The sequence below is a fragment of the Nipponia nippon genome, unplaced genomic scaffold (genome assembly GCF_047370975.1).
Source record: "Nipponia nippon isolate SJK-2023a ecotype South Korea unplaced genomic scaffold, ASM4737097v1 scaffold_8, whole genome shotgun sequence".
Lineage (NCBI taxonomy): Eukaryota > Metazoa > Chordata > Aves > Pelecaniformes > Threskiornithidae > Nipponia > Nipponia nippon.
In genome coordinates, this window is record NW_028262402.1 from 11,481,071 (window position 1) to 11,625,249 (window position 144,179).

Here is a 144,179-nt window from a genome sequence, read left to right on the forward strand (position 1 = left end):
TTGGTAGTGACTTGGATGCATCCTAAATATCTCTATGCATTTTGTATACGCCTGTTAACATTCACAGAAATAACTTCAGATTCCTTACAAAATGCATGTATTGATCTGTGCTTGCATAGATAAATAGATCAATACTGAGAAGCCCCTAGACATAAGTGAGCATCAAGTACAAATGCAGCAGCACAGTAAAACATCAGCACAAAAAGTGTGGTACAGAGTAGAAACTGGGAACTAAATATATTCAGAAACAGCATTGTAATCCTCATTCTGTATTCTTCAGGTTCTCCGTGTGTCAGTGAGGAAAAGTAATAGAACTTTTAATATCTCCCATTTGTCACGTTTACCTCTGAGGTGCATTGCAAAAACACACAGCATCCTAATTGCACCATAAAAAGGGAATTATTTATAAAAAGGAAAGCTAGACCCTATGGACTGTGAACCATTCACATACTAACTATAAACCAAATCAAATTAATCTGACAATTCCAAAGGGACCTATATACTTTAACCAAAGTAGAGGAAGAAAAGAAGCCCACAACAGTTTGATAGAAAATATGCAGCACCATGTTAAGCAAATGGTTTGCTACTGAATAACAGTTTCTAATTTATGTTGCAATGAGTGAGTGTAGTAATTAGACATAAAATTCATTCTTTATATTTTGCCAGAGTCTAAGTATAAATTGGTATTTTGATGTGTTTCACTGTTTTCTAGCAGCTCACTCAGAAACAATCTCAGCTGACTTTGTACTATTCTAAAATAAGATAGATCTGGTCCCAAAATTTTGCTGGAATCAAAATAATTAGATAGACTTGTATCCCAAGAAGTAAGGCCTTTTTTTGCTTTTGCTATGATAAAAAATTACTTTCTTCCCAAATTCTTACTACTGGGAGAAGATTCTTTACTTGGCTACCCCAATTTATAGCCATGTAATTTTACTGACCTCTGAGGAGTTGTGCCTGATTCACACCAGTGAGAGAAGGCAATTAATGGCCCTGTTTTCATTTTGCCTCTGTTGCCTTCAGTAGCAAGTGTGGGGGAAGCAAGGGCCATTTATCCCAGCTAAACTTTCTTGCTCTCACTCTAAGTGCACAGGTCTCATTTACTATCTGTAACCCAATGACTCTGGCACATCCCCAGGCCAGTAAGGCAGGAGGCATGGTGTGACTCTGTCACTCATCTGCAGAGGGACAGTGGCAGCAGGCAGGAAACTTTTGCCAGTTTCTGTTCAGCTGCCCTCCTGTGAATGGCAGAAAACTCCTACAGCAGAGGAGAGAGGAACTGGGGCAGAAGGGGATGGGGTGGAGCACTCTAGGGTGGCGAGAAGCAGCATTTGCTCTTTCATCTCCCATAGAGGAAGCCATGACTGTGCCTTGCGGAGAGTTACGTATCCCTCCAGAAACTGGAGTCTGACTAGCTGTCCAGCCTTGGCCATAATTGCTGGTTGTTGAGTCTGAGTTTAAATTTTTTTTGTTTGTATTACAATTTAAATACAAACCTTCTCTGGAAATATGTTGTATCAGGACCGTATTCTAGGTCTCATATTTTGCCAGTAATAACTTGAGCCAAAAATTGCAGAAAATGAGCATCCTTCACCTGGGATCAGATTAATATCCACTGTACTTACTGTTGTCGGTTCACACAATCACGGACTGGCTGAGGTCAGAAGGGACCTCTGGAGGTCATCTGGCCCAACCCTGCTGCTCAAGCAGAGGTTGATCCTCAGACAGGATCCTATGGCCATAGAAACCAAACTCCTGTTGCTGACACCAGCTCCACAAACAATTGCTGACATGCATTATCAGTGACCTCCTCCTCTCTCCATGCTGGAAGGGCTGAGGAGAACATCACCTCGGTCCCCATGTCCCTGCCTGTCACCCCCAGAGCTCTGTAGTCACCTTTAATACTCTCCAGGTTGCCCCAGCAGTGTCACTGGTGCCCCCATGTAAGAATATCAGAGGGTACTAGTCAGAGGGTTGGACAAGCCTTAGCAGTCTCCCCACAGCACCCCAGATCTGGGCCCCCAGAAAAACAGCAAACTTCTGTAGACAACGGGTCATGTTGGAAGGTGGGTGCCTCTGTGCCCCGCACCAGTGAGTCACCCACTACTGTCACTCACTGCTTCCTTATGGTGGTCTTGCATGGTGCAGGGTCAGTTGGCCCAGATGCTTCACTTGAACGCACAACAGGTTTCCTCAGCCTTGAAGGCAGTGAACCTATGTGGTATCCTCTGCCCTGGTAGGGAGAGCTGCTCCAACACCTGCTGGGCAATGTGCCCTGTGGCACGTCACCACCATACCCAAGAACATTTAGGCTGGTCTGAACTCAGAGGAGGACCCCTTCTTTACACGCTTCTGCCTAAACTTCTGCCCTTGGGATCTGTGCTCTGGGCCTGGCTCTTGTTAAGGTCTCTCCACAGTGCCAGCTAAAAGGGTGCTTGACCCTCCCTCATTGTGGAGTGCCTGCAACGAAGGCTCCAGCACCCTTGTTCAAGGGCAGCTGGCAAAGGTTTGAGGCTCCATTCCCTGTATCTGCTGGCCCAGACAGATAGCTGTCTTGTTAGGTGGGCATTCTTATTTGTTTGGGGCTTTTAAATCTCATTAAGGGTAAAAGTTCTACAAATTGTAGTACTGTTAGAGATGTGATCTCTGTGTTACAGATTAGTCTCCATCCTGAAACCCTTAGGAGACTAATTGTTGCTCACTGCTGTCGGTAGGTTCTTCCACGTGTTCACCCCAGATAGCCAATTGATCTAATTTGATGTCCGAGGCAGCCGCAGCTTCTCGTGTTCTGGCAGATATTGATGTTTTGCAGCAGCGTGATTACAGATCCTTCCTTTCTGGATTGTATTTTGGCTCCAGGGGAAGGTAGACAGATCCCGCCACCCAGCCCAAGGCGAAGAGTGATCTGCACGACCACTGACAGTGGGTGCTTTGCCTGCAGGGAGGGGGAAAATATGCTGCTTTTTGTTGCTGCTACTCTTTCTCATTTTGTGAAAAAAGGATTTGGATCTTTTAATAAATATTTAGATTTAAAAACATGTTACTTGTGATTGAAGCCCTGGTTTTGATTGTAGAAGTTTTACATCAGCTTTTAAGTTTTCAGGGGCTATTTATGATGAATCTCAGTTGAAGGCTAATAATGCTAAGGAATTCTGATGCTTGATTTTTCTAAAGACTACTCAGATTAGGTAAAATATTTAAATAAAACTTCACAGATGTTGCTTTCCAAAAAGGAAAGCCAGTCCTCTATTTGTAGAAACATAAATTATAACTAATTTTGTCTATTAATGACTGTATAAAAACCTTTGCTTCTTTGTTACAAAGTATTTCTCTTCCAGAGACCAAATTTCCCCCAAAATGCTGCTACAGGTAATTGTTCATATCCTGTTTCTTTAATCACTGCTTCAAGCATGGCAACTGCATTGGACAGAACCCAAATGTTCTTTGAAACTGATTAAAGTTTAATTGTAGAGGGAAGAATAGAATTAATAAATGCCCAGCTGTGTTTCTTGATCTCTTTTCTGGTTTGTAGTTAGTAGAAGATAAAAGAGGCAATCACTCTTTAACCATGTAATTAATTTAAATATTGGAATAACTTAGCATTCATGAATGCATCTCTGTTTTATCTCCTCATTTTATATCTTTGTTTATTTTATCATAAAATGTGCAAAGTCTATTGATTTCATCTATGTCCACGCCTGTGGCTGCAAAGGAAGGAAATCATTTTAGTTTTGCTGTTAGTAAAATAAATATACTGAAATTCATATGCTGGCCTTTGCTTTTGTGGACAAAGGCATTTTGATTTTTAAGGAAAATATCAGTGGCTAATGGTATCCAACCGGTTTGATTTACACTTGTGATGATGTCTTCATTAGTCAGAACAAATGATTAATCTCTCCTTGCTGCAGCGGCTGTTGTGCTTTTTCAACCAGCCATTTTAATTTTCAGGTTGACAACCAGTCAGAGAGAATCCATTACAGATGATCAAAGCTTGTGTGAGATAGTTTTTTGCCTCTAAAATGACGAGTAGAACTAGTCTGAAGTCTGGGGAAAGTCATTTGTGCTGTAATCTGCGGGTTTCGGTGCTGCCTGCTTGCCACCCTGCATGCTGACACCTGCCTTGCTCTTCCCTGTGCTGGTGAATTTCACCTCTTTATCCACTTTGTCAAGGTAAGCAGGAGAGCCAGGAGGAAGCCCATCCTACAAACCCAGGGTGGGTGAGAGGAGGGTCTGCCAGGTCCCTTCCCTGGGCAGGCACTGCCCAGTGATCCTTGACATGGTTGTGGTCCATGCCAGCATAAAAATCACAAATCCTAAGCATGGTTCAGGAATTACTGTGGGACAAGCACCATTCCCAATAAGCAGTTTGAATATGCCAGGGCAGGGTTCATGGCATGCTTTTATTTATTTGTGTAGAGAAACAGGCTCTGCTATTTCATTCTGATGGGCCTGGAGGGGTACATAGGAACCAAACCCTTTGGCTGGCTGCACGTGAGTCTGCCCCGGATCTGAAACTAGTAGAGACTAATCAGTACTGATAATTACCAATAAATTCTTCTGTGCATAAGGTTTGCCAGCTTTTCACTGAGACTTGTAAGACCCAGGCTGGAACTGTAGCACCATAGTATTTTATAAATTCACAGCATTTCTGCATGGTATGATTAGGGATCACAGCAACTCTACCGAGCCAGGAGTTAGAGTAAGTGTCGTGGTGGGGAGGTAGAGACTCCACAGCCACTCCATGAATTTGAGATGCTGATGCATGTGTTTGACGCAGGGTTTTAACTAGCGTGGGGCTCTCCACACACAGTCTGCATGTGGGTGGTCAATCTATCTGGTCTTGGAGAAAGGTGAAAAGTTTTCTTATCTTCAGCTGAGGCTTTTAAAGACATAAAATCTTAAAACTCCTCTGCAGGAAGAAGCTCATATAGGTGCATACACATACATACACATGTGCACACGTATATACATACACATATATACATACATACATACATACATACATTCAAATATATGTATCTCCCTTAGGAAAAAAAGACATCCTCTCGGTGGCCTCTTGGTTAGGTCACGCAGCTCAAATTGAAAAACAAGTTCAAGTCCCTGCCCTGAACCAGTCAGAGTGTCCATAGGGTAATGATTTTACATTCCCACAAATTCACAGTTTTTCTTCCAATGTAAGAACTGGAGCAGGTCATTCAGGAAGCCATGGAGACTTCTTGTGCGCACAGCATGCATGCAGAGTAAACTTCTCTCAGTGCTGCAATCTCACCCTTGTTTGTTCTGCCTTCCCACATGGAAAGAAAAAATATTTTTTTCTTCTCAACTGTGAAGTTACAGTCACGTTTTAAGACTTTAAAGTACCTCACAATATCCTTATTAAAGAGTATAAAGATATTGTTTTTTCATAAAATAAATTTAATTCCTTGCTGTTTGTAAGCTAATGCCACATAATCTTTTCTAACAGGGACAGTGTAATTCCTGAGCAAAAAGAGAATTTGAAACTTTTTGTTAGCAGGCTGGATGCTATATATGATTTTTTATCGTGGCAGGAAGTTTACACTCTTTTCTGTTGAATCTTTTTTATGGTATTTTTCTCTGTGGGAAATTATTTGCAAAATGGCTTTTGTAGTTTCTACACTTCAGTTAATTCTGGTAAGAAGAAACATAGAAAATCGTATTTATTTGCTTACGGTACTTCCCCCAATCTCAAAATGTGATGTTCCCCCTCCCCCTCAAAAAAAAACCCAAACAACAATGAAAAGAAGTATTCACATTTTACAATGTCAGTTTTATGTTTTCTCAAAGTCTGATGTTTTCTGATGCCAATGGGAAAAAAAAAAAGCAATAAAGAAAAAATACCATTCAGCTTGTAGTTTTAGGATTTCTTTTTGTACTAAAAAATAAACACTCTGTGTTTACTTCTGTCCACCTACTTTTGTTTCAGGTATTCTGCTTTTTCTCTGTTTCTCAGGTTCTGAATGGACTTTTAGCATGAGTTCCTTAAGCACAGGCAGAAATAAACAGTTAATTTGTAAGGAAAATTGTATCCTACAACTTAGATCTGTTATTCCAACCAAAAAAATCCTTCCTCTCTGACATAGTCCAATCTATAAAGCCTTATCACAGAATACCCTGCATACAGAAAGGTTTGTAAATGGAGCAGGGTGGCAAGACATTTATCTTCTTTAATAGCTAACATACTCTGTAGCAAATTTTTGTTTGCATAATTGTAATGGTTTAATGCAGCAATTCCACTTACCTGCTCTGGTGGTTTCAGTAAGCCCTAGAGTTTGCAATCTGCAGTCCAGAGTTTTGTAATCTCTGGGTGTTAAATGCTTCCTCAGTCAAAATGATCCCTGGAAATGTTCATGCATTAACACCATACGCTCCACACCAGTGTTAGACATATGCAAGAGAAGGTGATATGGCTGGTGAAGGTTGGTCAAAAAGCTTGCTTTTTTCACCAAAGACTTTACCAAAGCTAAAAGACAAAAGGATGTTTGACAAAAATTGTCCTTTTCTGAAAAACTGAGTCTCACTTTCCTGATGTTTTTGACCTCTCTTCAAATGAAAGCACTTTCCGGTACCACTGACTGCCCTTGTCACAGACAGCTGGACAAGAGCATGTACGTGGCCAGGAGGCACCACAAGAGATGTGCTCTGGGTATGAATCTTCTCCTGTAATAATCAGTAAAGCCATAACCTAAATAAACAATTATTCCTGCAGCGTCCCTGTGTAAGAATAAGAACCTTTTTGGGGTGCTGGAATTATCAGTCAACCTACTGAAGAAACTAATTGTAAACCAACTATGTGAAAGAACAGCGGACAGAGGGAGTGTTCAGTCAATATTTGTGGCAAAGTTGTGCTGTGTTCTCAAAGGAGCTGTTGCATGCTTGCGTACATTTAGAGTTGTCCTTGTGCTGGGGCCTTGGTATAAAATAGGATAGAATTTCAGTGGGGAATCTAGCTTGTTGTCCTGGTTTCAGCTGGGATAGAGTTAATTTTCTTCTTAGTAGCTGGTATAGTGCTGTGTTTTGGATTTAATATGAGAATAATGTTGATAACACACTGATGTTTTAGTTATTGCTAAGTAGTGCTTACACCAGTCAAGGACTTTTCAGCTTCCCATGCTCTGCCAGGTGCACAAGAAGCTGGGAGGGAGCGGAGCCAGGACAGCTGACCCAGACTGGCCAAAGGGCTATTCCATACCGTATGACGTCATGCTCAGTATATAACTGGGGCGAGTTGGCCGGGGAGGGAAGGGATTGCTGCTCGGGAACGGGCTGGGCATCAGTCAGTGGGTGGTGAGCAATGTGTCGTGTATCACTTGCTTTGTATATTATTATTGTATTGCATTATTATTATTATTATTACTACTACTACTACTACCATTCTATTTCATTTTACTTCAATTATTAAACTGTTCTTATCTCAACGGAGGAGTTTTCTGACTTTCACCCTTCCAATTCTCTCCCCTACCCCACTGGGGGGGGAGTGAGTGAATGGCTGTGTGGTGCACAGTTGCTGGCTGGGGTTAAACCACAACACTTGTTTTCTCTATTACAAAATTGTATCATTTTAGGCTATTGTTATCTGAAAATTGAAACATTCATGCATTTAAAATGCTGCAGGATAAAGATTTGTAGAGCCTTTCAACTATAAGTAATAAGGGAAAATTTATTTTGCTTATTTGTGGTCAAAGTTGTTCAGTAGAACAGATGAAACTATGCTAACATTCTTGTTTTTATGAAAAGAGAGAATTTACTTGTGTAATCAGAAGACAAGGAGCAGAGCCAGTCAGCATACACAATCTGTAAGGGCAGGGTGATGGTGGTGCTGACTGAAAGAAAAAAAAATTATGGAGATGACTGTTCATTGCAAATACATTTCTATTGCTGTGAAAATAATACACATTTGGTGATATCCAGCTATGGTCTTACAGTAGAAGCAAATGCAGTGGATTTGCAGCCCTTTTTTGTTCACATTCACAGGAGTGTATTTCTAGTAAGTGCTTGCAAAAAACCCCTAACTTGGAAAACTTAGAGAGAAAATAAAGTAAGACTTTCTTTTAAGGGTCCTCAGAGCTTGATTACATTGGTGTGACCAATCTGCTATAAATCGGTGCATTGTTAAGGATTTTACTAGTTGTATTTTTATTTCCTATTGTGGCATTTGTATATAATTATATGTTTTCTGTCTGTGTTTGGGCTCTCTGTCTAAACTGATAAATCCAAAATGTCTTTTGTAGTCAAAACTTGGCAGAGAAGTCTTGGGGAGTCTTAATCTCTTTATATGATATATGTTTCTTAGATTTGCATTGCGTTTGACCAACTCAGACCTGCTTGCACGCTTTAAGGGACTCTGAGTTGATGTAAAATACATGCCAGGAAGGCACAAGTCAGTGGTTCTAATTTCTTATATGTGCTTTTGTGCCCTCCTGGCGATGACTGACTTTCTTAATACCTACTGTTGAATCCCCTGAAATATGAGTAATGTTACCACTGGCACTGTGGGATCCAATGAAGCAAAGAAAGGTTGGACAGAAAAACTTTACAATTACAGGCTATGGATGTTTTGTTTTCTATGTCTGTTTTTTTGTGGAATACTATACCCCAGAAAAAAAAGCATTTCAGTTGAATGTGTGTATATAGACTACTGAATGAGTATGGTATCTGCCATTATTTTGTTACTGTAGCACTGACAAAGCTAATGGTGGATTTGAACCCCCTTGTGCCATGCATTTTGCAACGTCAGAACAGAAGTACTGATTCTCAGCAAAGTTACATTCTAGGTATGCAGAAGGCATTAATATGAATAATGTTATCTGATATTACTAGCAATTACACTGTCATTTTCCCCAACTCACAAACCTCAACAAAGTTCTCGTTATGGCTCAGCATTCTGAGAGTTTCCTTCCCTGTAAGTCACATCAGTCCTTTGAAAGTATGGTTTTCAAAGTTTTTGCTTTGAATGCTGAATAAAAGAAGCTGAAATGCTCACCCTTTTCATTAAAGATCTCATTGTTTAGGATTATGGAGGTAAATAAGAGCTGAAGGTCTGAACTGAGATTGTAGCACTTCACAAAAGACGTGCAGCGCAAAGTGTTTTGCCTTGTCAGCAAGATCTTGTTCTTCTAAAGCCTGTGGAAATGTCATTGTATATGTTAAATAACTGCTTATTTAAGGTCTGAATTTTGCTTTTGCATCAAAAACCTGTCCAAAAATTCTGTTTTATAAGTGGCTGCAAAAACTGGATTGTAATTTATATTTTTAGTCCTTTTTGACAATGTGCTAAGAGAGTTGCAGTAATAATAAATTGCTTTCTTATTTTTATTGACTTTCTCAGCAGGTACTAATAATAGATGCAACAGGTCATTTTGTCCCCTATCGTAGAGAATGGGAAGAATTCAGAGCTTCCTGTCCAGTGGACTGTGCACTGCCAAGTACTTTGTACTCCCATATGCGTGTTCAAAAAAAACCCCCCAAAAAACCAACATTTTTAGACACATTTTTGCTTCTTACACTTACATAAACCTAGAGAAACTGTAATAACTGGTCCTGCTAAAAAGCTTTCTAGTGGAGGAAAATTCCATCCAAAATGCTGGTTTGGTGTGATTTCATAAACAAAGTGTGTGGAAAACATTCCAATGAGTTTGAAGTATTTTCTGTTGATTTCATTATTTTGATTTTATTACTATGTATTCTATTATGAGATGTTGAAGCCTGTATATTTCAACTTTAATGAAACTCTTACAATTTTGTTGATGAGAAAACAATGCCAAATGCTAAAGATGGCACATAGCAGACTTTTCTGGGTGACCCAAGTTCTGTGAATAGAATGCCATAGAAAAATCTTGGGGTAGTGCTTCTGCCCTTGTTATCTGTAAATCAGCTTTACATTCCCTCCTTTCACTCAAAACTGCTTTGGTCATAGTTCTTAAAACAACAACTGTGACCTAATCTAATTCTCTAAGTAACTTGGGTAGCAGGTGTCATTGCTACATCTAATGCTCTTTGGGGCGCCAGGGTTTTGCCATCTTGCAGTTCAAAAGTGTTACTATGGCTAGGAAAATATATGTGAGTTAGATTTAAATCCATTAGCTTGGGCACACATAGGAGGCAAGTTTATTAAAGACAGGGTATAGATCAGGGTCCCATACTGATCAGGATAATGAGTCAGCACAGGAAAGAAATAAAGGAATACTTTTTTGTTTAAAGGAATACATTTCCAGCAAAGTTGGAGGGGGAGTGTCGGAAAAAAATTTAGATTTGTCTCCACTTACTCTTGTGTTATATAACTAATTGTGCTTAGCATATGACTTTGAACAGGTAAAATCGCTCATGTCTGTTACACAAAATTGGGAGACACACAAAACCCTGTGACTTACAGAAGTTCAGTATAAGTCACTTCCTTAATCCTGCTAATTCTGAATGCTATAAATGTAAACCACATTCTTGTCCCAGAGAAGAATCCTGATGTTAAATCCTCAGAATTCTGTTTCCTTTTGCCCAGCCATAGCAATGATTTCTCTAATCAGAGAGATCATTTCTGTGAGCGATCTCTTTTCTATACAAACACATTTGCAGAAAAGCTTCCTGTACTGCAAAAAAAGGATTTTTATTTTTCAGAAAATGAATTGCTTCTAAACTAAAATACTTTCCTCAAAAATGGACTTTTCAGTGTTCCTACTAGAAATTAACATTTCTTATGGAAAACTGAATGAACATTTTATAAATTTGTTTTCTCCATTTAAAAAAAAACAAAAACAAAAACAAAACAACCCAAAACATTCTAGAGAAGATTGGGTAGAATTATATACTTGCTGAATTTTGTTACTCAGGCTGCTGTAGATTGACTTGGCCAGATAAGCTACCAATAAATCTTTTACAAGTAAAATCCTTTTACATGTGTTTTTGGCAATTTCTTGTCTTCAGTTCTTTTTATTTCTTCCTCTCTAAATTCCTCTCTGTAAACCAGAAACCTTGGGAGAAATGAACTTGTATTTAGTTAATCTCAGTTCTTCCATAAACTAGCTATATACTTTTAACACAAATTCTACTGTGAAGAATAGAGATATACTATTGTCTTCTTGTCAGGGGCATAGTGAGTGTATATTCATTATACCTTCAAAAACTCTCAGTCTGTCATAGTAGGAAGCATACAAATGTTGAAAATGAAGGAAGGAAAAAGAGAGAGTAAGCACTACCACAGTGTATGTATAGCATTACTTGTTGTAGAGATAATCAGGTCCATTGATCCCTGATGAAATACCTCCAGGCAGCAAAGGTACCTCCTTGGTTTCTATAGGTGTTACTAAGGTGAGCTCAGTGATAACCATTGCCAGAAGCTGAGCTCAAAGTACAAGCACGTTAGATTGTTACAGATTGTTACACCTGGCAAACTTACGCTGCATTATCTAATTACCCACTCTCTTCTGTTCTACAAGGACTGTGTAAGCCTACAGTATTTAAAATACAAATAAAAACCCAACCAAATTTTAAGTACCAGTAATTGTTGTACCATAATTGCTTATATAGTACCTTGCCAAAAAATACTGATTTTACTTTCCCTTCAATCTTTTGATTGTTGCATTGTGGTAACATGTACAAACCTCAGTTATCAGTTACCCATCCTGAAAACACATATTCTGAAAGAGCAAAACATGAAGATGGTCATTGCCTTAAAATTGTTACAATTTAAGTGGAGATCAACGACAGCTGATAGTTTTTATGACAGGTAACAATACTTTAATACAATGTTGTATTTAGGAGAATAAACAAAGTTATCAAAATTATTCAGCATTTTGATAACTGCATTGCTGGAAGCTCAGTCTGTCATTTTTTCACGTGAGGTTCAGCAGTAAATCCTTACATCTTGGTGATCTTTGATTGTAGTGATCAGTTTAAAGACTTATGTGGCTTTTATCAGTAAGGAGAGGGTACAGTGTAAAAGACGTTTCATACCATCCAAAATGAATACAACAAAAGAACAACAGAATGCAAAGTCTGGGTTAATTCCATGTGTATTATAAAGAGAAATAATACACTTCATGTGAGTGTAGATCACATGATATTAAAAGCAAAGAGAAAATTAAGTATTATTTTGTACCTCAGTAAGAGGAAAGACTGAATGAAATGTCAGAGCATGTTGCTTTTCAAAGTTTTTCACAGCTTCAGGCACTCAAGACTTCATTCAAAACTGCAGTGCCAAGATATATGCTTTTGATGTGTCATCTAGCAAATTTCCTCTTCCAAGTTTACCAGTTGGTATTAGTTCCATAGTTGAAATATTGCTGTGAATTATGAAATATTTATCTGAAAATTTAAAACCTAGCACAGTGCTTGCTGACTGTATTTACAATATCAGTTGGATCACAAGAGCCACAGACCGTTGCGTTTCTAGAAGATAAATTGTTCTTGATTGTTTATGGACTCTGATGCAAATTATAAGGTGCTAAAGTTATGCTAAAGTGAAAAACAAAAGAAAAACTTGTATTGAACAGTAGGTGTGACTAATTATTTGAATATGTTTTTAGCAGACTGACAGCAACCTCTAAAAAGTTCAAGGAGACACATCAGTAGAGGAAAACTTTTGTCAGTTGTGCTAAGAAGCAAAGTAGGTAGATAGAGATCACATGTGTTTTAGTCATCAGGGTACTGGTGATGTTCTTTAACCTGAACAATGAATGAAAACATCTGTTCATACCTTCAGGTACAACCAAAAGGGAATAATTTTCCAGGAGATTTTTGGTCAAGTGTGATGTCTGAGACTGAACTTGTCAAACCACATTGAAGAAAAAAAGATTTATTCCATGGATGTATTACACAAACATTGTTTATGAGTTCTTTCCTAGATGCCTTGCTATATCATAAGTCAACTTCAGTAAATGGAATGACTTCAGGAATGAATTTGGCCTCCTGTTCTTCCAGGTTGTTCACTGAAGTATAAAATGAGGTAGAAACTAGAGATGCAGAATTGTTTCCTAAAACCCAAACATTAAACTTGTGCAAACACCTTGAGGGCAGGTTTTGTAAACAGTGGGTTTTCATCAGTCCTGTTAAAAACCTAATTTGGCTGGCAGATAAAAACCTACAAAATAATAGGCCAAATTTTCCCATAAACTTTAGTTCCTGTAGGCTACCAGAGTGGAGCAAGATGGATCAAATATTGGGAATATAATCTTACCAGAGAGATTATTGAGAATGATGCTTTCCTGAGACAAATGATTTGCATATAGAAGAAACAGACATCTCTCAAAACTAAAAACTTTATTTCATTTTCATTTATATCTGGGACAGATTTATTAATTAGCTTGTGTACTAGAGTTCAAAGACAGAGGTGAATCAGTTAATGAAATTGATAATGCTTATATAGTAGAAGAAAAAAAACATGTAATTTGACATAAAGTTTTATTTCTGAGTTTAATTTCTAGGCACATTGTTATATGACCAAAAAGTCTTAGCTAGAATATGACAGATTGTCCAGCTTATGGAAGAATTAGCCTTTCCAGAGACATCGTAGAAACTTGCTGAGTCTGAAACACTTAAAAGAGGTGAGTATAACAACATTAAGAAAACATCTTAATTTAGATTCTCAGGAGTGTCTCACCTTCTTTTAGACACTGTCCTGGAAAAACATACATGTGTGCTTCCATTGTGTGGAAGCTTCCACTTGCCAGTGGCATTCACTGGCAAATCAGTGGATGTAAAAATAAATATGTGCGTAATTCAGAACAGAGACCTAAAGAGCAAACTCTCTGGGCCAAATATATTTTAAAATCTGTTGTTCAATTGAATTCTTATTTTTTACCAATAACAGGCAACATCAGCATGAGAAAATGGGAATTAAAATATGTTTCAAGGAAGTTTATGGGGTTTTGTGCATCCCAGCAATAAGTTTTATATAGTTCTTCAATATTTTTTTTTAATTTTAGTATAAAACACACACACAAAAAACTTGTCATAACAAAAATATTTCCCTTTAGCCAAATATAGAATTTGAGATACCATGGTTGCTTATTCAGAGAGACATGTAATATTATCTGTTCCTTTTAATGTTTTATGTTGAGTGAAAGTCTTATCTAACATCATTTTAGTCAAGAGTCAATGGAGAGGGAATTATAGCTGTGCCTGAGATTGCATTCTGGACCTGCTGAGTAAGCAGAGACCACTGTGCAAAATGAGTACATAATGTACATAACTTCTTCACGACCTGTAACTCCACCAAAATGTGTGACTAGAACTTGGATATGGTTTATCTTCTGTCTGTGGAAATAAGAAGGTTTTGGGGGCACCTGTGGTGATGGATTCTCCTTCCTCTTGTGACTGCTCTAGTGACAGTCTTAAGACATAGTTTTTAAATGACTTTAAAGCTGGGCTGTACGGGAAACACACTGGGTCCAGCTTGACTGAGCGAGGTGTTAGAACTGCAGCCAGTTCTTGTATTGTTTATTAGCTTAACTTACCCATGACACAGTCTCTTTCCTTGTGGGATTTTGACGGACACTTCTACTTCTCTGCTGGCCCCACTGGCACATATGTAAGGTTTGGGTTAACAAAGCATCTCAGATGTGATTTCCTCACAATAGCAGCTTTTATCACAAGACTTCCGTCCTTTTGGGCTGCATCTGGATCAAATTTAGGAACAGAACACTCTGGTTTTTGCCCTGAACATAATCTTAGCTTTCTGACTGAGAACTCTTCACCTTGACATGTGCATTGCAGTTGGATTTGAGTTCCCAGCACCTCTCTAACATAAAAGTAGAGCTTTCCATGCTGTGTCACTGACATAGTTGTTGCTCTAAGTAACAAATGGTTGAAAAAGCACCTTTCCTCTTTCAGTTTTCCATGTCAGATCCAAGTTGAAAATGATGTGTAGAAACACATAATTTCTAAAGAGTGAGTTTCTGTGCAGAAATTCATGTAGTTTTTGAGACATTTCCAATGAAGTGTAAACTGAGATATGTTTTCCTTATCTTTCTCTTTCCTTCTGCTGAAATGCAGCCCTCGATTCTCTGCCTTTTCTTTACTGGAAAGGTACCTCAATATGCAAACATAGACACTGGCTACACAGTTCATGGGACATGTGATGATTTATGCCAGATAAGGGCCATTGTAGGAAGTATGACAAGAATGCTGACCCTTATCCTCTCCTTGATAAGTTCCTTTTGGTAGTTTTTTTCTGATGGATGTTCCATTCAACATGAAGCTATGCTAAAGCTGTGTATCCAAGGCAGTGCTCTATTGCACTTTCCAATCCATTTTTCTATTGCTAACTTTGCCACTTGCTCACTTTATGATCTTGAGGAAATCTCTTCTTCCTTCTTTCCCTTTCCTTTCCCTTGTTCCCTCTCTCAGTTTTCTACATGGATGCTAAGATCTCCCTTCACATGCTGAGATCTACTAATAGAAAGTGTTACACTGACCAACGGTTTTATATTTATTTATAACCAAAATTCTCTGAACATACAAACCTTCTACAGAATTACAAATAAGAAAAGCTACTGAAACAAACTAGTGGCTTGGTCAGCTAGCCATAATATTTGAAGAATCTCATAAAACCGTCCAGGCAAAACTAATTTGATTTGAGTGGCACTATCTCAGGAATGTGTTTGTCCCAGTTGCGTTTCCTGTGAAAGATAAGCTCAAATTAAATCTCTGTTCCCTTTATACTGCCACTAAATATAGAAATACTTTTATGGGGATAATATAGGTTATGAACTAAATTCTTACAGGAATAAAAGTTTTATCTTGTTCAAACTGCGTTGATTAAAAATAAGAAAAATAACCTTCAGTCAGATTTTTTTTGGTATCAAGGTTTTTCTCTATCAAGTTCAAGTTATGATACACTGGAAACTTAGTTTGGACCTATTGTCTTGTGACATGATTAAAATATTCTCCTGTAATGTGTAAATTTACATTTGTCAACATCACAAAATCAATACACTTTTCAACCCATCTAGTATTATATGGCCACGAGGGTCTTCAGGTTAAAATGACATCAGTAGCGGAGTTCAGGGTTGGTAGATTTCTTTTCTGTACTATATGAGACTCCTGGCAGTAAAATTTTCATTCATGTCCATAAGCACTAGAAATTGTCAGAGTTTGCTCAAAAAATTCAGTGAGGAATGTGTATCAGTGTTTTATAGAGTAGTGTAATGTCTCTATGAGCTATTGAAAGGTATTTGAGTAACCACTCAATTTTTGATAGAGAATAGAAAGATATACAACTCCTGGCAATATCACAGAGCCAAAATGCATACTTCAAATCAGAAAGTGCAGCAGGTTAATTTCAGAGGTACATTTTTATCTTTGCAGCAAATAGTCTTTAAGTCTATATCAGGCATTTATAAATGTATTGAAATTGGGTCAGTGCTAAACCATAGATCACAGCAGCAGAGCAGCTTTGACACTGACTGGTAGCAGGGAGAAAAAGAACAGGATGAGAGTTGATGATATAGTACACCTTGTAACTTCAGCGGGTAGCATAGCAACTGGAGAAATGCTGGACAAAAATCCCCTTGTTGACTTCATAGAACTGGAAATGTATTTAGTCTACAACACAGCTTTTATGCCCAGCTTGCAGAATTGCAGAATTTTTCAATTTGGTGTTGCTCCAGGTTAAAAAACATACCAGCTGAAAAATGTGAATTGGAATCATTTGCCATCAGTTCTTAATATAATGACTGATTTCCCACTCTGTATGCAGCAAGCTGCAGGCAATGGGTTTGAACTGAATCCAGGTGGAAGTAGGCCAGACACGTTAAATTTAAGACCTCTATTTCACAACTCCCTACAGAAATTGTGCAAATAATGTAGCTGAAGTGCTTTCTACATACTGTGTAACCCAGCTCTTTTGGCATTCTCATTAATTCCTTGACCCTTTTCTGCTGTATGCAGTGTTAAGAAGCACACTAAGAGAAGGAAGGAATTGCAATAGGATCTGTCAAGCATTAGATATAAAATGTTCTTGTATTTGTTCTAAATTTAGGTATAAACAGAAGGAAAAAGAAGTTCATATACTGACATGGTAAGTAGACAGGCTCTTCAACTTAATTGTAATTTACATACCTATTGTCTGCTTAGTGCTGCCAGCAATGAAAATATATAGCAGTAATCCAGTTCCCAGAGTTTAGGTGTGCTCTCCTATTTATCTTGAAGTCCAGACTTAATACATATACTTCCCTCCTAAATCCTTTATGCCTCTTTCTGACTATTGTGTGGTGGTAAGGCTCTGACTTTTTTAAAACTTAAATAATGAGATGACTTTCATCCAACTATTTAGCCTCTTGTAGTACACTTTACTGCAGTGGAGGCTTTCAATGAGAAACACAATGCCAAGACTGGCACACTGAATCTTCTGCATGCCAACAGAAACCTCAACCTTGCCAGATGGAACTAATGCATTAAATAGATCATTGTATTTCAAATGGAAACATTTTAATGACCGTTTCTGTGCTATCTGTCTTCCTGTTTAGATTTTATTAAAAATTTGGACTCAAATGGCCGAGAGCATAGAAGATCTTGCTAATGAATGCTAACATTATCACTTGGAAGCAAAGTTAAATGTATAACAAAAAAATATAAAGCCAGATAGACAGAACTAAGAGTATACAGAATCCTTAGGAGAACTCATGGGTGGAGTTAGGGATTCTATAAAGATAAAAAAGGCTTTGGACCAAGATTCAATAGAAATTCAAAATATAAAACAGAAATGGGGCAGTAGCAAAATCTTGGTATCTGAAAATCCCACAGAATTTGAAATTAATTCTATTAATTTGTTCTAGTTGTGTAGACAACCCTTTGTGTGTTTGACAGCTGTCTTATGAACATGAATGTGTTTGGTAAGGTAGAAGGACAGACTGGGATTCCCTATGTCTTAAATAGAGAAAGATCTAGCATATCCACCCAGTGTGAGCACACAAACAGAAGCACAGTCATGTGATTGTAATAAGTCATTGTAAATTCTTGTTCACTTTGGATTTAAGATTCCTTGTTCCTCCCTATTACAGGATTACACAATACCAAATAGACAACATTCTCATTTCTCTTGCTTAGTTAACTTTCCTAATATACAAATTTACACTATTGAAAAAAGTTCTTTAAATAATTATGTGAGCCCAAGAAAAAAGATACACCATTTTTGGTGGGATTTTTAATGGTTTCTTTGACCATGTGCACAGTTGCTTTTGTGTTCTGTGATTGAGGAAAAACATTTAGGAAAAGCAAAGACTTTAGCACTTAAAAGACTGCAATTTAAATTAATGTGAAATATGAATGTATGCTCATAAAGTGAGAACTAGAAAGAATTCTATTTGATCTGACACTTGTGTTCAGAGGAAATGTTGAATATTTGCACCGAATCAAGAGAATAGTACAAAGATATATAAACTTGTACACTGAATGCATTCAAGTAAATTAAGACTACTCAGATATTGCCTCAGTACAAAAGGACTACTTTCCATACATAAGTTATTTGTTGCAACTGGCTTGTCAAATTTCTGCCACATTAATGTTAGCTCCATTTAATAACCAGAAAGGTAATGCAGAGCATACACAAGAAAGGCTGAATCTTTTCTCTGTAATTACTTTTTTTGTTGAGTTCCTCAGATTCTTTCCTATTTCTATTTTTGTCTTTGCTCTTCTTCAAAGATATTTTCTGTTTAAATTGTATAAATTCTAAGGTATTCAAATTTGCAGTTCCTGTGTCTTTTATTTTCATTGGTTCTTTCCCAGTCTGTATATTTCCTGCCCATCTTGGAGGGGTTCCTGCTGTTCTGTTAAATAATTTCAGCTCAAAAACCCGTGTTCCTTACTCCACAGTCACTTGTCTGGAAAGCAGCAAAAACAGCCTTGCAGGTGTAAGCTGGCACCCTGCCCACTCCAGCCCTGATAGCTTCATAAATCTTGACGCTGCCATAGCCCCACAATTACATTTCATGACACAAAGCCAAGCAGTGTTATTCACCCAGTGCCCTAATTTACATTTCCCAAGACAAAAGAACATACAGATAGTGTTTCAGAGCTCTCTTTGCTTTTACATTTGTCTAAAGGTTAGTTTCAGGTCAAGTACAAGAAACCTGGCAAAGGAGATGGTGGTGATTAAACTTTAAAACAAATTAAAACTAAATAAAGATTAAGGAAAATGTAAGACTTAAGCTCTCATTGTTCTCATGCCAGCTGAAACTATAGATCAGTGTATATTCTAATATCAGAAATGAGCAGCTGCTATTTCTTTTGTGCAACAGAAAATAACTATTATGTTCCTTCTGCCATGTCTGACGAGAAAAACTTTCCCTGCATGTAAGTCCTTGGTATGAGTTTTGTGCTTAGAACACCTTAAATAAAGAAAGATACAGCTTGAAATGTTCTGAGAGAAGTATGCTGCCTTGTGCCTCCAGATATTATAACAGGACTGGGATTTATGTCACCTAACTTCAGACATCTGCACTGCATATATGTGCTTCTGCACTGCTGCTCTGGCTGTCTTCCTAACCAATATGAGGAAATAAGCAGGCGGCCATGATTCACATCTGCCATAGATGTCTATTTAGGATGACACGAGTTGTGCCCAGAAGTGTTTGTTCTTCTAGAGGAAGTCTAGGCAATTACTGCAGATGGACATGTCCACATTGGAGGTGTCTAATGTTAGGTAACCTGAGTGCCACCCTATTCTACTTAGGCCAAATGTGATAGGGTTTCCAATGAGAAAGTTCAGTGCTGTAAGAAAGACCTTAGAAGTATTAAAACTACAGTGGTTGCCACTTAGAAGAGTTTATGGTCATTATTGTCATGTTGTATGTTAGAACTAGTATTTCATAGGTTTCTCTTACCACAGCTTCTGGGGACCTACGCATGAACTGAGACTTCCCCCTGAGCCCTCCATAAACATGCAAAGCACAAATTTGGTCTCTGGCCAGCTTGCCATCTCGTCTACACAGGAGACTGGGAGCAAAAGGCAACAAGGAAGTGCCACAGTTAAAAATAGCAGCTAATGGATTGGATGCACCGATGGGCTAAGTGTTATCCAGCTTCTGTTAGAGAAAGGGCACTCATAGGGATTGTTTGAAAGATTATAAGGTAGTTCTGTGGATTTTACTAGGAACTTCTCCCAAAGCATAATGAGGATCCTGGGTGTAAGCCTGAAGCTGCTTGTTTGAAAATTCACCAGATGAATTATGGAGGAAGTAATCATGAGCTGGAGGTGGAGTTCAACATCTTGAAGCTGAATGAGACATAATAGTTAAATAGGGCAAGGAAAAGCTGTGAACAGCTACAAAAAGTGACTTACATGGTGGTAGAGGACAGAGAGGCTATGCTGCATGGTGAAGCATTGCTTGTTTCACTCAGTGAACCAGGGAAATGATCTTTGCAAGCAGCATTATTTTGAACACACCAACACATTGAGGTTCCTTTTGTCAATTCGAAACAAAAGAAAGTTGCAATAATGAAGACATTAGGTGATCAGCTGGACAAAAATTTTAGTTATGTGAAGGTGTGGAAGAGCACATTTGGGGTGCTGTGCAGCAGGAGTCTGAAAAACCTTAGGCATATTCTTGACATTTGAAAACAAGGAACAATCCAAGTTAAAGATGACATCTTTGTGATATGAATACATATACCATTGTCCACAGTAATTGAGTAAAAAAGTAGCAGAAATGCCTCAGGAAGAACATGTAACAATTTTGAGCTTAATTTGACAGTTATCCACAGGAGGTCAAAGAGACATGCTGAGAGTTTAGTTTGGAAGAGAGTTAGGTCTGAAATAAAAGGGTAGATTTGTGACTCTGCAGCTCAGAGATAGTAGATGAACTTCCAAATAATACGGTGGCTGAGATGGTCAGAGAGATAGGAGAGTGGAGCTTTGGGGAACCCTAAAATGAAACTATGATGGGGAATTCAAAGAATCCTTGAAAGGCCGAGACTGAAGGAATGGAGAAAGAACTCAGGGCTTGCTCAAGAGAAAAGGGCATGTCTACAACCCATTTATGACCTGTCTGTGACAGAAAAAAATGGAAAAAATGGAAAATAAACAAACTGGACAGATTTTGAAAATAAGCCACACCACAAGTATCCGCCATAGATGAAAACAAGCTTTCAGGGCCTGAAAATCTACAAAAAGGAATGGCAAGTCTAGAAATGTTCTTAAAGGCATGAAGAAGGACCTGTTAGGAAAGGGAGTGATCGTAATTGTGTGCAACATGGGGGACTGGGTTTGACAATTGTTAATCCAGGTCTTTTCAGGCCCTGTATACCATATCATCATGTGGGAAAATGGCTTGTTGCTTAGTCCTACTGTCATTTTAGGCAGTGAAGTACTTAAAGGGGAAAATTTGTATTTTGGATAGAATTGACTGCTTTTTTATAGTACAACAGTTGTCCATCTGTCTGATGAAGATTGGTTTTGAAATGCATCCCATCTCCGACTGGAGGGAATGTGGACAGGAGAAGAGGCACCCAGGGTTAAAATCAGATAAATGTCTATTTGAGTGAGTATCCTCAAGCGTTTGGAATGCGGAGGATACCACGAGAAAAAAATAAAGCCATTACATTCATTGTTAACAGAATTAGGCATCACAGATGTTTCTGTAATGCACAGATTGCTGCCATCTCAAAGAATCTTTTCAGCTGTCCTTGCAATTTTAAGAGTAAAATATTCTATTAAAGGAACAAGTGAAAATAAATGAAACATATCATTACTTTTACAATGGACAAATTGTCGATTTGTCAAACCACAGAGACAGGAACTCTAAGTTATAATTCTCTTTCCCATATAAGAATGTGTTTAAAGAAATAATTAGAAAAATACAAGCCATTCCCCTCTCTCAATGCCTTCCTGAAGCTTCCTTTACGGATCCATTTTACTACTTTTTTGTTAATTTTTTTTAGTCTTCTAGTGCTTTATCATAGGGATGATTTGCAGTTGAAAAAGAATGTTTAGAGGGTTTTAGTTTAACAGTTCTCTTGAAAAGTGAGGACATAGTAGGCTTGTACAAACTCCCTGCAGCTTGGACGTGCCAGACTTTTACAGCTGCATTCTTCTTTATCAGCCTATCAAAACCCTTTAGTGCTATCTTTCAGCAAAGCTGTGAATTATTTATCCCTTCGGATTTGGACGTTTTTACAAATGTCAATGTAGCTGCAGTGTGCAACGAAGCCAATCATTTAGCTGCCCCCTCCATTATGTGAAATAATAGTGCATCTTTTGTGTGGACACTATTGATACAGAAGTGAATGAGCCATGAAATCAAGGTGTGAATCACTGTAGGACTGTCTGTCTCCCTTCCCCCTTCCCTTTTTAGAAATTTTCTTGGAAATATTCTTGGTAAAAAATTTTATAATGCTTGCACAATCTCACAACTTGTTTCTCAGTATTTTATTACCCCTTAGTTATGAGAGATCGAGTTTATCTTAGACATTATAGAAGGCAACCTTGACCCCAACTGAAGTGTGATAAATGACACTTTTAAATTCAAATTACACATGCTTTCACTCTCTGTCATTTTGAATTGTTTAACAAAAGGAATAAGTGAGTTTAGTAACTTAAAATTCTATTTTGTAACCATTGCCTTTGAAGGAAACTAGAAAAAAAAAAGAAATAAATTTGCTTCTGTTTTCCCCTTAGAAATATCATATCTTGTTTTCTTTTAGTGACAGATGATTTTTAGGTTTCCATCACTAGGCTGTGTTTTTGCATGGGGGGCAGGAGGGAGGAGTAGCCTACAATGGGCCAAAAGTTCTTTTGAAAACAAAGAAAAAAGAAGTGTGTAGTGATGAGAAATTCCAGAGTAGTGCTGGACAGAAAACTTCTGGTAAACTTTTTCTTCCACTTCTAAGACCTTAGTGCAAATGTAGACCTCATTTTTCAAAATATCCTGCATTTCCTGCTATCAGCACATAAAAAAATCTTGCATTTTTCTTACTAAACTAGTCATTTCTTGCATTTTCATGGATTCTAGTCACTGGCTAATACTAGAAAAACTGACCAGGCTATCATTTGCTTAGGTTTGAGGGGTTTCAGTGTGTATTGTGGAGCTGTCCCCCACTACTCCCACTGCAGTACAAAAAGCATTGCAAAAGTAGCATTTGAGGTGGAAAAAAAATGGCTCTCAAGCTGTGTGACCATAGTGCTTCCAGTAATCCTGAGCAAACACTAGTTCTGGGTCTATCTGCTGAGTTGTGCAGTTTAGCTTGCCACAGGATGGGTGAGGAATATGTGCACCTGACTCAGGGCAGGGTGATCTGCTCAGGTTCCCCCAGTCTGACCTTGGCATGATTGTATAGGATTCACTGTTAACATTTCCTTTTGTCATGAAGTCGTTTTTAGTGTTCTGCTTTTTCTTTCTCTCTTAATAAATACCTTTTAGCCAGCAGTGCTGCAACAAACCACATGCTGGGAGGCAGCAAGAGGAGAAGTACCATTTTCTTTTGAAGAAAACTAACGTTTTTATTGTAGTGATAGTAATTTAGTCTTTCTGGGTGTCTGTTGAAGGAAGGGAGTGTTACTCTTGAACTCTACTTTCAGAAAATGGCTGGTGAAATATATGCCAGAAGCAACAGGATCCATAACTCTGATTAAAGAGGTCAGTGTCTTATATCTTAGCTTAGCACATACGTCACTTTTAGGTCAGTTGTGTCAAGCTGAAGGAGTATGGTTTCTAGTTGGCCCACTTTTTGTTGCTATGCTCTTCTGTTGCTGGGATCATTGAAAAGCTCCTTTCTGACCTTATTGAATAAATTAGGTTTTCATTTCCTTTTTCAGTTCTGTCTATAACTGTGAACTGTCTACCAAATCTGTTTACAAATCATCCTCCTGTTGCTGCTGTGTTCAAGTTAAGGTGGAGGTAGCGGTTTCATCGTTGCAGTGCTTGGGGATGAAGTGCCATAAAAGACTTTGTACAAACCATAAGAATCACTGTCACCCAAGGAGAGAAAACTTGCAATGTCCCAAGTTACTCACCTCACCTTCTTAAAAATTCTTCCTCCCTCCTTCTCTGGGATTTCACTGGCAGACATATATTAAATACGAAGCCTTGCAATGTCATTTGGTAAGCATTTCTTCTGGCAGTTGTCCTGAGACAGCCCCACGTCCCTGTGCTAGTATGTCTGGGTCACTTGGTGACCTGGATTGGAGAGCTGACCTGAGTTTAAAATAACTTTGCAAAAAGTCACCTAGACCAGTTCTCCAGCCTGATCTGCAATGTGACCCCACTGCATTTTGCATGAATGACTGGCTTTACCACTGAAAGCAGTATTCATTAAATTATGTGCTCAACATTATTTGTTGTCAGCACTTATAGAACCCCATTTCCAGTTTGGGACAGAACTTAATGTACCAGGATCTAGATTAATTTACATGGACCTTTTTTGTTTCCACTTAGCTAGTGGGTCATTCCCCATCTTCCCTTCCCACCCCTTTCTTTGGCCAAATGCTACATGGTGCAAAAAGGCAAGTGCCTAAAACTATAATGAACAATAGCTGGATGAATGTATTAAGTTCTCCATTGTTTTTACCATCTTGTAGCATGTGTATTGCTTTTGTACCATTGGAAAGATACAGGGTATCATTTAACCATTATTTATTTTGCTTTGAAGATATCATCTGTTCTTTCTTTATTCACTGTGAAATATGACTAATTTAAAACAGCAAAAAAAAAATCTGTTGTAGGCCTTGAAGTATGTACTTATTTAGCCCATTTTTCCAAGCTACCAGCGCCGCTTCTGCTTGTAGGTCCTTTGGAGTGAATGAGAAAATTACCATTGATTTGACTAGGAGCTAGGCTTTCAGTCATTCCCCAAATGCAGAGAACTGCCAGAAAGATTTACAGATTTGCTACTAACTCCCTTGAGTATAGAGCTGATTCAATTAAAGAAATCTACGTGTGATTCAACACATCTCTGTTTATGCTCAACAGCACTTGTGCTCAGAGCAGGAAGAATTACACAGATTTCATCACCACTAGCAGGAAGAGCAGATAATTCCTACCATTAGCATTATGATGAAAAATTGCCCCAGTGTGTTTGATCTCAGTATTTTCCTAAGGGCTCTTGCAGTTTTTTCACTTTCATAGTTCCCACTTGGAAGATAGGTTCTTTCTGTATGACATAAACTTTTTTCATAAGTCTAGTCACTTCTCTTTCTTTATAATCATCCCAAAGTATTCTATTTTTTGCTGCGTTTTCATTTAAAAATCCTCTTTAACCTTCATGTCTGTGTAGAACCTTTAAGTGCTTTTCTTAGAACAAAAGTCTTTTAAGTACAGTAATATATCAGCAAACTGTAAAGCATTTGACCTATCATGGTGAAATGGTGCTTCATTTCATCTTCAAATACGCCAAACAAGAAAAACATACGTAACAAGAAATCCCATAAGCCTTTGAACTGTAGGCTTTCTTTTGGAAACTTCTGTCTCTGAACATGAAAAAGGAGATCAGACTGTACGTATGTGTAACTAATAAAACATTTAGTGCCCAAAATGTTACTGAAGACTTATCTCTTCATATAGAAAATAAGTATAGAGTTTAATGGATGGGTTCTTGGAAAGGCTAGTCCATGTACATAAATAATATTTCACAGTGTTAAGTATAAACCACATAGTAAACACATAGATTGTGGTTATATTAAATACTGTATTTCCAACACATTTGTTATGAGAAACAGGTATTAGAATTTCTTCTTCTATGGGAAATGGTATGCAACGCTAAGGAAAAGATGGTATATTGCTCAATCAGCAACTAAGACTATTTTGAAATCATCGATAATTACCCCAAGCATTTAGTTAGACATATTTAGGTATGACCATGTAGCATCCATCAGTACCTCTTACAAACAAGATGATAAAAAAGTGGATAGTTTTAATTGGAGTTCTTTCTGTGATTAATTGCATTACAAATGGAGTTTTTAAATTCAGCTTCTTGGCCAACAGAAGCAGCAGTTTTTAATCTAGCTATGGTAGATGCAGACTTTTCCTTTGCAGTTGCCTGTAGATTTTGCAGTTCTGATGAAACCGTAGCAAAGTTTTCTTCCCTGCTTATAGTGCCCTGCCACGCTCAGCTCATCCACGGCTACTGGAAGTCCCAGGCCACTAGGTTTCCTGAGACAGGGGCAGTCTGTGGTGCTAGGCTTCTGCTGCAGGGTTTGGACCTTGCTGAAAAGAGAGTGGTGAAGTTCTGCAGCCCTTCTGCAAAACGTGCCAGGTGCAGCCCATTCATCAGCTAATCACTGCCAGGACTGACCACACTCATGAGTCAGGGAGAGGCTTGTGCTGAGCTGCACCTCTGAAGTACAGGAACTGGGAAGGGTGCACAAAAATAAATGTATTGTAATTAGAAGAAGGAGCAGTAACATAGGATCTTTCTAGCTAATGACTGAGAAATCAAGGCAAAGGTTACCAAAATGTGCTGAGGATTTAAAATGATTGATTTTTCCCTCTTATCCTCTTTATGGTGGGTACTTTTACAAAGAGCTTCACAGGTGCATCTTAACAGTTTGTTAGTGCTTTATATCCCACCTAACCCAAGTGACAGGAGGTAGACCACATTTTTAAGTAATAGCTGAACAGCATCCAGGCTTTGCATAATAAGCTCTGTAGTCGTTGTTCTGCAGAGTCATGCCTAGGTGCTTCCCATGTAACTCTGGAAATACCTGTATCGCTGTACTGAAGCTGGGAAAATCTCCAAAAAAATTATAAATGCAGAGGAATCTGGCAGTTTGAACCCAAACCTCTCAAGTTTTACCCTGTTCTTGACAGGGCAATCCATGGAAACCTGATCTCAGTCCTCACACAGGCAACTTGGTGAGAACTGCCTTTCCCACCGCCCTAAAATCATTGACCTTAGTATGGGTTTTAGCTCAGATTATCAACAGTGAAGGCATATCTCACCAGAAAGTCTCAACCTCCCATTTAAAAGACCCAACAGACACGTTTTGCAGGGGAGAGGGATGAACCAAAACAACAGTGGGAGAATGAAAGGCTGAGGACTGGGAATATTAAGCAGAGGAATGAAAACAGGAAAAGAGAGAGGGGAAGATTTTGCTTTTATAAGCAACCTGCCTGTGTAACTAGAAATGTAACAAGAGCCAACATAGTGAGATCTTCCTAGTACATGTACTCTTGCGTATTTTTCAGAATGAGACAGGAGTATCTAGCCTCACTGCTAACTAAATATTAATACCAATAAATTCACAGCAAGGAGGACATTTGTCTTTAGTTCACTAGTGTAAGAAGTTTTATTTCTTTTTTTGTCCCCCCTTTAATGCATGGCTATTTTTCTGATAGCTGAAACCAATCATAATCTATTTATTAACATTGCCAAAAGGGGCCTGTGGAAAACACATGAATAAAGAGATTATTTTTTCAGCTACAAACCTGTGGTTTGCAAATTGAAAACAAACTGGGGAGGGATTTGATGGTTATGTGCAAATCCTCAGGGTTACTTGATCATAGTGCTTTAGAGTACTCAATTCCCGATTTGTCAGTTTGGAAGAAAAGCGTTGTAGAAAACCTTACCTGCCTCTAATCAAAAGGCAACTACTGTATTGCCAGAACTATTGCTAAGGATAAGACCCCACAAAGGTAAGGAAGTGTATTAGACCATGGTCATTTGGACAGCTTGTTTTCAGCCGATACTATGTTCTTACAAGGAAACACTATATATTTGATGGGATCTATTTAAAGTCCACAAGATGGTGCTCATTCAGGTGCTGATGAAAACATGTTTGAGAGCATGCAGAAGGTCATTTAAGGATTGAGAAGTCTATGAGAAAATCTTGAGACATTCAATACTGGCTTCAAATGAAGAGGAACATGGAATGACCTTTAAGGCTTGTTGCACATGCCAAAACTCTCCAGACCAGATCAAACAAAAAATGCTATTGTTACTAGTCCAGGAAATACATATTTCTAAAACAAATAAGATTCATTTGTTTGCAGAAGGCATGTTCTATACACATTATAGTCAGCAGCATCCAAACATGTTTTATGAGATTGGGTATTCGATGTGTTTCCATCCTGGCAGGAAGGTGTCATGCCACGGCTGTTCCCCTATGTTGGCATTTCCTGGTAGTGATGGATTTGATTATGGACATGCTTAATCCCAGGTACCAAGATGCACATACCAAGAAGCACTGGACCTTCTGTGCATTTCTGCACTACCTTTCTGTCTATCCTCAGCAAATTTAATATTTTCAGGAAAGGATTTTTTTTTCTTGTTGCTGATATACTGATTTGTGTGCAACATGAACAGTGTATATGCAATAGATTCATTTGGATATGTGCAGTGCTATGGTAAGGGAAGAGTCTGAGATGTGCTGCAAGATGGTGGCTAAGACCAGTCTATTGCCATTTCTCAAAATCTCCCCAACCTGCTAGGAAAGACAACATTAAGAGCAGGTTTTGAGACTGACAGAATCATCTGGGTAGCCCAATTGCATCAAGCATATTGGTGGGATTTTCACTACTCTGAAATAACAGTCTTATGGCAAATTTTATTGATCTCTCAAGTAATTTGTTTTTTTTAAACATGGTAAAGTACAGCATAGTATTCTCTGACAGTGGGTCCTGTTTTAATGGTTGTGAATTTAAATGATTTAAACTGAGGTAGCAGTTCAGATATACAATTGTTACTCCTTTTAATCTCCAAAAAATTGGTAGAAAATGATGTTGGAAGTGTCCACAGGAAAAGCCTGATGATTTAGACCCTAACCCACATTTAAAAGAATAGGATATAGTTTAGTTATTAGCTTGTTATGTGTACTTTTGTGTTACAGTAACAAAATTTTTAAAATACTTTTCTTATTAAACTTTGTCTTCGAGAGGAAAGATCTGACAATGAGGAAAAAAAAGGAGGAGGAAAATAAGGTAGCCATAAGACTGTCAGAGCTGCTGTTGTGGGTGGAGTGGAGCCAGGCACGGAGTAAAGCAACTCTCTGAAACCTTAGACACCAAACAATCATCATACACCACAGACACATCTGGCACCCCCAGGTCCCTTGGCTGTCTCAGGGACAGAGCTGGCATATGCCAGCCTTCCCACAGCAGCCTCCAGGGAGAGGAGCCATTGTTTTCTCTCCTTAAAGTATCTGCTCATACTGTTATATTGCTCCTGCTTCTTTTTCTTTTAAGGCCACAGTACATTTCTCCTTGTCAGTTGTGTCTAGGGGATTAAAACAAAGATAAAATAGAAGATACATGACAAGTGTGCACACCCACATTGTAAATATAAATATATATGTGTGTGTGTGTATAGATACATATATAATTATTTAGATAAACCTGTATCCGGTTTCTTCTTAGTTGAAGATCCAGGTAGCAGCACTGCTAGACATTCACAAAGGTTGTCTGTGTGAAAAAAATATTGTTTTTACGCTGTGGTTGAGCACACTTACAGTCCCTAAGCCTGAAGGCTGTCAGAGTGTTTTCCTCTTCATCTGGTTAGTGTTTATCTAAATACTGATTTACATTTAATAAAAAGGATTCCCTTTTTGTCCCAAGGGGAAGGACGGCCAACAGATGGATCACAAAAATGTCATTAACCACTTAGGATGTTTTGACATCTCGCTGCAGATTGCTTCATTATCAGTGAAATGAAATTGCTGCTCTTCTTGTCTAGTAGCTAACATTATTTAGAGAAAGCTATTACTGTGACAAAGATACTATGAAATGAATATTTGAGCTGCTGAGATACAGATGTTCTTGCGATGCTTTGGGTGAGGTTATTAGAAAAGATGTACTTTTTGCATTTTGTTCTTACGTACAATTTGTGTGGATATTTTTACTCAAAGACTAAATCTTCAAATTTTCAGTTCAAAGATTGATTTCCTAATAAAGCTAAAAGTCCCATCAGGAAAGCCAGATGGAATCTGTTTAGACACCTTGCTCAGATTTTCTTTTGCTTTGGTTTTCTTTTGCCATAAAACCTAAACTTTACTTTCAGAGCAGTTTGTAGGCTAAAGCAGAATGGATTTCATCAACCTCCTAAATTACACTTTTATTTAATAAGACAACTGGAAAATCAATAGTCTATGAAAATTGTAAGATAGATTGAAAGACTGGATTTGGTTTCTGTCCTTGCCTAAATAATGGCAATAGTAAGCATCCAGTTCCAACAAAAGAGGTGTAAATTCACCACAAAATTACAGGTGGAAAATATAAATAAAATAAAATACGATAACTTAGAAATAATTTTTAATGTGTTAAAGAAGTAACCGTTCTACAAATTAATGATTGAGGTTTTACCATAAGGTCCTATGTACACAGGACATTACATAAGGTCCTAACCATGTACACAGATAATCTTTTCTGGTCAATTTTTTTTCTGTACCGAACAAGAGATATAAAGTTCAATTAATTGTTTGTGTTAATTATTTTCTTTCTTAAATTAACATACTGTTAAATGATGATAAGTACAATGGAGTAGTATGTGCCAATGCTTTTGCAGAAGCTAGGAGAGGACATTAGACTGGACGGAAGACAAGAATCCTGGGAGAATACCTGGGTATGTCTAAATATGCTTCCCTTGAGCACGCAAGGGAAGCAAAGTAAAATTTTCCTAAACTGGTACTGAAAAGTTACGTGAATGCCCTAATACAGTTCACAACAGGAGGGCTGTCCTGTGCCCTTCATGAGTGCCCTTACCACCAGGCAGTGGGCTGCCTTAGGACAGCTGGGACTCTGTTGTCCCTCCTTTCCTTTGTTTGTTTTGCCCAGAATTTGCAAAAAAAGATGTTACCTAAAGACTGTCATCCAGCTCTAATAAATATTGATACCCAAACATTTCAAATGAAGCTTGTCAAAAGCTGAGTGAAATATACTCCCTAAAAAGGCCTCTGAATAAAAACCAAAGCTCCAAACTTAGATCTTTTTCCAGACCTGAAGTCAGGGACTACGTATTTCCTCACTAATACACTGTAACAGTTAGATCTTTATTACGGTCTCTAACCACAGTTTTTGGAAGACATATGTGGTACTACAGGAGAACTAAAGCATATGTGTCAGCTCCTGCTGCCAAACAAAGTTATTCTTGGCATCAAGTCACTTGCCTGCGAACTGTGATTGAAGCTGCTGTCCAAAGTCAGTGGCCTAAAATCAAACAGAAACTGCTTAAAAACTAAAGAGCTAAACTGACGAATCTTGACTTTTTGAAGGACTAGTTGTCTGTCAGAATCTTTGGAAATACCATTTTCTATGCTTTATGTGAAATTCCTAATGCCTTCCAGTGAATGAATTTCAGTTCACTACTTCTATGGCCTGAGAGAGGAAATCACCTATGCAAATTGCCACCACTTACTTTGTAGTCTTTCAGCTTCAGCTTTAGTTTCAAAGTGGTTTCACTTCTTCTAAAGCCTTTGCTTCTGTGAGTCTGCAAATGACTCTGCTTACAAAAAATATTACTATTTTTAATTGATTTTTTTTTAAAGTAATTATACTGAGATTTCACTTCCTCCCAAAGCATCTATGATAGATGTCAAGCAGCAGATTTTTCTATGATGGACACTTCAATATTAACTATCTCTGCAGGACAGCTGCAAAACAAGATTTATTATCATGGTATTTATTGCCTCTCCACCTGAAGGACCTCAAAGCACTGTGTGAAGTTTGACCTAAGAGTTCTGCACCTAGGCATAGATGCAGTTTCCTTATGTGCCTTGAATGGATCTGTGAACAAATTTGGGTCAGTTACTGAACTAGAGTTGTAAGCCTAAAGCACCACTGGAATGGAGGTAATGGTAGTTTATCCCCAGTTCCCACTATGCTACAAAAAAGAATGAAAGGGAAATCACTGACTAAGCTCAAAACAACAAAGGCCTGTTCTTTACAAAAACCCCAATCCCCAAACACTTATGTCTGTGCAAAATACAGATTCCTTTTGTGAAGCTTCCCTTGACAGATCTAGAGAGCATACATTCTGGTTTGCTTCTGCAGACTGAAGTGTTCAGTAAGGTTCTCCTCAGGTACCAACATGGAGCACTGCAGTTTTACACCAGTGATGGTGAAAAGATGTACTCATTATCAGAGACAAGTTATGGGATTTCTTCATTGAGCCCAGGGAGTTACCAAGGTCATACATAGCTCTGTCCAAAAATTACATTATTATGTCCCGTGGACAATATGAACTGGACTGGAGGAACACCATTCTCACATTCTGTGCATGAGTGATGAACCTTGAGCACTGCTTCTTTTACTGGATTTTAAAAATTTTCTATGACTGGGTAATTTCCTTAAGAAAATACAGTTCAGAGATGACAGCAGCACTGTACTTTGCCTGACCAACCTAGTGGCCTTCTGTGATGGAGTAACTATATCAGTGGACAAGGGAAGAGCTATGGATGTTATCTATCTGGACTTCTGTAAGGCCTTTGACATAGTCCCCCACAATATCCTCCTGTCTAAATTGGAAGGATATGGACTTGATGGGTGGACTGTTTGGTGGATAAGGAATTGGCTGGATGGTTGCATCCAGAGGGTAGTGGTCAATAGCTCGATGTCCAGATGGAGAACAGTGATGAGTGGTGTCCCTCAGGCACCCATACTGGAGCCAGTGCTGTTCAATATCTTCATCAATGACAGAGACAGTGGGATCGAGTGCACCCTCATCAAGTTTGCAGATAATACCAAGCTGAGTGGTGCAGTCAACACGCCTGAGGGACGGGATGCCACCCAGAGGGACCCGGACAGGCTAGAGAAATGGGCCTGTGTGAACCTCATGAGGTTCAACAAGGACAAGTGCAGGGTCCTGCACTTGGGTTGGGGCAATCCTTGGTATCAATACAGACTGAGGGATGAAGGGATTGAGTGCAGCCCTGCCATGAAGGACTTGGGTGTACTGATAGATAAAACGCTGAACATGAGGTGGCAATGTGCTCTCGCAGCCCAGAAAGCCAACCGTATCCTGGGCTGCATCAAAAGAAGCGTGGCCAGTAGGTTGAGGGAGGTGATTCTGCCCCTCTACTCTGCTCTGGTGAGACCCCACCTGAAGTACTGCATCCAGCTCCGGGGTCCTCAGTACAAGAAGGACATAAACCTTAGAGAGGGTCCAGAGGAGGGCCACAAAAATTATCAGAGGGATGGAACACCTCTCTTATGAGGAAAGGCTGAAAGAGCTGGGGTTGTTCAGCCTGGAGAAGAGAAGGCTGTGGGGAGACCTTGTAGCAGCCTTTCAGTACTTAAAGGGAACTTATAAGAAAGATGGGGACAGACTTTTTAGCAGGGCCAGTAGCGATAAGACAAGGGATAATGTTTTAAACTAAAAGAGGATAGATTCAGACTAGGTATAAGTAAGAAATGTTTTACCATGAGGGTGGTGAAACACTGGAACAGGTTGCCCAGAGAGGTGGTAGATGCCCCATCCTTGGAAACGTTCAAGGACAGGCTGGATGGGGCTCTGAGCAATCCGATCTAGTTGAAGATGTCCCTGCCAATTGCAGGGGGGATAGACTAGATGACCTTTAAAGTTCCCTTCCATCCCAAAGCATTCTATGATTCTATGATTCTGTACTTTAAAGTGGCAATACACAAGGTATATCTACCACCTTCTGGCAACAGACTGCTTGACACTGATGATAATGACCGCAGTCTAAAAGCCAGCAGCCACCAACACTCCTATACAACTTAATGTTAACACTAGCAAATCAACCTATTACACACAGAAACTCTTTGAATATTTGCTGTTTCTTCTAATTGTCCTCACTCATAATAGCTTACTTGAAAATATGTTAGGTTTTGTGAACCCAGCTGATCCTTGTATGTTCCTACTATTCTATACATTCCTACTATTTAGGGTCTTGAAAGTGTTGCCCTGCATAAGAACATTTGCAGTGCAATGAAATAAATAAAAGGTTTAATACCTCTTAGTATTATAGCACAAAGCATATTAACATTCATTACACTCTATTTCTCTCTGTCTCTGCAATTACGTAATATTGAATATATTGCTATTTTATGTGAAAACAGTAGCTAGAGATGTTTTACTGCCCTCATCTTAGTCAGTGTGACACTTTATTGGCAAAATCTACTCATACAAAACATTACTTTCTGAACCTAATGCACACAAAATTACTACTCAAGTATATGAAAGAGGAATAGTGACTTACCCGGTTTTAAATAAAGACTAATATATTTTACATTCTTCATGCTTACTGCTTTGTCTCATTCTGAATGCATGGCTCTGCCATAGTCCCTGAGTGCTCTGAATTTTAAAGAAAACCTTAAAAGCTGATCTACTTTGCTCGTGGTCTGTTATGCTCCTCCACAAAGCCAAATCAGCTAACCCTGCAAGCCGAAAAGGGGAATCCTGAGTGATGCAGTCAACTCTTCATGGTTTGCAGAAACCAGATCTCACAATATAATGTGCACTCTGTGCTGAGTTAAAAACTGTGAGAGTGGTGGTGAATGGAGTCAAATCCAGTTGGCGGTCGGTCACGAGTGGTGTTCCCCAGGGCTCAGCGTTGGGGCCACTCCTCTTCAATATCTTTATCGATGATATGGACGAGGGGATTGAGTGCACCCTCAGTAAATTTGCAGATGACACCAAGTTGGGTGGAAGTGTCAATCTGCTGGAGGGTAGGAAGGCCCTACAGAGGAACCTCGACAGGCTGGATCGTTGGGCCAGGACCAACTGTATGAGATTCAACAAGGCTCAGTGCTGGGTCCTGCACTTCAGTCACAACAACCCCATGCAACACTACAGGCTTGGGGAGGAGTGGCTGGAGAGGTGCCTGGCAGAAAAGGACCTGGGGGTGTTGGTTGACAGCCGCCTGAACATGAGCCAGCAGTGTGCTCAGGTGGCCAAGAGGGCCAATGGCATCCTGGCTTGTATCAGGAATAGTGTGGCCAGCAGGACCAGGGAGGTGATAGTGCCCCTGTACTCGGCACTGGTGAGGCTGCACCTCGAGTACTGTGTTCAGTTTTGGGCCCCTTACTACAAGAAGGACATCGAGGTGCTGGCGCGTGTCCAGAGTGTTGGCAACATGTGTTGCTGAAGGATCTAGAGCACATGTCTTATGAGGAGCAGCTGAGGGAACTGGGGTTGTTTAGTCTGGAGAAGAGGAGGCTGAGGGGAGACCTTATTGCTCTCTACAACTACCTGAAAGGAGGTTGTAGCGCTGTGGGGGTCGGTCTCTTCTCCCTAGTAATGAGTGATAGAACGAGAGGAAACGGCCTCAAGCTGCACCAGGGGAAGTTTAGGTTGGATATTAGGAAAAACGTCTTCACCAAAAGGGTAGTCAGGCACTGGAACAGATTGCTCAGGGAAGTGGTTGAGTCCCCATCCCTGGAGGTATTTAAAAGACAGGTAGACGTGATGCTTGAGGACATGGTTTAGTGGTGGACTTGGCAGTGCTAGGTTAACGGTTGGAGTCGGTGATCTTAAGGGTCTTTTCCAACCTTAACGATTCTATGATTCTATGATTTTTGTTGATGTTTGCATGTCAATATATAACTCTATTAGGGAAAGGTGAGGAGAAGAACTGAGAACTAGACTTAACTAAAGAGGAAAATCCACAACGGAATGAATGGAATGAAAAAAAATGTCTCTCTGGGTACACAACTGCGAACAGGTGTAGGGTTTCTTCTTCTGGCCAAGTGTAACCCATATAGTGTATGTAAGCAGCCCCAAGAAAGGGAATGGGAAAATGCAAGTAACAATGGGTGAAATTATAAAAATTATTAACTTGACCCTAAGCAGAAGATAGAAATATCAAAAAAGTATAGGCCAGGGCTATATTTAGTACAGAGAAACATAATTTTTCTGCTGCTTAAGACAAGCACCCGGGCCATTCATTATTCAGATTTTAGCTCCACTGTTCCCTCTGTATGAAGGTTAAGGCTCTAGTAAAAGGTGTCCTTGGCTGGGCTGATCACTTGTGCTCAGGTCTTTTTGCTGCAGCTGGATTAAACCCATATTGGGTGTCTCTGCATTTCTCCTGCTGCTTGTATAACTAGATGTTGTACAACATCTCCTCTATTCTTGATCTTGTATAGTAATGGGGCACCTACATGGTTCCATGCCAGGCTGCACGAAAGAAAATATGTATACAATTCACGTGGACCCTAAACTACTAGATGTTGTGAGGGATAAGCTTGGATAAGCTTGGTCTGGCAGTGACACAACTTTTCCTCTCCTGTCCACAATGTCAATAAACTTTATGTTCTAAATCTTCCATATGCATGGTCTTAGCTCTAATAAGAAGAGGTTGAAAAGAAGGGCAGCACTTACCCTGTTTTTTTTTCCTGCCTAATGCTTAACAGAAGGATGAAAGATGGGAGCTGCTGCAGGAATGGCATAGTGTGAAAATGCATGCTGTAAATACAATAGGAAAGATGATTCATCTTGAAAGATAACACTGGTAGTTAGCAACTGGGAAAGATATCAAAGAAAATTAAGATTGGTTTGGTATTTAAATTCCACTTTCCCCATTTTTAGGAGGAAGAGGAAGAAGTCTGAACAGCTGTTTCAGGCTTGTTTTTAAGGAGAAAACGTGCCAGGCATCGAAGAGCTGTGAGTATGAGTATGGCTTCTGGACTCAATGCTAAAATATAGCTGGGCATGAAGAGGTGCCAAACCTCATGTGAACATCACAAAACAGTGGGTCTTGTTCTTCTCACAAGTGGGAGTGACTGAGAGGGAACCCTAAGAAAGTCAGTGAAAATATGCAGAAGGGACAAGAGAATCAGGTCTAGGATGATTTTTGATGAACAAATGCCTTCTGCCAGCTCTCACCCTGTCTGCACTATAATGCAAACCCTACAGCAGTTCTTTTCAATTATATAGCCAGCTTACAACAATCCTGGTCAATGTTCCCTCTACAAGCAGAAACTGAGCATGCTAAATGAGACAAGCAGTGACTATTACTGTTTATTATATTGTGCACATACAGTTAACCTTAGAACTTATGGGCTTTATTATTTTGAGCACAAGTCTCTCCTTGGAGGATAGACTAATATATAGTTCTAACTTACCGTTCTGAAAGATGTTTTCTTTTAATTCCAGGGATACTTGCAAGAGTGTATATTCAGCTCCAAGAAGTGAGGCTTCTTTATAACCATGCCCACACACATACACGCACACACGTTTTTAATTGCTTGGTATTTCTTAAATAAATGTTGCATAAGATTAAGTTCTGCAGGAAAATGTATCTGCTATGTCGCTCTTGCTGTGCATCCAGAGACTTTTTCTGACAGTGTATCATTTACAGAGTCCTGAATCCTCATTACTGTGCTCAGCAGGCAATAGGAAACTGCTGTACTGATAGCAATCCTGTTATCTGTTTTAATAAAAACTTAATGTCCTTTCTTTCCCCCTACACTTACAGAATTTTTAAATAATTTATTTTTCTGAATGGTACTGGTCATCTAGCAATCGTCCAAATCATGTTGTCTTAATCCTTGGAGAAAGGAATAGAACAACTTTACTGTGAAGGTGAGCCCAGACTAGACAAGTAGGATGTCTCTAAGTCTTCAACAGTTTATCACAGAGAAAATGTTCTTGGGGCATCTTTGGCAGGTACAGGTCTGTCAAATGCTTCACTGTACATTTGGAAAGTGCTAATCAAAGGCAGTGTAACAAATTAGAATAAAACATATCAAGATTCTTCTCTTTCTCTCTCTCTCTTTTTTTTTTTTTAATTGCAAGTAACATTTATTAAGAAGCTGCTTTTCACAGAATGGCTTTTTTAAACATTCCTGATGTACGAGTGCATCAGTTATGTCAGGACCTATCATATGTGTTTTTGACATAGCTAGACAGGACATGATTGCATTGACTGAAGTGGTCCACTGGCAAAAATATATCAAAACAAGCTTCTTATATGTTCCTTTCATAAACTATAATTTCGGTAATGTTAGTCTTTGAGGAACTGTTGGAAATCAGTTATTCATTTCTGAGGCCTGAAGTGCAATATGGAGCTTTCTGTGTGCAAGGAGAGGCAGATCTTTTTTTTGCAGCCCACATGCTTTTTCGATGTGTGAATGTGTGAGGCAGAGCACAAATATGTACAATGATCCCCTGATGTGCTTATTTATTCATTCTAAGTCCTAGTTGATTTTTATATAGGTGTAATTTCTCAAGCTCAAGTGTATTTACCTTTGATTTATGCTAGTAAATCCACCATGCTGGGTGCTCACAGTCTATTTGCTGCTAGAAAAATTCAGAGAGTGGCTTCATTCACTGTATCCTAAAATAGTACGATAACTTGTAAGCTTTCTGAAGTCCAGAGGGAAAGCTGTCACTAAGTGATCAGGTGTGGAAGTTCATCTCACTTCTTAACCAAAACCACGGCGAAAACAATCAAATCTTGTCGCAATGTGCAACCAGGATGAAAACCTCATGAATGAAGTCGTAGTCATGGACTGATGAGACACCCTTTTTAGGTGAGATTCTTGCAAAATCGGTCTTTTGGAGCAGTGTTTCAGTATCCCTTCTCTACATAGTGATAGAAGTGAGAATATGCAAAGAAACTGGAAGCAAAGAAACTTAAAGAAACTTTATTTAATTTTGGAAGCTAGGTCTGGAGAGTGTTTCTGCTTTTGCCCAAACTGCATCATGCATTCCCTTTCCTCATGCTGCTGAGCTCTAGGCAGCAATGAAGTTCTGCTGCAGCCTGTGACCAGCATCTGCCTAATGTCTAATTTCAGAGTCAGAGACTGAATACAGTGAGAGGTCATTCTAGACCATTCCCAGGAGCTGAATTTTGCCTTCTAGTGTGTTTCCTAGAGCTTTGCTATATTCAGTGCTTCCTGCTTGGAATTTTGTCTGCGTGATGAATGGTATCACTACGGATGGTAGTTCTCATTATGTTATCAACATGTAGTTTTTTCATTGATTTACAGTGATTAATATTCGCCGTGCATTGAAAATAACATAAAGCATCATTGTTCTCGGAGTAATTTATTTCTAAACATGTTTAAAAATAGAGTATTATGGCCATTTTAAAATTGCAGTAGTATGAGATGTATATTTTAAAAGCTATCAGATTCCATTGCAAGACAGAGACATTAATTCCTTGTTCCCTTGATTGGATCAATTTTTAATGAATGAAGTTGCTTTATCTTTGGCATTTCATATTATATTATTATTAACTGAACAAGCTGAGTGATTCTGTCACTTGTGTAACATGGACATTTAATAAAAGTTTCATCAGGAGTTTGTGGTAGTTTCATCTTTAAGACATACTTCTGTTCCCATGAAACCATAGCACTTTCCCAGTCAGACACCAGGAGACTTATAATCAAATAAACATCTGACAATGACAATTAAACAGATCTCAATAAATTTATAAAAACGATTGCATGCTTTTTTCCAACAGTTAACTGAAAAAGCATAAACTAAAAATAGTCTTTGTATCAATCATTATTTTGTTTAAGCTCTCTTTTGCTTCATGTTATACCATTCACAATTTGTGGTATTGAACATGTGCACTACAGCAAGAAGGAATTTTGCTTTCCCAATAACTAGAAGCACATTCAAACTAGAGCAAAAGGAAAATACTGCTATGTTATTGGCATGATTTATCAGAGTAACATTCCATTCTGGGGGTCAGAGTGAAAAGTCCTAATCTTCCCCCTCCCTAAAGAAAGAAAAAAAAAAAAAAAAGAGGGAGAAAACACAGACAAACTTACTTGAAATAAAACAAAGATATTTGGAGGTCATTACACCTACATTAACTCTTATGAAATCATCAGATAGAATACATTAAACTTTCACATAAAATTTTCCTTCTAAGGAGGCAGAGGAAAGCAGTAACAGATATCTAAGGAAGACTTGTAAGGAAGCCTTTGCAGTAGTTGTCATGCTACTAATCAGTCAGAGGACTTTATTATTATTATGTGTTAATGCTCAGAAATGCTCTTGTCTTAGTCTTGTACAGAAAGGGAATTAATAAGTCAAGCAAAGAAACTCTGAAAAAGACTTTGCAGAAGTCCAGCAAAAGGAGACAACTTTTTTATACATGTTCATACACAAGAGGGTTTCTTTTTTCAGCTAAAGGATAGAGAGGGCATCCTCAGAGTTTTAGCCCAAAGAAATTGTCCAGGCTTTAAGAAGTGTCCTTTTAAAGCTGCCTTATTCATGATAGCAGCCTGCAGATAATACACATCAATGACTTCAGCTTAGACAGTTGGGATTTGAATGTTCCACTGCTGTATGTCCTTTTCAAGCAAACTATTCAGATAATAAAGCTTTTTTTTTTTTTTTTTTTTTTTTTTTGGATTTGGGAAGTGCTATCAAACTGGGAACTCTTAATTTAAAAGGATTTCTCTTTTCTTTTTCTTTCTAAACCTTGTTAAGGAGTATAAGAATAACACAATGTGAAACTGATTTCCCCTAAAAGATAGAACAGCAATGTAATGAAAATGAAGTGGTGGTGTTGCAGATTGTAATCCTTCCAAAGAATAAAAAAGCCAGAGTTGAAAGTGAAGCACTAGCATATGCTGCCTGAGATGAAAGCTACTGTGATAGGTATTGGTATTTTGACCTAATGGAAGATGTAAAGAGAATAACGAGGTTACATGACCTCACACTAGTTTTTAAATCACTGCTTTCTTAAGGAGTATTTTGTTTTCAGCAGCTGTCTACTAATTATATTATCTAATGAAATACCCCCTCCCCCAAACCAGTGGTCTCTCTTCTTTCTCCCTTTCTACTTTTAAAAAAGAAATCAGAAGAAAGGCCTCATCTTAACTTCAAGTATTCTTTAGATGGATTTAAAGTAAGTTAATTTGAAATGACAGTAAATAATCCTCCACCATTCAGTCACTGGTTTTACATTTCTCTGTAATTATCATTCAATAAGCTTCTTTTTAAGCACACTTAATACATAGGGGTTTTTTTCTTCCTTTACTACTTTGTGCCACAGATAAAAATTACACTTCTGTAAGGAAACCTAAGCCACTATTCTTTGCCTTTAGGGACCCGTTCAAGGAGACTTATGAATTGTTCAGGTATTGTAAGTGCCAGCCAATGAAGATTTTCACAGTGCTTCCCTGCCCTGTAACTCTCCCACTGCTTCAAAGTAAATAGCTGTGTCCTACCAGCCAGTGCTTGATCAATGCCTTTATGGTGACACAGTAAGCTCCATGAAAACAGCAAGAGAAGAGATGAAGCTGATTAATGCCAATGTAAAAGCTGTCTGCAACAGGAAAGAGGTGAGGGGATAACAACAAACGCATACCTCAGGATCCCATGGATGGGTATTTGTACAGGGACTGGGCTGACACCTCAAGTAAGGGGTACATACTCTGCTTTATCCCCAACCTTAAACATCATCCTTATTCCCCTATTAGTAGTTACTTCCCAATGTATGACCCAGTCTCTCTGTAAAAGGAAGGAGTCCATGCAGCTCATTTTTCTAAGGCACTTAAGGGTCATTACTCTAGCACTGCAGCAAATGTTTTATTCATTTTGCTACAGCCCAGTTTCTCTGCTAAGACTTTTGTAGCAAAATGCTACACAGCTCAGCAGAGGGGTGATTGATTAAGCAAGAAGGAGCAGAATTTGGGCATCCTGATAAAATTTTCTCAGAGCCTGCTCAGTTAACATCAATCAGTTTTACTTAGGTAGTAATACTTGAATACTAACTAGGTGATTTAATCCATCGGAGAAAAATGGATGATGATACCTTTAGGTTAATATTACTTGAACATTTCATTCTTGAATAATTTATACCTGTTAGTGAGCATCTGTCTCTTCACAGTTGTCTTCTTCGATCTTGCTGAGGTGCTATCCGTGCTGGGAGTGTTGATCTGAAACAAGAAGATATGGTCATCTGAGAGTGAGTGAGACCAGTAGCAAAGATGCACTTTAGGCAAGCACAATAAGGCTGTGCACTGAGTGAAATGTGCTTAATTAGCAAAAGCCCCACCTAATCAGTAGAACGGCATTAACCTGGGGGTTGTAGGGGCACAGCTGTGGTGGTCAGAGTCGCACCACTGCAGTTCCGGGCCCAACAGTGCCAGCAGCTGCCTTCCTACAGGGAGACCCAGCACCAGGCTTCAGATGTACTCTGGCTGCTAAACCCAGGGCTACGCAGAGCCAGGCTCTGGCCAACACACCTGTAAAAATGTCCTTCACCCAGTTGGTTTTGTATCAACAGAACTGCTTGTTTTCTTCTACCAAGGAGCTTTTCCAAGTAGCATATCCACTTGCAATGGGAAAGGCAGAGGCCTCTTTAGCTAATGGAAACATTGGCTAAACTCTTCAGATATCTATCAAAGAGAAAAAAAGCTGCCTAATTTTTAAACTAAAAATAATGCTTTTCCAGATTGACACAGATAAGATACGTCATTACAGAAGTTAGTGAACCCTTTTTCACTTTCTATTACAAAATGTTTAACTGCACTCTAAATTAAACGAATCTATCTCATATTACTGAGGTTCATAAATGCTATCCACATAGCACACAGCAAAGTGATTTTATTTTACTTTTTATATAAATAAAAATAATGATATTTCTACAGAAAATTTGTATAACAATGATGAAATATCAATTACCATGTTTGTATAAAGTAACCAAATGCCTTTTTGTAGGTCTTCAAAATTCCGGGTTCATTTTGGTGCCTTTGTGTCTGTCTCACCTACAAGTATTCCAGTTAACCCAACGAGAAATATTTTTATCTCCAGTGTTTAGCTGGATTTTAACACTATTAAGTCCAGTGACCTGGAAAAAAAAAAATCTAATTCTTAGGAGTTTGATTGAGGAGAATGTGATACAATTTGGATTGAATGTTCTCTGGGCCTCTTTAGGTGCACTTGAGCCAAACAGAATTGACTTGTATTGTACATATGTGTAAAATTATACAATGGACTGACCTTTGTAACAAAAATACATGGCTCATTCTGAGGTGCAGATTTCCCAGTGATAATATATTTTTAAAAAGAAAATAGAGGGAAAAGGTAACCAGATCACATCACTGAGAGTAGTTGAACTGAGCCAGGAATGTGTCAGCTTTAATTTCCTTCTTGTCAGAAACACCCTATATTATCAGCAAAGACGAAAACCTATTACCATTACTTTTTACATTTCTACATGATATAAAAGAGAGTGAAAGAAAAAATCCTTTATGATACACTTGGTTAAAAATCTCCACTGGACCAGAAAGAGTTTTCTTCACCTCATGAAACAAAAAAACTTTTAAAGAGCTACATTCAAGCTGCTGTTACTTACATAGTCTTGCTCCAGGAAAATATTTGAAAGCTGTTAGAAGGCAATACAGTTGTGTGTTGTAAAGACCTATTCACAGGACTTGTCCTCGTGACAGTGGATACCTGATACTCATTGGCCTGGTCTTGTAAACTCATACATATATCAATCAGAGGTGCAGGGAGAATTTGCCGCTGTAATGCCTGTTCTTGCAGAACACACAGCTCATGCTACATGCTGCCGGACGGGGAGGCCCCCTGCAGCCACCAATGTGCTGTGCAGTTGGTGCCACCGCAGTACGGAGGGACCTTGGGGGGCCCCTGGCTGGGCTGAGAAGAGGGCCATGTCCTTTTGGGGCCAGTATTAGCAGGATGCTGTTTTACAGTCTTTACCTTTGAATTGAACGTACAGCACCTCATCACAAACATCTGAGGGCCTGGCTGAATTCTGGATGATTTTGAAAAAGACATGATTTTCTAATTTAGGTAGTGAAATGACCATCAGATTTTAAAATGTCAGCAGCAGACGGGGACAATAACTGTACATCTAAAGGTTTCCACCTCACCTGTAAGTCTCAAGTAACTATAAGGCAACTGGAGCTCTTTGATGTGGGGTTTCTCTGTTTATTTGTGGGTAATATTTCATGTCCCTTATGCCCTTGATCCAGATGTGTGATGGACTTGTGTGCTGCAAAAATCTGTAACTCTATCATCTGTGTAAATAATTGATACTCCAGCAGTGACTGAGGTAGTGCTTCCAGGTAAGATGTGGGGCGGCTTCTCTCTGCCGCCCTGATGGATTATTTGCCTGCTTGCCTGCCACTAAGGGCAGTGCTCTCCCAGTCTTTTCTCGAGTGCTTTAAAAAATGGAAAAACACATTGAACAACTGAACTAAGGCTCTCTTGCTTTTTAAAATCTCACACGTATTTCTTATAAACTATATCTTGATCTGCTTTATAATAGGACATCAAATCTGAAGGTATGGTAGACACACAAAGGAATGATAAATTGAACTGCATATGGCAAGAGTTAATAAATAGGGTCCTGGTGGGAAGTCACAGGATTATGTGTGTATGTGTTCAGTTCCGAAGGAGAAGAACTTATTTCATATGGGAGAATATAATTTACTAATTCCTCCTGTACATTTTATTCCCAGTATTATTTTTTGTTTGATAATGTCCTCACATAATTTCTTTATTTTTTTTTATCAAAATACTATACAGTTGCAAGAAGGAATATGTAGAATAAGTTATGCAGGAAAATCAGAAGGTGGATTGCTTTAAGTGAGTATAGTGCTGATGACCTTATTATCACAATGCAAATCCACACATGCTGGGTATTTCACCCAAATATTGTCCACAAAATGTGCAAGGACCTTGCTTGTCTTTTGAAGTGACCCTGATAGAAAAGAAGCTCATGAACAGTTCATCACTGTATGAGCTGTTGACAAGATAAACAGAAAACTTTTGTTTAAAGTTTTAAACAATGATATTGAAGGAATTTTCCTATGTTTTTTCAGCTTGCTGTTGAGGAAAGTTTCTGTTTCTTTTTAAATTAGTGCCTGATTGTCTGATGGTAAAAGTCATAGTTTTTTATTAGAAAGCATGAGCAATGTTGGAGAAAGTTTCTTTCAGATGCAGATGAAAATGCTGTGTCTGCTTTTCACTGCACTACGTAAAGAGCTTGAAGCACAGACTTGGGCAAGGAGCATCAGACATCCACATGATGTAACAAGTGTTACACTTTACAGTGGGGTCTCTGTTATAGCTGACATATGTCTAAAATAACATGCAACCAAGCAGATCCCCATTGACTTTACATCTGAGATGGATCAAGAGTGAACTTTATTGAACTTTATTTCACTCTTGTCCATCATTAACTTAAACTCAGAAAAATTGACTCCAGATCCACCTGCTTCAGACTATTGTGTAGGAGTATTTTTTGCTGCCAGTTTCATCCTCTGTAATGTAAGTGTTCTCTTTTTCCTAGTTGTTCCAACAGAAATAGAAGCTGAGAGCTTAGCTAGCTCTTTGTGTCTTTGAAGATTTCTTCCTGAAGATACCAAGGAATAGAAAAATGCCTACATGTCTTAAAAAACCTCAGATACTTCTTGGGCTAGCAGATATAAAGAAATCTGCAATATGTTTATGTTGATAGCATGCTGACAACAAACTAAGTCTATAAATATCTGATTGTCAAGTTATAAGGCTCCTGAACTCTTGAGAAGTATGTAATGACGGACCTTCACAAACAGATATTCATTTATAACTACACTAAGATATTGAAGGTATCATTTTAACAGCGTAGCTTTCTGAAATACATTTTACTAGATAATATAATCTACTTTGTTGATCCCACCTGAATGGCAAATGTGACTTATCTCTCACCAGCTACCCATGGTGACATGGTGGAATGGTCTGGCACAGGTAGGGCAAAGAAAGTTCACAATTGCTGTTGTGTCTCACACGATGGCTCTTTGAAGGCCATCTTTAATGAATATGTAAGATTTTTTTAAGTGGTCTTTATCCTGAAGTCTGTTGTCTTATTCTGAAAGTATTCATTTGTGTACACACACACACACAGAGATCTCTCTATATATACGCATATGCATGTACAAGCTATTTCTGTAGAGTCAAATGGAATTTGAATCAAGACACAGGTCTTCTAAAACACCAAGTTCTCTTCTTAGTAGAAAAATGACCTTTTCACAAGTTAAATGTACCTCTTCAAATGACACCTCATAGAATGAGAGGTAGCAGACTTGAGAAACTTGCTGACAAATGCCATCTTTGTTTAATTTCAAGGGCAAAGATCATGTTGGAAATTACTAGGTCAGAAAAAAATTGACATGTCAGACAGGTAGGCATTTAAGCTCCGCAAAGGACTTTTGGGGGAAAATAATTTAATTTCCATAGTAGAGTTATAATCTGTAACTTTGATATGTAATAATTTCTTAAGCTATTGCGTTTGCGTTTCAGCATACTATGCACAGGTTCTGGATGCAGTAGAATCCTCTTAATTGGAACAGCTTGCAGATCAACCTATCATCCTGATTAAGAAAAGACAGCCCTAACTACAAGTCTGACAAAATTGCTCTCTGAATTTTTGCCTGGCAGAGTTGATTAATTTTCTGCCATGCCTAAGAGTCTAGGACATTTATTGACATAATAACACAGTAGAATCTTCAAAGTCAGATGAAATACTGCATTCTGTGTAATAAAGATTTTTTAAGTTAGAGTTTTCTATAAAGAAGAATATAAATTTAGAATTTTACACTTAGTTGATTTATTTAATCTGACCCAAATTGAATTTTCAAAAATCAAAATGTGTAAATAGTCCCTTTATTTTTAGGCTAACCATAAAGACAGTTAGAATGCTTTCACATGTCGGTATCTGTTTAAAATTGTTAAGAAAAGTTAATTTCTAACTGCAAAACAGTTTCTACTTTTTCAAGTGGCTATATGCATCAGTAAAGTAATAATGTCACATAACAATCATGCTACTACATAGCACTGAAGGGGTTTTTGCAATCATTTAGTGGGTTGCACAATAGAGGATTTGTTCATTACCTTGTCAGGCAGTATCTATTTCTATCTACCATTATGAAACTGAAATGATTTCCCAGGAACACACTGTTAGTCGTTAGCAACAATATTGGGCTTTGTTGCAATTAAAGTAAAATAAAATTTACTGTGAATATAGCTAAACAAAATATAAGAAGTGCAAAATATAGATATATCAAAACCACAGCTTTCATTTCAGAAATAATGACCTTTATAATGTAAACTTCCAGAATGATGTAAGAGGCAAAGAAAGTAAAAAGGTAAAGGGACCTAAAACTGTATATTTCAACAAACAATACTTGCTTACTTTGCTTATGGGGATAGTTTGGTCAAACAATTGGGCAAGTCAGGCATAATGCTATGTCTCCAGAAAGCATAAGGCTTATGCAATCTCTTTAAACCACAGCCAGATCTTCATATCAAATACATAAGTGCCTAAGATGAAAACACAGCTAACAGTTGTCTGAAGGGTAATGCCATAACTTGTTGTCTTCCATTTGTCCATCAAAACACGATGTTTACCACGCTTTGTTCAAAGCAAAAAAGTTTTGGTTTTCCTACTCATAACTTAGACTCATTCCTAGAGGTATGTACATGGAGAATAAAAATTACACAAATAAGTACACACTAATGTAATGCATAGGTATCGTTTATCATAATAAAACTCTGTATGTAGTCAACTTTCTTTGTGATGATGGCATGATAAATATTTCGTACAGAATGATTGTCCACTGGTAGGAATGCTGCTGTCACTTTTTCAGTAGCTAAATGAGAATGATAGCTTTTAACAAACCATTATTAACTTGTATTAAGAACAGCCTGACTGAAGATATTGCTGTGCATCTTCTTCCAGAAAAATGATCACATTCAGTCAATCTGGACAGTTTGAGGTAAATCCAGCCTAAACTGAATCTTATCCTATTGTAAACAACATTTTTAAAAGATTTTTGAAAAGATTATCTTCATTAGCTCCAATAGCAGCTGATACACACTTACAAACAAGAATTTCCTGCTCTTTAGGTTGGAAAGTCCTGACCAATGCTGAAGTCCACAGAAGGCTGGCAGCTGCCCTTTGTGGCAGTGACCTGGCACACAGCTGTGGGATCACCAAAACATCCCTTCTGCTCGTATACATGGCGTCACACTTTGTTTTTTCCCTCTGCAGCTGAGTTGAAGGAGATGGTGTTGGACTGAGAAGGAAGGTACATAACATCTACTCGTCAGTGCTTGGACCTATCACATACCCATGCCCATCAAAGATGCCGTGCAGGTGTTACAGTCATGACAGCTGAAGCCTTTATAACTATTTAGAGTAGTTCTTAACACCTGCTACAGTCTGAGGCATGGGATTACTCCTACAAAGTGACTGTGTACATGATCTGCAGCCGGATTATACCTTGCATGTGGTTTTGAGCCCCAGTCCCAGTTACTTCTCTGGACTATTCTGGTTTGTGTTTTTGAATTACAGTTTGGCTGATTGCAGAACAGGTATACAATAATACAACTGCCTGAATATCAGAAAGGATCGGCCTGAATATTATGTTGGGGTGGATGAGTGTGGGAGAAATTTTTGGCTTTAATTCAAATGGTATGTTATTTTAAAATATATTGTTACACTAAGCCAGAGTGAAAGAATGGAGAAAGTGTAGATCTATTACATAAGACAAGTAAGGACATTTAACATATAAAGAACTGTTTGCTGCATAGAAATATAAATGTGCGTTATAAAGAAGAATCTCTTTGCAGTTTACAACAATTTTCTGAACTTGCAACATTCACCCAGAAAAGCAGTCAGAGAACTTTTCATTTTGTGGTCAGCAGCAAGTCACGGTCATTATGTTCTCCTCCAAGGAACTCTTGGTATCATTTATTTGGCTGCCATGCAAGATGCATGAATGAAAATATTTTGAAGATTGAAAGACTCTGTTCTTGGTATCAGTTCTCTCTCTAGTTCTTTGGACTCTTTTGTTCTTTGGACTCTTCAGTTCTTTGGACAAGCCTTCTCCAAGCTCTGCATGGATGTTTCCACCCCTGGGGAGATCAAATTAAGTCCTGAACTGTGAGGGTTTACGTTCCTTCTAATGCTCTCATTTTTAGTACTTTATCAACTCAGTATGTTTTAGTATCTATATAAATAGCTAATCTGCTTCTGGATCTTGCTGAAATGTTTGCTCCAGCTATATATTGTGGCAGTGAGTCCCAGGGATGGGCTATATACTGGGGAAGGAGCTTCAGTGATTAGAGGGCTGTGTTGAGAGCTGCAAAAAAAGGCTGGCTTTGATCTCTGTCTTTGCCAAAGGCAGTATGAATTGGGTCGAGTCTTTTAAAGTTATTTATAAAAAGATGTTTAGGACACTTAAGAATTTTGTTAGACGTGCCTGACTGTCACTGAGTAAGGGGCCTAATTTTTTGGACACGACTCTATCTTTAGACTCCTAAAGATCTTTATAAAGCTCTCTTTACCTCTGTGTGATTCCAGCTGTGCCTAAACCACTGAATTGATTACAGCTCACAGCTCCTGAAGCTCATTCTTCTGCACAGTGCAGCCAGCATAGGAGCTTAGTCCTGGCAGGAGCAGTGCATCTCCTGGCATGGCACTGCGCCTGGGCTCACTGGCCCAAATACGTCTCCAAAGTGTACTGCACTGTAAAGCCAGCTGCAGGGCTGCGGGATACCACAAGTCCCCAGCGGCCGGAGGAGGATGGTTCGCTGACGAAACGCCAAACCAGCTCAGACTCATTCATCGCTCTGTATCTCCTGGAGAGACGTTCTCCACATCTGCTTCCCATCCTTGCTGGAGCTGCCCCTTCCTATCTCCCATTGTGCCTGGGCTGCCTCTGCGTGGCTGCTCCTCTGCACCAGTTGGAGGAGCCTGGCAAGGACCTCCTCTGGACTGCTTGAAAAAGTGTTTTACTTTGCCAGTGCTGAATGTGACACCTGCAAGCAATACTGTTTTTTTTCAGAGAGAAATTGTTCAGATTTCCTCCTCCTCCAAAAGGTGATTAGGTGACAGTGAAGATATTTCATATTCAAAACTTCTTATTAAATGAAGTCATTAGGAGCTACAGAGCTATAGTAAATAAATATGTAAGTAAAATCCCTGACAATACTTGGCATAATTTATTTATTTCTCTTTTAAAACTCGGCTGTTAACACACCACTTCTTCTTTTAATAGCTTCCATGCTGACATCCTGTATGCCATTCTTTGGCTCCCTGCCACTTTTTACAGGTCTATTCTTCTAAAATGGGGAAAAAAATGTTAATGATGGAAAGCCTGAAATGTCCTTAATAGCACCCCAACAGTAATAATAACATGAATCTCGTCCTGAGGACTAGTAATGTACTTTGCCTTTATCGTAATGACATAGTGCACTTAATCTGAGACAATTAGCGAATATTCTTATTAAATAGTGGGAAATTGTTACTTTTATTGTTTGCTTTTAGAGAGAGAGAAGTAGCCTTATTCCTGTAATAAGGGATACATGGGAAGAGACCAGAAATATTAAGTTAAGCAGTAGCCACAGCATAGCAACTATGTCAGTAGTAGTGTATCTGTTGCTGAAACGTTCTAGTTCTTTGTATCTCAAGAAATATCACAAATTGACTGAGATGGGACTGCTTGTATTAGCACTCAGAACATTGACAAGTGGAAATACAGAGCACAGGATATTCCTAACACTTTGAAATAAAATTAAAAAATGCTGCACGCTGTACCAATTGGTCTCTCTTGCTGTTATCCTCAAACAAACATTTTCTTCCTTATCCATGATTTTTACTCCTTCCAACAGCTTATTAAGAACAGTGTGGTTAGAGTGGTTCTTGCTAAGTATGATCTCTTTTACGGTCTCTCCATTAAGCAGGGTACTTGCGGAAACAAAACAAGTAGTAAAACCTTTGCCCTCCTCCCCAGATAACAAGTGCTATCAGTTTGGGGAAGGGAGCCGGGGGGAAGGTGGCCTTGGTAGACCTTCAGTCTAATGTTACCTTGGACTCTTTTGAGTTTGTTCGGCTTACCTATGCACCATGCTGAATATTGCCGGATACACCTGGTTAACATATGTAATTGATCTACATCTTTTTAATCCTTAAAAATACCTTGAAGACTTCTTATATTTGAAGTGTCCTAGCTCTTTTTGGAATACCAACTTTGTTCATTACTAATGCTAATCCAGGCTGACTCTTTAGATAATCCTTTCTGTCTCAGTGGACCATAAGAACGTGGTATACTGAAAGTGAGGATAATCTCACAAAAGAATCTGATGTACTACAGTTGTTCATACAGATGACTATATGATCCCAGCTTCAGGTATGTAGGTTATTCTGAGTATAAACTAAACATTTAGAGTGCCTGTTTTCTGAGCAGACAGCTGCCTTTTTTAGCTGATAATTTACAAAATTTATATCCCCAAAGGATACATTTATATTACTTACCATATCCTGAAAGGTGCTTTACTCAACAGTCTGGCTAGATTAAACTCACACATTTGTTCATGTTTGTGAGGTTACTTCTGCAATGCTACTACATCAGTCATTCTGCTTAAACATTTCTGGTTATATAAATAATATGTTGGTAACGCAAATTCTCTTAGAATCTGAGTCAAGCCATGTGTGCTGTTGGGCAGTCCTTTTGTGGAAGACAAGTTCCAAAATAGCTTTAGATTTTCCAGCTTGAATTGGTGATGGCAAATCAAAGTACTGCAGGGCAAGGATGCTGCTGATGTTTCCTTAGCAAAAAGGAATTACTCCTGACGTCCTTCATTAGCTGTGGTAGTATTTTGCTGGAAGACAGTGCTGCCCCACTGTTTTCATGGAGAAACTAACACTTTGTCTTCATATTGAAGCTTGGAAGTACAATACTAAGTTACACAGGCATTTAATGTCTTTGTATTTCCATTTTCTTGCCTATATGTATGCACATAAGTGGCAATTGTACTCCTGTGTTACACACTGACAGTACTGAGATTTGCAGGGAATACAAGTACAGATCAGAAAAATTAAAGGCCAAAGAATGGTTTATGTTAGCGTGCAAACATGAATGTGATTTAAAAGTTAAAAGTCATAAAGCCAGGACTGATTTCTTGGTCTATCTCTTCCTGCAAGATAAGGAACTTTATGTAGTAATAAGCATACTTTGACTTAGTCTCAGAAAATAGGTGTCAGATGCAGCTGGGAAAGATAGCTTGACATAGCTCTGCAATGAAAAGAAAACTGTAAAGATGCCTTAGTATCTTGCATGGTAACAATTAACCTAGATTTGTACTAGTATTACAGGTAGCCAGTAAGGATGGAGTATCCCAAGACATTGTAGAATATGTTGCCAAATGCAGTTAGGGAAATGTTTCCAATATTAGTATGCATAGCTAAAGTGGATTAAAGAGTGTATGAGAGATTATGTGGGAATTGTGGTATATCTACAGAAGAATTTATCAAGGAGTGACTCTCATGCCATCCCATCTCCCCACAATATTATTTGCATGATTTCTCTTTCTTCTCTCAAACCATAATTATGTAGTGGTTGCTCTTACAGTGGAAGCTGTTATAAAAATCAGCTGGTATGTTTATTTCACTACTGTTACTTGGTGTTCTCATCATAGAATCTAGGCTGAAGCTCGTCTGCTTATACTGGCATTGAGCAGGATTGATACAAGCTATGCTTAAGGCATAGCCACCACCCTCTTATGTTCTCATTGAACAAAACCTTGTCTGTCTTGTCCCCCTTCTTTATTTTGCACTGCTTTGATTGTATGCTTTAGGGCTCAGAAACATATATTTTAAAAGTTTGTGTGGAACACAATAGAATGAAGCCCTGATAGGGTTAGTTCTCAGGACTGCTCAAATATCAGGAGACAATAACAATCTGAAGAATAATAATAAAGCTTTTAAGTTGTTTGCACTTTCCATTTAATTTGTCTGTCTTCTTTTCTTACTACTAAGGTGGCCTTCCTTACAGCTTAGGGCCACATCTTTCTGGGTAATATACAAACTACCCTGATAATAAGCTAGTTGGCCTGTAGAGTTTGTTGACAAACATGGGATAAATAAGAGTAAAAATTACTAAGTTTTAGGGAAGAGGATGTGAAATAGAAAGAGAAGTAAATTGTTGTGGCTTGTATCAAATCTCAAGAGTAAATTTTCTGAGGTCATTACTTTGATTTGGTATAATGACATGTTGCCTTTTTTCATAATCTAGCTTTATGCATTTTATAGGTAACATAGATGGATCCAAGCAGATTCATATCTGAGGCTTAGATTTAGGCATCTAAAACCTCAATTTTCTACCCAGTGTCAGAGCAAGTTTTGTATGAGCTATGTTCAGTGCTGTACTATTCAAATAGGTATTCAGCAGATCTGGAGCCAGAGTAAACTGTTTTCAACAGTTTCCCACAGCCTTCCCCTGGACAAACTGGCAAGATGCAGATTGGATAGGTGGTCTGTGAGACAGGTAGGAAAACGGCTAAAAGGCCATATTTGGAAGGTGGTCATCAATGTTTTTTACTCAGCCTGGCAGCCTGTCACAAGTTATGTTCCCCAGTGATCAATACTGGACTCTACACTGTTCAACATCTTCATAAATGATCTGGACAATGGCATTGAAAGTACCGCCACCACATTTGCTGATGACACTAGTGGTGAGGTGAACAAGACAGAAGGGTGAGCCATCTTAGAGAGACATGGACAGGCTGGAAGAGTGGGCTAGCAAGAACAGTATGAAGTTTAACAAAGACAAATACAAAGAAGTCCTGCACTTGGGATGGAATAACCAGTGCCCAGTACAGGCTAGGATCTGTGTGGCTGAGGAGCAGCCCTGGGGAGAGGGACCTGGAGGTTCTGGTGGACAACAAGCTGAACATGAGTCAGCAGTGCGTGGCTGCAGCAATGAAGGCAAATAGGATCCTGAGTTGCATCTGCAGGGCATTACTTGCCAAGATAAAGATGTGGTCATTCTACTCAGTGCATTCGGGCTACATCTGGAGTACTGTGTCCAGTTCTAGTACCCACAATTCAAGAAAGATGTAGACAGACTGGAGAGGGTCCAAAGGGGAGGCCACAAAGATGATCAAAGGGCTGGAGAACCTGCCCTGGGAGGAAAGACTGAAGGAGTTCAGGCTCTTCTCCCTGGAGAAGAGAATGCTCGAGGGGAACCTCATCACAGGATTCTAGTACTTAAAGGGCAGCTAGAAAGAGGACAGAGGCTCTCACTTCACAAGGAGCCTTGTGGCAAAAGACAAGGCACAATGGGTACAAGTTGCACTGGGAGAGGTTTCATCTCAAGATAAGAAAGAAATTTTTTACAGAAATTGTTCACTGAAACAACTTCCCCAGGGGTGTTGTAGGGTCCCCATCACAGGAATTTTTCAAGACACAGTTGGATAGGGTGTTTGATAATCTCTTCTAGGCTCCCTTTCCCATGATAGGTTGGAACAGATGATCTTCTGAGGTCCCTTCCAACGTGGGTTGTTCTATGATTCTATGATTCTGGGTATCTGTAGGAGGATTTTAAGCAGATGAGCTCATGCAAGCTTGTGTTATTCTGCATGAAGCACTTGTGGGTTTCCTTGAAACTGCTAATAGGAGTTGGGGGAACAACAGACACCAGCACTTCAAGCCTTGTTTAGCTTGAACAGTCACAAAGGACTTACTGTACTTTGTGTCTAATAGGCTTTACTCTGAAAATCTTTAGCCACTAGTTGCCAAATACCCTTCTCTTTCTGCCGTATGTTATGTTCAGCTATTGCATTAGCTAATAAATTCCATGTTCCCTTGAAATCCTGTCTGTCCAGGCCCAAGTCTGCAATGATTTGGACTATAACATTTTCCTCAAGACCCACAGTTTTGCATTTAAAAAACATGTAGAGCTCTGGAAACAAGCTGCTCTGGAGCCTTATAACCCCCTTCTCTGTATTGTCCAAATCGGCACGACTTATGGATACTTCTTTTTTCTGTTCATTAAAATCAGGGAGTGACAACTCACAGAAAATGTCTACTGCTCCTTGATCACTCTCTTGTAGCCTGAAAAGTCTGGCCTGCTTCATTTGACGAGAAGTCTGAAATGCACAGAAAGGAATATAGGATTTCAAAATATAGGAAGCAAGGGCGCACGTATCCAAATTGAGGGATCAACAGGCTGGGTCTCACTTGCAGAACTAGAAATGCTGAGGACAGCTGCAGAGCAGAGAGCTCTCTTTCTGAGTTTGCTGCATTTTATAGCCTGTAGTGTACGTCTGTCTTGTGGTTTTATCTCCCCTGAGTTTATTCAGGTGGAGGTACAAAACTGACGAGTGCTGGAGAAGGTCAATGTTACATATTCATTTTGTTTTAAATAATTGATGATGTTTCCTGTTTCTGCTTACATTAATTGCTCTCAGGTGTTGGAGAATTGCTCAGTGAGTTGCCTTTTAATTTTTTCTTTAGAAAAACAGCATGCTGCTTTTCAGGATACTGTAAGTAATGTGTTCCAGGCAGTACTTTCTAACTGGAGGTTAATAAGGGTGCACTGAATGCATGTTTGGATGCTATTGCCTCTCTGTATGTGTGTGTGTGTGCGCACACGCGTGCATATGTGTGTGGGAAGAGAGGAGGATGAGGTGGAGGAGTGCAGACCGTGAAGAGCCTCAGATGCCTCTGTGCTGATGTTTTGAAATATAATTTATGTTCCCCTGATGTTTAGGGCTGCACATTAAGGCTCTGATCCAGGAAAGCACAGAGTACTCAACTGTTGTTGATTTCAGTATAGCTGGTATTATTCAACACCTGCAAGGATCTGGATCACAGAGAGCATAGTTCTGATTTTTCTAAGAGGCAGGCTTAATTCCATTGTGTAATTTATCTACTTTGCTACAGAAACAAGAAGAAAATAAGATTTACAAACCCATGTTACCTGAAATTCAAGCAAAATTGTTTTATGGGTGTCATGCCTGCAGAATAACAGTGCTATTATCATTAATTTCTCCTTCCTTACTGTGCTCTTTTATATGCAAATACAGAGTTTCTACAGTTTATAATTGACATGCTAGTGAGGTTCAAAATGTGCCCGAGGTACACTTTGTGAGTGGAATTATATGACATGATTTGATTAAAACAACTATGTCTGTGTTATGTTACTATCTTGGACCCAAGCTTCTACTGCATCTAAACTTCCTGGTAGTCCACAGACCTTTGTGTTTTGGCTGAGTCTGGAGTGACATAAACCAACTGGTTTATCTGGCAGTGAAAATCAAATGAAGGTGGGGGATGGCCTGAACTCAAGCCCTGTCCCACCAGGCAGTCTGGATGGGTGCTTTTCAGTTTTATCTGAACTGTTCAAGGACAAGGAAAGCCCTCACATTTGGGGTAATGCCTTTTGACTACATTACTGAAATTTTAATTATTGATTCACTTTTCTATGGGAGAGCTTCTTGGCTCATGACCTTTGCAAATATTTCATGATTTTTGGAGGATCAAGTTGGATGCTATCCTACTGTTTTCATTTTTCTGTGCTAGCAAATAATAAACCTACTGGCTTTCAGTTTTCTTATTGTATCATTGTAACATGAGACTGGCCTTATTTTTCAGTGTTCCTGAAGGAATAAATATATTTCACTGTTTCAAGTTGTCTGTTATTTCTTGTTGCTCTGTCTATACATTTTTCAGGAGTCTTTAGAGATTTCATTTCCCTGTAGCCACCAGTTGCCCTACCTGTGGCTTAGAAAAGGATGCTGGCTTGGTCCAAGAAAAAAGCATGTTGAAACAGCTGAAGAACCAGACACCAGCTATATGTTAGTGTTGATAAATCAGCCCTAGCGGCCCACCATGTCCTGGCTTATAACCCAGTAGCAGCCACTGCATATATCATTATGGACATTTCCCTTGGGTGGGTGGCAGATGAATCCCGGATGCCTGCATCGCTAAAAAATTGTTGTTGTCAAGAAAATGCCTGATGTGGTAGGACACATCTCCCATGCCCACTACAGAGGTGTAGAACAAAATCTGTATTCTCTCACCGAGTGATGGGGCTCGGGAGGGATGTAGGATGGAGCATGATAGCTTTCCTGGGCTAAAGAAAAAGTGAAAAAGAAGGCAATCTTCTGGTCAGGGCAAGTGCAGTGTTTGCTATTGCACCATGTGGGATGAAGGCCACAGTAGTTATTGGCTCTCTGCATTCCCGCACCTGACCCTATGGAGTGCCAGAAGGGCTTGCCACGTGGGACTGCAATAATCAACACACCTGGTCTGCTCTTGCAATCTTCTTGTTGCAAAGGCGTATGAGATAGCTAGCACATCCAAGTTTGGTCTTGCAATTTGATTACCACTGGCTAAAGTCAAAAGGGAACTGGGTCTACAATGTGGCTGTTATTGTCCTAAATCCCATGAGCTGGAACTTAAAATCAGTCACACACACCAAAGGCTGTAGAAATACAAGGGTCCGGGCTCTGAGTCAGGTGAGGCCCTATAGTTACACATTCCTTGCATATGTAACCCAGGAGGATTTCCAAACCAGACTTTGTGTATCGACACGATATGGACGGAATGTTGTTGAGAACATGCAATTTGAGAACATATATATATATAGTATGTGACTTTTTTCAAAAAAGGACCTATTTTTTTAAGTAGACAGCTAGTGAAGTCTTACCTCTCCCCCTTCAAAATAAAAGCTTTTTTTATGTCAAGGAAATGAGGTAGGTAGATTTTGACCCTGATGCATTTCTTTGATGTGACAGAGACGTGTATGTTTGGTCCAGCTTTTAAAATACATCATGCACGAGCTTTCTACAGTGTGTCATTTTGACCTTGTACCTCCTGGCCAAGTCCTTTTGGCTTTGTCTCTACCTGGCAGGACAGTCCTTGACTGCTGGCAAATGCACTGACTTCATGCTTTTCTCCTGCCACTTCTGCCAGCTTGTGGGGAAGCCCTGAGGATGAAGCTGGTAGAGATGCCACCTGCCCACCCCTGGGAGGAAGGTTTTGGCCAGCCCAGCTCCTCTCACGGGGTGTGTGCAACATCTCCTCTCCCTGTAAGGGCAATTTTCTACCCTCCAGCTCTGGGAGAGAATGCTAGCCTGATCCGTGCCATCTATTTTTGTATCTGTATCATCTAGTGTGTCACAAGTCAATAAGCCCAGCTGTTTGGTATTATTTACATTATACTGGCATCTCTGCTGACCTAAAGAGCAAAAGAAAATAACAGGGCATATTTGAGGCTTAATAAAACATTGCAGTAGGGAGTCCTTTCTGAGCCATTACAAGCATTTGTTGGAAGTGCATTTGCTGATTTAACAAACTGGTTAGGACAAATGTTTAACATGCTGTTGTAATGATATTCAGATGCTTTTCTTAGTATTTGTTGATCTGCGAAAACGTGTCCTTGCCCAATTGCACTAGAGAGTGGGATTAAATAAATAAATAAATAAATGCAATGTGATGCGTTTGCACAAAAGCAGAGCAGTGGCTGCCCCTGACAGATGGAAAAAAAGTCAATATGATGTCTGAGACAGCCCAGGCTCTGCACTGCAGAATAAATTACATGATTCGCTGAATGCCTGGGCTTCACACAGACATACACAAAATTGGAAAGATAAAAGCTTGCATTGGCTTCAGATGATATTTACTGCTTGATGGATTTACTAGCAGCCCCAGTACAGTCATACTGTATTGAATTATTGGCCTCTATTTAGCTATGTGTCCGTTGAAGCTTGAGTGTCCATTTAAGCGTAAGTGAGCTGGAGCCCTGCCAAGGCTTTTTGAAGCTTTGTGTAAGGAGGAAGATGCGAGCTAATGGCTACTAGCTTGAATAACAGGGAACTTAAGGATGCTGGGGGTAGACAACAAAGCATAAGGTGCATACTTATCAATATTAATGCCAACATAAATATTAATGCAGGCTGCCCGGCACATCATTTTTGAATGATTCTTGTTTTCTTTGTATTTTAACACAAATGGCTGGAAATTACTATGATTTCTCTCCCTCTCTTTCTCTCTCTCTCAGAAGGGGGAATTTAAGAAAGACCATTAGCTTTACAGATATCCATTGTTGCAGCAGCAGGATTTCTACAAGGCAAAGGACACAAATGAAATGCTAGCTTTAAGAAGTATACTGCTACCAGTAAAATATCTGATTAGACTAGTAATATACTGTACAAAGCTATTGTTATGAATTCATTATTATACTGTACCAAGGCATTTCAGCTAAGAAGTAGCAGTTCATTTACAGTGAGCCCCATGAGATGGTCACAGCATTGCTGTATCTACAGCATAGGGAAGGCAGGCTGAGTGCTTAGCTGCTTAACGCATTGGCTTGTGCTTCAAGAAGCCTGGGGCTCTGTTTTTGGCCTGGACCTCACACGTGATGAGTTTAGCTTGTATAATGGTTCAGCACGCTGAGGGAGGGGGACTGCCTCTGAGAAATGGCTGTCAATTGCCATGCTGCTGGCAGAGGGTTTATCCAGTTAACTACACTTCAGTAAAAGGAAAATAACCCCGAGACTGCATTGCGCTGATCAGCTGGATCGGCAACAAAAATTAGCAGGGTTTTGCTCCAGGTGAATTAGTTGCAGTGGCAGTGTGAAGGAAAGAGATGATGAGGAATGATGTGCCAGCAGGAGCAAGGATGCACAAAGACCAGAGAAGGACAAGATATTATTTTGAGACATGAATAAAATGCATCACAAATCTTCCATCATCTTACAGATAACATGTTCACATCGAGGACTCTGACTCACAGTCTCTGGCAAGCCATAACAGGGATATTTACAAGGTTATCACTTTCAGCTGTCCTTTTATGCCACTGCCAAAGATTACTGCCCTGAAGTGGGCACGGCAGACGTGAATATGCACTGGTTCCTCAGCTGCTGCAGTTCAAAGCCCACATACTAGCACAAGCCATAGCAGTAGAAAATGCCTCAGCTGAATCCAGTGGAGTTAGTCAGAGCCCACAGATCTGTCCATTTGCTTCTGAAGCAAGCCTGGTGTTAAGCAGCTATTTTCTCCAAATTTTCAGGAATAATGGTAATAAAACTACAGACTTCTGGACTTTACCAATAAAGCCTGTTTATCATTGAATAGAAAAGAGAGGGAATGGATGCAACTGCTGCCTGATAAAGTGAAACAGAAGGAGGTTTAGGGTGAAAGATCTCTTGATCTGGCATTCTGATGGTTTTGTTATTTTCTCCTCACCTCCTCCTTCCTCTGAAATTGCTCCTTGCTAAAAGTGAAACTGAGCTGACCACCTCTCTCTGGTGGCAGAGGGAGTGATCCCTCTAGACCCCAGTGTGTTTGGGTCACGTGTGCACAGCCAAATCAAAGGTGACTCAAAACTCAGGTAAGGAGGAAAATGTCTTCTATTTCGAAAAGGCTTTGGAGACGTGTGTTTTTTGTAGTGTGAAGGGATACATTGCAACTTGCTATTGTAACTGCCTCTCTGGCACTGTTCCTTACTGCCAAAGGACTTCCAGCTGGGAGTGGTACCTCAATTTCTCCCATTTTCTCTGCTTTGGACTGAAAAGATTTGATTTAAATGATGTAATTGGGCTTGTTAAAAGCTAGTTAGCACGGCAAATGAGGTCTGAACAGGCCCTCTGGCTTTAGGTGCTGTGAAGTGAAGATTCATCTGTGCTTATGCACCACAGTTTGCCATTCACTATGAGCTTTTCAACTGGCTGATACGAAATGCCATTGTCTTCATGTCTTCTGTCATACCAGGATCCTTTAACAGATTCCAAGGAGGATCAATGTCAAGAGAGAATGATAACTACTGAATTTCACCTCAAAAAATACATTTTTCACATTCTTAGCTGATAGCAGGACTCATGAGAATGCCTGTTTAATTAATCTCTAATAGGGATGGAACTACATAACCTCTGGTAACATAATAAAATAATAAGGAATTCTCCAAATTATACATTACTATGCTGTAGAATCATGCCTGATTCTCATTTATGCTACTGTCTCCTTACATTTTTCTGCAAAATTAAAGAGCCACAGAAAGGTATAAGTTTAATGAACGTCCTGGCTTAGGTTTTCTTGCTTGCCCAGTGCCAAATCCATCTCTTCTTTGTAATATACAAGAAGGGTAATTGTAGCTCTTGTGTCCTGGTCCAAATGTCTATGACTTCTCTAATGCTTCAAGGTCAAATGTCAGTATCCTGCCTTCTGGAGTGCCTGACTGTAGATCTTCCCAGATTTAATGCATGCAATCTATTCTAATTATCTTTTTAAAAAAATCAAAATATATTTCACTCAGGAGGGAAAAAAAATCAAAAGAAAGTCCCAAGCAAATGTTAAGCAGCATATTAATGAAGCTAGACTAATTGCTGTGAAAAGAATAGTTATCTGGGTTCCAAGATTAGTTACATGTGCTCTGGTTAATAAAATGAAAACCTTGCATATTTGAAAGTCCTTTGTCTCATCCAGCTGTTTCCAGTTTGTCTGTCATTCAGTGTTGTGGAATACTGTGTCTAAAATCCCTTGGAAGGCAGTGGGTATCTTTTCACAAAACACTGTGTTTGCACAGTTTAATACTCCTTTATTCCCTATCCTGTAACAAATAAACTCTGTGGTAAGAGCATTCCCTATTTCTAAACCCACTTATCCCTTCTCACTAATAAATATTAATAAGCAATTGAAAATTAATTGTAACAGTTTAGTCTGAAAACCTTTGTTTGTCTTGGATGGAACTTCTTTTAGTTCTGTGGAATATAGTTTAGTCGCTTTTCGGAATGAAAAGAAAAAAAATGCATTGTTTTCCTGTGTTAAATAAATTCTACTAAACTTCCTTCTGAGAAATTAGCACTCCACATGTCATAGGGCAGAAATAGTATGTGGATTTTTTAATGAGAAAAGTATGTTTTGCCACCCTTGTGAATGGTGACCAAGGACCATAAGACCTTGCAAAAGCATCGTTCATTTCACATCAGCAGAGTTTTCTGGATTACCTGGAAACTCATTCAGCATTGAGTAGACCTTATCCCAGGACTGAATAGGACTTCCCAACTAAGCACCATGCACACGTGAACATTTTAAATGAGTGCAAGGACTCTCTTTCACCCTTTCATGAAACGTTTATTGATGCTCGGCACTGTGGGAAAGCAAGCTACCAAATTTGAATGCAGAGTGTTAAGAGCAAAGTTTCCTGCCTTTCCTAGAAGTATTTCTTGCTATCACTTGCACACATGCTTATAGTTTGCCAAATAAGTCTTCAGGAAAAAATTTTCCCAAGGTCATACTAGCAGCCCTATTGCAGTTATTTTGTCTTCCTCTGTGGTATAATCTGTCTTCTAAAGTCATCTGGTAATTTCCACATTTCCTGCTACTTCATGGATTTAGTACATTAAAAGTGTCCTTGTTCTTTTCTGCTTCATTTCCTGTGACACTTTACGGCTTCTGTGGCTTTGGTTTTGTACTAAAGGTTTTAATTTTGCTGTGGGGTATTGGAAAGTTTTTTATGGCTGGTGGAGCATGTGGCAGATGTGAGGCAGGAACTCTGTGGACCCTTTCGATGACTGGCCAGTCACGGGACTGTCTGCCTTTGCAAGGGGCTGGACATGACAGCTCAGGCAGCCGCCACCAGTCCCACACTCCAATGTTCTCTCCCAGGAGTTTCCTCTGAGCTCTTCCCGGTGCGGTTCCCCCCACTCCCAGTGCCTTCCCCACCAGTAGCCCACTTTTCTGCCTCTAACCTGTCGATCTTGCCCACTTATGCACCTGTCTCCTCTCTCGGTGGCCAGTAAAAAGCAAGGTTTATGAGGAGTGTAAGTCCCCAGCAGATTTCCCAAGTGACACCGCTATCTAAAGATCCCTCCCCAAATAATATGTCTGATGATATAAGAAGGATACACTGCAGGTTAATAAATGCCTAAAGTATGCTTAGGGAAAAACAAGCTATTAAACTGAGCTTGTTTCCCAGGTGGACTAGAGATAGGATAATCGTGAATGTTTTCTATGATTTGGGAATTGAATAACATATTCCTGAAGTAGAACTCCCCTGTTATATATGATTATGATCATTCATATTGACAAATACACAAAATTTTTATAAATCTCCTCAGGTTTCAGTATATGTGAATTATGTAAGTGAAGTAGAGACTTTACAGCTGGATATCCAGACACAGACACTAGCCACAAATATTATGTATTGCCACATAGTGCTAATTGAGTGTACCCCATACTGCATATTCAGCACATGGTAACTGAAGTCCTGTCATGTAAGTGATGTGAGTTCTGAAACAGGAAGGTAAGAAGAAGAATAAATGACACATTCCCAAAGTGATGGTGGCACTTAAGTTTTTTATGAATAAGCTGGTAGAGATGGTAAATACTATGGTGGAAGTATGCACAGCAGATGGCCCAAGTGCTGAAGTGATTCAATATTGAAGAAAACTGTAAAAAGCTTCATAATACTGCAACAAAAATGGACAAAAAGTAACAAATTAAATGCAAGACAACCATGTATGGTGGAAGGAGCATTTTAAACTGCTGCTGGGTTCTGTGTTGGTCACTGCTTCTGAAAAGAAAATGTGGGTTTCACTGTGAGCAGCTCAGTGAAGTTGTCATTCAAAGTACACACTTGCAGTGGTAAAAGTAAATAAGAACTCTGTCTAGACTAAATTTGCTGCTGTGGCTGCTAGCCCACAGAGGCTGTCCAAGACCAGTGAACTATGCAACCATAGAACTGGCTAACTGAGCTGAAGTATTATATCCCCTCCAGAAAGGCCTGAAATAATACCCTGGAGTGTAAGGAATGCCCTTTCTGTGGCCAGATGTCATAAACTGTGTCAAGCTGTATTGCAATCAAGTTTCTAGTGCTGATGTGTAGGGTATTGCATCACTTAAACCTGTAGAATCCATATATGGGGAACAGGTTTTCCTAAGCTAATTGTAAGGTTTTTTTACCAAGTGCCTTGCAAGTGTCTGCCACGGGGAAGTTGCCTTTGAGAGGCCAGGAGCTCATAAAGGATTAGTGTTTGAACAATCTCTGTAGCTGTGTCCTAAAAGACTCATAAGCAGGACTAAATGTTCATCTGCTCTAACAGTCAAAGAAAAGACGACTGAATGAAACAGCTTGATCAGAGAGGAAGATGCAAGAATTTTGCTTTTTAAGCTCTGTGGGCGTGGGAGTGGGCTCTGGGAAGAGTATTTCTGCTAGAGAGTGCATGGGCAAGGCTCACTGCATGTACCTTTGCTTGGAGGGAGAGATGCCTATTAGCAGGAAGGTCTTTTTTATATGCAGTTCAGGTTTCATTTTGGGAATACAGCCTATAACAAATATCTCAAAACAGAGTTGGGGGAAAAAAACGCTGACAAAACTGACATTACCTCTACCAATGCAAGTGCTGGGTGGCTGCATTTGCAGCAGCCACAGGAAGCACAGCTTCTGCCAGACCTCGTCACAGCCAATTTTTACTAGACCTCCAAAAGCACCACTGTGACCAAGGGACCAAGTTCCTGCCAAATGTCAAGTTTCTGTGGTAGTTTACTCTCCAGCATGCTAATTCTGTTTCTAGAAAAGTTACAGCAATGGAATTAAAATAGGGAAAATGTAGTTTTTTGCTTCAGCTCTTCAAAATAGCCAAGCCAACTTCATTCAAACTCCCAAAAAAGGTTTTTCCCTTCAAATAACCCTTCTGGATGCAGACTGTATGCAGCTTTTCCTATCTGTGTTGCTTTACATTTTCCTTTGTGCTCATTTTAATCATGTAACGCACACAGTAAGTGTATAAAAGACGAAGAATGAATTCATTCTGAGTTTTTGGAATAGGTTTTTCAGTAAGGCATATTGTATATAAAGTAGCTTCCTTCCCAGTGTAATTGCAGTTATATTTTTAAATAATGAAATATATCACCCCAGAGAAAATAATAAATACATTAGTTCAAAGCAAAACCAAATGCTTAATACATATAAAAAAGAAATACAAACAAAAGAAATACATCATTGTATCACTAGTCTTTCCAACTGAATCCTTTCCAAAGTAAATCAAAAATCTTATTGAAATTGTTTCTAGTTATCATGATCTCACTGGGAAACGAAAGGATTTTCTTCAATAGCCTGTTATAACTCAGTCATTATACCACAGTGAGGTAATTTGCTAAAACAGCTGCCTCTGATGAGCAAACCTTTCCATCTGGCAGAACCCAAATAGACACAAACAAACTCATGTCAGTTTTTTTTACCAAAATATGAAATCAAAATAAGCTCCTTCTGCTCTGATCGGATGGGTCTTTGAACTGCAGCAACCAAGATTTGTTTCTTTTTTGATGCCCTTCTTTCACCCCCATACCCACAGAACTGGCCCTGGCTGCGGGACTGTTGATATCATGCCACCTTTGAGATGGATTACAGCATAACTGGGAATGTGTTTGCAATATAAATCTTCCACCAAGGAACCAGACAAAATTAACAGTTGTTGGAACTTGTTAGCTTTAGCAAGACAGCACTTGTGGATAGTTTGTTTTCATAGTAGTTTTTTTTTTTTTTAAAAAGGTTCTTTTTTTTTTTAATGTGCTAAGGAAATTTCCACTGTTTCTTAGTAAAACCAAGGTACTGCTACATGCACAAGACCCTAGTTATACCGACTACGCTTTTCACAAAGAATCAACAAAGAAAAAACTGACATATCTTTTGCACTCTCAGGAGACCTGCATAGAGTTTTAATCTCTAAAATTAATACTGAATGTCACCTGGCTTTATGTCAATTCTTTTTCTCTAAATGATACAAATATTGTTGTTTTTCCGTGATCACTTAGACTCAAATAGAATAACCAAATTTTCTTTGTATTTTTTTAAACCACACACATTTTGTCCTCTGTAAATCTTAACAGTATATGTATAATAAATGAGCATAAGGATTTCATAAGAGCATTTTAATTTGTCATTAGAAAAGTCTTTGCAATACATCATTGTGAAGACAGAATTCATATTCAAAAAGGCATTTCAGTTTGTTAGCTTTTCTTCTTAATGGAAAAGTTTAAAAACATGTTTATTAAAATTAGTGATGGGTTGAATTCTTCTGTCTAAATATTTTCTCAGCCAAGGGCCTGATGTATTTTGAGTGAAGTCAGTGGAAAGTCTCCCACTGGCTTTAACAGAAGTTACATCAAGCACCAAATAGGGAAAACTTGGATGCATGTGTAGGTCTGGATCCAAGTATTGCACTTGGGTCCCATTTCTGTAATAAGTGGTGCCAAAATGCTAATTCTAGAAAGTCTTAAACTTTCAGGAAGTTCAGCTTGGGATTCAGATGTATCTCTGCACACTCTTAATTTTCTGAGAAGGAAATGTACACCTATGGAAGTGGTTTTGCCAATACACAGTATTATCAATGTGCTTAAAATGTTGTTACCCTCACTAACAGCCTAGTGAATATAACAATGATGTCCCTTGACACTGCAGTAATGAAAACACTGGGCTAATAACGAAAAAAAAAAGATCAAAGAAGTATTTTGTGGAAAATCCGACCTGTGATAAAGTGCTGTGCACCTTGTTCTGTAGAATTCCTCCAGAGCCAGCAGGATTTGGCCACAGTCTATGAACTCTGCCTTGTAGAGTACTTGGAATCTCAGAAATTTAATAAGTGACCATTAATAAAGTCACAGTTCTGTCTAGAATTGTACAAACCCTTGTCCTATAAAATCATATCAGCACTTTGGAAGAAAGGATATTATGAACTTGTAATATCAACATATTTAATGTTCTCGTTGACTGCTGGATGTAATGTAAATTTAATACAAAATATGGCAAGGTCATGATATTCAGCATTGTCCAAAAGTATTGGTTGCCTCTTGTGTCTCTTTCACCCATATGCTGTGTATTACTGATAATGGGAATATATGATTGAAAGCAAATTTCTCTGTCAGTGGTCTTAGCCTTGTGCCAGCTGTAGTTAATGAAAAAGTTTCTTTTGGCTTCAAAAGGAAAACCACTGTCAAATACAGGAAACACAGTAATAAGATCTAATAGTTAATTATACAAAAGAAAGGTAAGAAAGAAGCTTCTGCCAATCAGTCTACTGCTGAGAGGGTTATGAAACATGTTTTGCAAGAATAAATCCTTCTCTCTAAACACAAACACAGCTAGAAAAGATTAAAAAGCAAATATCTTCTTTACTGACATTTAATGTGCTGAGATCTAACTGTGCACCTGTTTGTTGAGTTCCTTCATTTCACCTACTTATATTCCAGCTCCAGCTATTCTATATTCATTTAGCTGGATATTATTTTTATATCAAGTGTATCACTCTTTTGTAAACCACGTTGAGAAAAGCTAAATTCAATTCACATATTTTACAAAGAGCTTTTTGTAGACAACAGATATGTGGGAAGGAGACAGATCAGTATTTGGAAAAAATTACCTGGAACATAACCATTTTGTGAGTCTTACAGGTGCTTATTTTAACTAATAAAATTATTTTAGAAGTTCTTAGATGGAATTAGTGTTATACAAAGAACAAATGGTGTCACTGGACAATATCCTCTGTTAATATTTAATGTTCTGATTTATATTAGCTGCAACAAATACCAATAATCATACTGCATCTTAATTTTGCTTTCAACTTTTCAAACACAATTGTGGTCAAGCTTAAAGAAACTAGTTTGCAGCAGGTTTCTTAAATATTTCAACAGTAGCAATAATATAGCTACTGCATGTATGTCTGTATGTTGTTTTATGCATATGGATTTGATTTTATATTTGTTACAGTAGATATAGCCTGCAACATCTAGATTTTTCTGCAAAGAATGTTACCATTGACCCCAGATGCTCGTGAGCAAGAGAGAAAATACTCTGCTAGCCATAATATCTTCCCAAAAATTCCCTGCTTTGGGAGAGAGATGCTGATTTCATTCACTTCCAGGTAACTGTTATGCTGCCTTTCTTTTCCCTAATGGGGTGAAAGATCGCTTTGGATGAAACTAAGTTTTGACGAAAATAATACACTTATGACCTAGCTCCTGCCTGATTAACATGATGGACCTTATTTTGGTCTTGCTAGTTTTGCCAAAAGCAGGTAGGTGGTTGCTCTTTATCAGACTGAGGTGTGAAAAACAGAAGTTGTATGTTGTTATTGCATATTAACGTCAGCATTCCTTCCTTCATAGCAATAAACAATACCTTTTTTGTTGTTGTTGTTGGGCAGGTTCACAGTGACAGAAAGAGAAATGATGCAAGCGGATCCATATCTGCATCTTGGTTGGATCTCCCTGACCCTTGGGGAGTTGGCCATCATACCCTAGCAGCAATTGTGGCCAAGAGGTGAGTCCTGAAACGTCCACACCTGCATGCTCAGTTGCCATAAAGGTGTCTGGAAAATGATAGCCTGTTCTTTTATTTGGGTCCAAACACTTCAGTCATATTTTTCAGGATAACCTTGAACCTGTTGTTGGAATCTCTGACCTTTGTTTGATTTTAATATCACTAACAGCAGGCAAGAGCTTGTTAGAAGCATAGGCAAGTGGAAGGGTTTGTTGATTCAGAAAGAAATCCCAATTATTCGTTTCCTGACACAAGTGAATTCTGATATAATTATACTACTCTTTTTCCTGATAGTGTTTACACCTGTGATAGAGATTTCTGTAAAGTAGATTAGAGTTAATTGAAGAAAACACTAGATAAAATCTACGGGGAAAAGTTTAAAATTCTCTGTGCAGTGGTCTGAACTCACAGCTAGACTTTATTTTGAATTTCCTTACATTTTGTTATTTATATTGCTTGTTAACTTTATTTAACTTTTCTTGATATTAGAAATGGACTCAGCATACCCATTTTGAATTCAAATTTCAAACACCCTAAAGTTCACGGAAGTTCAACTCTGGGAGTTTTGTTTGGCCTCTTATAAAGAACAAAATTGAGACCTGGCTTTAAATTCTGACATACCTAGTAGTTAGGTATTCCTTTTGGCCCAGATCCTTTCCTACTTATGATGTAGCTACAGGGCTTGCATTTCCAGAGCTTTGCATACTTATGACTAGGTAGTGTTTACAAGATGTTATTATTCTGATCTGTAAGTGGTTGTGCAAGGGATGGGGACATATAACATCTACATTTTATATTTATATGATACTTGTAAATATTTAGCAGCCTTTGGGAAGGCATGGTTACCCTTCAACCAGAAATGTTTTTACACAGTGTGTCCATTCAGCTTTTGAAAGTCAAGCTTGCAGCATTCTTGTGGAGGAAAGTCAGTGGTTGTAACAGTGCAGCTTCCTTAGTGTTGTTCAATGTATCTGGGTGGGAGTGGGCACATCACAAAATCATGAGAGCCAGGAGGTGAAATGTGTTTTCCAGAAAGCCTTCATTATAGAATTTGTCAGTGAGCACCAGGCGGAGAACAAGACCTCCCAGAAACCTGCCTTCCCCTCTACCAGTAGCTCTGAGAGCACAGTGATTGCCTGCTGCAGCCCTCAATGCTGACAAGAGTGGAATACAGTTTGGTGCAGCGAGGATACACGCATACTGGAAAAATGCATATCATTTTTTTCCTGATGCCCAAAGATCAGCCAGGCCATTTAGAGGTCAACAGTGAATATGTAGTAATTTAAAAATTATTAACAGCACTTTCAGCTGTGACTTCAGGACTGAAAACTACTTGGCACAGGCAGCAGTTTTATTAGCTGTTAAAACATTTTTAAAAGGTAGAATAATATATAAGGCTTGCTCTGCTACACAGTATCCTTAACGGTCAGCTTTCTTTTAATCAGATTCTAAAATATTAATTTGCTGAAGAATAACACTACTTAATTATGAGAGCTTTAATAAACCAAATCTGTTGGTTGTGCATGTCTTGGGATAATCAAATTCTCAGGGGTAGTGAGGTGTTTTGCTTCGGCCTCCTAATTGGCCAGGATTGTGATTATTTTATGATAAAACTGCACCTCCTGCTAGGTTGCACTGCTTAATTAATGTATTCTTTTTCAAAGAACTTACCAGCCCATGAGAAACCAGGCTGTACCCAGATCTTAGACTTGTACTACTGACATCATTTAACATGTAGGAAAGGGTTTGTTTTCTGTTCTTGAAGTAAAAAGGTTGGAGAAAGTTGATCTTCTGCTCTGCCTTATTGCCCTTGTGCTGGGCAGTGTTAGCTCATTGATTACTGAAGTGTAGCATGTGGCATTTTTATTTAGCTGTATCTAATGTATAGTAGAATAGGGCAAGAGACTGAAAAATTCAGTCCTTAGCCCAGTTGTAGAAGCCGGCATTCAAATGTTAAAATTTGTACAGTTTTAGCCTTCAAGGACTAAGTCTGGGAAAGAATGTGAGTATCATAGTTCAGTTTCTGTGGCCAGTGGGTCTTTGCCACACTCTTAGAGGCTGCCAGCAAGAGTGGTGGGTAGGATGATGCTCTCCGTGTGGCTGCTGGGACTAGCACACATGCCCACAACATGTTTCACGCTATTGACCTGCCCTCAGTTTGAGCTGATGACCTGGAGGCTCAGGGTGCGACAGCTGTATTACCCATCAACTGACCCAGTAAGTGCATTAGCAAAGCCCATCTCCATGTCTCTGTATGTACAGTGCCAGATTTTCAGTTGATTGCCTCTCACTTCCCCAAAGATTAATTTTATACAAGATACCACCCTGGGATTTTAGGCTACCTACGAGTCTTTGAAAACTCTGGTCCTCCCTTGCCTGATGTCTTCTGCACTGTTCTTGAGCAGGGCAAGTGTGGTGGAGAGACAAAAATAACCCTGTGGTAAGTAAATCTCCCCATGTCCCACACTGATGCAACAGCAATGAATTTAGAGCTTTCACACTTCTAAAAATGAAATGTTTTGACCTGCTGTTAGATTTGTTAAAGGCTTCTTCAAACCAACTCCAATTTATAAGTATTATGTTGCAAAAGCACTGATACCATCAGTGATATTGGCACCCATTGGAATAGAAGTACCCTACATCAAGCACATTCTGAAAATAATGTTACCACCCAAAAGCTTCTCTCCTGCAGAAAATGAATTGTACAATAGCTTATCAGTCAGAGAAGAGTGCACAGGAGAAAAAGGGAGAAATAAAAATAATAAAACCCACTCCTGTGTAGAACATTAGAAATGTGGCACTAACAAAGACTTCCCTTTCCACACAGAATTAGTGCTGGCAAAGGCAGCTCTCAGGGCTGTGGGTGTACTCAGCTGTGCAGAGCTGATTATAGAAGATGAAAGAGCCTGGCAATTTATTTCATCTCATGCTGAAGCACTGCTGACAACTGAAAGTGAGGACAGAAGGATTCATTTGTTCAACTTCTGTTTTAGAAAGCGGGCTTCAAATGATACCACAGAGAAAGTGGAGGGAAATGCTGTGGTGTAATAAAGTGTCTATTTTTTATTTCGCTGACTCCAAGATTTATGTTTTCAGCTGTTGGGGTTTTTTTTGGGGGGGAGAGGGGGAGAGCTGATATTTGAAAAGCCTGCAACACCATGTTGCTGGTGAAAAAAGTAGGTAGTATTAGCCTAACTTAATACATGTAATAATATGTTATATGCACGTGCAAGTATGCAAATGGAGAAGCAATAGATAGATATGTATACATATTTATATGTACATAAAAGTAAATATATTTAACAAATTTCTTTCCATTCTATTGTACTGTGGCCTCAGGAGTTTCATAATCCCTTTCAATGCTGAAATGTTTGAATGGGGGTATTTAATTGTAGTATTAATATTTATTCAACAGTCATAACAGTGTATAATTCCTGGTAAATTGGACGACATATATTTTATTCTTACTGCATTTTTCATGCACTAGAGATTCAGGGATAGATGGCAGGAGCCCTTAAGTAGGGGACATGTGCAGGTGTATGGGCTAAGGAACAGATAGGATACAAAGCCAGTCTGGAGACACAAGTCGGACCCTGCTTACCCCTCATCTCTGTGCCTGTGGCAGGTGGAACGAAAGTAGCCTTAAACTGTGGGTGGAAAAAGACTCATTTCAAAGGATAAGGACAGCAAAGCATGGGAAAAGAGTGCCTGGGAGCCCACCCCCCTCGCCCCTGCCCCCCACAGTGGAAGTCTTTAAGAACGAGTCAGACTAACATCTGTCAAGGCTGACAATAGTATAATTGATCCCGCCTTTGGGCAGGAAGAAAACTAAATGATGTCTTGAGGTTCCCATGGTTCTCTGTGTGTGTTGGTTATTTTCAAGGACATCATCTTTATTTTTAAATTGTGGTTAACCAACCATGTTATTTCCCTTCAGTGCTAAAACATAGTTTACAAGTAAATACAGCCTTACTATGTAAGAGTCAGAAGAAAGGTTTGCTCAAACGATTGTTACGTTAAAATCTGACTGTATATTCTGCATGTATCCTAAACATTACATGAGTAAGTAGGATCTGGCATCTCAGAGGACTGAATAATGGCCTCTCAGACTTTGCAAATGGAGACTAAAAAGAAATGACATCCCTCCTAAGATTTTGTCACAATTATGTGTTTGGATCTAGAATTATGACATACATACAGGTCAAATTCTCTTCCTTCAAATTCCAAATTCCCATTGTTTTATTTTTTTGCCACCACAGACGCACAGATAAATTATTATCCCAAAGTGTAACCTATGTGAACATAACCAATTTTTAAAATTTCTGGTCTAACAGGAAAATAGTAATAGATAGCTTCAAACTGATCTGAAACAAACAAAAAAATGTTTGCTCTCATGAAATCAGAATTCAGAAAGAACACTTCGGTATCAAAAGATGTGTTCTGCTAAAGAAGTTCAGAGGCTTTATAAATTGAAGTACTGAAAATGACATTTTATAATTATCAGAATGAAATGTTTTGATTCTTTCCATGTTTTTAAGGTTTTCATTGTCAAAACTATGTGAACAATGAAAAATTCAGAAAATTCTTCAGGTGGTCTGGAGCTTTGTTTTTTACTTGTAGGTAAATTTTTTCACCCAACAGTATCAAGTATGAAGTCTTCCAGGAAATCCAAGTTAAGAGCAGTTACATAAAAGACCAGACAGACTTAGGGTAAAAGAGAAATTACGCTAAATGACATCTTTGGTGTAAGTTTGCAGGGGCATGTGCAGCAGCAAAGTGAGTTGGGGGGGCTGTGCGGTTGCTAATGCATCATATTAAGATAGTACTCATGGGAGAATACATTAAGCTACATTAAACTACATGCATAATTTTAACCATTGTTTCCCTTTCCTGCATTACAACATCTCTAAAATTCCTCCTCCAAATGTATTTGAGTATTTTCCTTGCTTCCAGAATACCACATTTCAGCATAATAATGCAAAAGGGAATTTTTCCGATGCAGGTCCTTTCTTATTTACTCTCCCCTTGCAGGTTTTCTCTTACACATAAACTTTATTCCCTGATTTTTATTGCACCAATGTGTATTTGTAGTGATGATGATAATTTTTGGAACATCCTCCCATATAACAAAAGGTACAGTCACTGAGTCACAAAGTGTCCAGAAACAGAAAGGTTAGAGCTTTCAAGGATGATACTTCTCAGTGCTGTGACCTATGGAAAGAAAAAATATGGTGTGAGTATTTATCACAGCAGGTTGCCAGGTAAACAGCCATTAGTCATTTAGTACTTTAACATACAAAAATCAATTAAATATCATCATCCAAATATTCTCAATTGCTGCTTTGTGGACCTTCTGTACAGTATGCAGTAGCGTAGCAGGAAAAACTCAGATGGATATCTGATTAGGAAATTAGTCACTAACTAATGGAAATCAGTTCTGTTTTGCAAAGCAAGGAACATCAGACAAAATGGCAGCTTGTCTTAAGCAGGTGGCTATCTACATAAAACAAGCTGCTTATGTGAATTGTAACACTTCCCCATTTTCTGTTGTCATGCCGTGTCCTTCCAAACCTGAGTACCTGGTCCTGTTGCAACTCTCCTCTGAAAGCAATTGCCTAGGCAAAATTAAAAACAAAGACACAGTTCCTTTTGTGTTTTCTCTGCCTCCTTAATAGAAAAGGCTAGACTCAGCCATGGCAAAAATGGAGGAGAGGGGAGTCACAGGGTCTGGGAACACATGCTCTGCTGCCAACAGAGCCAACATAACTCCCAGCCAACACAAGGGCTTCATGGCACCCTGCAGTAAAACCATGCCTAATACATCATGATTCAGCCCCCAGATCACTCGAACACCCTACAGTGTAACCTGTTTTACTCCTATTATTTTCCTTACAATTCTTCATATAAACTGATCAACCTCTGCTAGTCTTGTGTTGCAGAGCACAAACACTAGGACAGGAGGTTACATGGTACAGTGCTGCGCAGCTGGGCTGCGTGTGAGGGAGATGTGATCCTTTTTGTATCAGCTGAGCATCTGGTACATACATTTGAATCTGTGTTTCAGTCTGTTGGTCTGTCCCTACTGTGCTCCTAAGTCAGCAGTAACTACCTCAATGTCATCATATCCATAGATGGAGGAATTTATATCATATGTATTCTGCTGGTTACTTCTAGGTTAAGCATTTTCTGTTCTAAATCAATATTTGAGAAAACAACTTGGAGAAGAAGGAGCTTCAGCACATGAATAGTAATAATACAGACTGTGAATCTGGATGGCAGTAAACACTAATTGCAGACAGCATCCATTTAATTGACACATTTTCTTTGTATATGATCTATTTGGTCCACATTATGAAACCGTAGAAGATGACTGGTTTGCTGCTGTTTGCCTTGTTAGCAATTATTTTAGAAAAATGACTAGATGGTAAGGTGTCATTTCCAGCTAAGAGAATATCCGGTTTTAATGAATGTTGTTTCATGAAGAAATTTGCTCATGATAGCTTTTTTCAGAGTGTGTATAACAATTTTGTCAAGCACCAGTATATTGGTACTAACTGCTTTTGAAGAACTACAGTAGATGCTAACAAAATTACTTTTCCAACATCATTTTGGAAAATGTTTTTTCATGAATTCAAAACCAAACTGTACTTACCTATAGTTACCAACTACCTTGTTTCAGCTTTTCTCTTGTGGAAGCAGTAAGGTTCAGCTCAAACTATAACATAAGTAGTATCAATCTAATTCACGTTGGACAAGTACTAGTGTTACAAAACCATAGTATCCCTATTGACAGGGTGTGCTGGTCTCTGAGACAGCGGTTGGTGTCCTTCATCAGAAAAACATAAAACAAAATGGTCAGAAAGCCATTCTTCTATGAGTGATCATACCTTCTTCAGTTAGGACCACGTTTGCAGGACTGTGTTGGGAATTTCTGTTCTGATAGTGAGCAATTGAAAGCAAGAGCCCTGCAAGCCCTTTACCCACAGTGAGCTCAGGAAAGGTTCTTGAGTCTCTAATCTCTATCTGCAGCAACTAATACTCACCCTGTGTGAAGGCATGACAGGGAAGCAGTAAGGAGTTGGTGTCCTTGCCCTCGCTCCTACTGTCCAATTCTTACTATCATATTTGGAAGTTGTTGACCTATACAGTATAGAGAAGACCAGTAGACTTCAAAACTCAGTGTTCATATCAATTCATATCATATGGAATGAAGGATCATACTTGCTTTTATCTGTGAACTATGTATTGTGGGTAAACTATGGAAAAAACCTACAGCTGCAGTTGATTTCATCACTATTAACTCAGTGTTATCAAAGAAAGAAGAAGATAACCAAGTTTGCAAGTTGCGGAAAAGGGCTATTTGAAAGATGACCTCCCAGAATCTTCTTTTCTGGAGGGGGCAGGCACCTGTGTTATTTTTGAAAAGGTTTGGATATGTAGGTAAGGGAAGAGAATTGAAAATAATGCATGGGATGGAGGTGGTCAAATAGTAAAATAGCAACTGTATTAGCACTGAATCTTTTCAAAAGCTCAAAATCCTGAGTCTGCTTCTGAAAGCCGCCAGACTGATAAGTCTGAATGAATTCTCTGTTGGAGATTCATTTAGAAAGCAAACCTAATTCATTGTAATGTGGTTAGAAAATGCACCAGCCTCTCAAAAGACATAGGAAACATGAAAAGGATAAATGAGATGATTTTTTTTTCCCCCAGCACTGACCTTGAAAAGAAAAGGTGTATTGAACAAATCATGGAGTGCTATTCATATCTCAGGAATATTTCTCAGTGTAACACTAAATGACTAAATGTGTTTATGCCGTCATCAGCCTTAATTCCTGATCAATCTAGTGTCTCTGATTTTTAACCTAATATGATGTCTTTTCCTTCAACATTTATAGCCCTTTGAATTATATACTAGTGTAATGATTATACGCTAGAAATGTAGAAGCATGAGATGAGGGTAATTTATTAGTACATTTTGTCTACTTATTTAAGAAATTAATTTCATATCTTCTGAAGAAGTGTTCTGAAAAAAACTGTCATTCAGGCCACTATCTGTCATATTACATACATGCTGAGGCCTTAATAAGCTTGGATTGTGAATGTACTGATGCTCAGACCCTCAATAAACAGAGCCAAAGTAAAAAAAATACAGTCATAAAAAATTTTAAAGTTCAGTCTGTTTTCATAAAACAGCTAGGAAACATTAATTTGAATCACTGCTAGAAGAAAATCTGGTCCAAGTTAAGCTGATGATGGTTTGGATGTTTCAGCAAATGTCTGAATACTGTGTAACAAGTTTTTACCTTTCCAATGCATTTCAATCCAGTTACAGGAATGAACGTTGTTTTACTGGAAAACAAAGCAGGAATGGTTATTCTTTTCATAATGTTGATGTTACTACTCCCTTTTTGTGCTCTAGCAAATGCCAGCAAGGAATACATGGAGTCTCTGTGTGCCCAGAAAGTATGAGGCTAGTTAAAAATGGAAGCCAGAGTAAATTGTTTTACTTAAGGATTGGAGACTGTGACAGCTGCAGGAAAAAAATGAACTATTGGTCAGTTAATATGGAAAGCTGTGTGGCAGAGAAAGGTCTGTGATCTTTCAAGTAGGGAATTATCCACAAAATTTTAAAATATAAAGAGGAAAGAGATGTTGTGGGATTACTTAGATTGTGGTCCTCTCACACACTAAGTAGTCTTGTGAGGAGATTATCTCTGGCAGTATTTCCTGTGCAGAAGCCAGGCATCTTCCAGGATTTAGCTCTTGATCACTCCCACAGAGGAGCAAATCATGAATGAGGAATAGTCTAGTGGATAGGATGCAAGATTAGGATTCAGTTTTGCAGGAAATCTTGACCCAGTTCCCAGTCTTATTCTAGACTGTAGCCTTGCAAAAATAATTTAATTATTTTATGCCTCAGTTTTCTATTTTAGTACTTACCTATGTCCCAGAAGCATCAAAAGGTAAATTCTGTTAGCTGCTAGAAAAGGAACATCTCAGATACTAAGGTGCCAGGGCTGATGTGAGTCTTTGATAAGTAAGTAAGTTAATGCAGTAGTTGGTCGAGGTGGTCAGGTTGCTGAATGATGATGGTGAAACCACTGCCTATCCTTCAACCATCTGCCCACATACACTAGTCTCAGGTCTACTCCTACAAGCATCCTCCAAGGTCATGGTATACAACTACTCTGAATGGTACCTGGGAGTGCTACCAGGTCCTGATACAGTACTGTTGATACCATTAAGCTGTTACCATGCCTTTAACCCATGGAAAACAGCAGCCTATCAAACAACTCCTGAGCACATTTGGGTAACTAAATTGTCCTGAGGACCACTCGAGGAAGGAATTTGCTTTGTCTTCCTCCTCTGGAAACAGGAGACCTCACTGGTGAAGACATGGGCTGTGCTATCCCAGCTGGGCTTGACGCCCAGCAGCTGTTCTTAACTAGACTTCATTAACTACATAGCTGTGGTCTTTAAACCAGCATTGGCTGGGACCCTACTCCCTGAATACTGGTGTTTTCTGATGTGATGCAGTGCTTTCATGTCTCTTTCAGAGACACAGATTGTAACTTTAGCTAAATTAGTTGAAATAATACATGCCAGACTGGATGATCTTAATCCTCCTGACCAAAGTGGCAATGACCAGAATTTGTATCTGATGGCATTGGCAGGAACCAAAACTTTCAGGGTTCTCTGCTGGCAGCCAGACTTCTTGTCTGATTTTTTCCCAAAACTATTGGTCTTATTTTCAGTTGCCAAGACTGCCACGTGTAATTGCAAGAGGGGAGAAAATTGCCAGCAGAGATGATTGAGGTGACCTTCTAAGTTCCTTGAGCCAGAATAATGAGAATAACTCTAAATGGGAAGCCAGAGAGAAGGAACCCACAAAACAAATCTGGTCCTTGTTAGTATTACTGATGCATGGTAGCAGTTTCCTTGTAATATAGCTTTGAAAAAATCATTGCAGACTCAAAGTGATTCCAAAACTTTTAGCAGTACTTGAAAATGAGTGCCAAATACACAATTATTTTCTATACATTGGCCTCCATCTCAACCCAGATTGCTGTTTTACATGCCATAATAAAGGCAGAAAAAAACAGATTAGACTGAGAAGCTGTATAAGACTTTACATATTCCCTATCTTTTACTAGCATCTTAAGACTTTTTTTTTCTGTGTGGGCTGATGTCGGTGCCTGCTTATGTCTAACCCTTTTATAGTGCTTTGTCCTCATACAAATAATCATGAAAGCACATCAAATAATAACAGCAGGGGAATTACTATGCTGCCAAAAGGTTCCCATCAAGTAGCTAAAGTGCAGTCATCATTATAATCATTTTGAGATGTTGAATGTAGTTAAACCAGCTAGCTCAGCTCCTCTGAAATCTCTGAAGCTTTTCTTCTAAGAGTAAAGGAGCTTCCAATGACAAATAAGGATCAGTAAAGTGTACTAGAAAAAAATTCCATCTGTGTTGCTGCATGCACATATACATATATGTATGTGTATATGTGTGTATATGTTCAGCTCCACAACCATGAAATAGATATTTTTTAAAGGCTTAAATATTTCAATGCTTTCTTTTTTACTTCAAGGTTTTGGGTATTCTTCAAGGTGAAAATATGGAACATAACAAGAAAGGGATGTCTCCTTTAGCCTTTCTCCTTAATTTTCACGGCTCCTCCAAATGCAGTTCTACATAGAAATGCTTAATTTAGTAGAGGATGTTAAGCATTCCAGGTGATATTTGTAGTTAACTGAATTAGTGTAGCAAATTGTCTTCCTGTTTTATGCCTTGTTGCAACCATTCGTAAAATGGAATTATATGATTCTACCTCACAGACATACAGTGAGACTGAAAATATAGTTTTGACTCTCTTTAAAGAAGTGAAATTACCTAATTATGCCAAGTGTTATGTGAGTGCTGGTGTTAAATTAGCGTATTTTGTCTGTGGCCTCTGGTTCCTAATGTTATTTGCAGAGACAGCTGCACTTGTCAATCTCTTCCTGAAGACTCATTTCATTTTCTTAATTTCTACTTCGAGAAAACTTCATTTATGACTCTCATTTTCCAGTAAACTTTCTTTGTCTTTTTTTCTATCCTCTGTCTCTGCTTGTTTGCCCCTGTTAGCTACTTTTTTTTTTTTTTTAAGCTCTGCCTCCAAACTACCCAGATTCCTTTCTCCAAAACTCTGCTCACACTTCAGGAAATATTTTGCATCTAAGGCTATTCCAGTTCTCCAGATCTTCCTTTGACCTTCTAACAACAGCGTTGCAGGCTTACCTCTGGCTGGTTTCCTCAAGTCCTCCACACTTCTTATTCCACACAGATGGGAAGTATGTGTTAGGGAAAGGGAAGGGTCATACAATATGTCAGCTACACTTTAAAAATACCTGGGGCAGATAGCATTTATTCTAAGGCACTGTGAAAATGCACAGAGTTCAGATACAGTAAGTCTCAAACAGTCTTATCTGTTGTCTGTGCTAAATGGTTTAGTATTTGCATATTAGTCAGCCTGCAGATATAGGGACAGTTCCCTCTGCATTTTTCATACATATTTCTGACATGCCCTCCAAGTTCTGTGTGGTCTGTTTAGTGCTTAAAACACATAATGGGTAGAAATATATTGTAAAGAAATGAGCCTGTAATGTCTACACTTTACCATAATACATGTGGCATATCTGTTCCCACCTGTTAGAAGGTGTTTTCGTGATCCATATATTTCACAGAATGTACCACAGAATGCATACTGTGAAATATTATGATAAGGCATTAAGCTGCCATTGTAGAAATAGATGAATGAAGTGTAAAACGAACAGCATAAGTATACAGTGTCTCACCCTTAATTTTTATTTTAACAACAGTACTGACAGTTTATAAAAGGTGTTGTAGTTACAAATACGTATTATAATTCTACTACTCTAGTGGAACTGAGCTTCTTCAGAAAACATAAATCATTTATTTGTTGGAGTCACAAAGGTATGTAACTTAGCTGTTCCCAGGGTGATGCCCATAGCTCTAAAATCACAATGAAAACAAAAATAGCAAAGGTGTTAGGAGGTAAGTAATTTTGTTCTGCATACACATTGCTTTACTACTGTGTTTATAGCATGTTATCATGCACATCTAAAAAAGGAGAATGAGAAAAACAAGAACAAGCCCTTTGATTTTGCAACTTGCAAATCCTTACTCAGCTGAATGACACTCATCCTTGTGGTTCACTGAGTGACCAAGAAACCTAACTTGCAACAGGGTTTCCAAGATCACAATCTTATATTGTCATGAGAGGCACTCATTATTTTTATTTTCTTTTTGTTCATTGGGCACAGGGAGGGTTTACACCAGTCACCTTCAAGCATCTAACATTATACACCCAAGTTAGGACCCTAATTGCCCTTAAATTGTACCTTATTTAGGAAAGAGAACAGGTGGAGGCACATTCAGAATGTGATTCAGAACTGCACAGTGCTGATTAGCCCTTTGGAGGTGACCAGCCCTCTGTAGTCACATTACAGGTAACCCAGAGTGAGCGAGGTTCCTGGCTTTAGTGTCTCAGACAGGTGCTTAATGTTGGGTTATGTGAATTGTCTCTTTGTGTCTGCTCCTGTCTTCCCTGAAAGCATTAGGAATCCTTCTGTTCATTTGAACAGAAGTAAAAAGAGCTTGCTCACTCGCTCTCCTCTATCCAGCCCATAAGCAGAATTTAAGATATGCCTTGAATTTCATGACCTATTTTTTTCTGCAATTCAAATTAGCCTTTTTTTAAACCTCAGCACTTTCAGGTCTTGCTACAGAAATGACAGTGTTTCTTTTTTGAAAACTCATTAGTAATGTTTTGAAACACTCTGTTTACAAAAGCTTTCCTCTTATCCGTTAGAACAAAAGAATGACATCAGATTTCAGAATACTTGTAAGGTGAGCTTTACAGATCCCATTAAATGTTAAAAGCTGTTTGCAAGAACAGTATGCCTGTCTTCAAGCGTTCAGCTCACAGTGTGCTTCCCCAGATCTTCAGATTTGTGAGATACACCAACAAAATATACAAAAAGGATTATCTTAATTTGAAATAGGTCAGTCTGAAGGTGAAATCCTAAGACTGGTTATTTTAACTCTCAGGTGTTCCCAACAAATTTCAGGAAGATTGAGAACATAATACAGGAAAAAATGGACTGAAGTACAGAAAAGATTAAGTGAGCGAACTGTACAGTCATGACCCCTGTATATAATAAAAACGTTTTCTGGGCAAAATTAAGACTGCTGCTAGACGTACATGTACAGATTGACTACAGATATATACAGCAGTGTAATTTTTGTCCACTCTGACTTTTCTATTGCTTGATTAAAAGACTAGACATTTCCCCTTGAGATTCACTCCTCTGCCTAATGTGCTGTAATTGCAACAGAGTGCTTGGTACAGCAGCAACAAGCACTATTCTGTAATAAATTTAGGTCACTGCAGAGTTCATCATGTAGTCCATGGCAACAGAAGATAAAGCACTGGTGAGTTCATCTCTAGCTTTTAGCTGCAGTGTCACTGATTCTCCTGTCTAATGATATTAATAGAACTAAATGTAGGTAAATTGTCCAAGTACCAAGGTCTCTTCCTTCCTACTGTGTATGTAATATTTCAGCAAAAGAAAACATAATGTAGCAGCATTATAACAGAAATGTGAACCAGAAGAATTTTTAGTCAAGAAAAAGACAATCACATTTTACCTTGCAGTATTCCTTTCTTATTACCATTTAATCCCTCAGATCAATATTTTTGAAATCTTTTTGTTTTTACAACCCCCTACATTTATTTCTTATTTCTCTAGTGAAAAGCAGATGGAAATTGTGCAAGGCTTTCAGAAGTGTTGATTGCAATTGCTAAGTATTTGGAATGAGTTCGGGGAGCACTTTGCTACAAGTGGTTCTTTCTGTCTGCTTATTTATTTGACCTTGTTCTTGAGAATATTTTATTCATTGAGCTTGTTTGCAAAGTGGCCATTCAGAGTGAATCCTAGCTGCAGGTCATTTGTAAGTTTTTTCACTTCAAAATTTTTTAAGTTTTATTGCTTCACCATCTGATATACTCAAACACTATTAAATGCTTGTTTCTGTTCTCATGCTGTATTAGGAATATCAGTAGGATTGAAATACTCTGCCCTGGCTTGCATAAAACTGTGCACAACTAACTTTTTCTTCATTTAGTTATGTGTTTTAATCTTTTACTGTTGCTGCTGCTGATGCTTGTTGATTACCATATATCCCATGAAAGGACTGAGAGAAAAGTTCAAAGTGTTGAAGAATAAACATAAAGCAGTTGAATCTGAAAAAAAAGCTGTTGGGGGGGTATGGTTTGAGTTTAACTTTAACATATGTCATACTTAGAACTGGGAACAATGAACTGTAGTGGATTGCAGAAGTTGGATGCACTTTTTTTTTTTAGCTTTGAAGAATTTAATAATAGTTGTATGCAGTGCCATATAAATCTCTTGTAGTTGTGAATGTCAAGAACAATGGCAAAAAGAGCATCTTACAAGAATACTGAAAGCAGAAAGATATGAGTAAATTGTCTACCAAAATAAGGGCATTGGGTTGCATCTGTCTTAGTTCTTTGATTCATGGCAAAACCAAAGTATTGAGTCTGCATGATTAGGATGGACGTTTTGAAGGGAATCTAGGGAAGCTGAAAGTTTCTTACCTATAACCTATAAGTTCTTGAGCATTCATTATATCATCTGGAATTTTCTTGTAAAACTTTTCCCATGTAAGTTCCTAAGATGGAGCTCTTTTCCATAAATTGATTTCTGTTTGAGTATCTTGACATCTGAAAGATGAAGTCCAAACTATTACTTGTGTGGTATTATATGACCGATGGTCCACTTGACTAAGCTTTTCTCTGCAGGTTTCTCTAATCATTCTTCAGTTTTCAGGTTTTTTTCTTTGTAGCAGAGAACTTCTAAAACATATGGACCCTAATATTCATCACATATAAACTATCTTTAGTGAAGTCACTGAATCTGCAAGAATTTGTATTAACTAATGAGCTGATGCACATTTTACACAGTTCTTGCTTATGGAAAGGATTAAGGTTTTTAAGACACTAGAAAAGCCTGTTGGATAGTCTATGAAGTGGTGGTTATTTTGGCATGTGTATGGAAAAATATACTTTTGAAAGAGAAATAATGAAAGAAATTACAGTTCTGCTTATACATTATTGAAATGATTTATATGATGCAGAAGAGAGAGACAAAGTGAAATTCCAAAGACCTTTCAAACCTCTGCATTTTCAGACCCTTTAACCAAATACAGCTCTGACCTGAATCTGCAGCTATATGATTCAAGTAACTCTTATTTAAAACAATACTGAACTGATTATGGCTCCTGAGTTTGATTCCAGTTCTGTGGCGTGTCAATAACTTGAGTGAAGTTGGTGAAAGGTACTAAGATCTTGGTGAGATAGTCTCAGATCACAGGCTTTCCATGTCATGTCACTTTTGTTTTCCACTTTTAAGAGTACAGAGTAACTGCTTTGATATGGCTTCTCCGTCCTTACCGTATATGTTTCCCTTATCTTTCTACAACATTTATGATAAGATCTTTCTTTCAGGACTGATTTCCCTTGCACTCCAGCTGTGCTTACAGTTCTGATTCCCTTTTTCCAGATGTCTCTGCTGTCAATTTACTCCTGTTTTCACTGACTCACTTTTTCCCCAAGTAAGGATATTGTTACAGACCTCAAGATTTGTCTTTAGATAATCCTGTCCCCAGCAGTCATGATCATTTCATTCTTGTTTTTATTCTGAGATTAAAAACAAAACAGAACTTTCTTGTTTCAGCTGTAGTTTTATTGCTAAATGTCCATGATTTTCTCGAGTGCCTTCAATCTGCTGGAATTTCTTTCTCAGATAAGGCAAGGAGTTCTACTGTCAGACGACAAGGCCCTGCTGATCATCTGCAGGTTTCTAACTTAATGTCAGACTGAATTTTTAAGATACTTGCAAGGCAATCATCCATAGAGTCTATAATTCAAGATCTTAAAATAGACATAGTTTCAGGGTACGTGTTCAGTACAGATTTTTAGGGATACAAATTTTTAGAGATACAAATTTTTAGGGAAAATTTCTTTCTGATGCAAGGCAGTTGACAATTCATAAACTGGAGACACACTTACATATAGTGAAGTCTTCATAAGGTCCTACTACTAGAATATAGAAGATTAATGATAAACTTTGGAATTTAATATCCCAGTGCCTTATCCACTATCATGACAGAATGAAAAGAGATTACCGTCGGACAAACAGTACTGAAAGAAGATTAAGTTTGTGACATTATCCTAACTGAAAAAAGTAATTGATTTTTGATAGATGTTTTATTGCTGATGGTAGTTATGATTTTATGAACTAAGGAAGGAAAATTTCACTTAAGACAGGCGGCCTTGTAGAAAATCATCTGGGTATTTCATCTGGCATTTTAGAAGTTTTACATAGTTAAACCTGTTTTACTGGTTTAAATTTAAAAGGGATTCAAGCCTTTTAGAACAACAAACAAAAGCTGACTTACCATATTCTTCTGTGTCACAGTGGAAATTTTCTGAAGTTTTTTGGTCTTAGATATCTGAGATATTTCTGGAAGCCTGAGAGGAAATTACTACCTGGAGACAGCCTGTTGCTTTTCTGTTTAGAAACCCTGAAGATGGCCAGAATCCAGCTTTCCAAACTAGCTGCCTAAAGGATGACAAGGTTACACAATGGTTCTCACCAAACTGTGGGAAATGGGGAAAAAAATTAAACACTTGATGACCAAGTGTTTCTTATGAACCTGCAGAGATTTCAAGATTTTGATACATGCTGGAATTAACTGGAATAACTGAGTTGAAAGGTAATAGAGTTTTATTAAACATACATTCTTTTTCATTTCTTTTTCCCAACATAGTGTGAACATTGTTAAAGTAAAAATGTTCATCAATATTTGCTGGACAGAAGCGCCTGATACTAAGCACTTATTTTATACTTGCTGTAAGATTAACTTTGATTTTCAGAGCATACCAAATCTGAATAGATAGTAAATCTTATTAATATACTGTCGTATAACACATTGTTATTTTTAAACATAAATTGCACAAATAACTGAAATACAAAGAAAAATTTGTTTTCTGTTAGCATGTTCTGAACATATCTGTTGCATTCTCTCACTTGGGCATATCACACCCTAAATAATAAATACTGGGAGCTGTCCTGTAGCAAATACTCTGATCATCAGTGGGAACTGGTAGAAAGTTCATGGCTTAACCTGCTTTTAGAATAATATTGAGCTGGGGAAATAGGTGTACTTATAAGCTGTTAAGAAAGTCTGCCCCTTCTAGCATTTCTCACAGGGTTTTCACCAACATATGCTTTTGTTTCCCTCAGTATTTCATCACTGCTTTCTCTTTTGACCAGTTTACCCTTCTGAGTGATCTGATGCTTAGGATTAAAACCTAAGGGTTAGTCCCAAATTTAGAAGAGAGAGAACAAGTGAACCTGAAGTTATACCTGTTAGGCAAAAAATACAGGGACCGTTAGCAACAGAAGTGGATGTCTGTCTCTCATCCTTTGTAGGAATAGAAAATGGTTTATTTGTTGGCTATATGCTGTAAACTGGTAGACTTGATCTCTGAGATCAGTCAGTAAAAGCTTCTACTTATCTACAAATCCTGGGTTCAAAACCCATTGCCAAATAATTGCCCATAATTTTTGTGACAAATGTAGACAAATCATGATTGACGCATTTCTCCATACCTCTCTCTCTCTCTCTCCTGCCCTGCATAATTACCAACCAGGCTAAACATTCCCTGAAGGCAGGGAAGAGAATCTACTATCAATATTTTGATGATCCATTAATGCAGGTCCTATCTGATTGAGTTTTCTGCTTGTTCACTTGGAATGTAACACTTTGTGACCTTGAAATATGAGCATTAAAGACAGGATACCTTATCTTGCTTCATGTCACTGTCACCAAATAAAGCTTCTATTATGGGTGCTTTGAAATGAGCTGGCGGTGAAAAGAGAACCTCTACTGTTAAACCTGCCTTAACACAAAGTCTGCGTTATTTATTTACGATGTTACATGAATCATCTGCACTTTCTGTGATAAGCCCAGGGCTGTATGTCTTTCATTTCAGCTGACATTTTGCTGCCATTTGCCAGGCTAAGTAACTACTGTGCAATCACTCCAAGCTGATGCATGGTCATTGTTTTTCACAAAATGGATATTTAACCCATCAGAAAGACATTTTTGAAGAATATAATTTGACAAAGTAAATTTTTGCTGATACTTGAGAAATCAACTAGGTCTGTACCAAATACTCTTTTTGAGATAGCTAAAAGGATTTCTGCAGAGAATTTGACAAACTATTTTACTTCTGTGCACAAAATAAAAAAATTATTAGTTTTGAGTAAAAAGGATTTCTCACGGTACTCAAAGGCTTTTATTTGGAATTATTATATTCTTAGCCTCACCTGATAAGATGTTTGAAAGCTGTGTTTTTGTAAAGACAAAGAGCTGTCAGTTACATACTTTTGAATGTGTTAAAAAGGTTCTAATAAAATGACATTTTTTTCTACCTTGTGTTTGGGATTTTTTCCAGAGATTTGATGCTGAATCACAAGGCTGATTCTTGATGAACCTACTGCATTTCATGATTCTTTAGCTTGCTTGATCATGCCCTAAAATGATAGAATCACTGGGTATGTTGTGCATAGAGTAATTGAGCATTTTTGTCTCTAACTGCAAGAGGCAGAAAATTGAGCACAATTCAAGGATAAGTTTTGCCTGCAGTTTTTTAGCGGCTGAGAAAATTTGCTGACAGGTTTGCTTGGATGCTTATACTCCTATTTGAGCCAAAAAAAAAAAAACACCAAAACCAAAAAAACCCTAATAATAATAATAATAATAATAATAATAATAATAATAATAATAATAATAATAATAATAATAATAATAATAATAATAATAACAACAATAACAATAATAATAATAATAATAATAATAATAATAATAATAATAATAATAATGATGATGCAAGACATACAAAAATGGACTGGAATTGTCCACAACTGACAAGCTACTGCTAGTTAGAGATTTAGAGACTGCTGGTTAATAATTTATGAGCTTCTTATGCAGTACACTATGTGACTTTCATTTTCTTGTTCATGGAGCATATCAAATGCAAGGTGTTACTTGTAGGTCTGGACAGATTTTTCCCATTTTTTTTCTCTTCCAATTATTTGTTAAATACCTGATGTGTTATGCAGAATTGAGAGGGGGAAATGCAAATAATTCTAGCCTGAGAAAATGCCATCATGGCATTCATCATCACTTTGTGACATTTGCTGTCCTTTTATTAAACTGCCTGGCATTTCATGAAACCATGCCCAGACTAATTGTACTTTCATAAACTGTTGTTTTCCCCTATTAAATTATTTGATAGTGTTTTCCATGCAGGAATGTCAACATGTTTAATAAACTCTAATGACTAAATCTTTGAAACCCATCCTGATTGTAGAGTAAAAAGTCTTTTACCTGTCCCCAACTTAGTCTGAGGCACAGTTTTTAACGGCAAGACTATGGGCATCCTATCGAGTTGAAACTGATGTTGAATGGCATTAATGACATTGAAAGGAGTCAGGATTGCTTCAGTCTGGCAGTCTAGTATCAAAACCCCCCCAAACACCTTGCCTTTTGCTGCAAAGATTTTTCCCCTTTCTCCTCCAGTTTGTAGTCTTCAGTAAATGTAAATTTGCAAAGGTGGATCAGGTAGTGCCTTTGCCTGATGTCACATTTATTTTCACTTTCCTGCGGGAGGTTTTTCATTATTCAGCTCCAGTGTTACAGTTTGCTGAAGCTCACATTCCCTTGCAGAAAGTCAGCATCAATAGGTTTTTACAGCAGCATTACTCAGGGGAGTGCTTGGGGTAAGGTCCCCTTAGAACAGGAGAGGCAGAGAACAGCAGCCCCATGGTGAACTTGCAACACACACAAAACCCGCAAGTTGATCTTGTGCCTCCTTCCCTGCCTTCTTTCAGGAGATGTGATCCAGAGGACCAGCACACTGTGGGCAAAGCAGCCCCAAGCACAGCAGTGACTCACGCTGTGTGCAAGCTGAAGGACAGCTGTGTGCATCTCAGCTCTCTGGCCACAATGCCGCATGTCTGCTTCCCAGCACCTCCTCCTGCAGTTTTTTCTGGTCCTTCAGGACTCCCTAGAGGCCTGTTTTTTGACTTGATTTATTAAAATCACTTTCCTAGAGGCACTTCTATGAAAAGATGCACATTGGGCCTTTCCTGTTAGGACGAGTTTTACAGCATATCTTCTGACCCTAGAATTTAGATGAAAATCTCAAGATATTAATTCCTTGGGAACAGATTATGGATGTAAACACCAATCTGTGGTGGAAATGCTAGTCATTTGTTAGTCATATAAAAAAGAAACATGAGGCAAACAATCTTATGCGCTTGCTATCTTGTCAAAAATAATTGGCTCATTAATCTTAGCTATATTAATTTAGTTGTATTATGAAGGTCAAATGCAAGAAGATCCTTTTGGGTTCTCATCAAGTTAAACATAGCTCTCTATATATTTAACAGAGTTTCTTTCTCTCTAAAAATAAAATTTCAATAACACCTTTAGCAATTAATTAAGGAGAATAACCAGGGATATAGTAAGAGATACAGAGTAAACAAAGAGACCACACAGCTGCAGAAGAAATAAACACTACCAACACGCTCCTCATGTACATCCCTAACATTAGTTACCTGTGAAAATAAAGCTTGTTTATGAGAATAATATTACCAGATCCCCTTATAAATACAGATCTACCTATGATATCTATATGGATATAACTGAGAAAAGGAAATCAAGGAGAATCGCAGATGAATTTTGGAATAAATAAATTTTGACTGGTTTGTTGGTATTCGGCCAGTTATCTCCACACGCACGCCCCCCCCCCCCCCACACACACACATTCCCACATGGTCTATTGGATTTGCTGGACAAGACACAATACATGATTTTCTTGCGCTCCTAACTCCTTTTCTGTGATGTCGTTTCCAGAATTGTGGTTTGGGGATTTCTGTAATTTGTAAAAATATGGAAAAACTGACCTAAGTAAGCAATTCTAGTATTTGTTCTCCCTTGCCTTGCAGATAGTGATTATCTCAGACTGCAGGTTAACCACTGAGTGAGAGTGCACTTGAGGAAATGCAGAACATTAACATGCATCTCCAAAGCCATTAACTCTCTGTCAACTTCATACAATGTGTAGACATTGTTCTGACTTAACAAAACAGCTCGCAAAATAGCAAGGTAAGGAACTTGTAAGAAGTTTCGACACAGTAGAAGGAGGTGGGTGATATAACAGCTGCTCAGAGGAAAAAGAGTAGGCAACCTGCACTTAAGTTTATAGATGTAATTATTTCAATCCCCATTTGTAAAAATTTAATTTTAGGTAGCTGGTTACAGTTTTAGTTGCTTACAGACTCTACAGTTTAGTCCAAGTCCATGCTGCAGCATTTTTGGTGGTATGGTTTTACATTTTCTTCTTGTGCTCTTACTAACCACATGATTTTAGATACTCCGAATATTTTAGTAACGCATTTCACTGTGTTGAGTTGCCACTGTACAGGAAGTGTCTTGGAGCTGTAAAAGCTCAACTACCAAACCATTTGAACACCAGAAGGCTCACTGTGATCATATTGGTCTTACTGAAACTATTCCTTAAAGGTGACTGACACCTGAAAAACATTTCCAAAGTGCCTTTAGTGGTTTTGTGAACTATATGTGACCAAAGGAGAGGTATACCTGCACTGCACAGTGTGCTGTTTTGTAAAAATACCTTAAATACTCTAAAACTGGTATCCTCTTGTGGCCAATAAATTGAAAGAACATGCCCAGAATAATCTGTACAGACTCTCTTCTTATACTTTTCTAAAAAGTATTTCACCTTGCCAGTTTTTACATTATTGCTTATTGTACAACTTAATCCTAATTATTTTTTCATTAGTTTTCTCTGACAGGTTTTTGAACCATTGTTACTTAATTGTTTTGGCATATCTAGTTCCCCAGATGCTGCAAGCTGTCACCTTTGTCACTTCATATCTATTTCATACTCTTCCAGATCATGACAAACAATCAAACCTATCCAGCTAAGCATGTGTGTGGAGAGCTCTCAAGAAGAGCCTACTATAATTAAAGTACAACGTGACTCAAGCTCATGGATAGAAGATGAAATTTGTAGAGCCACTTTGTCCAGTCAGTGGGTGCTGTCCTCTTTATCTTTTTCTTCTTAAGCGCAACAAAACTGTACTCACATACTTGTCCTTGGTACAAATTGTAAATCTATAGGACTTGTCTAACTAATGTAAGGGATTTTTTGCTTACCTACAGCAGCAGAGGCCTGGGAGACTTCAAAAGTGGCTTTAAAGCTGTGTTTACTTCCTCTTAACATGTGGGTGGCAATTTCTGAAACACAAATTTTTTTCATGTTGTCATCTGTTACCTATGGGTAATTACATGTCTGCTCTTTTTTAATCTCAAATATAACATATTATTTCATTTTGTATGTATATAGGATGAAATGCAGGTTATGCTTGTGCCCAGTTATTTTGAAATTGGGTAAGTATCATGTCAGGATATTTCTGTGCAGTGTTATGAATTTTTTTAAACAGAATATTACTACTGAAAAGAGGTTGAGCATGCTTATGGATGTCTGGAAAGTCCAGGGAGTCTAAAGGGCATCTGTTTCCTCACCACAACCAGAGGGTCTATGGCAGGATAAAAAAGAAAAGAAGAGACTTTTCCATTTCCTCCCACTGTGGCTTTCTTTCTGGTTTTCTTACCACCAGGTAAGACACTTGTAACCTAGCCTATCCTTTTTCTGGAAGTGAGTCTTAAATGCAGTTTGGGAAGTGAGTTCACAACAATGCAGTGTCTGCCTCATCGCACTCTAAATTAACTCTTCTACTCTTGCGGGTGCCAGGGGAGCATGTGTTCTGAATAAGCATGACAACACAAAATTAATCCCATTTCTATAGCTTTACTCAGTTTTTACAATTCAATATTCTGAAATGACGGATGTACTGTTGCCTGGAACATGTGCTCACTTTAAGCAAGATGCTGGTGCAAAGTGTCCTGTTGGGAGTGATAATAAGACTTGTAGCCTTTACATCATCTGTTTCTTAACTTAGAGTTGTGGTTTTGCCGTGTAGTCAGTATAATTCTTTTTTATATGGAATTTAGAGGGGCTGTGTGAATTTTGTAGTCAATGATCCTTATTAAGCTAGTAGATTAACTTGGAGTAGAATAAGAGTATAAAATAGTTACAGGAGTAAAAAATTACAGAAAGGAACATTTGATGTTGCTCGCCCTCAATTTTTCCACACCTAGCAAAACTATCTTCAGCTTTCAAGTAAGTGCTTAGTTTAGAATTCTTTCTGCACATTTTGCCATTCTAGTTAGTTAGGCAGTTTTTCATAATTGCTAATCTTGCAGCAGTTTCTAATCAGTCATAGACTACTGAAAAACAGACATTTTTGAAACTTATGTCTTGTATAGATAACTGTAGAGATATAGTTACATGGATAACTCCTATACAGATACAGGGACTTAGGTACACTGAAAAATTTCTATCATGGCTCTTTGAGGTTTTCTTCTCTTACACTTCTTCATATTCAGATACAGCTTGTGCACCCTTCCATTGAGTGTGCAGTGGCTGAGACCAGTATAAAATCAAGCTAGGAAAAAACGTAATATATTACAAGTAGGCTTCATTCCCTACATAATTTATGGCAGACGTTTTGCATGGAAAGGAAAATTAGCATGGTGCCCTTCTGTTAGATCTGTTAAAGGACAATAGTAAAATATATTTCTGACAGCGTAATTTCACACCTTGTATTTGCTGGAAAATGCTGTTTCGTTAGCACATGTTGCCTCAGTCTCTGAGACTATCAAAGTGTTGATCACCTGTCCACTGCCACTTTTACTTTAATTCTTTATTTGTCATTCACTGTGATCTAAAAGCCACTTATCCATCTTTTTGTTTGTGGAGAACTGAACAAATATTTTTTTCTACACTCTTCATAAATGGATTGCAGTGTGATGCACAATTTACTAGCTTGTTTTGTGGCTGTTCATGTATTGCTATTCAGTGATCCAAGGGACAGGGCACTGCAAGGGTAACTTCGCTTGTATTCTTATTCATTATCCTGGGATACAAATAGTAGCTGGTACCATTTCTTAAAATTAAGGTGAACCACTCTGGTTCAGTTAGAAGCTTTTGAAACTTTTATCAAATGCGGTGATAACGTCAGTGTCCTCAACAAATTCTGCTTGTTCTAAGTTTCCTTTTTGCTTCAGTAGGGGTGATATTTCTTCTTTCCTGTCACAACAAAAAGGTGCGCTTTTGCGAGGTAAAGTGGTAATACATCTATTCACTGTTACGAGTAGCAACACCTTTATGTAGGTTCAGAGACATGGCTGGAAATGTGAGTGAGAGGCATCTTGTTTTATTTACAGCATCATGTAGACAGCAGGCATCCAGTTAACTTCTTTTTTTCTGTTCATATTTATTACCACATACTATAGTGCTGCAGGTGATTTCCAAACCTTGTGGCATTTTGTGTAACACAGGTTCTAGATACAGCAAGTGAGTCATTAATATTATGAGAGGACATTTCTTTGATGACTTTTATTATTTAAAGATTCTGTGGAAAGCACTAAATGTTAAGATGATAGAATTCCTTGTCTCCTTCCCTTTCATCTTACCTATATCCAAACCTCCTCTAATGAAAATATTGCAGTAAGTTGCATAAGGCACTGCCTTGTCTTTGCTATCTTCCCTAAACTTTCTCTTTTCCACTGCAAACAGCAATTTTCAGCATGCTCCCCACACCCACACTGATTTGCCCTTTGTTAAAAGACCTTTTGTTCACCTCTCGTGATGATGCTGAAACAAAAAGGAAGGAGACATGCACCAATATATGGCCGTTGGTGCCAAGACTCATTGTCTTGTGTTGTTGATACAACCATTACCCTTTCCCTTACCGTGCCAAGTGTTGTTAAGCTGCCAGCCTACAGAATTAATAATATTTCTTGCTCTCCATGATTTCTGCTCCCAACATTTACACACTTTCTCTTCAAGAAGCAATAAGAAAAAAAAGCAGAATTTAATACATTTTTAAATTAATTTTTCTACCCATTGTTAAATGATTCATATCAATGCTGATGGCTATTTTTAAATGCTTTGCTCTTGCTCTCCTCTTAGTCACTGCAGAGTATTCCATCCAATCCTTTTAAGTGTGACTTATTCACTAAGAGCATTTTCCATAGCCTAAAATCGTCCATCGCTCAGCTATTTCCACATCTTATCTGTGCTGTTCTGCTTTTCTCGTGGTTTTTAATCAGTGTCCTTAAGTAAAGGACAGTATTTACATTCTGTATGGTAATTGAAGTACAGATTTAAAAGCTGAAACAGATTCTGTTAGGGTACATGCATGAGCAGGTGCAACCTTAAAGAGAAATCAGTGTGCTGAGCCCACTTGGTATTGGACATATGATGCGAGTGAGACCTCTTGTTCAGCTTGCCTGCGCCAGGCATCCCTTTGAACACCTGTGGGGGAATGGCAGGACTGGCTCTATGGCCCCCCCAAACTTGCCTTGCTCATGAAGAAAGGCACTAGTCTTTTTCTACTGCTCTCTTGCCATGGTGTTAGCGTGATCTGGGTCCTAGCAAAATGTAAATAATACCAGCTAGTGTCTTTGTAGGGATAAGAGTGAAGAACGAATGGAGAGGCTAAAGCTTTTTTAGCTCCATACTTTCCTATAAATCTATGCCAGGCGACACACAGACAACAGAAAAAGCTATAACTTCTGTTAAGGAAAAAGATACATAACCCATAGGATCCTCTCAGTAAAAGACATGGGCCTTTTCCCTCTCTTACTATTTGCCAGTGAACACCACCTTTTCCATGAAGTATGTACAGCTGGAATGGGATTTTTCAGACATGGCAAAGGATTATCCTAAATCTGCTCCCATCAAAGGTGGTAGTAAAACTTCTACTTCTGACAGTGCCAAGAATTTAGGCCAATTCTAAGAACAGTGGAAATCATATCTTTGGCCTAGTTAGGTGTTTGGTCTTGTTCATGTCCTAGGAGGATAATAACATCTGTTTGCTGTTCTACTCAAAATAAATTCTAAGAGAAACAATATTCTTGTAATCTTTTCTTATTATTATTTTTACTGTTAACTGTCGATTAATGGCGCATTTTGATATGGTATGCTTTTTCCTAATTTTCCCTCACTTCAGGTAACTGCCTTTATAAAATAGTACATCATTGCCCAATCTTCTCTCTTTTTACTTTTTAAATAATATTAAACACTCTGTGTTGTGCATTTCTAGGAACAAAGCTCACCCTTTCTTCACATACTGTATTGTTTTCAATGAATCAGTTATTTACAGTGCAAAGCAAGACAGGAATGTTTTTTCTGACTATTTGCAATGCTGTTCTCCTAGTGCCTTAATAAAGATAAACAATATTTAACTGCCAGGCATCAGAGATCTCTTTATTTTAATTGGCAAGGGTGCTTTTCCTATAATTTTCCTTGGACAAAATATATCCTGGAAGATTCCTTGCACTGCTCCCCTAGCTGTTGATTTGGAGTGAATTAAAGAAAACATATTGTGAAAGGTGAATAGCTAGGGAAAAAAAATAAGGTCTAACATTAAAAAGTATAAATGGTTCAGCCTTTTACTCTATCAAACCTTAGGGCAATGTCTTTTCAATGTCATGCTTTAGTAAAAGTCTTTTTAGCCCATGCATGTCTTTCTAAACAAGACAGACAAAAGCTTTTATTTTAAAAGCAAACAGCTAAGTGATTTGCTGTACACTTGCCATGAATAGTAACGAGTAGATTTGTGGTGTGTTCCTCTTTTTAATTAGCACATTGCTATAACCTGACTGCTGTTGTTGCTGTATGGATGAGTACTGTCTTATTACAATGCGTCTAGAGGATACCACTTGAAGCAGTTCATGAAACAAGTTAGAAAAAAAATACCATAGAGTATTCTTGGGATAGGTTTAAAATACTTCAATGTTTTACTCATTTTTTAACGGAAAGAATTGGCTGTTAAAGCTCTGAGTAAATCCAATTGTAGGTATTGTGTTTATAAAAATAACTTTAAAATAGATTTTTGTAAACACAGTTGGGAAAGGGTTATTTTCCAGAGCTGGAATATGCTTGTGTATACGTTGTTTTAATAACAAAAGCATTGTTAGACTGAGTTCTTTTGTTACAAACCATTTCTGTATGCCTTAAATATAATGAAATTTTAGGGTTTCATAATTGAATAAGATGGAAAAGAAAATTTTTTTAAATCACATTTTTTTAAATTTATGTGATGTACTATTTTAAATGCTTTTCAAAATTCTCACAGCTGTTCCAGACAGAGCAGAATACTAAAGTAGCAACATTAAAGTAGAAAAACATTACAGCTATAGTTGAATGAAAGGGAAAATGGAGACTGACCAGAAATCTTGTAAGAAGTTTCAGGCAATGAAAGAATAGAAAAAAGAATGGGTTGGCAAAAGGGAACCTATATTTCATGATTGCAGCTACACTTTTAATGGAGACTTCTGGTGATTCATGAAAATATTCTCTCCAAGATAATATATACCATACTTATTACACAAACAAATCATAAAAAGATATCGAAGAATAAAATAGAATGGCTAAATCAATTGTAAATTTCTTCTGTTGTTGTAGATTTCAGAAACATTCCATTTGGAGCTTTTTACCCAAATATATTCATGAAGTCTTCACACTCAGGGGAAGTTCAAGATTTTCTCCTAGTGTTTTTCCACATGGGCATAGAGGAGATCTGTCACCTCTCAGATTATTTGTTCCAGGAATCCTGTCTGCCATGTCCTGTGGAAGGCAAGTATAGGTGTATGTCCATATAGGGTTCACTGAAACCAGGAAAAGGGACATGCAAATGGTCATTGTAGGTTTTGCATTTCCGCAAAGTTGGTAGTGGGTCCTCACTAGAAAAATATATAAAGCATCTCTGTTACTGCACAAGGACTGTGACCTCCTGAGTTATGATTGACATCAAAGTATCTGAGAGAAACCAGGCTTTTAAAACAAATTCCTATGAAAATATCAGGACTGTTCAAATACCTACAACATGCTGGATACTGCCAAGAGTGAACAGAAATGAGGCTGTCTTATGACCTACACTCTCTAAATCATGGTTAAATGTTAATGCAAATACTTTTGTCAATAAATAATACAGAAAGATATTAAAGAAATGTACAGTACTTTGCTCTGGAATTCCTGTTTTTTGAAGTAACTTATTGGTCTTCAATAAGTTCCACAGCAGAAGAATCAGGGAGTATTTGCTGTATTATTCACAGTTGGGATTTTTTTTTTTTTTTTTTTTTTTTTAATATGAGGGACATTGGGAATTCACATTTGGAAATTCACAAAAAGCATCAGATGACTAGGATGAGCAGTTAGGCAAACACAAAACTCCTAACAATAAATAAGAATTTTTCCAAAATGATATGAAGTCCAAAAGGCCCTAGTGTTTTCTTGAGACGTATATATGTGCAGTCATTCGTACAGCGTAGAAATTGAAAGAGTGGACACACCCTCTCAGTTCTATGCAGTATAAGTGAGTGCAAAATATGATGGCTATTACATATATATATTTATAAATGTATATGCTTATATATTTACACATAGCTGTATGTACACAGACATATGGATTTCTTTTAAAGGTAGTTAGTAATTCTGCATGCTGTTTTTTGAAGGGACTGGATTTTCAGATGGTACTATTTTGGTCACTTGCAGTGCAACATTCAGGTTGCCAAATCACACGTTGCTTTTGGATACCTTGTTCAAACATACAGAAAGAAACAAAGGATGTTATTGTATTAGCTAAGAACTAATTGTTACTCATTGATAGTGAAGACCTGATTGAATTTACAAACTGTAGGTAATGAAATGATTCTAAATCTTTTTATATTCTAACATATTATTTATCTATGGCATGTACGTTACAGAAAAATTACCCACCTTATGCCATTAAAACCACTTCATGGGATTTTATATCCTATTGCCTGGAAAATCAAGAGTTCAAATATGGTGCCTGAGAAAGGACTGAGAAAGAGGAAATTATTAAATTATGCACTTATATTACGAATTAACATCTGTAAAATAAATTTGAAATTACTTAAAAACCTGTGTGATCTTTTCTGTAAAAATTATATAGATGTACATATGTAGATAGAATATATGTAAAATAAATGTAATAATTACGAAGTCTGTTTTCTATTGGCTCTCTAAGGTTACCAGATGTGAATCAAATACTGTCTCTAATAAAATAAGATGCATGTTTCTAATCCTTCATGAGTGAAAAGTGTTGATATTTAAGCTGCCATCACAACAAACTGCCTTTGACCTGGGACAAAATTTATCCAAAGGTGTTCCTGGAGGTGGATAAGAGGCTACAAAAATTTCCACATTTGGGAAAAGAGATGAAAAAAATTGGCTTTGCCAGCTGGTTTTCAAAAAATGGAAACTTTCTCATGCTTCTTGGAGGTTTCAGATAGATGCTGGAGAAGGACAATGAGCAGAGAGCGGACTGTGCAGTCAAGCTGAAAAGTAAGTAAATACTTCACATGCATATTGCCTTGCCATATATCATGTATCCATATAATTTTTCTGCCCAACTAAAATGTACAGCACCCATACTGAAGTCTGACTTCTCCACCACAAAGTACATCTGAGTGTGTAAACACAGAAAGTGTAATGTGTCTGAAATTCTTCCAGAACTTGCTTTTCATAACACTTCACTTACAGCTGTAATTGATAATGCACCGCAGTGATGTGACACCTTTCCTGAAAGGTCTTTTGTGGAATACATCTGCTGTACAGTGGGAAAACAAAATATGAGTCTTGACTGAATCTTGCGGTAGAAAGGACTCAAACTGGGATACTGTTCAACACAATTTGCATAGTATGCAGATGAAAACCTAATGACAAAAGAGTGTATTGGCAAACTCTGCCTTGCTAGCTGGCAATGATGTGTATAGCCGCATGGGGTACCTAGACATAATCTCTTCTAATGTTATTTCGCAATTAAAAAAAATAAAGTCAGAGAAATGCAGTGAGAACCACATATGTAAATGAGATTCACTTGTGACAGACCACGTAATCCCACACAATCCAACTAATCCAGTTCACTTTGGGACACAGGCATCATGATTGTATGTTATTAATTCTGAATGGTGGAAGAGGGAAAGTAGCCAAGTGCTTACTGAATCCTCATTTCTAGTTTGAGCGGCTGCTTCTTCATCCTTGCTTGCCAGTTCTGAGTGTATTTCAAGGAACATTACTGAGAACAAAATCGAACACCATCAATATTAATGATCTGAACTAGGAAGATAGCTTTTAGTGTGCAAATTAATTACCCTAATCACAGGGTTTTTTGTATCCATTTTAATGAAATAACTATTTATTTCACTGAGTCCTGAGCTTTTCTGTTGCAAATAAGGCACATTTACATGATAAATACATGAAATTTAAATGGATGACTAAATTAAATTGAGGGGGAAAAAAGACCTTTTTAAATACAATTTTCATAGGAAAAACAGCTAGATTAATGGGTTGGTTAGCTGACTGGCATCTGTGATTAAATCTTTTTAATGTATGTCAAATAGAATTTAATGGACCTCAAGAAATGTCTACATAGTCAGTAATATTCAGGGTTTAGTGAAGAAGCATTTTATCTCCTATTATTGAAGTGTAGACAGCTGAAGTCATATTGCTTGTCGTTGCCCAGTACAGTATAGAGACATTGCAGTTGGAAATAATAGTAATATAAATTTTCATTTCTCTTTTCTTCTGTTGTGTGACCTTTCCTCTGAAAATAATTTTTTCTACCTACAGGAATTTCAAACAAGAAACTCCACTCTAAAATGGTGGTTTCTGATTGTTTGCATAGTCTTTTGATTTAATCGCCACATGCACATTAGTTTCATACTGTTGTTTTCTAATAATGACAAGAAAGGGGAAAATGCTTAGTTCAGAGAGACTTTAAATGTATCTTTTAGATTCTATGTGTTTTGAAAACTTTATTTATTGTGGCAAAGCTTTGAAGGGCTCCATATTCAACAGAAGCAAGATTTGAAACACATTCCAGCTCATTTTTTGATAACAGTCCTGCAGAACAGAGCATCTTTCTCTGCTTGCTTTTTTCCCAGTCGAGCCACCAGAGACATCTCCAGCTTCCTTTGATTTGAAATGATCAATGGCAGCTGCGGCAGGCAGGCAGGGTGCCCCAGGCACAATGCAAACAAGTCTCTCGGTTCACTAGGATTTACATTTCAATTGCTGCCACATTTTTAAAGATAATTATAACCTTTTTATATTAATATTTTTCTGTGGCCTCTCTGATATTTTAACAACATAAATATTAATTTAGCACATCAAGGAGAACAAGCTTTCTTCACTGCAATTGCTCAAACAAAAAATCTCCCAAAAACACAGGGCATCAAACATGGCATCACAATCTCTGAGCATTAGCCATACTTTGAAGGGGGGCTTCTGCTGGATTTGATTTTGCATGGCCCTGCACTGTTTTAAAGATTACCAGAGAATAACCTTTCCTTTTGACTTGAGACCAAACTCTCCCGCTATAAAAGCAGAATGTGTTCGCTGTCTGAGCTGACGTCTGTGACTTATGTGCCTCCAAACACTGTCTTTACCATGGTGAAAAATATCAACTAGATATAGCTGCCTTGATAAAACTGATTTTCTTGGAAAGAAAAAAGCGGGAAATTGCGGCTGGTGGTATTGAGAATTTCTAAAGAGTTTTTCATTGCATTACTGCAGTCTTTTTTTATTCTTGTTACCCCTCCAGTCCTTTATATTCTTCCCTTTTTGCATCAGGAAAAGCCATCATAGTGTACAAACAGATGTTGCTTTACCTACCCAGCTCATATGTTGGATCATAATAAATTTTTTGCAGCCTACCGTATAAATATTTAGCATGTAGCATATTTGACTTATTCTTTTAAATCCTGCCCACCCCTTTTTTCCTTTTCTTCCACAGTTTCTCATGCATCTATAACATTCCTAACTGCCCTTCAGTGCTGAGTATCACTCGTGATTTTTACATTCAAGCACATGTGTGGAATTTATGCGTTTTCCATAGCAACTGACAAATAAGGGGAATTAATGTATATTACAAAGAAAATTGATACCAGTACCCATCAGATGTTACAAGGAGGTCATTCTGTTGCTCTTCTTGATAAAGTGCAGAGTTACAATCATTGCCTTGGAATCTTTTTATGGGCAAGACCTTCATTTCCTACACACCAAAGCCACGAGCTTGAGCATGGCTTGAAGCTGACTGGGGGAATAAAACTGCTCATGAAATATGCATGACTAACACATATGCTGCCAGAGGAACTTAGTGTATTATGTATGACCCTTCTGTAATTGTAAGGAAATGATATTCATTTAAATGGATGTTTATGACAGTTAAAGGTACACCTAATGAGACAAAGGTCATATGCCTAAAAACACAGGGTTAGCCCACTATTTCTGGCCTTGTTTGAAAAGACTATGCCTTTTTCATAGTTGTTTCTCCAGCACACGTGATCTATATTTGTGCAGCTTAAAAGAGTCCCTGTCTTCTGTATTTGGATGCCAAATGCAGCATTAAAGTAAATGCAATTCTAATATTATATGCATACATCTGGGAAATATTTAGACAGCATATTAAAATTCGCATCAAACCTAACTGTCCTTTTTCCGCTGCTGTTATTTGGGGCAGCTATAGATGTTTTATTATTATTATTTTTCTTTATGAAATGCATGTACTTTTATGTTTTAAAAAATCTAACCCAAGTCTCCTAAAGGGGATAGTTTTTTTCACCTTACAAAATAGCTGCAACATAGCTTGTACATTTCTGCTTTTATCAGCCCTCCTCCATGCAAAACTGGTTTTGAGCAATATGTTTTAGTTTATTTCTTCCTAAACTGTAACATTTTTGTAATATGGATTTGGCTTTATCTTTGCATGAATACATTCTCAGAGTTCAGGGAGAGATGTTACACAAAACATTACATGCAACGTCCTTCAGTGAAAGCCAGATTTGGTGCAATAACTGAACCTTTTGATTAGTGCCACAGTGCTTCACCAGAGATTCCTCTCTCAGAGTTATGGGTCTCCACAAAGATCCCTGAAACCTTCTTGCAGTGCTTATGAGAATAAACCTACAGCCCAGAAAAACCTCTAAGTCAAAGAAGAGAAAACCAATTTACCACAATTCAAAATGCTGATAGGAGAAGCTGACAAATTGCAAGACATGTAACTGCTCCAGAAGTGAAGCTGAGTCTGGATGTTATTATGCTTAAGGAAGTGGGCCAAGTTTGTCTTGATCTAATGCTATTGATTTAATACCACATCATCAACAGTACTGAAAGCAGCTGATAAATCTAAAAAAAATCACAGTGGATACTTGATCTTCCTTCAGGCCAAGAGAATATTGACCAGCACAGTAGTGCTGCTATACTATAATGGGCTTGAAGCCAGGCTATCTAGGGTAGAAGAAGGAACTGCGGATATTTCAGATTTTATTTTGTACTGTGTCCAGAAGAAGATGATTTGAAAAAGATAGATAATTAGTCAGGTGTCAGAAAGCTCAAAAAAATCAGCCCCTTCCCCTCCCCATGTCCTGAGTTTCCGAAGAAGCACAGGCTTGGAGCTTTCTGTTTGGTCTTTCCTCTTCAGGATAGACATGGGTTCTGTTCAGACCTGGGCTCCTCCTCATTCTCCTCAGCATGTCATGCTGGCTAATAGTCAGATAGAGTGCCTGCCCATATTCCTTGAAGTTCATAAAAAACTTGGGTTTTTTCACTGAGATTGGCATATAACATCCATGAAACCCTGACGTCAAAATAATTCTTTTTCCTTTTCTTGTAGCAGCAGTAAAGGACTGGCCTTGCAACTGCAACCCACATCAAGTTCATTTTTCTGCTGAGAAGAGAGTTATCACTCAGTCTGCTAATGTAGGCTCAGGAAAAAAAAGAAAAAAAAAGAAAAAAAAAAAAAAAAGAAGCAGCCCAGAACGGTTCCACTGTAAATAACTTCAAGATGCTTAATTATTAAATTGCTGTTTTGTTCTATCTGGTGTGAGAAATTCTCTGAATGAGAATATTTTTACCAACTATTGTGGGGTTACAGCCATGTAAACAAGAACATAATCTGATCTGCTTTTTGCATATCTGAGGTCAGAATATGGGTCTCTGAATCCAGTCCACTCTATGAAATGGGATGACATGAAGGTTGCAAAAGATGCAGTATAACTTGAAGAAAATCTACAACTGCACAAATCACAAGCTACTTGTCTTTTCAATTTCTTATCTATTTTCTTGCAGCATGGGTGGCATGCACCCTATTCCTACCTAGCTCCAGCCCATTTGCCTGCTGTCAGAGGCTACTAGTTGCTAAAAGTTCTCTCTAACAATGCATCTCAGGTAAAGTGAACAGGAAAAAGAAAAGAAAACTGGAAAAATATTCTAGACACAGTCACAGATGGGTATTACTAGCATTACCTATTCCTCTGATTCAGCAATCAAATGAGAATTTTTTATTAGTCTTCTGTCGCAAAACCTTACATAAGAGGTCACAAGTTTTGGTTGTAACCAGCCCAAGACATCTGGATATAATATCAAATATAATACTAATAGTGACAGCAGCATAAGGAGCTCTAGTGGGCACTGATAATTCAGTTGTGCTGCCAAAATCCCACATGTACACCTGCAAGCTGCCTCTTAGCCTGAACAATCCAAGGAAAACAGAAAGAACAGTTTGCTGAAGGTTTTGGAAAGCTGGATGTGGTTAAAACAGGTGATAAACCTTTTCCCATTAAAATCTGAAAAAGGGGAGAATTCAAGAGCCCACAGAATGTGCTTAGGTAGCTGAATCACTCTCTCTTCAAAAGCAGACGTATATATTGCACACCATGCTTTAGTGTTTTGAAGATACTCCGACAGCTTAGACTGCACACACCTCTTCTGAGCCTAGATTTTATGTAAATTAATTAAGTTAATTAGCAGGCAACATTGAACTCATGCCATTAAACCTATTCCTGTCCTTGAAACAGAAGCAAATTTTCCCAGAACAGTCAGAAAATGGGAAAAGGCGTTGTTTGTTTCCTCTTTTTTTAATCTCTTGTGAGGAGATACTGTATCTTTTATCCATCTTGCTACCTAAATAGAAGCTATAAGAAGTCTGTCACTCACAAGCGTACATTTATACCAGGCACCCTCCGTAAGGAGTGCATCCACATCACTATGCTGCTGCCTGCCAACGGCAGTGATTCCTTTTCAACAAGCATGAACTCCCTTCACTTTTCTTTTACTCTGTGAACTATTAGAAAACCAAGAGCAGAGATAAGAATGAAAAATAAGAAGAGAGAGTGCCCAGCATGATTTTGAAATATTTTATCAAACAATTTTACCTTAATAGTACATGCAGAGGAAGAGAGTGGCTCTGGGCACACTGTGTGTGTTCCTTAAACAGACATACAGATACACAGTGTTTGTGTGTCATAATGCTCAGAGTGTTGTGGAGACAATGTTTCACTATTCTAACTATACAGATTGATAGAGGGATATTCTTGGGATTATCATCACTGTCTGTTTTTGTTTTTTTTTTTTCCCCAAGATCAATTAAGAAACAACAGTCCTTTTCTTCTTTATATTGTTTATTTTCTGTCTTGTGATAGCTCTAGGGTTTTCCCTGCCTTTGTGGTATGGTAGTGGTGAAAAATTCATGTGAGAGAAGGCTCAGTGCAATACAGTTCCAAAAAGTAATTTTTCATGTAGCTGCTGAGGCTGTTAAAACTGCAGAGGTGTTACCTACCTTAAGGTATGAATTAGATGATTTGAATTATCTTGTAAAATTGTAGTGTTAGAAGCAGGTACCTAAAAGGGCCAAATACCCCAAATAGGCTTCAAATCTGCCTTTCAAATGATATGTTTAACTTTATTTTTTACACTTGCAGAATTACCTGTAAAGCTGGTCATTATAATGAAATAGTCATTTCTTTAATGGCTCATTTGGAGAGGTTGGAAGGAAATGGAATACTGAGCCAAAATTATTGGGGACAGTCCAGATTTAACTGATAAGACTCTTCAAAATGTCTGTTGGGGGCAATGGAACAATTTCATTTCTGTAACATTTAAGATTAAACACCCTTAAATAAACAATCCATGTGCTTTACAAAGGACATTTTCCGTGCAAATATTCTCCTTACTGTTGGTGCAGATCATGACGCTAAGTACCATTTGTACTAAAATTTTATTTTATTTCAGAATCACACTTTCAAAGCAGATCTTCTGATTCTTGTAATTTACCAGGTGATGGCTAACATGGCAAAGCAGTGTTGTAGTGCATGAGCTGGATTACAGCATATGTGCCTAGTGCACTCCCATTGCTAATGGACATTAAATACACGGGACCCAACTGGAGCCAGTCCTCTTGAACTGGGTGTAAAGTGCTCTTTGCCTTCTCGGAACAACCTAAGTTTTTCTGTTGATCTACTTCTAAGGTGCTTTACCCCTTGCCAAGGTAGACATGGCCTGAAACACTGTGACCTAGAAGAGAGTGCAAATATGACTCTCCTTGAACAGTTAGCAGAAAGTCTAGTGACACAGGCAAAATGAGTACTCAGTGGTTAATTGCATTCTTGGCTATTAAAGTAATAATTCTGACAATGGCAAATAAAATGGTGTTGTTTATTAATGTTTTTTTTTCCAATTCATTTTGCATGCACAATTATAGCTTGTACCTTCATATTATGCCTAGATTTGGCTTTTTTTTTTTTTTTAAAGATGACCCTAGATGGTTCCCTACTTATTCTCTTTTTGTGGTTTGTGGTGGTTTTTTTTTTTACATTTATTGACCATTCACATAGACATCCTAGTTCACAACTCAGTTTTAATTAAAACTTCATTTCACTCATGAGGTTGATGACTTCTTTAAATGCCATTTTCTTCACTACTCAGAATTTCCCAATCTCTCTTGAGTCTACCTTTAGTTTTAACAGTGAACTTCAGTTCATACAAATCTATTGTCTTGCCTGTAAGAGATGCTCGTTTATTCATAAGGTGCCATCAGTAGAGATGGAGCAAAAAAGGACAACCTGAAAGTCATCCTGAAACAGCAGCAACAGATAACAAGTTGGGACAGCCCATTATTTTATTACCTAGAGCCATATGTCAAGAAGTAACAAAGAAATCACAATATACTGAAGTGCTGTTGTATGTAGAGTCTGAGAGAGTTCTACTGAATAGTAAACCTTGAAAAATAAGCGTTGGTCCTCTGAGTATTTAATCCCAAAAGATGATAGGTAACATAAAGCAAAAAACCCTGCAAATTAGAAAGATTTTATAATTTCATATCTGTACATATTCTGCTAAGCTAGCTACAGCCAAGAGCTTTTCAATCTTCTCCCTGAAGGATACTTTGAAAACTTACCAAATAAGCATTTTGATATGGTAGGAGGGAAAAAAGTGTTTCTGTACGGGGGCTGGGGGGTAGGCAGGTGGAAGAAAGAAATTGCAGAATGAAGTTACAATGAACAACATTAGCGTTAGCATGCGCGCATATTGCAAACAACTAGGAGATTGGACAGCAACCAACAGTAATACTGGAACCCACAGCCAAAGCTTCTACTGGATCTTAGTCGTTTAGGAGTATAAATGTATGAAGTTGAATGATAATTTTCTTTATGGCCTAATAAATCTGCCTAATATCCTTTCCCTTGCTGTATCTTTTCTGCACCCACACCAAGACGTGTGCATACATACACTTATATCTTACCTGTGTAACCTGATTGTACTTGAAGCCAATTCCTTCTAGAACAGCTTCCCTGCTGCATTGAGGTCACTAGTACAGTTTCAGCCATTTATGCATCTCAAACAGACTTACAGAGCCTATGCTTTTGCTCAGTAGGAAGTCTTCAGGAAAGGTTCTCAAGCAGGGTCTTACAGCATCTTAAGTGTTTATTAGGAGTTTATTTTTGCCTTTGTCAGGGTAACCATTTTGTGGGAGGTATAGCCAAGATCTTGAGATTGTCTGCCTCTGTCTGAGTCCTGGTACCCAGAGCTTGAGGCATCTGTGATCCTTGGAGGCTCAGCAGCAGTTCCTGCAGCAGGCTAGCTCACACAGCTTGTAAAACAAAAGGAGTTTCTCTGAGCAAGCTTATCTGCATTAACAACACTTGATTCTAGATAGTTGCAGTGCACCAACAATTCAAACTAAAAGAATAACAGTGGCTGAGCAGAACAAACTTCCAACTGTGAAGCAATTATAGTGCTGTTGAATGGCTGATTGCTTGTGTGTGGTCCCCTCAGTTCCCTGATGCTTATAGTTTTGCAATTGGATAAAATAGATTGGAATGAGTGCTGTCATACAGAACTGCCAGCTGTTCCACTGTTAATAAAGACACTATTTAGCTATTAATACATCCCATTCTTCTCTGCTGTGCTTATTCAAACAAACTATCTTTGTTTGTAGAGAGGGTGTGACTGCACCTGTTCTGGATTCAGGAATCCACAGCCTGTGAGAGACCCCGTGATACTCTTCAATAACAATGCTAGCTTCCAGCCAGAGCTCCATACAAAGACCAGACAGAATGGGATTGCTTTGCCAACAGATTTAGCAGACAATGTTCTAAAAATATACAGGCTTTGGAGTTAGCTTCCGACTGCTTGTGCTTATGATTTTATTTATTAAACCAGCTAGTTCACTTTTAGTATGGGAACCCTTTATCAGCGCTCAAGTTTTAATTTTTAGTACTTCATAGGAACAAAGAAAAAGTGCTAAAATAAGTGGAACTTGAGGGGATTGATGAAGTCATCCTTTGTATTAGATTTTACTGGACAGTCAGTCTTGATTCTTTGCATTTTGAGGGAATGGAAGAAAACGGCCAAGTCTTCTTCTGGCATAGGACCATTGCAGCCAACTGACTTTCATTAAAAGAGATTTATTTTTAGACTGTATGGAATTTTTTTCCATTTATATGGACTGCCTAGAAACTGTATTTTGTTGTGTTGGTAAAAAAAAAAATGATGCTAAACCTAGCTTTAAACAAAAAAGCCATACTAGAACAGCCCTAAAAAAGTAGTTTTGTCAATTTGCAGTGATATATGGCTGGTGCTTTTTTAATAAGCCTAGATGCTAGAAGAAGATGAAGGTCGCAGGTGGCTTGTGATGATCCCAGGTCCTTCATTTGGATTCTCTAATGACTTGCAATATGAACTTGAGGAAGGCCTTTTTTTTTTCTCTGTAGAAAAATGTTGCTGTTATCATCAAGTTGAGATGTGGGAAAAGTTCACCATAACTGCCGGTGGTGGTTACCTAGGTTATAGATAGCAAGCACATTTCTCTAGTCTTCTTCCACATTGATTTAAACCAATGATAAATACTCTGAAAAGCCCTTGCCTTCTTTAGACAGTAAGCTTGGAATAGAATGAGAAGATCTCTCCCTAATATAATCCCATTTCTAAAGCTAATTTGTAGCATATTAAAGCAAATGGCTATATTAATTTTAATTAATGAGTAATGATGTGTAATGTAATAACCGCAGACTAAATATCAGTCCAGACCTTGGATATATGACTGGCTGTGATAAAGGGTGTGTGAAAGAGCCACTTTTTGGCCTTATGTAATGTCTTCAAACTGGGAGGGGGGGAAATCACTGCTAAAAGTCAGTGCCAATTACTTTAGAGGACACTGATTAAGGGTTTTTTGAAATTATGTGGATTGATTAAATAAAATACCAGTACAGAGATGCTGTTCATTGATTGCATTTTTTGTTTAAGTCTAGGGCCAAGTTTCAAATATGAACTTAGATATATAAATCCTCTGAGAAACCCAAATATGACTACCTTCCAGGTAAGCAAATAATAAAGTGAATGCTGGGATACTGCCAAGAAAAAGAAAATGTTTTTAAATTTGCTTTTAACTAAAGTTAAAAACTATAAGTTTTTTAAATTTCAAGTTCACAGAAGGAAGGAAAATTTATTTGTACTTGCCTAAAGTAAATTATTTGGAAGTTTTCACACGGTGATTACATATTGTTTTAAGATAGTGTTTAAAAGCTAAAAAGAAAAAAATATAGTTTTATAACAAACAGTAAGAATTTAGCTACAGTTCTTACCAGCTAATCATCAGCAAAAAGAATCTATGAACTCCAAGACCCACATCTCTGGCAAGAACTTGATTTATTCTCTAGAATTATGCACTGCCTAACCAGGTAAGCTATTAAGATGAATACTAGTAAGAAGGTGTTCCTTTAACTCATTCTTTAACGCAAACCTGCCCATGTTTCATTGCCTACTGCAAAATTTTGGAGGTTCCATGTTTGCAAGATGGGTCTGAAGGCTTGGGAAGGGCGGGCACAGATCTGACTGGTCCAGTACTTGGTGTTCACGGAGTGGGCTGCAGCTGCAGCTCCTGACTTTGTCACACACTTTCTGAATAAACTTTAGAAAAATGTGTCATCTCTGGAGCACTGCTCCCCATATCTAAAAGTAATAAGAAATTGTGAAGACAAACCTATTTATTACTTTCAAAACCTTCCATCTGTCTTCTCTGTTTAGATGGGAAGCTCTTCTGGTCAGATGCTCTTCCTTAATTTGGGCCTATATAATGATAAGTGTAATGAATAGCTATTTACATTGGTGCTCCTTTGTGTTAGTACAAATAAATAGATAATAAAACAGATGATGAAATGTCCTTCATACCAAACTCTGATTCATTTTTTTTCAGAATAAAAATAATTAAGATCATTCAAAAATTATCTGCTTAGTTAACTGTTTTGCTGTTCATCTCAACTTTTCTTTAAACTCTATGGGAAAATAAAAACAGTAAATGCAGTATTTTGTGGGATGCACAAAAGAAAGAGAAGAAAGAGGGAGGTAAACTAAAAGAGCTAAATATAAATATAAATGTAAATATAAATAATACAAATATATAGCATGACCTTACTTTTCCTGCTGAGAAAAGAAAGCACTTGAATTTGTCCATCCAGTACAATTTGTTTTAACATTCCACTATTTACAAATATAACATATCAGCTCACTTGTTGGGGTTTGCATTATTGATGTGCTTTTTTGTTAAACTAGGCTAGTGAAATATTTAAACAAAGGCATTTTGTAATATGAATAAGTAGAGAACAAAATGAAAGGAATCTGTGCTGATGACTTGTGAAGGTTACATTAAACACATTTATTCTTAGTTGCAGATTGCACTTATGTGTGAGTCTCACAGTATAACTCTGGGCTCAGTTCTGCTCTTGTTAATCAGTTTTACTCTGATGTAAATGCTTTGACTTCTTGGAGTTACTCCTAATCCGTAGCAATGTAAGCAGGAAGTGATCAGGCCATGAATGTTTTTCCCATATCTGTAACTTGTCAAAAGATAACAGCTGAAGAATATTATCATCTCTAAAGGACTGAAGCAAATATTTGTAAATGTTAATATCCTGAGAGAAGATGAGATTTTACTTTTCCTAGAGGCATTTGTTTGTAACATTGACACATAATAATAAACCTCACAGTGAATGATAAAATGACATTTACAAATTCTGACTTTCTGAATGTATTTTACGGAATTGGCACTGAGATGATGGATAAACCACCCACAATAAATCATCTGGGATTAATCTTTAAAAAGGATCTAAACTTGCTCCAGCTGATGTTGTTGCAAAACCTTTGATTACCTTGAAAGTGAGCAGGAATGGGCCGCAACTCAGTATTTTCCTTTTAATGCTAGCCTGACTACAAAATTTTCAGAGGGCCCCAGTGGATTTCACTATATGCACTTAGCTAAATTGCACAGCATCAAGCTTTGGTGTTTGTCTCTTTATATTGCATTGCTTGGGGCCCAACAAGTGACTCCAGAATAACAAAACAGGACAAAGCACAATACAGTGAAGTTGAATTCCAGCAATAAAACCAATTCTATGATATAATCATGGCTAAAACACAATTTCATTTGTGATTAACTGAGCCTTTTCACTCAATGCCAGATGGTCTTTTGTGGGATGTAAGAAAAGGAGAATGCAGAGCTGCACCCTGGGTTTTTAGTGACATGAAGTTCAACATTTTAATGGCAGAACCCCCCTATTAACAGCAAGAATTTCAAACCACACATTGATATAGAAGGTAAGATAGAGAGAACATATAAACAGTTGTAATCCCAGCCTGCATTCCTATATAATCACATCCTCTCTTTCTCCTGACCTCAATTCAGGAATGCACCCATGTTCTCTAATCTCTCTTGTTGCACCTGCTCCTTCAGTCATATCTGGAGCTGACTGAACTACTCATCACGAGCAATTTATCAGATCTGCTGAGAGGATTTTTTTCAGAAGAGTTCAGTGGCTCAGAAGCCAGAGAGCAATTTCTAAAACTGACCCAAGCATTTATGAATCTAATTCAGGACCTCATAACTCTGGTTTCTAAGTGCTTATGTCACATTTAGAAACAGGACCTATACTTTTACCCCATCTTGTTTCTCACTTCATGGTAACACTTGAGTGCAAAGCTTAGGTTTTATTCATTTGTCTACGTTTCCTAATTTATTGACAATCTATGCCTTTAATACCTATGAAATTGGAGGGAGTGTTATGAACTGTTTGTGTATGCCTTTGAGAGTCTCACTTGCTACATCTATGTTTAGTCACCTCATTTCTGTGATATGGATTTTAAAATCCTTTGAAATGAGAGCAAGTTCCAGCAGAAATCACTAGGGTTTGCATTTCCCCAGGAGAGGATTGGGAGCATTTAACAGAAAGCGAGAAACATTAAAAAAATGTAGGTGAAAAAAATGGTAAGAAACTCTTTTCCTGTACTCTTTTCATGTCTTCCTGTTGGCTGGTTTCCTGGAATCTAGTTTTAAAATACCTGGGCTCCTTACAGACCAAAGGAGAGAGGAATATATAAGCCTGATTTATTGGCTGTCTAGCAGACTTTACTTTCAATTTTCCCTTGTCACATTTCCAATGAGTAATTGGCCACCCTAAATATAGGATGGCCAGCTAGGCACTTCCAGCATCTGTACACTTGCTTGTCTGATAAAGATGAAGTTCATGGCTAAATGTTCTTCCTTGTACATTTATATCAGATTTACTCAATCAAAAGTTTCCACCTAAGGTCTCATGCATAATAATAACAACAATAATAACAATAATAATAATAATGATGATAATAATTTTTCAAAATAAAAATGTAATAGAAAAATGACCAAAAGATAAGCCAAACATTCCAGATCCAAGTTTGATTTCACAAGTTTCTGTGTTATGTATGCCATTTATGTAGTTTGAGCTTTATCCATTTTTCTCTTTCTGTCAATGAACAAGATCTTTTCCCTCTTTCTTACTATCACCCTATCAGCCAAACCCTGTGGGGTTCTATACCCCCCTAGACTTTCAATCCCCACACAGACCTTAAACTCATTTAATAAAAAAAAAAAAAAAACCAACAAAAAAAAACCCACAAACATGTGCAAATAGTATACCTATTTACTTTGAGATTTTGACCCTTTTGGTTTTTCCATCCACTTTTTGCATGTCTCTTTCTTTTCTGTCTCTCCACTGATAACTTCTCCTTCTCCTTTGCATTCTGATTTTTCCAGTCCTTTTTATTACATTTTGCTGGCACTGTTTTCAGTTGAGTTCTTCACAAGTTCATTCTGCACTCATTTAATGCCATTAGCCCCACTAGAACAGAATACAGCTGCAAACTCCAGTCAGCTCCTCTTTCCTAATTCCTTCCTTCCTTTCTTCCTTCCTTCCTCCCTCCCCGACTCCCTCCTTCCACATCTCATCACATGTTCTGTCCCACTACTCTGCTTTCTCCCATTTCTCTTTCTTCCAATAGAATGGATTCTTTAATTTTCATCTCTGCTTCCTGCTTATTGTGACCACACATCTTCCCAAAATACTCACTCAGGAGACAGTGAAAGAATGACAAAACTTGATGGAAGCAGCATGCTGAGATAGATATAGATATAGATATATAGATATAGATATAGATATAGATAAAAGTTTATACGTGTCAGGCAATGCATTGCAAGATGGATTTAATTTGTACATTTTCTATCCATCTGTGCAAAACAATTGCATTTTTTTGACTACTGCTATTGTGGTATTTCTAGCACATGGGAATGCGGAAGAGAATAGTACATACCCTCATCAAGCTTCGTTAGTGATATAGCTGTTGCAGCACTTACTAGAATGGACTGTACTCAAGGAAATGTAATGCTGAAGAATCAAAATTCTTTGATAGTTGGTAACTTTATATTTGTTCAACATTTGCATGCTTGTGCCATACCAAAGAGTTTCTTTATCTTGTGCTATGCTATTGCCAAATGGCTTCCATTTGCAATTTACTCATATGAGGCAAAAGCTTTTAAATATGTTTGACAAGACAACTTCTTTAGCAAAGTCATTAAGATAAGAGACCTCTGCAGGGATAGAAGTTATTCAGATTATACACAAAACCTCTTATGTATGTGTACCATGATTTTTCTCTTCCCTACTCTCTCTCTCCTTCCCCTCCTTTCCTTCCCCTCCTTTTTTTGGGGGAGGGAGGGGGGTGCCTGGAAGGGTGGAGGGAGAAGTCCCTTCAACTAAATGCAATACAATGCAACAAACCAACACATTGCCACAAATAATGTATGCCTCTGTCAGTGTGCAATGCAGTTCCACTCATGGGGTTATAAAACACTGAAAATGGAAATGTAGCCTAAGGAAAAGTTTTGCATTCTAAGCTCAAAAGTAATCTCAGAGACAGTGGATATTAAAAAGACAACATACTACTTCTTCCTTTAGAAAAAGACAAGCAAAAGTAGAAGGCATGAAGTCACTGGGCAACCTATCTAGTAGAAATAGGTAAGTTAAAAAGCTGAACACAATGCTTGAAGGCAGAAAGAGCAACGCTGCTGCCATTATCTTACTGATTTCTTTGTGTTGCAATACAGGCCAGCAGCATTTGTTATAGTTGTGTTCAGAGTTGTTAAAAAAAAAAAAAAGACAAGGAAAAAGAATAGAGGACTGAAAAGACCTTTTTTCTCCTCTTTTTAGTCTGCAAAGAGGTAAAAAACAAGACCACAGATGTGGGGAAAATTGTGCTTTTCCTCCTCTTATTCTGGGCCTGAGTAACACACATTTATGTAATCTGAACTAACAGTTCTGCTCTGTGGGGAAGGGACCATAGCTCCTTGGTAAGTTTTCCAGCTTAAAAGAAATGTTAATTTCCAAGATGGGTAGAAAATTGTTGGCTACGTATTAGCTTTCTAGATTTTGGCTTGCTGAATAGGGCTGTTTTTCTAGATTGTAAACTATTTGGGTTTACTTGTCTTTCACTTGTCCCATTAAAGAATTAATATTCAAACAGCCACTGTAAGAGTAATAGGTAACAACAAAAACAATCTTGCATTCCACAGATTTACTGGGAAGATTGCCCATATTGCCGGTCTTACTGGCAGATTAACTCCTACCAGTGAAATATTTATACTGAATGTAATATAAAAATAAATATGCAATATCTATTAAAGATTTAGCAAAGAAACCAGCATGCACATTTACAACACACAACAGTAGGTGAGATACAGCTCAATCTCTCTGTACTTGGAACAAGTACTATCTCAGATGTACAAACTTTTTTTGTATGTGTTGGCTTTTCCAGCGCTACCTTGGTAAGTCTGATTTTTCTCACATCAACACTCTGTACACATGGAACCCACCATCTGTAAAATGGCAATTTGAAAGGCACTTCCTCCAGCTACGTTAATGAAAGAGATGCTACCAAATTCAGTACTGGCATAAATCTGTTGTAGCTAGCAGGAACATGACTGACCTAGTAGCTGAATGTGAGTACAAGCATGGAAACAGCGGGAACAAGCCAATCTGACAAAATGTGGCATAGTGTAGGGGCTCAAGAGTGCTTAAGACATCAGCCCCTTTTAAATGTCTGCCAAGAGTCTGGATACAGAACATAAGTTATACCTTACTGAGTTCCTAACAGACTGGTTTCATTTTGCCACACGCTCCAAGAGCTTCTAGCTCTCTGTTGCTTGTGAATGGCTCCTGCAACTTGTGGCAGTTCAGACCTCAGACACTGAACAAGGCTGAAAGATCCCCCTTTTAGCTGCATTTGTTTTCATCAGGCCTGAGGCTTGGACCTATGTGATGTTTCCTGACAGCTCAGAAGCTCCCTGAGAGGTGTATTCAGGTTCACCCATGATAGCTGTGATAACAGCTGACCATGATAACAGGTATGAACGCTTGAAGGAGCCTTAGCAATGATGCATGAAAAAGGATATGTCCATAATTTTAAACAAACAAGCACTATTGTGCGTGATACTGATACACAATTATAATCAGCTTATTCAGGGATTGGTAGCATTCATCATGTTGTTAGTATTGTAAATTTGTACTGTCGTAGATAGGAGTCACACAGCTTGGGGCCTTGTACCTTCACCTATTGTTTTCCCTGTGTTATGATAAATTTTCAGCAACACTTGATTAAAACTGCCAATTTGTTGGATATAAAGAAAATCTCTCGACACTACTAGGACTAATTACGTTGTCCTTGCCAAAGGGGTAGTTGAATAATTGCATGCGATTATTGCACAGCTATGGTGCTTTTCATGTCAGTGGCAATGCAATGAAGATTGATTCCCTTTAATTAATCATTCAAAAATAACCCCTTGTATCATTCCTCAAATAGGAGCAAACATGTTCCTACATCTTTTTTCCAAAAGGCGCCTGGATGCAGTTAGTTCCCTGATGAGACAACATTGCAGTGCATGTGTGCATGTCCTAGATAGGAGGGCCTGCTTTGTAATTATTCGATGATCCTACTCTCCTTATTCTTTCTTCTCATTCTTGAACATGCTTTATAATTTTGATAGCTACAAGCAGAAGAACATAGAAGAAAAACCTAACATTTACTAATTGAACTCCAGACAGTTTTTTAGAAAGAGTGTCACCAACTCCAAACTTATTTATATTTATCTACTACTACCCTGTTCTTTTGAAACAAATGGTGTATGTGATCATGCAGCATTACATGGTAATATTAATTATTGCAAGAATATCTTCTCTTCATAAAATAGTTAGAAGTCAGTGGGTTACATCCTGCTGTAACTGCTGCTCTCTCTCAGTATCTATGTTAGTGACAGAAGTTAACAAGCTGTATTTGATTCTTTTCTATATCTGTATTTTCTAAAGTCTATAGCATTCGTTTATAATAAAATTGGTTCTTCATTTAATTTTCTTTCTATATGGATATTAAAATCTCAGATAAACTAACAGGATGGTATCTTTTAAGTGGATCAACCCTTTATGATATCTGATACCACAGATTATTTTTTTTTCCAACAATAATTTTGTAGGACTTCTTTTGGTATTGTAAAGTTATTTCAGAGATGATATCACTTTAAGTAACATACATAAAGTGCAGAGGTAACAAACGTGGATTTAGAGGCATAATTCATGCCTATTTCTAACTAAGATTTTACATAATCTGAATAAATCTCATTGTTAAATAAACAATAAACATGTTTTTTATTTGATTATAAAATATTTGTGTATTTTATGGCTCTCAAAATTGGAAGGAAAGAGGCTGATAAGCAAAGCTACACAAAATCATACATATGCATGAATTTGAATTGTTCTAACACATTTTGTAATTCAAGATTTGGAAAAAAAAGTTTAACACTTTGAACACATTGTAATATTAAATTGTCTGTTTGCATCAAAACCTACACACAGGTTGTTTCCATGGTTCTTCTAATCAAAGGTTTATGTTTAGACATAATTAAAATAGACTACAACAGCTAGGCTGCTATATAACTACAGGACATGCATAGTCTTTATACACCTAAGATATCAAACCCAAATCATTGTTTGCATTGTTTTATTTTACTACTGATGCATATTGGATACTACTCAACACTTTGCCTGCAAGCATACTCAATGGCAATGGATCCTGAATGTTGGAGGATATGGGGATAGGAAGGAAAGTGGGTTGTGGGTCTACAAAGTTACAACTTGTTTGATTTAGTGGGAGTTACTGGGATAAGGATACAAGTCCTGGCCAAATAACTTTCAGATTCTAGAAGATACTGCTTATGGAGCAATACAGCACTGTGGGATTTAAAATTCCTCATGGCCAAACACAGTCTATATGCCCATATAGTCATGGACAAGTCTCCAAACTGCAACTGAAAGCACAAAATGAACCTTTTCTATCTGTCCTGGAGGAGGTCCCTAATGGGCCCAGTGAATTTAGCAGGCCAAGAACAAATGTCTGCACCTCTGTGCACATTCATTTCTCAGTCACTGTCAGGTAGGGGCTAGTTTGGCCAAGGGAGATTTTCAGTGTAATGAAATGTAAATCCAGAGGAGTTGGGAAACTTGGAAACACCCATTCCTTGACTTCTGCTCAGGATCCCACAAGTCCAGCTCAGCCTCTGTGCACACTACACCATGAAGACACCATCCAGAAGGGATTCCTTTCTAATGAATGCCTTCATTCTCTGTAGCAGAGGTTAGATGTGCCTCCTGCTGTAAGCCAAAGAAGGTAAGAGTTCATGCCTTTAGGAACAGTAAGGAGAAAAATTCAGCCATAATAGAACGTGTTAAATTTCTCATTGGAAACAAGTGCTTGGGCATTATCCATATCATGCCAGAAAGGAAAATAATGTTGTACCACTGTACTTTCTAGTTTACCAAACCATCTCTCTAGGGAACCTATTTAGTAGAAGGAAATACACAAAAGAGAGATAGCAGTGAATGTAGATGTTATGAATTCCTCTGGGATTTAAGAAGCTGAACCATCTATTTCATTCTTGCAAAAAATGGTTTCTCTATATGCGGATTGCACATTCATTCTTTAATCTTTATATGTTTAAAATTTAAAAAAACCCATGACCTAAAATTTCTCCTGTAAATTGTTGAACATTTGCAACAGATATAGAAAATCACAGTTGGAAATCTGCTAACACTATGAAAAAGTAAATTGGAGCCACAGCAGGAAATAAACTTTATATGTACGGACTTGAGATCTCACCAGAATGCAAGAACATATTTTGTACTAAAAGATGTTATACTGCCTGTAAACTCTTCTTTTAGAATAGATCCTCAGGTTAACTAATACATCTGCAGCAATTATTAAATTCTTTCATTTTATGAACCAGAAATGTATGCTTTCAACTGGATTTCCTGGGGAATAGTGCCAATGAACACCAGAATTGTTGATTAGGTTGAAATAGAAAGCTTTGTTTTCCAGCTTGTTGCACAAAGGACTGTCATGGTACAAGATCCCATTTTTTGCTCCTACCTGCCAAATGGAGGCTTGAGGTAAAATGAAAGCACAAGCAGTTCCATTCAATTAGGTATACATTTTTGATGGAAAAGAATTAATCTCCCTACAGCTGCTGTGTTTCTTTCAGCAGCATGTTATCAAGACTAACAAGGCAATAGCCTCAATATAGTGATATCAGATCATATGTATATAAGAGCTGATGCAAATTTCTCTGCAAATTTTTGTGTACAAAGGTCCAAACTGTATTTGCCTTGTTTCTGATTACCAAGATTGGACCAGTGCTACAACAGCTTTTCATCTGAGTGGTAAAGGTAGAATTCCTTTGATATGAGAGTCTGTCTTTACCATTTAGCCCTTTTCTTTCTCTTCTTCTTCCTGGTCTCACAGATTTTGGAGGTTTGGGCCTGTCAGTGGCCCAGTATCCACAGAGGGGGCAGTGAGTGCCTCTAGCCATTCTATTCTCACGTGGACAGCAAAGTCTCCTGGGTAGAGGAAATGGCTGAAATGGGAATGGGATCATGCACCCACTTTATCCCTTAATGATGCTTTAACAAACTGGGTACCCCTTTACCATGTTGGTGTTGTGCTGTAGTGAGTGCTACTGGGGCTCTGAGTACGCTGAGCTGTTTCAGCAGAGGTTAGGCATCTCTCCATTTGGTCTCCAGATCATGATACAGAATAGCAGGAGCCAAATGTTTACTTTTGCAGATTGGGATGCTTTTCTACATGGTCACTTACTTGCATTAGACATCTAAGAAAGTTTCAGGTCAAATGAGAAAATGCTTAGTGAATTAACATATAAATAATGGATTTTCTTAATCACTTCTTTGGACTAAGATGCCTCTTAATTTTTGCTAGGATATATTGTAGGTGTCAAAGCCGGTGCACTAGAGTGGAAGAAAAAAAGGTCTAAAAAGCTGGCTGTGCTTTCTCTGATCATCCTTGTATCTGCTTTTATTAAGAGAATGACAGAAAATAAAATTCTCCATTAAAGGGAACTTGGCAACTGTTGCTGAAAGGTATTTTGAAGTCAATTAGATCAACATTTTCCTTTGGAAAGAGCAGTGTACATGACTGATAGCGACATAAAATATCTATCTTTTGAACCTGTATTTACAACATTATGCCAAGTTCTGAATGTGATATACCTATTAGCTTTCGGTGCTAGACTTGGAATGACTTCCAAGCAAGGTCTGATTCTGATCTTGCCAAAGTGGTGTGTCTCTGCTGACTTTAGTGAAATTATTCCTGATTTACACCGACAAGTGAGGTCAGAATCAAGACAGCAGTTCAAGTGAAAAATATGAGACGTCTGAGATGAAGCCTGTCTTTGGCTGTGGGGTGTATTGTGGGCCAACCACTTTATTGAAAAGGTAAATATATATATGTTCAGGGCTTGAAGATACAGCTGTGTTACACAGGTATAGCCAGCTGTCTGTGTTGTGGGAACATTGTACCTGTTTCATTTGTTTGGAATGGAAACACTGAATGCACAACACTTATCCTTGTTTTCCATCACCAATAGCAAAGGAAATTTTGCCTGATGTGACGTGTCATTTGAATCCAGCAGACAGCATTGATTGGCTGTTTTGTATCCCTGGGTCAGTCAAATGACTGGCAAGATAAAATTAATTTTAGAATTAACTTTTTAATTGGTGTTTTTTTGTTTCTAATTTCAAAGGTTTTGTTTTACACTAGTTAAAGGTAAATAAGAAGCAGTGAGAGAGACGTTACTCAACAAATATAACTTTGTAAGAGTAATCAAACTGGCCACAAATCTGACTCAAATTACAGAATAATGATGCAATGGAATAAGATTATAATAGTAACTGTTTTTTTGGTAAAAACTTATGTGGCATTTTGATTACTGGACAACAAAAATCTGGCTGTTGCAATAAACCATTTAAGTAGAACTTGGTGTAAGCAATGTAATGTCACATGCAAAGGCATGCTAAAAGGCCATCCAGTCATTTCATGATGGGTGTATTAGCATTCTCTTAATGAAGAGCAAATGGATCTTGGAGAAATTGCTACAGTTCTGAGATATTTCTACAAGAAATCCTTTAAAAAACAACTGTCTTAGTAATAGGTTTGAAGACACTCCAACATTTTGCAGGCAGGTTATCTAAAGTCAGTTTCTAAGACTGGTTTGGGAATCATCAGATCAAATGCTCATAATTATACTCCAAATATGGTGTCTGAGACAACACAGGTGTAGAACTGCAAACCTAGTTTTGCGAATATAGGTTGTTGCCTCTATGAAATTATCTGCCTTCCAGCTTCTGTTTAGGATACCTGGACCAAAGGTGCAATAGATGGTATTTAACAGAATGTGGTTCAAAAATGACCAAGCTTGCATCGGCAAGAACAGACATACCTGTGAGAGGCAAGGCAGCCTATTCAGAGATTTTAGCTCAGACATGGGTGCAATAATCCTAAATTATCTCTGAACTGTTTCTGCTGCTAAGGCCTGTCTCTTGGCATGCGTTGTTAGCTTGGGTGCAACGCCATGCTGACGACACTTTAATACTGCCAATTCCTGAGCACCAAGAAAGCTGGAGATGAAGCTAAAATACAGTCTTTCTGAAGAATATATTGCCTTTTTGAAGAAGAGCAGACTAGACCAGAAAAAAATTTAGTGATTAGCCTGAGATTTCGCAATGGAACAGATCAGAATAGGATGTAGTGGCTCCCACTATTGGCTCTCCATTCTTCCCATTAGGTCCTACTAAAATATTTAAATAGGAACTCATGACACAAAGCTGGCATTGTCAAGAAGGACTTAGTCACATCACAAATCTGCATGTGACACTGTACCTAACAAGTGATTTTCACCACATGAATTCTCACATTACTGTCCTGAGCAAAAGTGCCATTTACAGATAAGCATTATTTCCATGTTAAGAAAGAAAAGAATCAGAGACTTCATAAAATGGAAATACTCTGAGCAGATGAACAATTTTATATAAAGAGATGAACAATAAAAACCCTGCAGCAGCTGTAGCACTGTTTTGTAAGATGACTACAAAAAGAAAATAAGCCGAACACGGGAAAATCTTATTTGGGAGCAATAAAGGCTTGATGTGTATTCAACAGAGTGTTGTTTTCCAGAGTCCAAGAGGAAAACATTTGACAGTAATTCTTCAATAGATAGTCTGTCATCTAACTATTAGAATCTTAGAATACAATGAAAGATTAAGAAATATTATTTTGTGCTGCATGGTTAAAATTACACCATTTCTGGCAAAGGCTAAAATAATGAAGTTCTTTATTTAGTTACCATCTGCATTTATCCAACAATTTAAAATTAGAATCCAGCACTACATATTGATCTCCTGTTGATAGATATCATCTATGCTCTAATAAAGTGACAGTCTTCCAAAAATCTACCAGCAGAGACTTTTATAATATATGACATGGTTTGAACATATTTTATTTAACGCCAGAGAGAATTTGCTTTTCATCTCTCAGTCTTTTACGAAGCTGCTGTAAATGATTTAGCTTGGCTTTTAGATTTAAGAGTAATTTCAATTTAATTTGAGCTCACTCTTGTATAATTCCTAAGTTTTGTTCAACTAGATGTAGACTACTGACACTTAGCATGTGGAATAACATGTCAAAAATGTGGAACACTTAAATTCATGGTTTGTGGACTTGGTAAAGAAAGATGCGAAATAAAGTATTTGATGCACGCTAAAATTACAGCAAAATGTAAGTGAAACCTAATGGTAAAATGTAAATGAAGCTTAACTGTTTACCATGCACTTGTAGTTGAAATCCTGCTGTGTAATGCATGCCAGAACCTTTTCAGGATATGTCAGAGCTCGAAAACAAAGTCCAAGACACTTTCAAATACCTTGGTTGTTCATGAGCCAAATATGGGAGAGATTTTCGGATGAAGAAATGAGTCTTCTCTACTAGAAGTCTGAAAATAATAGTCCTAGAAAATACAGGAAACATTAATTATTAAAAAACAACCAAGTATTAAAATGTATTTTAATTTGTCACCCAGGAAAGAATTAAATAGCAAAATTGTGGTATACACAAAGTGATGTTTTATTTTGGTTTCAAGGGGAAAACCAGCTTCCTATCAAGCTGATTAGTTGGATAAGCTTTCATTTAAAATACAGTCCACTTCACTGGAATACTTACTTCAAATTCCTATACAAAGCCTTCTAAACAACTAAAATGCCAAAACAGTAAATCAGCTAAGGCACCAACAATTTCTCTAGCATAGTGACAAGCTGGCTTCAAAATGACATCATCCCATGTTAAAAGCTGGGTTTTTTGAGACTATTTTAAGCTAAATGTTGAGATACAAAGGAACCTGTTTTTTTTCTTCCCTGTTCATTAGTATTCAATACATGTTAAGTGTTCTGAGCATATTACATTCTTTAAAACTGACTTTTAACATCTAGCCAAAATATTTAATTTTCCACCAGCTAAAGGAGTATTTGTATATGCTGAACCCCTGATTCTGTTCTTAAATTTGCATAACCTACATTTAGGCAAAATAAATGTCCTTTTAAATAACAGGCAGCACTTCAGCAGTAAATTGCCAACTTCAAATTCTGCTCTCAGTTATGTTCAGAGTTAATCTCGGTGTCTGTGCATTTGACAGGGAACACGGTCCTGGTTCTGACCTTTACCATGAGCTGTTTTCACAGTAGTGTAACTCACTTTCCACTGCAGCTGCTTCCTGCTTTTATCAGTATGAGAAAAATCTATGATGAATGCATTGTCTTTTTCATTATGTCCCGTTTCAATGGAAAACAGTTAGATGGTGTATTTTATTGAACATATAATAATAACAAAAAAGATCACAGAAGACTTAAGACTGCAAGATTCTGTAGCTTTTTTTCAATGAACAAGTGTTTCTTGGCATAATTGTTTAACCAGCCAAAACCTAGATATTCTCTGACTGGGTCAGTTCCAGAAGAGTGAAAGAAAATTTAGCACCAGAGTTGCCGCTGCACTCTGCTCTCTTGTTGAGTGAAAGGTTAACTCTGTGACTGTTAAGACACCAAATACTTCATGTCTTCCTATCTCTGTTTTGCACAAGCTTTCCCAAATACCTGAATCTTCAGGAATTGCCTGGTACAGCTCGGCACATGTAGCAGATGAGACGGGGACTATATGATATAGGTTCTGTGTGCCTAAGACAAACTAGTATTAACAGCCGTGCAACATTTTCAGGTTATACAGAGGTATACATCAACATATTCAATGGAAGTCTGACAATGAAGGAGAGCTGTTACTGAATTTATATGAGTCTATGGCTTAAACATCTATTTTCTTCCTCGTGCTTGATCACACTGCGGTTTTGTATAACTGCTTAATATTTCTTTATGTCATAGAATTCAGATAGAGGAAGGAGAATGTGTTTCTCCTAGAATATTTTTATGAGAAGGGCTGAGTTTCATTTCACTTTTTAACTTCAGCTGCAGACCTCACAGAAACACCCCTTATTTCACATCTTCTGCCTGGCATGCAGATTAGGACTGAGTCCTCCTTATTGAATCAGGAGCTGTACTTTGTTACGGGTCATGACATAATGTGATTTCACACATATAAGCATGAGGGACTCGCCATTGTAGTGGAACAGAAATATTGAAGTAAACTCATATTTGTGGAAATAGTGAATGTAATATAAAAATGCTATGTTGCCATATTCATTGTTATCTAGCCATGTGTACATTTAAAAACCATAACTGGAAAGCTTGACCAGATTTTGGTTACAGCCTGCCGCCTTTTCATTAGGAGAAGAAGATGTTACAACATACTTAGCTGAATCAGAGCTTCACTCCGCATGGTTGAAGACACAGCTTTTCAGTCTCTTGAATGGCTGTTAAGCCCTTGCTGAAGAGCCTATGCTCCCACTTCTCTGCTGTCACTGAGCACTGTGGGGTGGCCAGTGAAAGAGCAGACCTCAGGATTTTGGCATTACGTATTTTCCCCTCCTGTCTTGGGCAAAATATTCTCTTTTTTACTTAATTTAGTTTAATGTCCATTACCACAATTTTTTAATAGCTGATTCAGGCATTGAGAAAAAGAAAAGGTAAACAAGTAAACCAACACTTAACTGGACTGTGGAGAGGGGGAGGAAAAGTGTTAAGCCAACCACCTCCCCATGTCTCCATCCCAATTGCCCCAGACAGGCAAAGGACAGCCCCACAGGTTGGAGTCAAGTGTGTAATGGCTCCTGCGTGCACCTCTGTGCATACTGGTCTCTTGTGGCCCCACCTTCCTTTTTTACTCGTTTTCCCCTGTTCCAGCATGGACCACCCACAGACTGTGGTCCCTTCAGGGGTGTCCCTGCCTTGGTGTGGGTCTCCTTATGGCTGCAGAGCCTCACACCTGTCCCTGCCCTGGCAGGGCACCCCTTTGACATAGGAGGGTCTTCTTCCAAGAGTCTCCAGCTGCCTTTTCAGAAGTCCCCTCAGCAGCATGCCTCCAGTCACATATCTCCAAGAGGGTCTCCCTCTCCATGTTTCCTCCCCTCACAACTGTGGATCTCCATCAAATACATGTGAGCTGTGTGGCATGAGGGCTGTGACTTCAGGGCACTTGTGGTGGTGCCCGAAGCCAGAACCAGATGCAACCAGATGCAACCGTCACCTAGCAGCTGCCAGCTGCCTCCCACAGCCGCCCTGCCTCCTCACCACCCAGACCTACTAGGCTCAGCAGCACTCCCCTTACCTATCACTCTCTGGGCCATAAAAAAGTCATACTGAAATTCTGAGGATTTCAGAGGATGGGAGGGAATGAAATCTATTTGACCTTGAAGGTAAAAGCAGTAGTAAGGCCTGACATTAAAGCTTTTCCTTCTCATCCCTGGGGCAGGTACAAGGCAAAGAGATGCCAGATTAAGCTTCACCCCAGTGACATCTCCCTGAGCTGAAGCCAGACCATAAAAGACCACCCTTTGCAGAGGTGAGCGTGAGTGCAAGTTTGGTCTCCAAACCAGCAGCGCCAGGTGGGCTGTTTTCCCCAGGAACTGATGAGACGCCATCAAACCCCTTCAGCTGAGGGTCTGCAACAGATTTCCAGGAAAAACTGGGTCAGACCCATGTCCTCTCAGTCACAGCTCTGTCATCTCAGGGCTTTTTTTCCTATGCCATTCTTTTCCACCTGAAGAATTTCTTTTCCTTCCTCGGGCTCCTTCTTGTCCTGTGTTTATCTAAATAAAGAACATGAAGTGCTCACGGTTCAACTGCCCTCATGCCCAGATGCCAGCTGCACTCCTGCTGCTGTGTATAAGCTGTGTATTTTAAGGGCAGTTAATTGTTATTATTGTTACAGCCTTTTTTTACCCTGTGCCTTGTGACCTGGGCATGAGACAGTGGGTTGTGTATCTAGGATATTCTCATTACAACTACTTTTTACTTAATGAGCTATATAGTTGCAACTATAATGTTCTGAAAGTGTCCAGTGAAATCCTCTGTCAATAACACTAACTACAGCTTAAACACTTATGCTTTTGCTTCCATGCTATACCTACACCACAAAATGCTCAATAATCTGTGTCACTGGAAGAATTAGACTTTTCTCATTTCATTACTGTGGCGCTTCTATGATTTTGCAGTAATTTGATAATGGATACACAGTACTAACTAGAGTGGGCTGAATATGGCAAAAATACTGTTTAAAAGATTTTACACAAGCAGTTTTTTAATTGCATTAATTATCAAGAGATTTTTTTCATATTAACATCTGTTTTCATATTAATACCAAATCATTCATGTGTTGACAAGTACATTCACTTTGACTGTGTACTGATTACTGTTTCTGACTCATTCTTTTCCTGTTCTCAGAACTTTCAGGCATCCAATCAGAATACAGAAACAATACTTAAACACTCAGGTAATTAATCACAGATCACAAAAAATGAACAGCAAGTGAACATTGTCTAAATAATCCATTGATTTAAAATAGCCATCCAGACTATTCATGTGATCCTTATAAATAAGGCAAACATAAAAATCAGGCCCATGTCTCAACAAATTTGAGTAAGATAAAGGGCTACATTTTTCAGCTCATTTATTTGCAAGGAATGACTCAGTCAGATATAATGCAAACCTCATCAAAAAAGATTAGTTTCTACAATTCTCTGACTTTTGAAAAATACATAAAACAGAGACTCTCTGGAGAGCAGCCCCATGGAAAGAGATCTGGGGGTTTGAGTTGATGGCAAATTGAACATAAGTCAACAGTGTGCCCTGGCAGCCAAAAGGGCCAACCATGTCCTGGGGTGCATGAAGCACAGCACAGTCGGCCAATCAAGGGACGTGATTGTCCCGCTCTACTCCACACTGGTGCGGCCCCACCTCAAGGCCTGTGTGCAGTTTTGGGTGCCTCAACATAAGAAGGACGTCAAACTATTGGAGTGTGCCCAGAGGAGGGCGACGAAGATGGTGAAAGTCCTCGAAGGCAAGACTTAGGAGTTGCGGCTGAGGTCACTTGGTTTGTTCAGCTTGGAGAAGACTGAGGGGTGACCTCATCACAGTCTACACCTTCCTCATACAGGGCAGCAGAAGGGGACCTGCTGATCTCCTCTCTCTGGTGACCAGTGACAGGACAGGAGGAAATGGAATGACACTGTGTCAAGGGACGTTCAGATTGGACATTAGGAAAAGGTTGTTCACTGAGAGGATGGTTGGTCACTGGAACAGGCTCCCTAGGGAAGTGGTCATGACACCAAGCCTATTAGAGTTCAAGAAGCGCCTGGACGACGCTTTTAGTCCTATGGTTTAGTTTTAGGTAGTCTTGCGAGGAGCAGGGAGTTGGACTGGATGATCCTTAATGGGTCTTTTCCAACTTGAGATATTCTATGATTCCATGATTCTAACGTTTAAGATGATAAGCAGTATTCTTTCATAAGCTGTGTAGCTCTCAATAATTTAATAACATATACGTATACCCATACACATATATGTGTACAAGCTCCCAAACCAGAAAAGCACTTTTGCATGTTCTTAATTATAAACATGTGAGTTGTCCATTGATTTGAATAGGACTACTCACATACTTAAATTTAAGCATCTGTTAAAGTGCTGTACTTAGGACTGAAGACACAGAAATGAGGATAAAACCCACAGAGTTTCATTTAGTCCCTACTGAAGTCAGTAAAACTCTTGCCACTGCCTATGGTGAGAGCTGGATCAAATCCAACCCTGGATGAAGTGCTCAGCATGAGAAAGCCACTGAAATGTGCAAGGCATTTGTAACTGAAAACATATCTGAAGGAAAAAGACATTTCCTGACTTACAAGCATAAGATTGTGCTGAATCTGTGACACTGAAAGGCTATTATCTATATTCATGTATTATCTAAGGGGAAAAAACTAGCAACCATCATGGGACTAAGGCCTCTGAGGTTATGTGTAAGACAGAAAATCTTAAAAAATGAGGCTATGCATTGCATTTAGGAGGCAACAGTAACAAAAGAAAGCCACTTTTCCTTAAATCACACTGCATCAAATGCATGTCTGAGGTGGTTTTTTTAGCTTTCTTTTTGTGCCAGCTGAGCGATTTTTGAGCTATTCCTGAATACTTAACAATAAGACATTCAAGTACTAAATGTGAAGTCATATTTTTCAAGCGTAACACCCTCAGGTAGCTGTTAACAGTCTCTGGAACACCAAATTATTTTGCAGCCTACTCCTTGAGGACTATCTATAAACAAATTGGATATTTCAGTGGGTTTGTTTTCTGCCTCCTGGCTGGCAGGGATGACTGTATTCTTAGCACCTTAGCATTCTTCATATGATGAAGCAATCTAGAAAAGAAAAAAAAAAAAAATAAAAAAAATTGGTCTTTATATGGAATACATAAACAAGGGCTCTTCTTTGTCTCTCTTTGAAAGCCATCTTCCCTCACTCTTATCTTCATACTTCATATTTCCTTGTCTCATCTGGTCAGTTTTTTGTCAAAATAAGTTTTATCCTCTGGCACATTAAGTCTTTCAAGGCAAGTGTAAGCCATGAGGTGAGCTATTTTCCTTGAGCTATATTATCAACTAAAAGAAAACGGAGAATAAATCATGATTCAAGACTAGTTCTAAACAACACCAAAATTGCCTGGAACTGATGTACACCACTTCAGCTTTTATAGTCCAAGCATATGAATGTATATCATACAGAAAATTAGCAGTAAAGTATGTACTATATGGTCACTAAACATCATTATTTTTCTATGAAGTAGTTAATCTTGATCTTAGAAAATATCTTTGCCTGATAAAAGAATGTTCAACTCATTTCAGGGCAGTTCCTCTCACCAGTTTTACATATCAGTTTTACACCAGTGAGTTATTTCTGAACTATAGTCATAATACACAAATGCTTTAGGCACTAAATGACCTCAGAAAGGGCTTATGTGAAAGCAAATTAAGCATGACAAATTCAAGAAAATTTGACTATAAATTCCTATCATTCAGTGAAGGCTTTGAGTCAGATGAATGAAAATGGTCTTTGTATAGTTGTAGAAAGTATAAATGTTACTGTTCTTATTTTCCCTAAATAATAGCACAGTACTTTACATATAGGTCATTACTACTCCAAATTTCCAGTAAGATTTTATCTTCTCAGATTACTATGCACACATAATTATTATTTGAATTGCAATATCAGTTGTGGACCCCAGTCAAGACCTAAAGATTCATTACAATAGGTGCTATCCACAGGTCCACTCATCAGGTCTGGATGAGTAACTTGGTGGCAATTTCCCCTGTACCTCCATTTTTTTATTTGCAGGTATGTCTAAATTATTTGCCTTATTTAAAAAGAAAAACATTTTTTTAATGCTGATCTCTTCTGTGGTAGATCTAGGAACATAAGTAGAGAAATAATTTAGAACTAGAAATTAAAAAAAATGGACAGACTTCTTAATTCTTTTACTGAGATGCATCTCTTGGGGGAATTTTGCTTAAGCTGGCTGATCCATGGCAAATCAGTGAATTCTAGGGCTGGACATGTGTTTGTAAGAACCACAGTCTGCAGATGCAGGGTATATCCTACATGGTAGGGCCTAAGTAGAGGCACAGGCTAATGAAAATCTTAATCCAAACAGTGGAAATGCTCAAACTCTTTTACTGTGGCTTGTAGCTGTTTGTCCAGGTCTCCACTGACTTTCACAGGTGAAAATGGAACACTGCAGAAAACACCTTTTTAAATATTGGGAAACCAAAGTAACTATGTTTTCCACTGACTATATAACAGCAGATATTCCTCAGTGGTTTGCAACTGTGTAATAATGCATGCTGCTTCACTTCTTCATTAAGGTGAACTTGCAAAGCTGGGTTTACATAAAATGTTTGGATAAGCAACACAACAAAGTGTACAAATTAAGTTCATTCATTCAAACACAGACATTGATAGAGCTCAAAAGAAAGAAAAAGAAAAAGGAGAGGGATGGGGGAAATTTTTCTGTTTCTAGTAGAGCTTTCCAAACTTTACTGATAAACCACGCAAACAATATTTTACAACCCAGACTAGTCCATGCTAAGGGTCTATACTGCTGTGTTGGTGAAGGTTTGCCTGGCTTCCGGGAGAAGCAGTCTGTTATTTTCTTCCCTCTTTCTATCCCTCCTTTCTTCACATAGAGGTCCCCAAATGGAGAGTGTGTGGCAGAGTCCAGCTGGGAGAAATTAACAAGAGATGGGCCAGCAGTGGTGCGAAGTTTGAGAGATCTACACAGCTAGCCCTCCAGCTATGGAGCTGTGTCCTGAAACCTGTTTTGTAAGGGAGAAAATCCTGCCTCTCACCTTGCTGCTGGCATGGGGCAAAACCAGAGAAATGGCATGAAGGAAGCCTTATGGTGATATTCTCCTCCAGATCTCCCTTGAGATGAGGGGGAGATCAGGTGCTTTGGGGCAATATGATTAAGAAAATGTAATCCACATGAATGAAATGTTAATCTCAGAGGGAGTTTACACAGTTTATTCAGAACGGTGTGGTGCCAGCCTTACAAAGTGATTTTGTGCCAGCTGGACTCTTTAAGTTCCTCTACAAATACACAAGTTCTAATGTAAAATCCACACCATGAAATTTAGTGGCTCACAAAGATTTTGGGAGGTTTGCCAAGCAACCTCTATGGGGTTATTCCTAAACATGTACAGCTCCATGTCTTACAAAAAAGAGGACTTGTAATTCAAAATGCGTTCTTCTGATATTAAATAGATTTCAGTAATGCGGCAATCCAGGATCTGTTTAATGATGCTAACCTACTTTCCGATGCAAATATTTTATAGCCATACAGATATTTATTCAAGGGCAAAAAAGCATTGCAATCCATACAGGTTGAGAGAGCAGAAAACAGAAGTAAGACACACCATGTGTTCAAAGAACATAATTCTAGTCCACTTGGTTTGCAGTCACGGGTAGTTTTAACCCCTACAGAATTCAAATTCAAAACATATAAGCAATTTTGTCCTACAAGGCCTGGCTGTTCTCCAAAGAGGTTGATTTAGCATTTTTATTTTGAATCAGTATCGCCTGCTCCTTAAAAAAACTTACAAAGGTTTGCACATATAGCAAAATTGTATCTGACAAATAAAATTATTGTTATGTTTTGCATCTAAAACATCATAATCACTGTTTCCACCGTGGCCACCCTTTTCTCTCATGAGCTGCCTGTGCCTTAGGAAACAGGCTTGTTTACAATTAAGGAAAGAAATGGGTGACTTATTTTTAAAGATGTCTTCCTCTTGCTAATAATCTGGTTTTCATGAACTAAGGCTGCTCCAGCTTTAGAATCATTGATCTATCATATGCATAGAGACACAGATCTTTCCACAAAAAGTGCATAAAAAGGTAAAGCAATCGGATAATTTCCTTTCAGAAACATGATCTATGCTCTTGGAATTGCTCATGAATATCTCAGGTGGTACTGTACAAGCAAACTCCCAAATAAATTGGCTTTTACTCTGGCACAGGCAATAATTCCTTTTTAGGGTACTTCATTTTCATTTAGTCTCTGGTTCAATTCTATGCTGACACTTTGCATTAATGCAGCCATGTGTTAATTGAACATAAACCACAATATAAATGCAACATTTCTGTCCTGAAATTAATAACCATCATTTGTAGACCACATCATGTGTTTTATTGTAGGAATAATTTACTGATAGGGTATTTTATGCTTAGCAGTGATTAAGAAACTGTGCAATTTACAACAGAAACAAACGGAGCCATATAAAATAGGTAATAAAATGTGTGTAGATGTATATAAATTTGTTTATATGAAACACAAATTAAAAATTTAAATGCTTCTGTAATATAAGGCAAAGTAGAAAAGGCTTTTCTTATTATTATCCTTCAAATTGATGTGCAACCAAATAAAAAATCCAGATTTACAGTAGGATTTGCTTTATATAAAAACAAACCCTTTCACTAGATGGAAGCATCTGTTTCAGCCATTAATAACATGTGTAATGTATACGCTGCTTTGAACTAAAGATTTCCATTATAACTGAAAGCCCATTTACAGAAACAGAAGCAGTGCATGACTGTGATCAGTCATAGTGTCACCCTACCATATGATAACTGCCGCAGAGCTAGGAACGTCAGTATATGCTTCACCAAAAGCCTCTAATGTCCCCCTCAAACAGCAAGGGGGAAACATTCAGTGCACCTTGACACCATTAGTGTGGAAAGTAGCATAAGTCCCTGTGATTTGCTTGGCAAGTTGCACTTAGTGCTGGTACATGTTTATAAAAGTTAAATTGCTGCACTGAAACTCTTTTCTTGGTTTATGGTTTATTAGCACCTCTCTCGTGTTCTCTCCTGATTGATAACAGCAAAATGCCATCCTTTCCCCATTCTCCCCCCATTGTTTATTCTTTTTGAAGGTTTGAGCAAAGGCCACTTTTGAACAGAGTTTTAGGAAGAAGTCTGCAAAGGACTTTTAAGTTTTCACAACGCAACTTGAATGCGAGAAAGCCCGCACCTGCATTATTGACCTTAAATACTGTTAGCTAATGTAGCGCAAAGGCATTCAGCAAATTTTTCACACCGAAGTTTTCTGGGCAGCCTTCCAAAACATAGCAGCAGTTTAAAATGACCCCAACTTTGTGAATGTGAATGGAGCCATTATAGCGTAATCGTCTTTCCCGAGCTTTAAGTTACATTTAGTGGCTTAGACTGAATGAAGGATTTTTTTTTCTAAATTACAAGCATTAACTCTTTATAAAGTTAATTCTTGTGCAGATTTTTTTTCAGTAGTGCACAATGAAACCATTCCTAGTTTGTCTATGTAAGAAAAGTCTGCAATGCCTTGACAAATGCAAATATTGTAGTGCTCTCTTTGATGAAAAGTAGGAGATCATTTCAGTGCTCAGGATTTCAATATCACGTTTACACCCCTTAAATATAAAATTTGTGCTTGGCTTTGCTAGTGCCCTACAGTACATGATCAAGAAATGTGTTGAGCATGGGAAACTAATGCACATAGGGCTGGAGGGAGGGATGCAATTTAATTGTAAATGTCTCTACATAAAATCCTTTGAACTATTTCCTGGAATCTGTATAGAGTAAAAAAACACCTGGGTGCTGGGTGTTCTTTAAACCCCTCAGCTGCATGATAGGGACCCTGTAAATGCAGGGGTTCCCCCTTCAGCGTGATTCACATGGCAAAGCTGCCTTCATAATTTTGTATTTTGGAGTGGTGCTGATTCCAGGCTCTGCAGCTGGTAAGCTCCCAGGACTTGACAAAGTCAGACTGAAAGCCTGGCAGCAGAAGTTCACAAAAATAATTATTTTTCTGTGAAATGAATTAGTATGATCAGTTCAGTAACTCCCATGATAATGTAGTCTCCCAGAATAGCTGCACCATAGCCATGTAGCCCGTACTATGTTGTTTAAGGAAAGACAAAGAAAACAATCTATTTTCTTAGAGTAAATATATTTTTTTAGGGTATTAGAATTTTTGCTTGGGGGAAAAGGGGTAACTCATTGGGGGGAGGTGAAAGGCCATTTTTATATGTCCACATGCAAAAGTCATAACAAACTTCTGGAAATCAGAGACACATGAGCTTCTGTGGGCAGCTGGACCAGAAGAAATTCTGTTCTTTAATCTAAATCATGTCTAAGTGCGATTAAAGTTCTCCTGAGTATACTGTGACAATAGCATTCAGTTTTACTTTTATTTTTGTAATTCAGGCTATTAATATTTTACGGAAGAAAATACAATGCCTGTAGGAATAAAACAATATTTTATTGCTTGATAAGATTGCTTACATTTCCTCCTTGTAGCTGAAAATCAGGAATTAATATTAGTTGAATTACTAAAACAACTACATTTGTCCTGAATCCATGACAGAGTTTGGTAACCCAGTAAGAGAAGGGTGCTTCTGTCACAAATACGTGGGAGGCTCTCAGACTGTCAAGCAATTAAGTGGACATGAATAATACTATGTAATTAAGCCTCTTACTGCATAATTATCTTTATTTTAAATGTGTCTTTTGATGAAACATCTGTTCCCTGCTCTGTATTTGAAAAGATATACCCATGCACATGATGAAAATGGTGCTTGTGAGGCCATCACACATGGTGCTGCTGCTCAGTTCCTTGGCGACAAATGTTGTTATTTGCTCCGTCTTTGCGTGCAAAAGGCAGGTGCTGTTGCATCCATGGCCTGCTTTGCCTGACCTCCATGCTTGCTGCAGCTGCCTTTCACATTGTTACCCAGAGAAATAATCGTGTTTGACAACCCGGCTGAGGGTCATCATGCAGTGAAGTGGGGAAGGGGTGCTCACAGTGTAAGTACTGTCAGAGCTCTTGGAGGTGGTTATGCCAACCCACTGGGCAGTAAGAGGGGGGAAAAAAGAAAATTGGGCCATAATAATAGGATTCTAGGTTTTTTTTGCTCTGATAACAAATATTGTTTGACTGCTGCTACAAAGAAGACTGTTCAATTTATGTTAAATATATTGTCTTTTCCCAGATATTTTCAATTTGTAGACTACTGTATAACTTCATTTACAAGCTACAGCCTCCATTAAATAGAATTACCTTCTCTTACTGATTTTTAAAGCCAGGGGAGCTTCTGCTACATGTAGGAATTATTTTCCCCTTGGGCTTATGTAGTACGTGTTCTACTAACTGTGGATTTCCACTAAGAAATAATTTCTTCTCAGCAAAACCACATGAAATACTGGTGATGCTTTTTTTTTAGGATCTGACTTGTGCCTGGCAACTCTAAAGGCCATGGTGGCAGCTTCTGTCTACTCTCTTTGACTCTGGGATGCTCCGGAGTACATCCTTGGGCTTCTCGAACTATGCATGGCCTCAGATGAGATTTCTGTAGACCACCAACCACAGAGACCTCTCTGTCTCACTCATTATCCTCTCTTCTTTGTGTGATATTTATGTCTGTATCTACAGGACAAGATCATGTACAAACACTATAGCAGCCTATTTTGCAGTTCCACAGGGTCCCACACACAGGAGGGAAAATTACCTGCTTTCTGGTTGAGCCAACACTATAGCTACACTGCCACAGCATGGTTCACAGTCACGTTCAAGGTCTTTAAATTTGGCTCTGTCTGGCAAAAATGAACAAAGGTATAGTTGTTAACTTCACTAGGAGATGTGCCAGGCTCTTATTTTTCAGTACTACTGTAGTACATGCTGTTGCGCCCTTTTCTGGGTGTGGAGACTGTGAGAGAGTAGCTGAACACTGTACTTGTAGGTGTAGAGCGAGGTGATGGCAGAAGCAGAAATAAAAATGACTGCTGCTGGGCCCTCACTTACCTGCTCCACTACCATACAAAGCTTCTTTTCTTTAATGATCCAATTCATTGCAAAATAAACCACACTGGCTAGATACTAAAAGCTCAGCTTGATGGTTCTTTTGGATAAAACATGCCAAAGAGTTGAGACATCTTAAAACTGTGCATCGCTTTTGTTGGTCAGCACAGCTGAATGAACTGTTGAAAATAGCCAGAGGAGGTTTATAAACAGGCTGACATGCTGCAGTATTTAGAGTTTCCAGGCATAGCATTGACTAAATTTTGAAATGTTTTGGAAGGAAAGAGTTCTAAGTCAGCGGCCCTAATTACTGTCATGTATCCAATTTTCAAAACAAACTCTCATCCATTCTGTTACAGGATTCCTGAGACAAACCATTTGGCCTGGGTCATTGTCAAAATTCCTGGACCTTCATTTCTCATGACAATGCCTACTAACACCACTGTGAACAACTTTATGCCTAGCTTTCAAGGTAGAGTGAGGGACAGGATAGTGGTATTATCCAAATGTAACTGAAGTCTGGAGCCACTGCCGCAGGAGGACATACTGAGATAATCAGACACTTGTAAGAGCAGAGCAGGTCTCAGCTCCCTGCAGCAATGAGAAGCTGTCTGGCCCACATAACACCCAATTAGTACTGATCATCACACCTGCGCCTTTTCACCTAAGAACCCATTATAAATCACTGGGGCCAAGACATACTGTCTCCTTACTCGCTTACCTTTTTGGTCTGCCAGGCAACAGGTCCCATCATATTCAGGCATCCAGACTTCAGCCCTTTCCTGAACACAACATTTTACCTGAAAAGGCAATGTGTAATGCTGATGGAAATTATAATAATGCTAATGGAAACGCATCATGTCACCCGCTAATCCCCACTTTGATGATTGCATCCATTGTCGCTGTATACATCTATACATTGCATTAGCCCTTTAAAATTGTCTTTCCAATGCAATTTGTCTCTGATTTTTCATGATGATGTAGGATCATAAGATCCTTTTTGAAACTGGTAATACTTATAGAGAAAAACTTTTTAGAATGCCTCTGATGAATTTTCAGAGAGACCTGGACAAGCTGGAAGAATAGACCAATAGAAACTTCATGAAATTGAACAAGGACGGATGTGAATGCCTGCCATGGGAAGGAATAACCCCTTGCTGTGATACAGACTGAGGACTGCCTGGATGGGGAGCAGCTCTGAGGGAAAGGTCCTGAGGATTCTGGTAGCAGCAAGCTGAGCAAGAGTCAGCAGTGTGCTCTGGCAGGTATGAAGATCAATCACGCCCAGGGCTGTTTAAACAGGGACATAGCCAGTCAATCACTGGATGGGATTCTCCCTCTACTTAGCACTCCTTAGACCATGTCTATATACTGCATTCAGTTTTGGGCCCCCCAGTACAAGAAAGACATCAATAAACCAGAGTGAGCTTAGCAGAGAGCCACCGAGGTGGCTGGGGCTAAGGCACTTGCCCTGTGAGAAGAGGCTGGAGGACTAGGACTTGTTCAGCCTGGAGGAAGGGCAGGTCCGGGGGCATCTAATAGCAACCCTCAGTGCCTGTGAGGAGCTGGCAGGGAGCTGGAGCCAGGATCTTCTCAGTGGGGCACAGCAGGAGGGTGAGGGACACAACAGAATGACAGGTGAGCAGCTGCAGAGGCTCTCTGAGGACCAGTCCTTGCTTCACAGGTGTGCCTTTTTCTGTCACTCTAAGAATATTCCTAAATTTAGACAAATTATAAAGCTGTTAAAAATTGGAGTTTCAGACATCCAGGCTATTTTTAGACTTGAGTCACCAAAATGGAATTTAAGTACGGAAGGCTGAGCAGTGTGTCCCTCCTGTTATTGCCCTCCATACTGCTTGCTTGGCCCTCTGTACTCTCTGACAGAGGTTGGTCCCAGGCCAGATGAAGGAGAAAACAACTTGAGTTGAAATCAAATTATTTAAGCTTCAAATAAGTTGAGGAGCCAGGAAGGGAAAAATAAAAAGTAGGACTGGAACATGGGTTTGGTAGGATAAGGACCGATAATGTAAGGCCATTTGAAACAGGATCTGGAAGAAGTAAAACTAAGTAAAATATCATGAGGCAGAAAGAAGGGAGTAACTGAGAATTAAGGTCCCTACCAAATCCCTACAAATGCAGAGTTTCCTATTTTTATGTGGAAATGTTTAACATTAGCTGTATTGAGTAATTTTGCTCTTTGCTGGCTTTTTACCCATGTATACAGACTGATTCCTCAGTCTTTCCTGAGGTGAAGTTCCACTGAAGTCAAAAGGGATAAAATAAAAAGTAGGGCTTGCTATTTTGAGTTGCAATTTGGGGCAAATATACTTTATTTAGGTGGCAAAGATATAATAGCATATTGAAATTACAGTAGCATAGCCATCAACATGTTGAATTCATGCAGGGTTTTTAATATAATTTCCACTTGTCAACATCTATTCCAGACATTTTTATTGCTAAAGACAGTAGCAATTTAGATAAAATGTATTTTATGAATACTATCTATCCTACAGTCTTCTCTATGAAATACTCACTGCATACAGAACTTTGCTTTTAAAGACTTTGAATAGTGACATGAGAAATGCTTTACTTTACAATAAAATGTGGAAATTGCATGCCCTTTTTGTGTGCACTGTATGCAAATTGGCTTGACTGAACACATTTGAATGTCTTATATGCTGGGTGGGTATGTAATGGCTAACAAGCTTTTTTTAATGTTCTTTTATGAATTTTTTTTTTAAAGCGTGTTCTGATGAAAACTCCTTTTCATATATTTAAAAAGCCCTTCCAGGCCATTTCATTATCAAAGAGCAAAGATGAAATTTTAGAAAGAAAAACACCTTTAATAGAAACTGCCCCATGGTCCTTTCTGTCTTCGTTCTATTCCTGCATCCACTACAGGTCAATTCTAATTTGGCTCTCTTTCCCACCTTCTGATCCTTGCAGACTGCACATTTTCCAAGGTATGGATGGCATCTTCCTCTATAGAAGTTCCAGCATGAGAGAAGAGTGTTGTCACTGAATTGATAAGGTGAAAAGAACTCTTGTTTAAACTGATATGGATCTGAAGGCACACACTGGAGGCTCACCACCTTGAAACTAGTTTATGTGAGAAAGGGTCCGGAGATTAAAAAAAGAAGTATTTTTAATTTTTTTTTAAGTGAGAAAAAAGAGAGACGAGGAGGAGGAAAAGCTGGTTTGAATCTAGCTCTGGTTGCTTTTGATGAGAATTTTTCAGTGTTCACACAGGCACTGCAGGATCTGATTTTTGATTATATGAAGTGCCAGTAGACATTTTATTTAGTAGATTTCTGGGCAAATGTTTATTTGGAGCCAAAGGAAAATGCTGTTTTCTCTGTGATAACCTGGGTGGAGAGAGTATGTGTAGCAATCGATTATACTTTACACGGGTTTTAGGTCAGAATGCAGGTCACAGCTGGAACGGCTGGTTAAGACCTTGCCTCTCTTTGGGGAATTTCTCTAGCACCATAAGCCTGACAGTCAGTAATTTTACTGTGGATATATACATTCACTAAGCATGGTCTTCTCTGCAGAACACCTGGAATTGCCACTCCAGGCTGGAGCTGCGCCAGTACTCTGTCTCCGCTGGTGGTCAGCCCTCAACCAGGAGTGAAATCTACTATTTTTAAAGTTCCAGGGAAAATTTATCAAAAGACACTAAAGTTTTTATGAAAACAAAGCAAATGAACAGAAGATGATTGCTGCATTCTTCTCCCCTCATGATTTTCAATAAAAATAATCATTTCAGTACAATTTCTCCATTACTTAACCCAAATCTTTGAAAAAATCTCTTTGCCTATGTCCATCAGTAATTTTGACACTGATGGAAAGGTTTTTGGCACTGAGACAGTCAGGTGTGGGTGGCTACCCAGAAACTGGAAATGTAAGAGGGATTTGGAGCAAACAGGTAATCCACAAAGGAGGAAGGAGAATTGCAGAAGGTGAGGGGCCATTTGAACAGATAATGTTGAAGTGGCAAATAGAGAGCGAGTAGCAGGAAAGACGTGCTGGTACAAGCAGAACAGAATGAGAAATCATTCTCATTTCCTATAATGTTTTTACCCTATGCCAGCATTATGAAGCAACCTTAATTTGTGTAACACTATGCAAGTTTGATTTCCAGCCACTAAACATTGCAATTTCATGAAAAAGGGATGTTTTGCAAATACAAATTCGATTTTGACATTTTATAGGGAAAAAGGTTCTTGAAGTCACTTGTGCTCACATCCCTTCATAAAAGCTTCTGAAAGATAGAGTACAGGGTCTATCCCTCTGCCTTTAAATATTTTTTTAATTTGGAGGGGAAGGAAACAAGAAAGTAAGCAAGAAAAATGGGAGGAAGTTTCTATAATATGTTAGGATATTCATATTTCAGACTTAGTCTGTCATGCAAAGAAGAGCTTATGTGTGCAAAAATATGTGTATGAGGCCTCAAGTTAGAAGAGAACTAAGTGGAAAACCGTTCCTTTTGTGATCGTAGGTGCTTCAGGGTGTACCTGCTTTGTTACTTAGTCTGAACCCTAAATTTCTTTATAGATGGACATCATTCCCCACTTGCTTAGATTTGAGCTCTTCTGTTGCTTAATATGTTAATTTGAATGCTCTCTGAATTCTGGATAGAAAAAAACTTCTCTCCCCTAAAAAAATCATAATGTGATAGTTTCTATGAACATCTTAATTTTCTTCTTCTTTCTGTATATTATTGTTAAAGCCTCATAATTACACCATAAGTTATAAAAGTTATCTATCACACGTATTTAACAATTGACATGCATGTTTGATATAGCATCTTAAAGAGTGCAAGTTCAGGCCTGTAACAATAGGAGTGCAGGGACAAGAGGAGAAAGAACAAGGAAACATGAAAAATCTTGATCTTGCTACACACTGCTGTTCTTTGAAAAAAAAAAACCTTGCAGAATCTGTCACAAACTGAATTTTTTTCTTAATCATGATCTCTGGCTTACCAGTGAATAGATGATAGCTTTGTTGGCTTTGATCCTTTGAATTTCGGAATCCTTGTGTGTACCAGAGAATGTGCAAGACCTGGTTTTTTTTTTTCCCCCTTATAAAGAGAGTAATTGAGTTATTGGGACAAAGAAGAAAGTTGACTTAGATTCCTTTGGTATTTGCATCACTTGTAATCTAGGAAACGGACATTGGATTACAGATGGCTTAGCATAACTTAGTGGTAAAAGCATGTGAAAACATTTATATTCTTCAAAGTTCTTGTTCTTACCTTCTTCAGTTCAGCAAAGAGAAAATAATATCAACTTTGAAAGAATTATTTAAAACATGATCCTATTATGTAGTACATTGTGTTAAAAAGGGTGTATCAATGTCAGACAAACATTACTTTGCCATAAAGGATATGCAAACAAAAAACAGATTTAAAAATTAAAAGGTCTTTCTTATGAGCAATATTAGGTATTGTTCTGCACTCTGAAAAATATTATTCATATTAAAACAATCCGAAATATACATCTAGGTTACAGCCAATTATTGTAATGACTTCTGCCCTAGCTGTGTTACTCTAGTTTGTATTGCTCTTGAGTTTTCTCCATTTCTAATTACAGAATTGTACCTAAAATGTCATTAATAACTGAGTTCTTAATTACTATCCCCAAGCCCTGGATAATATTTGTATCTGCTGTTCTGCTCATGATTCTTAAATTAGAATCACTGTTCTCTGAGTTCCACATGTTACACAGTAGTTTACTTAAACTAACCCATGACCTTTCAATAAATGACTTCTATGCTATCTTTTGTCCTTTGATAACTCAGGGCTGCTTTTGTCTTTTACGTGGAGATATCAAGAGACAAATGCAAATCCTGTTTCTAAAAGGTCCTTGGGGATTTGCTTTGATTCAATTTCTTTTAACAGCATGTAAGGGAATTGCCTGAGAGCACCTTCCTTCACTAATAACACTTAGGATTAGTTCAGTCACCTCTGCTGTCAGAGTTACCTCACCTAGCAATGTAAGCAGTATCGCAAATACTGGGGAGTAGTAACTGATGGACAAAGATGTAATCTACTTTTGACGAGGACTCCTTTCAAGGTATGAAAGCCAGATAATAAATACTTACATTTTTCAAGCAATTGAACTGAGTTGTAATTGTGTCTCTCCCATCACTCTTAATGGAAATTGTGTTTATTACATGGCATGAGCAAGAATTAATTTTTTCTTCAAATTAATTTATTTTTAAGATATTATTTTTTTAGCACTTGGGGAAAAATATATCTCTTTTGAACATATTACTTGAAGGTTTTGAAAAACATTTTTGTGTGAAACCCATTAAGGGAGGCAGTAGAGGTTGAGGAAAAGATTCAAAATTGAGCAGTAACAAGGATAAAATAGCCAAATCCAAAATTTAAGGCATTATTAGTCACATTTCCAGTTTGCAGAGTGCTGCAGAAGAGTTAGTAAGCAGTCTTTCTGTCTCTGGGCAGTACTGCAACGCTGGTACTGCCAGGAGCAGGACCAAGCCCTCTTGGCAGCCAAGCATTACTCCACGCTAACTCTCCTTTTCCAATTCTGTGTATGCTCCACCCTGTAACAGTGGTACACAGTGAAGAGGGACAAACACCAAGCAGGCATGTCCAGAAAAATTCTTCTGGATGTTTTCCTCAGCACACCTATCTTTACTTAATGACTTTGATAAATGTTTCCATACATAAGATTGGGTCATATTGTTTCCTCGTGGGAAAAGAAACAAAAGGCAAAAATACATTTTCTAAAAACACCATAAATTCTGTTCCTGGGATGCTCACCAATCTATACTGTATGTACCATGCTGGTAAAGAGGCCTCTCTAGTTAGAGCTGTCCTGCAGTCTCCTGAGTGTTCATACTGGGTTGTAACACAAATCTCTTAGCTGTCCTTTTTTCACATAGTCCCAACTGGTTTACTGTCCTGATTGAAAGCTGATTTTTTTTTTTTTTTTTTTTGCATTAGCAAGTTAATTTGACTCGCTTTGCAGCCACGTGTTGTAGGAGCTGGGCAAGAGCAAAATGGTGAGAACTGGCTGATGAGAGCAGATGGGAGGGCGGGGTTTTGCCTTTTGGTTGCAGTTCTGTCTTAGACCAGCTTAAGCTGTCTGCAAACCCGCTCACTTAAAACTATTGTGTTGCCTTGTTCCTTTAAACCTTTTGCCTCTCCTTACTTGACTTTCCCTTCCATTCTTCAATATTTACTAAGGCTTTTGGGGGGAGGAGTGAGAGGACGTGAAGAGGAGGAGAAGGAGGGAGAGGAGGAAGCTAGTGCTGGGATTTGAACAATTAAGCTTTTCCTTTGTGAAGGCGACAATCTGTTTCACTGCCAGCTCTCCCTTTGGGTGTGTGGAAGGAAGGGTTCTGCCTGCATTGTCTGCTGCCTTTCCAAAATCCAGATGTCTTTGTTTGCTTATTGCAGGGAAAGATATTTGGTTTTTAGAGCATCTTTCACACTTTGGAAAACACACATTCATTACAGATTAATGGCTTGCTGCAAATGACTGCAAATTCCAGTATGTAGATTTTCTGCCATTGTAAATCTCACCTAAGTGGTTGGTCCATCTTTTTCTTCACATTTCTCCTGACTTTACGCCACTCTTCCATTGCATTAGTTATTTTCCCCCTCCTCTTGACTATTGTTGCTTCCTGTATTTTTTCCCATAGAGTGTTTTGAGATTTGTAAAGCACTATGTAAATACTAAACATTAAATAGCAATTATGAGCTTTTAAAGTTAGTTTCTGTTGATAGAGTGATACTAATACGATGCTGTCAAACCAATGCTTGAAAATAAAATGTTCAAGCAAAATAAGGCCAGCCTTTGGTACAGAAAAGATTTCCTAGCAACCTTGTTTTGAAATGAATGTTAGGCCAGGCAATAACAATCTGATTAAGTTGATAAATGTATTACTTTGATGAAGCTGCCACTCATGCTGATTCCTATCCCTCCTTCTGAGGTATCAAGGGTATTTCTGTTTTAGAGTGGGACATAATTCATGCAGATGTCAATTTTTCGGTCACTCTCTCTTGTAAGTTTGTAGTTTTGTGTAGAAGTTTAAACTCCCTGTCAAGGTGAGCTGTACAGGGAAGATGTGCTGTGAGCTCACGGTTCTCTGCAGGCTCTGCTGCAGGCACAGTAGCCTTCATTGGTTAATAACAGCTTCACAGCTCTTCAGTGAACATGAATGAGTGTCTATACATTTGTTTCTAGAGAAGGTGTCTGAAAAACAGTAAAACTGAGCACACACTCTAGTATTAATACCTTTATCTGTATTTTTTTTAACAAGCTAACAGCAAGAAAGAATTGTCAGCTATGCTGACTTGTACCCAGGAGGTTCAGAATACTCTGCTCTATACTAAAATATTCTAAAGGTTCTGGTCTGAAGTATTATTTTCTAAAATAGCTAGAACCTGTGTATAGTTTAAAATGACCAAAAAAAAAGTTCTTGCGTGATACTAAATTGGAATAGCTGTGCATGAATCAATCAAGTTATTTCAGATTTGTATGAAAATAACAAATGTAAATCTAGCTTTCCTAAAAAAAGATACAAATCACATTTTGCACTGAAGACATTTGTACTTGTAACTTTTTTTTTTCAATTAAACTCTAAGTCCAATTCGATGGACAGTGCATATTAGAGAAGTGATTTTTACTACATTTCTGTAAAGTACTTGTAGTACATAGAACTTTGCCACCTGAAAAGTGCTTTTGCTAGCATATTTTATTTGCTAGTTTGGTTTGATATATATCGACAAAAGCGCTCTTCTTGCCTACTATAGGCAAAAACTTAGAATAAGCCTGGTGAGCTTGAGTAGAATAGGCTTCATGCCGTCCTTGAAGCCTGTACCCTGCCAAGTCATTGTATAGCACTGACTGCAGGACTTATGACAAACAGATTACAAAGCTAGTTTATTCAGCTATTGTATTTTGTCTGAGTCCTTTCTGAACCTGAAGCAGTCACTGCAGCAGGGTGCACTAATTGCTCATTTGCTGCAGTAACCTTTTCAACTGGACAGCATCTCATGTCTGATTTCATGTTGATGTCTTTCTTTTAATTACAGTGTTCTGGCAGGGAGAGAAAGCCTGGTGATGTGAAGTGCCATATAGCGTCTGCAATGGGCTTGCTGTGCTCTTCAGAGATTTACTCTAAGGACAGAGCAGCATGAGTGTGTCTTCTGTGCACTTTATTTTTATACTTCGTATTCTTGCCAAGCTTAAAGCCAGCAGCATGAGTACATTACTACAGTATGTACATTGAAAATCCTTTAAAAATTTCTTGTGAAAGAAGAAAATTGCTCAAATTAATTTGGGAAGGTACTGCCTGTTCATATATGAAAGGAACTAAATATGATGAGAAGGGGTGGGAGACAGGAAGGAAGGAAGGAAGGCATTTATCACCTTTCTTTAATGATTCTTCAAACAACCCAGAAGTGATTGATTTTACTAATGATCATAGTAATGATAATTCTTGTTTCTTACACTAAAAATATTGGGATTATAAAGACTTTCTATTTTTTAAATCAGCCCTAAAATATCATTAAGCAATGCATCAGGGCAACTTTTTTCTTTTATTTTTAAATCTTTAAATATCTGCACCAGGACAGGTACGACTTTGTCTTGCACTGCCAAAGGAGAGTAAGAATTGGTTCCCAAGAGCTGGCTAGCCAGAAAGAGAAAGTAGTAGTCAAAGTTTTCTATCATGGGAATGATTTCTTCTGGTTTGAATATTTCTCTATCACAATTTCACTGATGTAATTTAGAATGTAAATGTGGTATTTTTCAACATGACTTAGTATCATCACAACTAAATTATTATGAGGGTTATTCTGCACAGTGACAACCTGATCCCCTGCAGTGGGAATTCCAAGAAATGTGTTTTAATTCTCAAAACTGCAAATCAAAGGAATATCCAATAATCAAGGAGGTGAGTTTATTTTTTGTTTTGTCTTGCTTTTAATGAAACTGGTGCAGAAACAAATTCTGTCCTTCTGTTCAGTGGTGATACATCCAAAGAAAATTTACTGTTTCCTCTGTAATTCAAGAGGGTTTGGCTACTGGGCATTAAGGGCTC

General features: G+C 38.2%; 1 long non-coding RNA gene across 4 annotated transcripts; it reads left to right on the top strand.

The window, feature by feature from the left end:
• The first annotated feature begins 7,260 nt into the window (after positions 1-7,260).
• On the top strand, positions 7,261-89,236 carry LOC148050450 (uncharacterized). Of its 4 annotated transcripts, XR_015701092.1 has the most exons (7): positions 7,261-7,305; positions 13,434-13,553; positions 16,991-17,029; positions 36,421-36,495; positions 67,798-67,913; positions 84,583-84,779; positions 89,084-89,236. It is a non-coding gene; the product is annotated as an uncharacterized LOC148050450 (long non-coding RNA). The 4 variants fall into 4 exon arrangements; XR_015701093.1 differs by lacking the exon at positions 16,991-17,029; XR_015701091.1 differs by lacking the exons at positions 67,798-67,913; positions 84,583-84,779; positions 89,084-89,236 and adding an exon at positions 47,861-56,280.
• Positions 89,237-144,179: the final 54,943 nt, after the last annotated feature.